At 43.1% G+C, this 144179-nt stretch overlaps 2 protein-coding genes across 10 annotated transcripts in view; both read right to left on the bottom strand.

Moving 5' to 3' along the window:
* Nucleotides 1-21072: 21072 nt before the first annotated feature.
* NFKBIZ (NFKB inhibitor zeta) lies at nucleotides 21073-94549 on the bottom strand. 3 transcript variants are annotated; one of them, XM_061628150.1, is made up of 12 exons: nucleotides 94528-94549; nucleotides 31668-31807; nucleotides 29649-29685; nucleotides 29435-29538; nucleotides 28510-29279; nucleotides 28049-28154; nucleotides 27621-27767; nucleotides 26973-27036; nucleotides 26484-26653; nucleotides 24904-25014; nucleotides 24602-24769; nucleotides 21073-23384 (listed from the first exon to the last, which is right to left on the bottom strand). In XM_061628150.1, the coding sequence occupies exons 2-12, from the start codon at nucleotides 31794-31796 to the stop codon at nucleotides 23331-23333; spliced, it is 1860 nt and encodes a 619-aa protein (XP_061484134.1). In that variant the 5' UTR covers nucleotides 31797-31807; nucleotides 94528-94549; the 3' UTR covers nucleotides 21073-23330. The 3 variants fall into 3 exon arrangements, with proteins under 3 accessions (XP_061484134.1, XP_061484133.1, XP_061484132.1); XM_061628149.1 differs by lacking the exon at nucleotides 94528-94549 and adding an exon at nucleotides 86361-86640; XM_061628148.1 differs by lacking the exon at nucleotides 94528-94549 and adding an exon at nucleotides 35265-35934.
* Nucleotides 94550-133672: 39123 nt separating this feature from the next.
* Nucleotides 133673-144179, bottom strand: part of NXPE3 (neurexophilin and PC-esterase domain family member 3) — a 16981-nt gene continuing 6474 nt past the window's right edge. For 6 of the 7 annotated variants that reach the window (XM_061628155.1, XM_061628151.1, XM_061628157.1 and 3 more), the window contains 4 exons: nucleotides 138983-139734; nucleotides 137990-138063; nucleotides 136036-136242; nucleotides 133673-134370 (listed from right to left, as the gene is read on the bottom strand). In XM_061628155.1, the coding sequence (XP_061484139.1) occupies nucleotides 133769-134370; nucleotides 136036-136242; nucleotides 137990-138063; nucleotides 138983-139734 (1635 nt within the window). In that variant the 3' untranslated portion in view covers nucleotides 133673-133768. The remainder of the gene's footprint in view (nucleotides 134371-136035; nucleotides 136243-137989; nucleotides 138064-138982; nucleotides 139735-144179) is intronic. The other variant, XM_061628158.1, reaches the window with a different exon arrangement.

Raw genomic sequence — 144179 nt, forward strand, 5'->3', positions numbered from 1 at the left:
CCATTTAATAAACCACTTGGCCAGCCAAGTCTTAATTTATGTCTTAATTTCCTGTGCAAAAGCAATTCTGACACCATAATGTTACACTGAATTGGATCTACTGGAGAGAAGGGGGAGCTGAGTTTCCCCTCTTTTCCCCTCTGTGTTCCTTCTTGCATTTCCCAAGTACAGTTCTTGAGCTCCGACATTTATTCTTGGATATTTTTGCTTTGTCTGCTTCTGGAATGTGTAGTTACTGGGGGGGGAGGGGTTTCTGATGATCAAAAATTGTCAGGAGAGCCACCCATACTTCCCTTTAGGATGTATGCCATATGTAGGAGCTGGCTAAGCATACATTTGCTTATTTCCTTATTGCAATTGTACAGATGAGGCTTCAAGACAATAACACTGCAACCCTATACAAGCCTACTGACAAATAGATTTCAATGAGACTTATAATCAGGAGTGTGCATATAGGATTTCAGCCTAAAGAAGATAAAAAATGGAGCTCAAAACTTTTGCTGGTGAAATCCACATTGGAAAAAATATGATTGACCTGAGACTTCAGACAGAAAACAAGGCTATTTCCACATTTTGGGCAGCAGAGATTGATACTGCAGCTAGGTCATGAAAAGAGGCCAACATACAGATATTTGGATCAGTAAAACAACCACCACCAGGCTTTCTGAATGTAATGCTTGCCCATAGAATAGAATCATAGAATCATAGAGTTGGAAGGGGCCTTGTAGGCCATCGAGTCCAACCCCCTGCTCACAGCAGGAAATCCACAGCTAGAGCATCTCCCGCAGATAGCTGTCCAGCCTCTGCTTGAAGACATCCAGCGAAGGGGATCCCACCACCTCCCTAAGCAGTCGGTTCCATTGCCGAACTGCCCTTACTTTCAAGAAGTTCCTTCTAATATCCAATCTGAATCTACACTCCTGCAACTTAAAACCATTAGACCTAGTCCTACCCTCTGGGGCAGCAGTGAACAAATCTGACCCTCCTCTATGTGACAGCCCTTCAGGTACTTAAAGAGTGCAATCATGTCACCCCTCAGCCTTCTCTTCACCAGACTGAACATGCCAAGTTCCTTCAACCTTTCCTCATAAGACTTGTTCTCCATACCAGCTATCATCCTCGTCGCCCTCTTCTGAACCCGCTCTAACTTGTCTATGTCTTTCTTAAAATGAGGCGCCCAGAACTGAATGCAGTATTCCAGATGAGGCCTGACTAATGCAGAATATAGTGGGACTATTACTTCCCTCGACCTGGAAACTATAGCTCTGTTTATGCAGCCCAAAACCGCGTTTGCCTTTTTTGCCGCAGCATCACTGCCGGGTCATGTTCAACTTGCGATCCACTACAATTCCAATGTCCTTCTCACACGCACTACTGCTAAGCCGGGTATTTCCCATCCTGTACCCGTGCATTTTGTTTTTGTGGCCTAAATGCAGAATCCTGCATTTGTCTTCATTGAATGTCATTTTATTAATTTCAGCCCAATTTTCTAGTCTATCCAGGTCCCTTTGGATTTTATTCCTGTTTTCCATTGTGTTAGCTATCCCTCCCAGTTTCGTATCATCCGCAAACTTCATAAGGCTTCCCTCCACCCCATCATCTAAGTCATTGATAAAAATGTTGAAGAGTATCGGCCCCAGGACAGAACCCTGTGGCACTCCACTCGAGACCTCCTTCCAGTCAGAAGCAGAGCCAAAATGTCATAGAATCATAGAGTTGGAGTCCAACCCCCTGCTCAATGCAGGAATCCAACTTAAAGCATACCTAACAGATGAGTCCAGATGCTTCTTGAATGCCTCCAGTGTTGGAGAACCCACTACCTCCCTAGGTAATTGGTTCCATGGTTCTACCACTCTAACAGTTAGGAAGTTTTTGAAATCTGGGTTCCAGTAACTTTATCCTTCCCTTAACCTAGATGCACATAGATCACTATTAGAAAGCAACTGCAAGAAAATGCTTTTTGGTGGTGGTGGTGGTAGTGAGTTATTTAAATGCCCTTCTAGAATTGTACATTTATAGACTGTAAATCTCAACTCAGACACACATGGACATGGACTGCCTTCAAGTCAATCCCAACTTATGGCGACACTATGAATAGGGTTTTCATGGTAAGCAGTATTCAGAGAGGGTTTACCATTGCCTTTCTCTGAGGCTGAGAGGCAGTGACTGGCTCAAGGTCACCCAGTCAGCTTCATGGCTGTGTGGGGATTCAAACCCTGGTCTTCCAGATCATAGTCCAGCACCTTAACCACTACACCACACTGGCTCCAACTCAGACAAGAGCTTCCATACTTAAGGATTTCTATTTGACATAGTAATGTCATTTATGATCAAGCAGATTGTAATGCGCCACCATGAAAATAATGTTCTAGTATGCTCCCATTATAGACCAAAAAGTCTCAGGCCTCTGATCAACAACTAGGGGGTTGCTTTGATTGGTGGGATGGCCATCAATTCCCCATGCGGCTTGCCAGTCAGTCTAGCCACTGGTCCCCCATTGCATCCACACTATGTGAAATGGCTGGGGAAAGAGGAGAAAGCAGGTGAGCAAAAGAAGCTCAAATACTCCTTTGATTCCCCTGTTAAACCATTTCCAACTGAAGTAGACAGAAGCTTAGTTGTCACTAACGTGCCTGTATCTAGGATGTATGATTTGCACAACTGAACTGAATGAATATATACTCATACACAAATAAAATATATGCATGGAGATAACTGTCAGGAAGAAGGCTAGGATACAATCCACATCCCTGGTATCTAATTTTCAGTCTAACGTGGGAGAGAGACAATGTGAACAAGGCCAAAGATGGAGGGGCTGCTGAGGAAAGGAATTCTCTGCCTCACATATGATGACACATAGTACTTCATGCAGCTGAACCAGTTCAGTAGGTACATGGGAATCAGTTTGAAAGTACTCCTCCCACATGCCTTCAAGCATGTCAAAAGTTTCCTGCACTTTTAAAATACATGACACATGCCCCTCTGTCTCTCCCCAAGAAACCCAAGGCGGAGAGTGGGTTGACATCTCACAGAAACACTCTGGGTTGTAATCAACAAAGTCAGCCTGTTACTGCAAGGACTTCCATGTGCACAACAGAACTTACTTTCCTTCCTTCTCCTCTTCCTGTGAGTCCCCCAACCAAATCTGCTGTGGAGGTTTGGGGGAACCCCCAGAACAGATTTGGGGATACGCAGAGGGAGGAGGTGGGAAAGTTCTGTTGCTCAAATGGAAGTCCTTGCACTAATACGACAACTTTGTTGGATACAAGCCTGTTTTCTGCCTGCTGCCATTTGGGCTTATTTATTGTTCAATTTTAACCTTGTTTTTATTTATACCTGTTTTCACCCCCTTTGCAGACTTTTCTTTGCATTTTAAACGTAGCCATTCTCCAAAATTTGCACTTCTCCGAATTTTGTAATGCAGTTCTGTAGCCAAGTAATGTGTAGGAAAATGCATATACTGGGGTAAAATGTGCATAGAAATGCATATTGCCCTATGAAGAGAGACAAAGAACTGGGCATGTTTAGCCTGGAGAAGAAAAGACTGAGAGGAGATATGATAGCACTCTTCAAGTACTTAAAGGGCTGTCACCCAGAGGAGGGCCAGGATCTCTTCTCAATCATCCCAGAGTGCAGGACATGGAATAATGGGCTCAAGTTACAGGAAGCCAGATTTCGGCTAAACAGCAGGAAAAACTTCCTAACTGTTAGAGTGGTACGACAATGGAACCAATCACCTAGGGACACTGGAGGCATTTGAGAGGCAGCTGGATAACCACCTGTCAGACATGCTTTAATTTGGATTTCTGCACTGAGCAGGAGGTTGGACTCAATGGCCTTATAGGCCCCTTCCAACTCTACTATTCTATGATTCTATATTCTGTATATTGTAAAAATACACAAACATCCAGTATATTAGGGGAAATTGCTTCACCACAATGTATATGAGGCAAAAATGCATGCAAAAAATGTGTATATTTGCCCTCAAATGCTGACAAATTTTCATGAGGACATTCCTTTTTTTAAAAAAAATGCAAACTGATATGAACATGTGGAGAACTGAACTTAAGAGTGGAAAAATGAGAAACAGAAAAACCAGAATTGTCAGACTGTCAGGCATAGTCTACAAGTAGGGAATCATGGACTCATATCCATTTTAGCGAGTCCGGAATTCAACAAGCTGCCCTGCCCTTGAGTGCATCACTATCTTTCATCTTCAGTTCTCTCTATATAAAATGAGAACATTAAAGACAAACCTCTCTGAGATGTTGTGAGCATAAATGAGATAAGAAGGGCAACACAGTTTGGGTACTAAAATGGTTGCTTAAATCATTTGTAATCATCCTCTCACATGAGGGCAAGCCAAGATATGGGGATATGCCCAGTGTACCTTGGAGGGGAAAACAAGTTGAGCCTCGCTGCAGAAAACATTTGGTAATCACATTGCTTTCCACATGGCACTGCTGGCACAGCAAGCTCCCCCCAAAACACTATCCCAGGGCTGTGGAGAAACAGATTGAAAGCAAAGAGATGCTTCCCTCCACTCCTCCCATGCCACAGCCCTTTCCTCCTCGCACGCACAACATGCCAAGGCAGAGACAGGCACTGGGCTGGATCCAAGCTCAAACCCTACATAGTTCACCCATCTCCTGTGTTCTCTGGCCAGCACTCCACCTTAGTGACTAATCATGGCAGTCTCTGCTGCTTCCCAATCTGTTCTCTTTCACCTTCACATGTTATACAAGAGTGATTCATAGGCGTCTTGGCATACATGAAGAGTCTTTGGTTTTTGATACCAACAGGCTGCCAAATGGAAGACAATATCAAAATATACTAGACATTCAATGCATATTAAGCAACCCTGGGGGGCACAAATTGCTATAGGGCATTGTTGAATAAGGACTCTCTGTGTACACACCATACATTTAAAGTAGATCCCTCCCCCAAGAAGCCTGGGAACTATAGTTTACTCCAACAGAGCTAGAATTCCCAGCACCCTTAGCAATCTACAGTTCCCACAGAAGCAGCTTGCTGGGGGGTGGGGTATAACTGCTATGCTAGCTTTCCGGCAGGTGAGTCACTGTTGTTTACCAGGAGGGAGGGAAGAGGCAGCAGGGAGTTCAGCAAATGCAAATACACCAGCAACAGCAACAGATTTGTTCTGCCAGTGCATTTGCACTATGCTAACCTCCCTGTTACCTTTCCTCTCTCCTTTCCAGTAATCAACAGCGACCTACCTGCTGGGAAGCTAGAATAATGGCTCTACCTCACCCCGCAACCCACTTCTGAGTTTCCAGGAGTCTTTGGAGGGAAAATGTATGGTGTGTATCACCAGCCTCATTTCATTCATTAAAGGGCTAATGGGGACAATTGGTTTTGTAGAGGGTTTTAGAGTATTCAAGGCACTGCCTATGATACATTATCTTGGCAAAAACCCTAAAAAAAAAAACCCTAAAAACTAAAATAAAATCAGTATTAGTCTCCTCATATTGCTGCTGGGGACTAAGGCACACAAGTTATCCCTTCCAAAATTTAATTCTGGAAGAACACAAAAAGCTCTAGGCAATGAAAATGTGTTTACTCGCACAGTAATCCTACCAGAGTTCTGATCGTTGCCTGGCCTTGAGGAAACATCTTAAGTGGAAACAGTTTTGTTCATAGTCAGCCTTTGAGCTCTTAGCCAAAGATTATGTCAATTAAGCATCAGATTATCTGTTTTAAAAACTGAAATGAGGCCACCACACACCCAAAACAGATTGTCTGATGTTTGTCATCCAGGATAACATTCGTAGCTGTTATCTACTCCTGCAAATAAATATATTTCCACAGTGATGTCAGATGTGGTCCGTTTTCTTTCGCTCATTTAAAGATGTACTACTACAAGGGTAATTTTTACAAAAGGTAATTTTTAAAACCTCTACTGAATAAATCAGTGATAACCTGAGTGCTATTACTGTATCATGCATTACCTGGCATGTATTACTGAGACCTGGTTGTCGGAATCCGGTGGGGTTAACCTAACCGGTCTCTGTCCACCAGGTTTCTCTGTGCAACAGCAAGCTAGACCCGGGGGTCGGGGAGGGGGAGTTGCAGTGGTTTATCGGGACTCTATTCCCTTGACCAGATGTCCTCTCCCGCAAACTGAGGGGTTTGAATGCCTCCATCTAACGCTTGGTGGGCAAAATAAGATAGCGATACTATTGGTATACTGCTCGCCCCGTTATCTAACATCCTCTCTACCTGGGTTCTCCAAGTTGATCTCTGAGTTGATGCTGGAGTCCCCCAGGCTATTAGTTCTGGGCGATTTCAACATCCACGCTGAGTCCTCACCATCTGGAGTGGCCCAGGATTTTATGGTGGCTATGACAACCATGGGGTTGTCCCAATTAATTTCGGACCCCACACATGTTGCAGGCCATACCCTTGATCTTGTCTTTTACGCGGGATTAGATGAGAATGATCCGGGAGTAGAAAGGCTCTCAATAGTCCCTCTATCATGGACAGATCATTCTTTGATTAAATTTAGATTATCCACAATTTGTAACCTTCGTGAGTCGAAGAAATCTACTAAAATGATCCGCCCTAAGAGACTATTGGATCCTGTTGGTTTCCTCTCAGCTCTCGGAGAATTCCCTATCTCTCGAATAAGTGACTGCAGAAGCCCTGGTCGAGTTATGGAACGATGAGATGACTAGGGCAATAGACTCAATTGCCCCTGAATGCCCCCTTAGACGTGTTCGGGTTAGATCAGCCCCATGGTTCTCCAGTGAACTGTTGTCTATGAAACGCACACGCAGAGGTTTAGAGTGTCGTTGGTGGAAATCGCGGAGTCTATCTGATAGACTCTGTGTTAAGGAATTTTCTAGGATCTACATGGCATCTAGGCATGCTGCACAAAGAACTTTTTTCTCAGCTTCTATTTCTTCAGCTGACAACCAACCAGCGGAATTGTACCGGGTGGTTAAAAGTCTTCTTAATCTTGACCATCATGAACCCGCCACTGACCATTCAGATGATCGTTGTCAACAATTTGCCTTGCACTTTGAAAACAAAGTCGTCCAGATCCGCTCAGATTTAGATACCAATACTAATGCAGTTTCTGGGGAAGTACCTTTGGCCTCTGTTAGTTCCATTAAACTGGATTCTTTTCAGCTTGTTCATACCGAGGATATAATTAATGTCCTTAGGGAGATGAAACCTACCACCTGCCCGCTTGACCCTTGTCCCTCTTGGATTATAAAGCAGGCCAGAGAGGGATTGGCTAATTGGGCCTGGAGGATAGTCAATGCCTCGCTTCAACAAGGCTACCTCTCTGGTTCTTTAACAGAGGCTATTGTAAGACCATTGTTAAAAAACCCTCCTTAGACCCTCTTTGCTTAGAAAATTTTCGCCCAGTCTCCAACCTTCCATTTCTAAGTAAAGTTATCGAGCGAGTAGTTGTGACTCAACTTCAGTGTTTTCTTGAAGAAACGGATTATTATGATCCATTCCAGTCTGGTTTCAGACCTGGCCATGGGACTGAGACGGCTTTGGTTGCCTTAGTTGATTACCTCTGCAGGGAATTAGACAGGGGGAGTGCGTCCCTGTTGGTTCTCCTCGATCTCTCAGCGGCCTTTGACACTATTGATCATGATATCCTTGTAGATCGCCTCTCTGGGATGGGACTACAAGGTACTGCTTTGCAGTGGCTTCGTTCCTTCCTGGAGGGTAGAACACAGAAGGTTCAACTCGGGGACTTCTACTCGAATCCCTGGCCCCTAACATGCGGGGTTCCTCAGGGCTCAGTGTTGTCTCCAATGTTATTTAACATTTATATGAAGCCGCTGGGTGAGGTCATCCGGAGGTTTGGAGTGCGTTACCACCAATATGCAGATGACACCCAACTTTACTTCTCCTTCCCTCCAGATGCTAAGGAAGCCATCCGGCCTCTGAACCAGTGCCTGATCTCAGTGATGGACTGGATGAATATGAACAAGCTGAAATTAAATCCGGATAAAACAGAGGTGCTCCTCGTTAGCCGTAAGATTGACCTAGAAATAGGGAATTTACCTATGTTGAATGGGGTTGCACTCCCCCTGAAGACTCAGGTTCGCAGTTTGGGAGTACTCTTGGATTCAGCTTTAAGCCTGGATGCCCAGGTTTCGGCGGTCTCCAGGAGTGTTTTTGCCCAGTTAAGACTGGTTCGCCAACTGCGCCCGTTTCTGGAAACATCTGATCTAACGAAGGTAACACACGCCTTAGTTACTTCCCGACTGGACTATTGCAATGCGCTTTATGTAGGGCTGCCGTTGAAGACAGCCCGGAAGCTTAAACTAGTTCAGAGAGCGGCAGCCAGAATGCTAACAGGAGCTGGCTTATGGGCCCATACAACTCTACTTCTGCAACAATTGCATTGGCTGCTGATCCGCTTCCGGGCTCAATTCAAGGTACTGGTCCTAACCTTTAAAGCTCTGCATGGCCTGGGCCCTGGTTATCTATCTGATTGCATGTCCTCTTATGAACCTGCTCGGCCTTTGAGGTCTTCTACTGACCCCCGCCCTGTGATTCCATCAACATCTCAAGTTCATCTAATGGGGACCAGAAATAGGGCCTTTTCTGTTGTTGCCCCGATCTCTGGAACTCTTTGCCAGTGGAGGTGCGGTTGTCCACTTCCCTTGGCATATTTCGTCGCCAGGTCAAAACATTTCTATTTTGCCAAGCGTTCAATTAATTAATATATAGGATGCCTCATAATTTTACCATGTTGATTATATGTATTTTAATATTTTAATATAGTTATTATTTTGCCAATTTTATTTTTTATTTTTTATAATTGTTCTTTGTACGCCGCTCTGAGTTCTCTGAAAATAGAGCGGGTTATAAATGTTTTAAATAAATAAAATAATAAATAAATCATCTTGCCAAACAAAGATTTGCAAACGGTCTTCAGACAAGGCCTTAAAGAGATTTTAAAAGTCAATAGGCTTAGATGATCATTATGCCAAGGGAAAACAAATTATATATGTAAGGGTGTAATCCATGCCAAGTCTCTTGATTTTGTCAACTTCAATCACAGGACTTTGGGAGAAAGGAGGGCCACTACTGGCTGTCTTAACCCTTGTCCATCCTGGTTAATCAAATTTGCCAGAGTGGGAGTGGCTAGCTGGTTGGCATATTTAATTAATACTCCCTAAAGGAAGGTTGAATGCCAACATAGCTGAAGGAGGCTGTGATAAAGTCTTTTGTAAAAGAAGCCTTTGTTAGACCCTGTGGACTTTAACAACTTTCACCCAGTCTCTAATCTTGCCTTTTTGGGCAAAGTGATTGAAAAGGTAGTGTCTGTTCAGCTCCAGGTTTTCCTGGGTGAATCAGATTATCTAGACCCTTTCCAAACAGGCTTCAGGCCTGGTCATGGGACAGTGATTACCTTGGCCGTCCTTCTTGGTGGCCTACACCGGGCATCAGACAGGGGGAGTGCATCCCCATTGGTGCTGCTGGACCTCTTGGCAGATTTCAATACCATTGACCATGGTATCCTTCTGGGCTGTCTAGCTGGGGTGGGATTGGGAGGCACCATTTTGTGGTGGCTCTGGTCCTACCTGGCAGACAGGTCCCGGGAACAGTGCTAGGAGACCCATGCAGTGGTGGCTGCTCAGGCAAAGAGGGAGGGTGGAGGGGAGGAAAAGGGTCTGGCCCCTGGCCTGACAGCATTTCTCCTGTTGTAACTGGAGCTAAGGGGGTAGAGCTCTCACTGTCCCTTGTAAACCTTCTGCTTCAGCACCCCCCTGTTGCAAGCCACTAGGCCCCTCCACAGGGTCCCATTCTATTTCTTCCTCCTCCTGACCACTCCAGGAATGCTGCCCGGGCTCATGACAGAAAGAGATCTTGGTGGAGCAATGCACCTTCAGTGGGTGAAATGTCTGTGAAAGGTTCTCCCTATACTATATCATAGCTCCTTGAAAATCTCCAGTTTAGTATTCATATGCTAACTAAGTGGTGGGATATATTTGTGTGTAGACTCACTCCAAACTATCAGGTTCAAATTTACTCCCAGGACAGATGGGACAAAAAATGGCTAAGGATTGAATTTGCATCAGCTTTTACAAATTAACAATCAATGCTATTTCTTTCATTTTATTCATTTCATTTTATTCTGAAGAATCTAGTACAGTTTGTATATTTAAACCATGTAAGGATGTCTCCAAATCATTTAGTGTGAGGGATTCAAGCTCACACTGGAAAGTTTAGGTTTGTGCAGTCAAAATGGATTAACGTACTCCATCGACCTAGCACAAAAAGTCCACTATAAAAAAGAAAGTTTTTGCAGTTAGAAAAGTGATGGGAAACTGAAAAATGTGAAATGAATGAATGATTAATGGGAACATAGGAAGCTGCCTTATACTGAGTTAGACCATTGGTCTATCTAGATCAATATTGTCTGCACTGACTGGCAGTGGCTCTCCAGGGATTAAGAGAGGAGACATTCCCAGCCCTACCTGGAGATGCCAGGGACTAAACCTGGGCCACATGCAAGGTGGATGGTGTATCACTGAGCTATGGCTCTTCCATATAAACATCCTACAAAAGAGGTTGAATGCTCATTGTCGTATAACCTCCCCACAGACAAATCAGAATAAATGTTCAAAGACTGGATATAATCTCACCTCTGTGCAAGTTTTATTCAAGCAAATCAAGATGAATGCTCAGTAAACAGGTCATCTGAGCTTGTAAATTAATTGAGTGCATTTAAGTTTTGCCTTATAGGTACCACTGGAGCAATAGCGTCAGCAGGTCTTTGTTCCTCTTGCTCTTTGATTGAGTTAAGCAATCACTTTGATCATAGCTCATGCCCATATTCTTCAATTAATGCTGCAATCCTTAACATACTTGCTTATTGGAAAGTTAAGTCCCACTGAAATTACTGGAAATTCAATGGGGTTTCAGAGTAAGTATATTCAGGATAAGACTGTAATGCTGTTAGAGATTTGTCGAGCATGATAGACCCTCTCTGCAAAAATTTGGGGAAAACTGATTTTAAGTCTCTTCCAGCAATGCTACTCTCTGATGGAATAGATAACGAATAACCATGAGAGCATATCATAGTAATAACTATACCAACTGAGGAATTAATAAAATCTAAAGAGGAGAGTGGGAGAAGAAATTATGTGGAGTGGCAAGCACCAGAAAAACTGCCAGTTAATTAAAGAGCTGTAAGAAGTTGTAATTAAGGATGACAAGAAGGGGAGAGGTAATTTGCAGGTGGTAAGGAAGGCAGTAAGCAGCAAAGAGCCTAGGGGGCCTGTAAATGAAATATGGTATCAACAAGCACATTTAATCAACCAAAACAGATGTCATCAATTTGACAACATGATCCTAGATTCTTATTATACCTGCATCCTTAGTAATGTGTATTAATTATTTGCCTCTGATGCTTTAGATATAGGAATTTATTTCCCATTAGATAACCACAATTAAAGTAATCTTACTTAATAAATAAATATTCCTTTAACTCTTAGCTTTACTAAATAAATTGGTTCTCACAAATTAAAAAAAGTTCAAAGTAGGGTGATATCCAAGTAATATTTTTTTTACTTCTCAGTCCGTTCCCATAAATCTCCCTCTGGAGCCAACCAAGCACATGTTCAAGCTTATAATCAGGCCAACCACAAGGCAGTAGGGTTGCCAGGTTCATTGCCTGAGACTGATCCTGTATCTTTAGGAGAAGAGAGTCAGCCAAGTGCAGGTGTTCTTGCAACTCTGTGATGGGAAAAACCACAAGGTGGAATTCTTCCTTCTCCCTGCACAACTTTTAAAGATACAGAAGACCTCTTGGTTGCCAGGCCCGGCCTCCAAGAGGTCTGCTGTATCTTTAAAAGCTGTGCAGGGGGAAGGGAGAATTCCACCTTGTGGTTTTTCCCATTACAGTGTTGCAAGAACACCTGCACTTGGCTGACTTTCTCTTCTCCTAAAGATACAGGATCAGTCTCAGGCCATGAACCTGGCAACCCTACATGGCAGTGGAGGCAGCAAAGAAATCCTACATTGCATCCTCGAGGAACCGCCCAGCTGAGTTGCTCCATGCGGTCCAGAGGTTAGTCACTCCTGACCGGGGGGGGGTGGACCTTTGGAGCACACAATGTCTACCTGTAACCAGCTGGCTAAACAGTTTGAGGATAAAGTCTCTTGGCTCTTAGTGATTTAGACACTGCGACTGTGGCAGTTCCAGCTGAGGTGTCCAATCCAATTGTGGGATCAATTCCAGTTAATGAAGCTTGATGATGTGGACAGGATGCTTGCAGTGACACATCCAACCACCTGCTCATTAAATTCTTGTCCATCCTGGCTTATTAAAGCTAGCCAGAGTGGGGTGACAAAATGGGTCACAGCAGTGGGAAACGCCTCTTTGTGTGATGGTGTGTCGCCTGCTGCCCTTAAAGAGGCAGTGGTACATCCACTTCTTTAAAAGCTCACTTTGGACCCAATGGACACCTTTCTTGGCAAAGGTGATGGTGGTTGTAGATCAACTGCAGGTATTCTTGGGTGACACTGATTATCTAGATCCATTACAATCTGGATTCCGACCTGGTTTTGGGACAGAATCAGCCTTGGTCACCCTGATAGTTGACCTGTATTGTGAGAGAGACAGGGGGAGTGCAATCCTGTTACTTCTGCTCGATCTCTCAGAGGCATTTGATACCATTGACCTTGGTATCCTCCTGGACTGACTCAGTGGGATGGGTATCGGAGGCACCATATTACAGTGTTTCCACTCTTACCTTCAGGGCCTTGTCCAGAGAATAGCACTCTGGATGAGTGTTCCTCAGCCCCCTGGCACTTGCGCTATGGAGTTCCATAGCACACTCCCCAGTGCTATATATAATCTATATGAAGCTGTTGGGAGCGACCATTAGGAGTTTTGGAGCAAGGTGTCATCAGTATGCTGATGACACTCAGCTTGTCCTGGCCAAGGCCGTTGGAATAAGTCTCATCCTCTCCGGTGTATTTTTCTCCAATGTGTTTAATGAGAGACTTCAGTTGAGAATGCTTCATGGATCAGTTTACAGGTTACCCAAGATTCTGCATGTCTACACAGCATAATTATTGTGCATAATTACTACTGAAAGCTAAGACATTGTCACAGCAGTTAGACACATGCCTTTACAACCCTTAAGTAGGTTCAGGCAGGCTCTTTCTACTTGTCTGAGGAAGGTTTCATAGAATGGGAATACATGCATACACGAGCGCTCCTCTGAGGTGGAAAAGTGGGGGCCAGCTGAGCCTGCTGGCACAGTTGCCTACCCGTCTAGGACGATGGGGGCAGTGGCACTTCATTGAGATCTTCCTCCTCTAGAGGAGGTGTATGCGGCAGCAGCAACATGGGAGGAGAAGAGGGGTTGGAGGGGAGGAGAAAGGACAGGCTCCTGATGAGCCCGCATTCCTTCTGTTGTAACTGGAGGTAAGGGGAGGAGCTGTCGCTGTCGAAAGTACTGAACCCTACTGTCTTAGCACTTCCTGGTTGCAACCAACTAGGACCCTCTCGCAGGTTCCATTCTGTGTCTTTGTCAGCTTCTTCTTCATCACTCCAGGACTGCTCCACAGGGCTCATGACACAGCTCTATTTCTCCACAGCATCTGGATCAGGAGAGGCTCTGTCTGAATGCTGTGGCAGATAATTAACTGTGCTTGAATCCTAGGAAGACGGAGACTGTTTAGGTGGGTGGTTCCCATGTCCGGGAGAAAGGCACATTACCTGTCCTGGATGGGGTTGCTCTCCCTCTGAAGGAACAGGACCATAGCTTAGGGGTTCTCCTTGATTCGTCTTTGTCACTAGAGGCTCCAGTATCCTCTGTGGCTAGGAGTGCCTTTTACCAGCCCTGTCTGGTTCAACAGCTGCCATTCCTGGACAGTCCACAGCACTCTCCCCACTTGTGAGTTCCAGCAACTAATATTCAGAAGCATACTGTCTCTGACAGTGAATGTAGAACATAGCAATTGTGGCTAGCTACCTCTTCACAGTTCAATTATGCACACTTGCCTACTCAAAAGTAAGCCCCAATGAATTCAATGGGACTTACTCCCAGGTAAGTATGTACAGGATTAAGTTACCTATGGAACAGTTATACTATTGACAAAAAAAATTACAAAGGCAACAAGTGAAATACTAAAATTTGCATTTTTCTCTGATGATATGGGCTGCCATATTGATCAAAATGTGTTTTAGTTTAAAGGGATGGGGCCAAGAGGGAGAGTGTAGTTTGAGGAGGAAAGGGCGAGGCCAAGTACTCCACTGATAGCCTGTGCCCCAGGGCCCCAGAAACCTGGAGCTGGCCCTGCTGGGAACCAACTGTTTAAACTGATATAATAGTGCTTTAAATGTATAATGCAGATGGGCCCTAGACCACACTCACACCACATCCCTTATTCCCCTCACAGGGCTACAATTCCCAGAGTTCCTTGGGAAGAGGGATTGATTGTTAATCCATTCTGTGAGGGGAATAGGGGTCTCCTAACAACTCCGAGTCCCCTTAACAAAGTTCCCAGGATTCACTGGGGAAAACCATGACTGTTTAAAGTGGTATAATAGCACTTTAAATGTACAGTGCAGATGGAGCTCTAGACCAGTCTTTCCCAACCAGTGTGCCTCCAGATGCTGTTGGACCACAACTCCCATCAGCCTCAGCTAGCATTGCCAATGGTCAGAAAGATGGGAGTTGTAGTCCAACAACATATGGAGGCACACTGGTTGGGAAAGGCTGCTCTAGACACTAACTTCAGGACTGATTAGCTTCAGCAAGGTTGCTACATTGTTTTCCTTCAGATGTCCTGAAACTCATGATTTGGGAAGGTAAAAAGCATGTCATTTTATTATTTATTTCATTTCTTACTCACCGTTCACCATGAGGGTGGGTGAGAAATCAAATAAATAACAAGATCAAGTACAGCTTTTTCTTTATGGGATAAACAACACAATCCTATGTGTGTCTATTCAGAAGTAAGTCTCATGGAACTGACTCCCAAGTGAGTATACAATAAGGATTGCAGTCAAAATTACCTTCATTCCAAGTACCTTTTGGTTAACTGGGACATAGATCAGAACTGGAATAAGTCTACAGAAATAAAGATTAAAGGGAGACAAGATAAGAGTGTCAATATTTAAACAGTGCCTTTAAAGAAGATGAATACATATTGTGCTTTGTTGCCACAAAGAATAAGGCAAGAGGTTTTGTGACAGGAAAGTAGATTTGTGGTAGACATTAGGGAAACTTTTTAATCCTAAGGGCAGTTGGACAATGGAATAAATAGCATGAGGACATTGTGGGATCTTCTTCATGGGAAGGTTTCCGGAAAAGTCAGCTGGATATACATTCTTGGCTTGATGCAATAAATCTATTTTTAAGGCAAGGGACTGGATCTGATAGTACATAAGATGACTTCCAGTGTATGAGAATAACGTTTCATGGTCAGGGTGGCCCTGATTGGTAGTTAGGTGCCTCTGAGGTGGAAGATGAACTGAAGGTTCTCCAGTATGGGGTAAAAGAAATATTTATATTGGTCCGGTACACAGGTGCAAAACACTTGTTCCGTTGTCAGTTAAATGGGGCCCCAAAACTGGCACAGTTTCAAATGTTTATTTACAGACTCTGGTGGTTTCCCCTTTTATTGTAAAAGTGAGATTCCCTTATTGAAAGGGAAGACACAGACATTCCCCCACCACTACCTTTTTTTTTTTAGTATGTCAGCAATACTGAAATAATCACTTTGCTGCATTTTTTATGGACGTCAAAAATGGCATTTTCGGAAGTGCACCACTGAATGGTTACAGTACATGTGGCTGGGTGTTTGTGGATCTCCTGATGGTGGAGCCAAAGGAGAGCCACAATGTATATTGGCATAGAACATGGTTATGCAGCCTTGCTCAGCATGAGGGCTTCATTCCTTTGTGAGAAAACTACTGGATTTGCATGCCAGTGGTAGGTGGGTGCCAGAGAAAGAAGTGGGCAGAGCAATGGATGTGACTCTTACCTTTGCACGCAGGTTATATTCCAACCAGAAGGATCTCACCAGATAGGGTGGAGCTGCTATGCTAGCTTCCCAGCCGGTGGGTTACTGTTGCTTGTCCAGAAGGGGAGAGGCAAAATGCTAGGGAGGTCAGTGTGGTACAAATGCACTGGCATGATTTGATCATGGATGAGGGTGTTGATTTGGTGTGCATTACCGAGACCTGGGTGGGTGGGCTGTGAGGAGTTGATCTGACCAAGTTTGCCCACCTGGATACTCGGTGCAGCATCAGCACAGGCTGCAGAGATGGGGGGGGAGTTGCTGTGGTTTACAGAATTTCCATCTCTGTCACCAGGAAACCACTCTGTCTTGGAGCTAGCTGTGAGGGCCTGCACTTGGTGTTGGGCCAAGGAGACAGGAAACTAGGGTTGCTGCTGGTGTACTGTCTACCCTGCTGCCCAGCAGCTTCTCTGACCAGGCTGGCAGAGGCCATCTCAGCTGTGATGCTGGAGGAGCACAGAACAATAGTCCTAGGTGATTTCAATGTCCATGCTGAGGACCAGGACTAGTGTTACAGTTCGGGACTTCATGGCCTCCATGATGACCGTGGGGCTATCTCAAGTTGTCACCAGCCCGATACATAGGGCAAGGCACACCCTCAACTTGGTTTTTGCTCCAGATGGAGGAAGGGATGGTCTGGAGACTGGGGGAGGGTGTCACCTTATTGTCATGGTCAGACCACATCCTGGTGATGTTTAGATTTACCGCTCCAATCCTCCCCTGCAGGGGTGGTGAACAGATTAAGTTGGTCTGTCTCTGGAGACTAATGGATTCCTGAATGCCCTGGGGGAGTTCCCAGTAGATAAAGCAGGTGACCCTGTTGAAGCCCTCCTTGTCATGCTGTGGAACAATGAGGTGCACCAGGCTCTTAACATGGTTGCTCCTGAGTGCCCTCTCCAGCATTGTGGAGCCTGGTTTGCACCAGTGAACTAACAGCCTGGATGATGGCTGGAGAGCAAGTGTTGAAAGACGTGCTGTGAGGCTGATTGGGCATGAGTAAAACATCATAACTGAACCTACTGTGTGGCAGTGAGGACAGCAAAGAAGGCCCACTTCTCTGCCGCTATTACATCCTCAAGTAGCCATCCTATGGAGCTTTTCTGTATTGTCAGGGGTCTGTTGACATCAACTCCAGGAAATGGAGTTTTAGACCCTTCGGAGGGCCACTGTGAATTGTTTGCAAGGCACTTGCCTCCATAGCAATCTTGATGCCTCATCCAGATCTACTGTAGTCCTCAGTGAGGTGTCCGGTGCAACGTCTGCTGCAACTTCTTGGGATCAGTTTCAGTTGATGCAGCCTGATGATATGGACAAGGTGCTTGTGGTGATGTGGCCAGTAACATGTCCTCTCGACCCTTGCCCTTCTTGCCTTATTAAAGTTTCTAAGGGGGTTGGATCCAGAGTGTGGTCAATGCATCGTTGCAGTAGAGAGTGGTTCCAGCTGTGCTGAAAGAGGCAGTGATCTGACTGCACCTGAAAAAGTCCACCCTGGACCCATTGCTTTGTGACAACTACCGCCCTGTTGCAAATACCCCCTTTGCAGATACCATCTTTTCAGGAGGTCCATTCTGCACAACATAGGAAGTGGACCTTTAGTGTAGTGGCACCAACCTTTGGAATTCCCTCCCCTTAAATATTAGAAGTGTGCAATCTCTGATATCTTTTTGGCGCCTACCAAAGACCTTCCTTCTTCAACAAGCCTTTTAAATAGAGACCTTATTCCAGTCTGCATCTGTGTTGGAATTGCTTTTTAAGATGTTTTTAAAGCTCTTTTAAAAATGTTTTTAAAGATGTTTTGTTTTAAGATGGTTTTAAAGATATTTTAAATATTGTTTTTATGATGTTTTAGAGTGTTTTTATTGCTTTTGTTTGCCACCCTGGGCTCTTACTGGGAGCAAGGGTGGGATATAAATCTAATAAATAAATAATGAGTGTCAGATTGGCTCTGATTCCAGCCACAGAAAAATCACAGGGTTCTATACCTGCACTTAATCTCCATTCAGGCAAGGGAGATGCACTATCACGGTTTAAGAACACTTAAGGAGGGCTGAAGCAGGGCTGGTGAGAGGTGTGACCAGGGGGAGTAGGAGCATAGCCTAGGACAGGGCTAGGGAATCTTTGGCCCTACAGATATTGCTGGACTCCAATTCCTATCAGTCCCAGTCAACATGGCCAAGGATCAGGGATGACGGGAGCTGTAGTCCAGCATTATCTGGAGGGCCAAAGGTTCCCCTGCCCTGGCCTAGAGAGAGTTCTGAGGGCTAGATAAAGAGACCAGGCCCAGAAAGTGATGGGCACGGATCTCCCCACATCAGAAATGAAGATCAGTTAATTAAACATTGGGTGGTATTCAACTAATGTTTTGTGCTAGCGATATAGTTAGCACTAGCACAACACGGTTCCCCCCTCCCTCCCATGCCTGCCCTATGCCATCCCGAAATCTGCTCTGGAGAGTTGGGGAAAACCCCAGAACAGATTTAGGGGGCATGTAGGAGGAGAGGGGGGATGGTTCCATCATGCAAGCAGACATCCTTGTGCTGATGAAACAATTGCCTTAATGCTATGTTGAATACAACCCATTCTGTTGTGGTAGAAAGTGGTTGTATAAACAAAGCCTTCCCTTCTTCCACAAAATAACCTACATTTATCATGTTAATTTAGTGTGGCCAGAAATACTGGGCATATCCATGCAATCTATGCAAGGTTTTGAATGGCATTTTTTAGAACTATACATTTTAAGGGCTTCACCTTTGCAGTAAGGATGTTACCTTTTGAGATTATGCATAATCAGACTCATTAGTTGGCTTTTTCCCTAATTTATGTTGGCTTCTATTCCTGCAGGCCTTTGAAGGAGCCATTTTATATATATAAACAAAAAAGCTTAGAACTTATTTTTTTAATGCTGAGTTAGGGTAAACAGATAACAAACATCTAGAAGTTTGTTGACAACCTTTTTGTATTCTATCTCATACAGTGTTCGCCATACATGGAGGCCTTTTTACACATGTATATGTTGGACCAAGATGGAGGTGTAAAAATTGGAGGAAGAAATATCAATAATTTAAGATATGCAGGCAATACCATACTACTAGTGGTCTACTTAGTTTGACACTGGCCACTTCAGTGTCCGCATGACCACCATGTTGCAGCAGGCTGTGGATATTGCGCATTCGAAATGGATACTTCTAAAAGGGCCTTCCACTTTTGGGGGTTCTTGAGAGAGTTTCTTTCTCTTTTCTCTTGCAAGTCATGATCCAGATAAAAATGTTGTTGTTACGGAAAGTGGTTGTATAAACAAAGCCTCCCCTTCTTCCACAAAATAACCTACATTTATCATGTATAAATGATTTATCATGTTTAATGAGTCTGATTATGCATAATCTCCAAAGGTAACATCCTTACTGCAAAGGTGAAACCCTTAAAATGTATAGTTCTAAAAAATGCCATTCAAAACCTTGCATAGATTGCATGGATATGCTCAGTATTTCTGGCCACACTAAATTAACATCACCCTCTTCCATGTGAAGTTTCAGAATGCTACATAGTTGTTACATCAGGACAGAAGTAATCATAATCATTCACTTGAGATGGTTGTGTTGATTTGATCAAGTATCCCATATTAATAATCTCTGTAACAATACTGGTAATCTCCAAGATGTGTAGCAGCCACAGCTATTTCCACAGGATGCTGCAAAACTGGACAAATACAGGGAACTTCCCAGGAAATGCATAGGGCCAACACTGTTTAGGAGGAAAGGTCCAGTATAGAATGGTGCATTCCAACTACCCTTGGATGGTTGATACATTAAATAATCTGTTTGGAATCTGCCGCAAGAGTCCATGGAGAATCAGCAGTTACAGTCTTCAAAGAATCAACCTTACATTCACTGCTAACGAGGAAGAAATTTGACACAGTTGTTTCTGTGACCTCCTTTTTATTTGCATTAGCTTTGTTTGGCATATGAGAAACTCTGAAACATTTTAACATTGCAATTTTTGCAACACTGACTTTTAGGGAGGGGGGACAGAACACCTGCACATTGATTCCAAGCCCTTTCATTTACGGGTCTGAAGAGGCATGGGTACGAGGTTTTCCTCATCTTTTATCGTACTTGCAGCAGAATGGTGGTAACGCAAATGCACTTGTTTGCCTGTTTGGAAATTGTATTACTGGACCACAATCGGGATAGTCAGTTTTGACAGCACACCGTCCAATATGGTAACAAGGAAAGGTGGCGCAAGAGGTAGTTTGCTCAACCAGAAACCATCAAAATCCTTTGCGTATAGAACCTTTTCAGCATTCCTATCTAGTTGCCTATAGGCTACTTACTAAGGGAAAAGTGCAGGGGCATATCCTATGTTTGCTTAAATTTTCAATTGCCAATAATACAAGAAGTTTAATATGTTTTTTAATAATGTTTTTAACCCTTTTTTAAGGTTGTTTTTTTAAAATGTTTTTAATGCTGTTTTGTTTTAATGTATTTTAAGATCTGTTTTTATGATGTTTTAAAGTGTTTTAGCGCTTTGTTTGCAGCCCTGGGCTCCTGCTGGGAGGAAGGGCGGGATATAAATTAAATAAATAAATAAGAAATAAGAAATGTGGACATAGTTCTCAATATTGTGTATATGCTGTGATTTAAAAGTCAAAATTCCACACTAAGGTAATCACAAATTCTGAGCAAAGAGAAAGGAAATTTATATGATTAAGATAAATTAGTCAAATTGAACTTCTAAGATTTTGCTAACCATTGGCCACATATTTTCAAGATACATCCTCAAAGACTATAAATTTGGATTTGAAAAGGTAAAAAAGAGGGGGAAAAGAAACTCTCAGGATGCTGTTCTATACCAGTCCCCAAATCCTATGCTTATCTGGCATGATTACAGAAGTGCTTGTTATCACTTGGAGTATGAAAAGTTTTCTGTTCAACATTGTATCAAAAAGACCAGCATCTTGGACTTGAATCCTCAAGAAGGATCAGATATCAGCAGAACCGTCACAGACAGAAAAATGGTCAAATCATTAGACATCAGTTACTGATTAAACAACTTTATTCCAAACTTGTATCTGATATTGTAAGAATAAGCACTACTTTGGAGGTACAATTTCTCCAATTATTTGTCTACAAGACATACTTGGCCAAACAATATGATCAGATTAACTATGGAAAAGATATACAGTGCAAGAGGGTCAGTCAGGAAACAGTAAATGTAGACTTAAAAACACGCTGTATAATTTTGAAAGCAAAATAACTACATAAATGTCTTTAATGTATTTTATTTACATTATCTGAAGTACAAATTTTAAAAACTGGTAAAAATAATAATTACTATCATTCTTAAAACATTAACACTTGACTGCCTACTATACCTATAAGGTAAAATAATATAATAGAATCAAATTTTTGCAAAGCCCTGAGATGTACTTTTCCCTATTTTTAACAGTCATCAGCCATATGCCTCTGGGAAGCTCATAAGCAGGACATGAAGGCAATAACCCTCCCTTCTCTCTCTCCAGACAACGGGCATTCAAAGGCATACTGCCTCTGAAGATGGAGTTCCACACAGTCAGAGATGGGAAACCTGTGACCCTCCAGATGATATTGGATTACACATGCCATCCTCCCTGAACATTAGCCATTCTGGCTGCAGAAGACTATGGGAGTTGTAGTCCAACATTTGGAGGGCCACAGGCTCCCCATCCCTAAATTCTTCTATCAAGGCTAACAGCCATCACCACATATTGTGGCAGTGATTTTCATACACTTATTGTGCTATATAAAGATGTACTTTCTTTTGTCTGTCCTGAATCTACTCCCAATCAATTTCAGTGGGTGATCCCAAATTCTTCTGTTCTGGGAAAAAGAAAATTTTCCCCATCCCCCACTATACATAATTGTATAAATATGTTATGAACCTCCTAGTTATCCTTTTTCCAAGCTAAAAAGTTCTAAATGCTTTACCCTTTCCACATTGGAAATATGGTCAAACATGAACATACAGTTTCCAGCAACCAGTACTGTACATAATATTCCACATGTAGACACAATGTGTAATTGTGTAAAGGCATTATGATAATGGCCATATTCTTTTCAACCATTTTTGTAATAGTCCTTAAAATTTGTCTTTCACCACTGTAGCAAATGGAGTTGACATTTCTATTGAGTTACCCATCACAACACCAAGACTTCTTCCCTGTTTTCTCTGAGGTCAGCCTGTTTAGATCCCATCTGGATGTAAAACTGGATTTATTTTATTTTATTTTAACCCAAGCGTGGATCACTTTACAATTACACTGAATCTCAACAGTCATTTTGTAGCCCATTCACCCAATCTGGATAAGTCCTTTGAGGCTTTTTATTCAGTATGGGTTTTCACTATCCCTACTAGTTTGGTGTCATTTGCAAACTCAGCTACTAGTACACTCAAAAACATGTTTAACCTCTTATCTTAAATACACAGATGAAGGAACAACTTTAACCCGTTTTTAAAGCTTTTTACTAAACTGGGAACTTAAACATATGAAGGGAGACCATTAATACAGGTAGACAGTCTACCTACTGGTGTAAACATCCAAAGTTATTCCAATTAAATGAAGACAGAATAACAGAATTAAACACGTCCAAAATGTTTTTTTAGCTTTCATTAACTGTTACTGTGACTGATGACAACTGGAGATGATAAATGTACCCTTCCTAAACTAATTTGCAAGGTGTGCCACCCAAGTATCAGCCCCTTCAACATAAACATACTCATAAAAGTCAGTAAATGCTTACAAAAACTTAACTGAATTCTACATAGAATTCTCACATTTAAAAGATTAAAAATGGCTAAGTCCTGTATGAAACATCAACAAATAATTACAATTCAAAGATTATGAAATATCCAATACATAGTACTACATAAAACACAAGCAAAAACAGCTATGATATGTTTACTAGTAAAATGTTATGTTACTATTCTTTAGAAGCTTATGTTTCATATCATAAACAACAGCTCTAGAGTGTTTACGTTTCTTTTTAAAAGGTAGCAATTATTCTTGCCTGACATTTGTTATGCTACTGTTGTAAGTCAGTTAAATGGAGCAGTTCTGACTGATCCAGAATACCTGGGTATGAAACATTCCCATCTGTTCAGAAGAATTGTCATTAACCCACTATATAATAGTGAACAAAATATTCTTGTTTCATAGAAACAACTAACATTTGCCTCCACTGGACAAATGGTCTATTTACAGTTACATCGGGGCTGCCTAACTGACAGCGAGTGTAGGTCATTGGTACTCATGGAGCTTAATAGACTGATGATCTCTGCTGAATCGTTTTTCCTTTCAAGACCCGTCTTATCTGAAGAACAAAAGAGATGCAACAAGGGATCAATGTTTACCAATTCTGACATTATGAAATTACACTACAATGCTAAATACATCTAAGACCTAAATCCCACTAAACTCAGTGGGACTTACTTCCAAGTAAACATGCTTAGGACCAGGTAGACAGTTATACATCAACTGAAGTTAACAAAGCTATTTATTAGGCTACTTTCTAGATAAATTCTAATAGTATAAAAGCCATGGAGGATTTAGGCTGCAATCCAAAACATGTCTACTCAGATGTAAGCTCCACTAGGTTCAATTGGACTTACTCCCAGATAAGTGTGTACTGGATTACAGCCTTAATCACCACAGTGGTACAATCAATCAAGTCAACAGACCTACATTAGCTTAACTGTTTTCTGAAGTCATTAAGTAGTTCCTGAGAAACATACAGGGCATCAGACTAACTCATCAAAATGATTTTTCAGGTAAATAAGCAACACAGGCTTAAAAGACTGATATTTACATCAATTACTGTAAGTATCCATGAGCATAAAGATGATGACAAACAACTGCATTCTTATTTTTAATTGCTCAACATCTAGATTATTGCAGTCTGCTAAAATTATCCATTCTCTGTAACTTCAAAGAAAAATGTGCACTATCAAAAGCTGCATACAAGTCATTTAAGGGAAATAATCAACAGGACTCAGTGATTAGAAAGGACTACACATTACACACTCAAACCAATAGTGTCTTTATAAGGAAGGCATGAAATTACCACCTAGGGATAAAGGAGAAATTCAGTTCAATTTGGATTTTAATGCGAACCTACCTAATTAGCACTTTCTGAAACAACATACAGAGTGAAGTACAACTGTGCTTTGAAATTCATACTTCTTCAAATTTTGTGATGCAGTTCTTCGAATAAATAACGTGTACAGAAATGTGTATATTAGGGAAAATGTGTATGTTGGAGAAAGTGTGCATAAAATACATACATTAGTGAAAATAAAATACAAAAATACAATAAAATATGGAATGTTGTGTATATTAGCAGAAATTTGCACTAAAATGCTGGCAAGTTTTCATGAGGACTTCCTTTAAAAAAATCCAAAACTTATGCAGAAATGTGGAGAACTGAACGTAAGATAGGAAAAATGAGAAACCATAACTGACCGATCTGTCCGTCTCTATTACCACCCACTGCATTTCAAAACAAGACCTCAAACTTGTTACATTTCTTACCTCAACTCCTACAGGGCCATCAGGTACGAGGTGAACTGGCTGCTCATTTTCCAAGTTCCTGGCACTTGGATCAGCTCCTTTTCTCATCAACAAGCGAACTGCATCCAGCTGACTCATCCGATGCTGCAAACTGGCAGCTACATGGAGTGCTGTATTGCCATTATAAGCCTGGTTGTGGTATGAAAGAAACACCATTAATTTCAAAAAACAGAAGGCAGGGTGATTTGTTCCTTTCAAGTAGGTGCACACTGTACTAGGCATAGTGTTTTATGCTAGTATCTATTGGCTCAACATTCACATACCTTGGCATTGATAAAAGAAAGGCAAGTAGGTAGCTCCAAAAACAAACGAAGGAGTTCCACATTTGCTTCTTCTGCTGCTAAGTGAAGGGCAGAACGGCCACTTTTACGATCCTGTTGGGAGATGGGGAACCCAGTTACAGTTAGTTTTGCACACCAAACCTTTAACAGCTGCACAATGCAAGAAAATACATAACATCAGTCACATTACATGAAAACATAAAATGTTCTACATAATTTATTTTATTTGTCCTGGCAAACCTGCAAAAGTAGCCACTATTATTTCCATTTTACAGACAGAAGATGAAATGAGAGACAGCAACTTCCAGGGCTACCTAATAATTCAAGGCTGAGGTGGGATGTAAAATTTTGAACTTATCTCCTGTTGTCTATGTCCAACAGTAGTATCTATTCGAACACAATGGCTCTATAATTAAAACAAAGGGAATTCAAGCTTTGATTCCCAAGAAAATCTAACTTTCAATCTACTGCTGGATTTATTAATGTTTGCACAATCCAGCAAGACACCCATGACTAAATCCCAATGAAATAAATGAGACAGACCAATCCAAGCATGTTTACTCCAAAGTAAGCTCCACTGATTTCAATGTAGCTTGCTTCCAAATATACTTAAAATTGAAGCCTCAATTCAACTTTAATTCCATTGAATTTAATGAGATGTAGAGCCCAATCCAATACATATCTCTGCATAAGCCAGTCTCACTAAGTTCAGTGGGACCTACTCAAAGCTAAAAGGGCACAGAATTGTAGCCTTAGTTGTAACTAGCATCTGCTAGATTGGGCCCATCAAACATGCTGAAATTGAAAAAGGTCATAACAGAAAAAAATTATATAGCATATAGGGGGAGCTGGCTAAGGCTGCTGGGAGTTTTAGTCCAAAACATCTGGAGGCTGGGGAAAGCTGTCTTAAGCTGATGCAAATCAGTTTGCTCAATGCTGCAATATCGATGTGCCAACAATTGTTGGCCCAAGACTGAGTTGGAAAAAGTGCATGCTGAAGATTCAGAGATCATGGAAAACCTGTGGTTGCTCAATATAATTACTCTAAATTATGCATATTGTATTAAGTGAGGTTGTCCTAACATACAAAAATATTACTGCTGCCTTAAAGGCCAATCCAAATCAGCATTAGCAGAAAATCAAAAGAATGAGAAATTGTATGTACTGAGTATTTAAGCAAATATAAGCCTTTTCTGCAGGTCAAACACACTTCACTTAGTTTGAATGAAGAAAGTCAACTTTTCTAGTACATACCTCTATATGTAAAGATCTCTTGATCACCTACATACCCAGGAATCATTAAAACATGCAAAGTGGTAAAACAGATCAACTCTGCAAACAGGTACACTGGAACTTAGAGCGCACCTGTCTCTGTCGAGTGTGCTACCACTTCACATGTTGTTTTCCCCCAGGTCTACAGATGTGCAAGCAATTCACAGATCTGCAAATAGTTGCTGAACTGTTAAATCTGAACTGAAACAAAAAGCTGCTAAAAAGTAGTATGTAAATAAACTCACAGACACAAATCTGAGCTTGTTTCATTATTTTCTTCCATTACTTACTCTGGCTTCAACAGAGGCCCCCATTTGGATTAGAAACTTGATTGTGTCTGCCAACCTCTTGCCTTTCAATCTTAATTCCTGGACCTCAGGAGTATGGGGTGACTGTTGGCTCTCTATGTCATGTACCACAGCATTATGGGCCACTACTGCACAGTGCATTGCTGTCAAACCTTAAAATGAAACACACCAGTGAGCACATTTTTAACAACTGTTTTGACTGTCTTCTCCAATGACTGACTCAGAAACATTAGACATCCCGATACTAACATCCAAGTGTGAAGAATTTAGAAGTAGTTCTGATAATCTTGCCCTGCTTCAAATGTTGCTTTGCATTTTTCTATTTCAAAGTGGATGTCATTAATAATACAGTATTTCTGCTAAATGTCATACCAAAAGCAAGAGCCTAAGACCAGCAACAACAAATTCTGAATGCTTTTACTATGCTTTTTGCCTAATCTAACACAGAATAAAGGACTACTAGCAGCTCACCATCATAATTTGTTGCCTCCAGGTCTACATATTGATTGCTTACAATGACTCCTTTCTGGATTGCCTGTAGAAATGAAATTAGAGCATAATGAATATCATCCAACTTTACACAGTGTTAAATGAAACCCCCATATATTTTTTAGAATATACCCAGATTATTCACTCAATAAAGCTATTTCTTTGTTTAAATCATAGCAGCACCAAGTCTTTTTTTAGTGATCCATAGAAACAGTTTCTTCATTAAACTGCTCTAATGCTCTTATTTACTCAATTTCCTTACTTTTTGGTGTGGGTAGAACCACGTTAAAGGATCTACACAGCACTATCATGACACAATCAATTGTGTGGGAAAAGCTACCTTTCAGTATTTAGGGGCGGATAGGATGGGGAAACAAATTAACTGTCCTGTGTTATCACACAAGTGGGGGAGTGTCATGTGCTAAAGAACTTCTAGCTCCTGAACAATCGTTTACAAGGCCATTACAGCATTATTATTAGTACAGTCCCAAGTATTGTAGATAATCTGAAAGAAAGGCATATTTTGGAGCTTTACTGTAAAAAAAAAATCAGTCTTGGCATATACTACTACATGCTATGTGTCAGGAGAAAGGAAACACAAAGGTAGAAAAATTAGCTCAGTACACTCACCTGAAGGACTTGTGCATGCCCTTTTTCAGCACATACGTGCAATGGCGTTCTACCCCAACAATCTGTAGTATTCACTTGTGCCCCAAGGCTAACCAGGTCCTGCACAATAAGATGCTGATTTGCAGCAACAGCCACCTGCAGTGCACTCTGTAATAATTAAAAACAGATGTATTGTTCATCGAAATCTTACCAGGAAATAGCAGTAAAAAGCCACCCAACTATAGTAAAGTATTTCCAATAAAGTACAGCCATTTCAGACCGCATCTCTTTATGGTTCCAGGTTAACCTATGCACTTCTGTTATATATTAGCCTGCATGTTAACCTCTGAAGTTAATATTAACAGGCATTCCAGGACGCTTTGCGTAAGTCTTGGAAATATGCAACATTGAAGGGCATACACAGGAGCTTGTTATGCTGAGAGCATCACCTGGCCATTGTGTTCTTTAATATCCAGCATGTGCAGGGCTGCCATCTTTCTTGCTAACACATAAGAAACTGCCCGTCGTCCCTGGGCAACTGCAATGTGGAGAAACCTGTGGGAAATAAATACTGTTTATGTTTCTTTTTTACTATTTAAAATGTAAATACATTTTAGACACTATGAAAATCCCTCCCCTCAAAACCATCCCAACCCCAAAACATTCTATGGAACTTGCAGATTGCAAGGACTATAGTATGTCATTATATTGTCCAATGCACTCTTCCATTTAATCACATTTAGATGTGGAGTCATAGAAGTCTGCATAACATATACATTTAATGCACTACGTGTTCTTCATTCAATAGAATGCATGTTCTCAAGATTCATACAATAATAATGAGAAAGGAATTTTATTTCTGATACATCATCTCCATTTTAGTACCAGTAAACATGAGGATAATACTCACGTGTCACCATCAGAGTCTTTGGCAAGAATTTGATCTTGAGAGATGTTAGTCAGTTTGTTTTCTTCCTGTTCTACTTGCCACTGGAAGAATGATTTGCCCAGCTGTGCTGTGTTCCTGGCAATACTCTGATGTTGCACATGCATATTTGAAGTAGCCAACGGCAAGCCATGCTCTTCAACACTACTGCAGATATTATTGGGTAGCTGACTGAAATTCTGAGAGTGGCTACTGACATCAGTTTGCTGACGACCACCAGGCAGTGGTTGAGGGAGGGGCGCAGAGACATTGTCTGGCCCTTCTGAATCACTTAAGAGAGAAGCAAAGCTTTGAGGAGGGCAGTACTGCAGTTCTTGGCTTTCAAAAACATGTTGATAATCAGAGGACTGGCTGCTGGTAGAGTGTGGCTGGTATTCCAGAAGTGAATTCTGACTGTAATGCTGTGACAAGTCCTGCGCTTCTGTGGGAGAAAATGGATAGTTCTGGGGTAGATCCAGCATTTGTGAAGGGCTGCCTGTTTGAAATGCTTGGTACTTTTGAGGAGGTGAAAAAGCCTGTGCTCCGGCAATCTCCTGGTATTGTTCCTCTGGAGAGTTAGGATTTGCCATGGTGTGAAGCCAGCTAACTTGCACTGTGTTCAAAGAAACTGGACTTGATTCGTTCTTAATATTGATAATGTTCTGCAGCATATCACAACTACTGTCTTGTTTGGGCTCATTCATATGAGCATCCTCCATGTTGTTATCCACTGATGTTGGTGTCTGTGGAGGTGTCTGTAAAACAGAACGTGCACATTGTGAATGATCATGTCCTGTCCCAAAAGGCAGGCAGAAAATGCATACAATGTGAACAATGACTATAAAAGCAGAATAAATGTGCTGTAAAACCTGTAACTAATAATGGAGCTGACAGGTATTAAAATACTTACCAGGAGGTGAGGTTGGAAAGGAGCTGTTCTTTTATAACAGGATCCATCAGAAAGAGTGTCATGAGCTTTTCTTTTTCGACCATTAGTTAGTATGTTCTTCAATTCTATTGAAACAAAGGAAAAAATGCTAAATTTCCCTTGCACTATGCTTTTCAAATATGCTGTCCTAAATACTAACATACAGTACTTAAAGGAAATATATACATTACTGTACCTGTGTATGGATCATAATTCAGTAATCCTCCTTGTGTCTGGTTTTAAAAAAAGAAAAGAAATTATTTATAATATAGCGAAAGCATTCTCTCCATGTCTTAAGGCAGCTCTAAGGACAGAGGAACCACTGTAAACTTTTCTAATGCCACATTAAGCATTAGGTTTTAAAACTGCTTAAAAATGTATAGAAAAGTTAGTTTACTCTATACACTTTTAGGAACTTTTCTAGAGAAACCCATCCATTTCAGGCTGCAATCCTTTATACACTTATCTGGGAGGAAGCCCCACTGAACGCAACAGACTTTACTTCTGCGTACACATGCTTAGGACTGCACTGTCAACTCCATTATTAGTTATAGCTTCTACAACACATTTATTCTGTTTCCTCCAAACAAAACCAAGCAAACTTTCTTGGAATTTCAATCTGCTGTGTTTTCTACTACCCTACTATAGTAAAGAATATTTTCAGCAAAACAGAGCTCCATAAAGTGTGGCAGAATAATAGCTTTTACAGTTGATCTTCGAAGCATTTCACAATGTTACCCACAAGTGCAAAGAGGAGTTGAATGAAAAAATTACATAATTGTATGTAATTTCTGAAAATGTTTTTATGCACACTAAATCTGATTCTTACTCTTCCTTTTTTTTAAGGCATTGCCTCAGTGCACTACTCAGTAATATCACAACAGAGTTTGCATTTTCAGATTCTGAAATGAAAGTCCAGCACTAAGTTAATGAGGGATAAATATTTCCAGATGAATTGTCTTTTTCTCTTTACGTATTGGTCATGCATTTACTTACTTGCAAGGAAGTTAGAGGAATTTATAAATATGTTTGTACAACCTGTTAAGCCTAAAACCTGCAGTACCTACAGATACATGCTTAAGTTGGTACACAGAATTGCTGTGACAGAAGTGCACCCCAAACAATGAAATTGATATATTGTTACAGGTAGATGTGTCTGGACAAAAAATTTAGGAAAAACACTCGCTAATTTCTCTAGAGCTCTATTTATATACTACTTAATTGTAATAAAACCTCAAAACAGTTTACCAAAAAAAGCCCATTACAATTATCAATAAAAGACACTTAAAAACAGGTATTTAAAAACATTCAAAAACTAGTTAAGATCAACAATATGCTAAAAACAGACATGCAACTTCTACATGTCTCAGCAGACTTGCCTAAACAAAAATGTTTTGAAGCAGGCACTGGGAAGAGTACAGATAAGGAACCTGCCTGATGTCAATAGGCAGGTAGTTCCAAAGTGTAGGTGCTGCCACAGTAGTGAATTCATTGTTCAAATGCTGGTCCTTATGTAGCCAAAACAGCACAAATCATGCACAAGAGGGAGGTAGCATACTTGAGTAAACCTCAAAAGTTTTCAGAAAGAGAGAAAGAAAGGGATTTAAGCCCAAGGAGGACTGTGTGTCCTCCATAGCCACCAAATGCTGAGTGTGTTGTGGGCAGATTGGAAAATGAAGGAGAGGGGGGAACAGGCTAGAGTAGTCTGTAAAAGTGAATGGCTGGCTGGTTCCCTTAACAGGAGCATTCCATGCTGCAACATTTTGTTGAAGGTCCCTCTTGTTCTAGCATATACGAAAACTGCAGAATCATTGCTCTTCACTTTGTAAACAAAACACAGAATGGCTGATTACAAATGTAAGAATTGTCTTTTTTGATCAAACTAAAGGTCTGCCTAGTAGAACCAACACGACTAGACACCTGAAGACCATAATAGTGTTATGCCTGCCTCCAGCATCTGATAACTAGAGATATATTTCATCAAATTATGAAAATTCCATGTTTATTGCAGTTGATATTCACTGAGAAATCTAGACTCTAAGTTCTTTTTGTCAAAGGCGTACAAACTAATTGTGATTACCTCATCTCACAGTAATGAATTCCATATGTTAATTATATGCATTGTATAAAGTTGTACATTATTGGAATTTTAAAAGAAGATTCTTAATAAAACTTTTAAAAAAAAGATGTTGGGAGGAAAAAGAATAACCCGCACCTTTAATTCATCTGTACCGTGATCTGAGGACATCTGTTTGCTGTTTCTGAGGTGCAACAACAGTTCTTTCACAGAGTTTTTCACACGAACACCTTGAAAAGGTCCTCTTTGTTGCTTTCCTCCCCCCATATGTTGCTCAACTGTTGAGACACAAACAAAATAAAAGCACTGACACAAACAATTAAACAGAAGATTAAGTTTTTTAAGAAAAAAAGAGAATTTGTATGTAATTATTTTAGCCAAGAAACATAGCTAATCATAGCTAATTGCTGATAGTTACACAAAACCTTACAAAAAAGTAGAAAAGATATTTGTCAACTTTCCTGTCACAAACACACAGACACCTTCATCCACTTCTCTCTCCATGCAATGTGTGAGGAAAGAGGGGACTCTAGTCCCCTATAAAAGATATGTTAGCATTAACATGATTTCACGTGAATGGATTTTCAGAATTACTTGCTCCTGTCACCTCCATAATGAAACTGCTTCTCCAAGAAAATGTTCTAGCAAAAAAATGAACTGCAAATATTACATTCGTTCTCTTATGTCATCTCTTTAAACACGATCTGTTTTGAAGGTTAAAAAGCAGAAGTGAAAAGAGGACATAACTCCAAGAGAGAAGTTGTGACTTCATTTCAAAAAGTACAAACCCCTCATATTTTATATATAGAGGTTTTGCAGTTCACATTATATTTACATCATTTTAAATGGCAATTACCATAGAACTGAAATTTCAAAAAAATCAATTTATGGAGAAATGATTTTCATTTCACATGTTTCAATGCAATCCTGGAAAGTATGCCTAGTTAAAGCAATCAACTGTCTTGAATTAAATTGTCTTGAAAGATACAATTTGTAGAATTTGTAAAAGTCCTCCAGAGGAAATGTAGGCAAGTGATCAAAACAAAAAACAAACTTCAATTAATAAAGTATCTCGATAAATATTTTATAGAAAATATAGGTGAAATCAAAAATAAAGAACACTTTTCTTGTAGTAAAAAGATCACTTGACCAGAAAAGTAAAATTAACACACTTTTTTAATATTATGAACATACCCCTCGGATATCACCATGCTACCTTTAATACAATTCCTGACTGGAAACAAATTATGACCATACTGGAGATAACAAAATCCCTTCTTTCTTCAAATCCAAACAATATTCTGGCTAGAGAGAACATTTGTGAAATCAGCTTCAACACTGAGCAATGTAGAAACTGGTATTATTCTACATGGTCCAAAGCAACCATGAACATTAGAAAGACAACTGACACTTCTCAATTGTGTACAATTGCAACGAAGGAATAAGGAACACCAAAAAAATCTCAACTATGGGAACCACTATTTGGATATTTTAGTTCACAAATAGAAAACAGAAAATTGTTTAAATAAATTGTGGTGCTCACCCTATTTATATTTGGTATAGCCAGCTTTAGTCATGTTCACACTACATGACAGGATGTACAAAACAGTTAAAGTGAAATGTTTCTACAGAGTGACTTGTATTAGCAAACTGATGCAAAACTTTCAATTTTCATGAAGTGATATAAAAGTCACTTAAAAGACTAAATATTGTTCATTGCGTAAAAAGGTGCCAAATTAATCTATTTTATTTTCCAATTATACTGGGGAGTAGAAACTGTGCTACTCTATTTTATTTTCCAAATGCATTATCTACCTGAAATTTGTAATTGGTCTTTGCATATTAATTTGCAAATCACACTAATGTGCATATCACATTATTTGCTTTCTCCCTCAGTAATATAAAATTAAATATTAAACACTACTGAGATTTCAATAATCATTTACAGAAGATTCGAACTCACTGCAAAAGGCAGATAAGCTGTCCCCGAACTCCCTTACGCTTACTTTAATTGGCACTGCGGTGGTATTCTGCTCATATGCTAATTCTAGCAAATGCCTGAAGACATTTGATACCTGAAAGTGCTGGTGAGTTCCAAATTAACTGATTTGAGATGCCATCACTTCCATTTTTCAGTTTCCTCATAAAATGAGACTAACTGCTGGCACTTCAGCAGCCACCAGTGTTACACACTTGGGGAAGGAGAAAGGGGGTGCTTCCAGAGGGCAACTTTTCCAATGGGGTCATTCAGATATTACAGATGGGTCGTTGGCAATAGACTTTAACTTATTGGATTTTCCACAGAAAATGAGCTTTAAATCTGGATCAAACTGGGGGGGGGGGGATACAGGCTGCCATTTTAATGGTAATGACATCATGTGTCATTAGCATTACTTGCATACATGAAAAGAAGTGATCTCACAATAAACACCTGTCTGGTGGCACCAAAAGCAACTTCCACAATATTCATGAAACCCTTTCATGATAGTTCAGCACTGGGGGCTGTGCAGGTGAAAACTGTCTTGCAACCTGAGGTGGGCAACTCAAGGTGACTTTGGACATGTGCTCACTTCACTAAAAGTACAGACCTTCTCACCATGCAGCCAAGTACAGATTCAAAGCATTTCTTGGCTAGACTGACTTACAGTGATGGTCCCTTCCCACATTATGAAATAGCAGTTTCCTGTCATGTTTGGGTACACTGAAATACATGTGTGTGAACATCCATATGGCAGTTTGTACACAGGCTTCACACATTTTCAGGCAGAGAAGTGGTTTGTGTGCAAAACATCATGCAAAATGTTCCCCTTGCTTGCTTCATGCCAATGAGAAGCAGCCACACACTGATGCAGTGAGTGGAAATATGCGCTTTGAGATGGTGCAGTTGCACATGCTGCAGGCAGCAACATACAAACAAGAAACTGTGCACTTTGGCAATATTAATTAGCACCTATCCAAAGCAATCCTTTCAAGCAATGTTGAGAGGAATGGCAGACAAGGGCACTCAGAGAACTCCCTTTAGGTGCCATTTATTGTGGAATCTGTATTCCTAGTGCATATACAATTTTTTCCATGAAACCACAGGTCACTGACATCAAAATCTATACTATTCTGTTTTTTCGTTGGAACAATTTGACTTGTTTGTATATCTGTATCTATTGTTGCAACCCACTCTGGGACCTGATGGTGAAGAGCAGGTAAGAAGTCAAATAAACAAATAAAATGTCAGCCAGTACTCCTCCCCCCATTTAATCCGGATTTACCCTTTCTCATGAAAAATCGGTTAAGTTTTTTTTTTAAAAAAAAACTATTGTCAGCAATCCATTTGCACTATCTGAAGGAAGTCCCGCCCGGAAACATCCTCTGTCGTTTTCCAGTAATAATACCCTCTCCCCCGCATTCTCTCTTTTCTTGGAACCCATCCAGGCTACCAAGCTACCGCGGGGCGACAGCTGTCTCGCACAGCCAAGAGTAGCGGCCTGGTTCTCTGCATCGCCTTGCCAAGTCGTAAGCAAGACTTTATATACCAACACAACACACTTTGGCTGGTCTATGACCGAAATAAATTCATTCATTCATTCAACACAACACACAGCCGTAAAAAGAAGGGGCAAAATATAAGACAGGATGGTCCGCAGGCGCCACCGCACTGTAGAGTGCCAGTGAGATCCCTCCGTCCAAGGTTTGCTTTGGGGCTGCACCGAATTGGCCGCGCAAGTTATTAATTCTGTATACCTTCCCCGACTGGGGGGGCGCCGCTCCGGGAATACCGCCTCTTGCTGAAGCCGTCGCCGCCGCTGTTACTACTGCCCGAGAGCTCTGAGTCGGATCCCGGGGATCCCGGAGCGGAGGGAGTGGGCGAACAGCTCCCCTCGCTGGAGTGGGGAGACGCTCCGTAAAAAAAGGCCAAGTTAAAGGGGCTGTTCATGGAACCGCAGTCGCCGCCGTCCAGCAGCGCGTCCCGGCTGCTGTCCACAATCATGGTTGGTGTCTCGCAGAGGCCGCGGGGAGGAGGAGGAGGGAGGAGGAGGAAGCGGCGGCGCGAAAGAGGCGGCTGTGGTGGGCAGAGGGGAGCAATGAGCCGACCTGAGCCAAACGAGCCCCTTTCGGCTCAGCCGGTACACTCACAGAACAGACAGGGCTGAGGAGGCGGAGGCGGCCGCAACAGCTCTTATAGAGGCTCCACGCCCTGGCAACGAAGGGAAGGAAGGAGGCAGGGGAGGGCTTTGGCCGCCAGCAGGACGAGAAAGGCGGGGTGGGGCGCGGCTGCGTCTCGAAGCGGCAGTTCCAGTAAATGGGTCGCTCGGTTTATGTCAACAACCCTCTCGGCTCTCTCGTGACTCGCCGCCTGACTGCTTGACAGGAGCGCTGGGCTAATGAGGCGCCCCAAGTAGCCACCCCAGCCGTGGCGTGCGCAGGCGACTGCTATTTTGGCGGCGAGGATCCGCAATTTAGTTGGCGCTCGAAGGGAGCCGACCCGCCGATTCGTGTGTGTTGTCGCCCACGTGCCCTGCTGAGGAAATGCACTACGGTGCATATTTAGCAGCTAGGGTTGTCTCTTCAGGTGTGCCCTGGTGAGCGTGTATGTGACCAAGGGGCTAGGCTGCAGCAGCTCTGCCCTCTGAGGAAAGGTTACAACGTTTGGGGCTTTTTACCTTAGGGAAAAAAAGGCGAGTAAGGGCTGTGATAGAGGTGTATATAATCATGCATGGTGTGGAGAAAGTGGCTGCTCTTCTCGCCATCACAATACTAGAACTTGGAGTCATCCTATGAAGCTGAATGGTGGATGATTAAGGAAAAAAACAAAAGCTCATAGCACATAGCCAGACCATGAAATTTGCTCCCACAAGATGTGGAGATGGCCACCAACTTGGATGGCTTTAACAGGGGATTAGGCGTCGCAAAAACACTGATGGGGTCTGAGCTGGTAGTGACTGGTTCATAGAAGGCAGGGCTCCTTCCACGTCTGCAATTCCTCCCTGCATTTATTGCTATTAATAAAGCAGCTATTTTAACCCAAGTGAGCCCATTCAGATCGTGAGACTCCACTACAGCTCTCTCAACCCTAGCATAGCTTGGTTGTCTGCAGCAGCGTCACTAGCAGGAGTGCGGGGGGGGGTGCGGACCTCCGGCGCGCGCCCTCCCAGGGGCATGGACGAGGTGGCTGGGCCTGCGTGTGTGCACGCGCGCACACTCGAGGCCAGCCAGCCACCCCCGTTCATGCCCCTGGGAGGGCGCGCGCCGGAGGGGCACCCAGCCGGAGAAGACCTAGGAACGCCGGCGCGCCTCCCTCGCACAGCTGACGCTGCTCCCGATCTCGCCTGCCTGCCTCCGAGGAGGGCGCAGCCTTGCCGGGCAACGGCGGGGGGCGGGGCGGCTCTGGGTATCACCCCCCTCAGGGTATCACCCGGGTGCGGTCCGCACCCCGGTTGTGACGCCCCTGGTTGTCTGTTATGCCCCTGCCATCTGGAAAGGAGGATTTTGCCACACAACAGGCAGAGGGGTGATAAAAATCCAATTTATTATGGCCCAACTAAGCCAGCTTTCCCCAACCTGGTGCCCTCCAGATGTTGTTGAACTAAAGCTCCCATCAGTACCAGCCTACAAGGCCAGTGGTCATAGGTGATGGGAGTTGTAGTTCAGCACCAGGTCCCTCATCCCTGACCTAGCATAATTAAAAGGATAGCCTTTTAGTTTGCACCTTTAGTTAAGGTAAGTAACAAAAAAGGCTCTACCATTATAAGCCTCAAAATTCTATACCTATAAAAATGACACGTTGATGTAATAACTTGAAACTTGGTATAAATGATCTAATTGATGAGGACTATGTGCCAAACTTCAAGACTGCTCTAATAGAAATTGCCACAGGTATAGCAAATTAAAAAGTGATGAAAATTGATACATTAACTTTTACTTCCAATTTTACATAGGCATGTCATATTTCTGATTTCATAAACACTACTGGTGTACTTTATTCAAGTGTTTTGAGGAAGGCACACTTTCATTGGTTTAAAAGTTTCAAAGGTTATTAAGATTTCCCTGCCTCATTAAAGCCAATGGTAGCAACTAAATTTATTTATCTTACAAATTAAAATAAAACTGCATACATTCAATTTAAATTGTAAAGCAAAAATTTTGCCATGGAGTGTCTGGAACCATCAAAAAATCCTTAAAATTGTCCCCAGAAATGTGCTACATTGCCTTACGAAGTATCTGAACCTTACTCTATTGTTAGAGGAATCCTTCTGTGCATTGACCCATGCCTCTTCGTTTTAATCTATAGCTGGCAGATGGGTTGAACACTGGGAAGAGTTCCTCTTCTAGCACAGTTCATCATCGTCATACTGGCTCACCACAGTTTTTTTAAAAGCATTTTTATTATTTTCCATTACGACAACAGTAAACTAACAACTTTAAGAAATATCGGAATACTGGTATTTTTGCCACATTACCCAATTTCCTGTTTGAGTTTACATTTCTGTTACAAGACATTAAGCATTAATGAATCTGCAGACACATGTCTCTCCGTGACATCCCATGCACCAAAGATGGGATTGATGCCGGGGTACTTTTCCCAATATATACATTATGGGAAGCATCCAAGGATCTAACACTTGTTCACTTTAGAGTCCTCTGCTAACTCTGTGGTCTTGCATAAGCTTTTCATGTGTCACAGGGTTCTTTGGAGAGACTTTGGCAGGATTGGGAGAGTGAAGAGTGGGGTACAGATGTTGTGGAGGGGGCTCAGGAAAACATGAGATAAATATTTCCAGAAACCTCTAGCAGCTCAATGTCTAGTGAGTTAATTGATGACAGTAATCCCCCTTTGTAACAGAGAGAAAGGAATCCCCACTGGCACCAAGCCCAGACTTAGCTATTGAACAGATAAACCCTAAAAAACAGCCTGGACACTTCCAGAGAGAGCATATTGAAAGTAGTATATCAGAGTCAGAAATAACAGCATCTCCAAGGTCACATTAGAATAAAGAAAAAGAGGCTTCAGCTAAAGGAAGTAGTGTCTCACCCCAGAAGGAACCCCTGCCTTGCCACAAAGGCTAGAAAATGCTAGTTAGCCAGTGCAAGTAATGTGCCCGCCCCCTCACTTTTATAAGGAGTGTCGGGGCAGAATCCTTGTTGCAACAACTCTGCTATTGCTGCCATGCCTAGTTCTGTATCCTGATTCATGCACAGAATATCTGATGCTGTATTCATGTACTGACTTCTAGAATAAAGTTTTTGCAAAACCCAGTCCTTAAGTCTTGAGTCTGCTTCTCTGGTTGGAAGCCAGAACATCATGTAAAGCAAGCTACCAGACCACAGTAATCCAACCCTTTACCAAAAAGTTTGCTGGCTTCCAGTGACACACTGCTCTGCCCAAGCAGCAAGCAGCATAAACAATCAGATCTTTATCCACTTGTTGCCCTTTTGTGTTTCTAAAAACAGTAATAGAGCCAGTGTCAGATCCAGAACAACCGTTTGCCCAGTTACCTGGGAAGTGAAGGTAAACATTGCAATCTGGAATCTGTGAGCACAGAGGTTTTTGGTGGCACTACAGTAAGACTGGATGATATGAGAGTTATTCTGGATTTGAAAGTGCAACATAGAGGTGTTTTCAAAGAAGTGACTGTGCTTTTTGCATTTAGATGTGCTAAAGGAAAGGGCTATAATTCAGCTGTGTAATGCTGCTGGGTAGCTCCAGGATGCCATCCCTTAACTTTTTTTAAGCCATCCCCTCCCAGGTCCCTCTATCTCCAGCACTACAGCCAATCAGCATAAATCCCCTTTCATGATTATTGGGTCCCACTCCCTTGTGGGAGGAGAGAGTCATGGGGAGACTGAGGCAAGGACAACAACAGTGCGTGTGAGAGATAAGTTTACAGAGAGGAGAGGAGGAGATAGCCAGGCTCAGATATTTCCTTTCTTTAATTCTTTAGGCAGAGGTTCATGTCCATGCCTCCTTTACCTCTCAGGCTTATTTTTAAAAAAGACTGTGCTGGGGCTAGCTGGAGGGGGGGGGATATTGCTGCAAGCTCAGGTTGCCAACCAGCCAGCATCAAGCACCTCCTTAAAAGATTTTGGGAGACTGGGGGTTGTTTTTATATTTTAAAAAAGTTGCTGAGGGAAGGATGGAGCAATGGGAGGCACAATCCAGTGGTAAATTTTCTGCAAAGAATACTGGATCAGGCATTGGTAGCATTTCACTTGTGTAGCAGGCATTATACAGCATCCTGAGTATTCAGATGTGGGTATAGAGCAGGACACAGACTGCAGTTTTCAGCATACTTACTTGAAATAAAAACATAAGAGGTCTGCTGAATCAGGCTGCCACATGGCTATCTAGCCTAGGATCGAGCAGTGGCTTCAGACTGACAGTGGTCAGGAAGCACACAAGCAAAATCTGTAGGTGATAAACTTTCTCCATTATTTATCTCTCCACCTGGTGTTCAGCAGGGCTGTGGAGTTGGTATGTCAAATCTTCGACTCCGACTGACTCCTCTATTTTTCTACTCCGACTCCTTCATAAATGGCAACTGTATATTAATTTTTCTACTGTCTGACTCCGACTCTGACTCCTTCATAAATGGCAAATGTATATTAATGTATTAATATTAATAAATTAATATTATTATTAAAATATTAATTTTATTTTGAAGTCGCAGTCAGTACATTTCTTCTGACTCCAACTCCACCCAAAATTGCTTCCAACTCCACACGACTCCGACTCCACAGCCCTGGTGTTCAGAGGTATGATACTTCTGGACATGGAAGTTACAAAGCAAATAGTTGTTGACTGGATACACTGATCCTCCATGAATTTGTCTAATCCTTTTATAAAAGCAGTGAATTCCATAATTTAATTATGCATTCCAAGTACATCACTTAGTCCTGAACATCCCTGCATCTGCTTAAAAGTACAAAGGCACTTTACAAAGAAAATAAATATTGTCCCATTCTTGAATATACATATATGGAATTCCAGGATTTGTTTAAAAAACCAGTGTACAAAATATACTAATTATTGAATGTCAATGTCTGGGACTAATTATTCAGCAAAGCTGTCAAAAGCAATAGTCTGTTCGCTTTGTCTTGTAAACATACCCCAAGGCAGATGTATTTAACCAGGGAAAGGCTGAGGGAAAACAATAATAGGGCTGCCTTGTGAGATGGTGTGACATGATTCATGAAAGGACCCTACACTTTTAAATTTGCCACTACACTGGTGCCTACACTATTCTTTCAAAATTTCTTCAGAAAATCTACACAAGCCAAAAATTCTCTTACATGTGCATTCCTCTGTCACAGGCTCATCCAACTGAGAAGTGATTTTAAGGGAATGAAGAGTGTACACACAAGATGGTCCCTTCTTCTCCAGGACAGCACAAGGTGATCACCTAATTAACATATTCTACATCCAAAAAGATTCATAGGGTTGCCACGAGTCTTAATCGACTTGAAGGCATATAACAACAACAGTCACATGTAATAACTCTCTGAAATTTACAACTGTTCATGTGGACAGAAAAGCTGTTCTCAGGTGTCAATGAAGCCTAAACAGTTTCAGGGGAAGAGAGCACCTTGAACACCTCATTCCTTCTCACAGTTATCTACTGTAATACTAAGCAGTATGGACATGTTGAGCAGAATTACTGAATAAGTAGTACTCACAAATGCCGTTGAAATGTTACAAACAAAGACTAGAATGTTGCAGAAGCAGTCTCTTCCACCCTAAACATCCCTAACTTAAACCCGCCAATATGCTCAATATTTATAATAATAATAATAATTTTAATTTATAAGTCGCCTATCTGGCCAATGGCCACTCTAGGCAACGTACAACTTAATTAAAATACATCATAATAAATACAGTACAACAATAAAAAAAAGTAAAACAGTGACAGTTCAGAGTAGCAGGCAATTAGTCAAAAAGATTAACCCTCCCCAGAAGTCCCGAAGGCCTGTCTGAAAAGCCAGGTCTTCAAGGCCTGGCGGAATACATTCAGGGAAGGGGCATGCCAAAGATCATACGGGAGGGAGTTCCAGAGAGTGGGGGCCGCCACTGAGAAGGCCCTCTCTCTAGTCCCTACCAGCCTAGCTGTTTTAGTTGGTGGGACTGAGAGAAGGCCCTGTGTTCAAATGTATTGTGCCAAAACTTCTGTTGGTTACTTTTTTTATTCTTCATAGCCAAAGTTCCTGCTACCTGACAGCCTTCTATAGGGGAGAAAAGAATCCAAAGCTCTCAGCCATTTGGCATCCTCTTATTGCATATGTATTGTCCCTAAAAACTAAGAGATCATCACCACTCATTAGCATATGCATTTATATTTCGAATGTCATTAATATCGGGAAAGCATGAAGGCTTTCCTTCCCTGTCCCTGTAATAGAGAAAACTCTGAATAAAAAAGAGGAAGATCAGTAAAAATTACTGCTCACATAGCTTACTACATAACATAGATTGTTGTTTTTCTGTTTTCTTTGTATTATTCCCATGAGACTGTAAACTCAAAACACTAATTTTTTTAAAAAAATTGAAAGTCATTTTCAAGTGTGAGTCAATAGTCATGCTCTAAAAGTTTTAATCTGCATCATGATTTGTCAGCTAATTGCATGACTTCTGGAGCTTTGAAACTTATAGCACTAAGCAAAGCTCCCACCCCGATAACTTACACTACAGTAATTTTGTTTTGTTATATCTATATCCCATGGAACTTTTTCAAGTTCTAAAATAACTTTTATTTTAAGGAAACACTACAGGTGTCCCATGTTGACAAATAACACCAGCATAATTTAATAGTACTGGCGATTTTGGTCATGCAAACACATAGGGCCAAGCCTCGAGCCTCGGCATGGGGCACTAATTGTGGGATGGAGCATGCCCCAGACAGCAACGGGGAGAAGTTAGTATCCTCCTATCCATGCCCAGCTCTTGCAAGATCACCCACAATCCTGGGCAGTCTCGCAAGAGCAACCAGGGGGCAGAGCCAGGCCTGGGCCTTTAAAGGCCGTCTGCCGAGAGCCAGCCTCTTTCTTCATGCAGCAGCGGGTCGGGAAGCATAGCTCCCCTCCCTTGTGGCAGACATTGCATTGGGCAAGATCAATCATAAAGGGGACTCCCATAAGGTGTCCAGTGGGGTACACAATGGCCACACCCCTAGCTCAGGAGGGGCATCGCCTCGTCCAGCTGACAACCCCACTTGTTAGTCAGTGGGATCACAGGTGCCTTGGGTTCACTTGGGTCTAAAGAGGGCAAACTCCCAAGGGTAGTTCCCAACTGCTTGTTGAGCTGACTCAGCATTCCTGCAGCAAGGGCTGCCGGAATGAAGTGGATCCTGGCCCTACTGCCATGCCAACCCCACTTTGCTTGCTCTACTCAATAAAATTGTGGCCCTACTTCACCCAAAAACCTGTGTCTGGCTGTGTTATTCCCATTGCTAAAGGGGGCGCAACATGCTCCTACCACACAATCCAGCCAAAAGGAAGCATTTTAACTTCACTGATTTCCAAGGGAGCGTGTATTAGTGTTTAGAAACAGAATCACATCAAAGGAAATGCATATTAAAACAATGGGAGGATAGAGATCCTCTCCCAATACTAAAGCGCATAGCTGTGGATGCAAGCCAGTGACCCCACTAGTATTATAATTCCTGTCTTATGCTCTTGTTCATGTATACAACTACCAGTTGTTTTGATATTTTAATCTGGTAACTAATAAATCTTGAGAATGCATGAGCCAATTTTTTCTTCAGTTTAATGATAAGAAACTAGGTTGTTTTTCTCCCTCCTTGGACAAAACTTTACTGCTGCCCTGGGCTCCTGCTGGAAGGGCGGGATATAAATCAAATAATAAATAAATAAATAAAACCCTTTTCCTCATCAACAGTTGGGTTTTGTTGTCATTACCAAAGTTTTCAAATGATTGTTGATTTTTTTTCTTTTTTAAACCAGGTTCTTAACATGATATGAGGTGTGTGGGAGGGACTATAAGACTAGGCAATTCAGAGTAGGTGACTCAATTTTAGACTGAAAAGTGGAGGCATATCCCCAAGTAATTTGCAGAAATAATGGCCACAGAGTACTTCATTAGATCTCCATTCAGGTTCTGTTACCAGAAAACAGTTACCATCTAAATTAAAAAAAAACAACTCTGGGATTTTTTTCTGGTTTTCCCTAAATGCCACACAACTAGGACCAAATTAGCTGACCTAATTTTTGGAGTTTTAGATCCTGATTTGATTTCACTGTAGTTGTCACATTAAAAATGCATTTATGTAGTGTGTGTTTAATTACTAAAATTCCCATTTGGATATAACTCAGACTGGGATTTTGCTGCTTGGTGTGCTTTTTCCACCCCTATGTAACTTGTAGTTATGCCTGCTGAGTCATGCAGAGGAATGATTAGGCGCATAAACTGGAAGTTCCCAGTTTAAATCTCAGCATGTACTCATTCACTGGTATTTAGCCAAGGTTCAGATTCTCTAGGTCAACACTTCATTCTTCCATCTCCATCTGTAGTATGGGTTAATGATCCTGGTCACTATAGCAAGGTTATTACAAGAAATACTCAGATAATGTATATGAAACGCTTAGAACATCTAGAAAAAGTGCTATAAATATTGAACAGTGTTAACTAAAGGACCTGCATAGGATCCCTGCAGTTATCTGAACAGTATTGCATGAGTTCATTATGAGGTGAAGGTCTCTTTGGCCAGAGCTTTTATTATTATTATTATTATTATTATTAAAACCCTCTTCAGGCATTCAGATAGCATGTTATCATGTGAGGGGGGCTACAGGTATGGGCACACTAGTGTCACCATTCCAGTGACTTTCATATCTGATTTTAGAACCCTGGCATGGTTCTAAAATGTGCACTTCACTAGTTTGCCCTATATGAATTGGATGGCTAGAATGGCGATGAAGGGGACAAAGCACAATCATACCCCCCTCATCCCTGAAAGCATTATTGGAATGCCTAAAGAAAGCTCTGGTTAAAATTGGTCCATCTCTGAATGCTGCTTTGCCAAATCAAATTAAAACCACACATTGAACTAAAGTGGTGCTGTGGTGTTGATACAGTAGGAGGGAGAACTGTTGGGTTCACATCTCAGTTCAGCAATGAAGTTCCAAGATGACATGGGTCAGTCCCTTTCTGTCAACCCAACCTACCTAATAGGATTGTTGTGAGGACAAAAGGCAAGAAGTTTATGTCACAATAAACTTCTTGAAGAACAAAAACAGATATCAATAAACATAACTCCATGGAGATATTAGCATGCTTCACTAGATATTTTGTAGTTGTCAAAAGACATACAACAGCCACTAAATAGGCCTTTATTATGTTAAAAGGCCTATTTTAACTTAAAAAGTAAAACTATGACCAACTCAGACCTAGCAAACAAAGGTTGTCATCAGGGCTGTGGAGTCGGAGTTGGGAACAATTTTGGGTGGAGTCAGAGTCAGTAGAAATTTTCCGACTCTGATTCCGACTCCTTCATAAATGGCAAATGTATATTAACTAGAAATAACAAATTTACTGGTTAATATACATTTCCTAGTTAATATACATTTGCCATTTATGAAGGAGTCGGACAATAGAAAAATAGAGGAGTCGGAGTCAAAGGTCTGGCGCACCAACTCCACAGCTCTGGTTGTCATCAAGTGTGCATCTGGGTCCTATGGAAATGTAGCAGCTACACTGTCCATACCATTAATGTAATCCATTATCACAAATAGAGAGAGTGCTGTAGCGTTCATGTCCTATTTTTGGGCTTCCCATTAGCATCTGGTTGGCCACTGTGAAAACAGGATGCTGGAGTAGATGGGCATTTGGTCTGATCCAGCAAAGCTCTCCTTAATGGCAGAACTCACTTTGGGTTGTATCCAATGATGGCTTTGCACAAGCAGAAAGTATTTATGCTTGCTCAAGGTGGAACATCCCTGTTTCACCAATCCCACCCCCTGCTGCAGCCCTATGCACAATATTCCCATACTGTTCTGGGGTGTCTCCCAGCCATCTGGGGGCTGCAGTGGGTGGGAGGGAATCAATGAAATCAAGGTGCCCAGCCTTGCACAAGCAGATATACCTTTCATTAGCACAAATCCATCACTGAATACAAGCAGATATCAGCAAAAACTAGCTGCACAGAAAAAGTGAAACTCAAAATCGCTACAGCTATGCCTGCCAAGTTCACTATAATACTTGTTTTCATTTCTTATATTACAAAATAACTTACAGAAGTGCTTAAAAAACTTTTCGTTCATCAACATTTTACAGATTTTATAAGGATAGGAGAAATTGAGTGAACATTCTTACCAGAGGAGAATAACTAATGCAACAAAGAAGCAAAGATGACAGTTGTTTGTGGAAATCATTAATATTAATCAAGGCCATAACTCATCAAGCCATTTTCCTACAAGTTTGTCTCACTGAAACGGATGCTGGATGAGGCCAATGGCCCATCTGGTCCAGCATCTTTTTCTCACAGTGGCCAACCAGATGCCTGTAGGAAGCCTACAAGCAGGACCCGAGTGCAACAGCACTTTCCCGTTCTGTGGTTACCGGTAACTGGTATTCGGAAGCATCCAGCCTCCAACAGTGGAGGTAGAACATAGCCATCATGTTTAGTAGCCGCTTGTTTAGTAGCAGGGAGACCAAAATGCTTATTTACAAAGCCATTGTACTACCGACCTTACTGTACGCCTGTGAAACATGAACCATCTATAAACGCCACTCCCAACTTCTTGAAAGATTCCACCAACGCTGCCTCCAGAAAATTCTGCAAATTACTTGGGAAGATAGGCGGACTAATGCTAGCATATTGGAAGAAGCAAAGACCACCAGCGTTGAAACAATGATCCTCCAACATCAACTTTGCTGGACTGGCCATGTTGTTCAAATGCCTGATCACCATCTTCCAAAGCAGCTACTCTACTCCCAACTTAAGGATGGAAAGTGGAATATCGGTGGACAGCAAAAGAGGTTTAAAGATGTTCTTAAAAATAACCTAAAAAAATATAACATGAGCATCAAGAACTGGGAAGTCTTGGCCCATGAGCATCCCAAATGGAGGTCAGCTATTATCAAAGGTGCTATGGACTTTGAAGAAGCACGAATACAGAGTGAAAGGGACAAACGAGCTAAGCGGAAGGCACGTCAAACAAATCTTCATCGCAACCGTCTTCCATCTGGGAACCTATGTCCTCACTGTGGGAGGCTGTGTGGATCTAGGAGTGGCCTCCACAGTCACTTACAGACTCACTGTTAAAGACTTTATTTTGGAAGACAATCTTACTCAATCACAAGTGATCACCATTGGAATCTTGGATAGCCATATCCTTCATGAATTTGTCTAAACCTTGATAAAGCCTTCAAAGTTGGAAGCCATCACTGCTTCTTGGGGAGTTTAACTATGTGCTGTGTGAAGAAGTCCTGAATATTATTATTACTACTACTACTACTACTACTACATTTGTACTACTACTACTACTACTACTACTACAACATTTGTATACCGCCCCATAGCTGAAAATCTCTGGGCGGTTTACAACAATTAAAAACATTAAAAACAAATATACAAATTTAAAAATACTTTAAAAAAACAATTTAAAAACACATGCTAAAACGCCTGGGAGAAGAGGAAAGTCTTGACCTGGCGCCGAAAAGATAACAGTGTTGGTGCCAAGTGCACCTCCTCAAAGAGATCATTCCATAATTTGGGGGCCACCACTGAGAAAGCCCTCTCCCTTGTTGCCATCCTCCGATCTTCCCTCGGAGTAGGCACCCGGAGGAGAGCCTTGGATGTTGAGCATAGTGTACGGGTGGGTTCGTGTCGGGAGAGGTGTTCCATCAGGTACTGTGGTCACAAGCCGTGTAAGGCTTTATAGGTTAAAAGCAGCACTTTGAATCGGAAACATAGAGGCAGCCACTGCAAGCGGGCCAGAATCGGTTTAATATGTTCGAACCGTCTGGTCCCTGTTACCATTCTGGCCACTGCATTTTGCACAAGCTGCAGTTTCCAAACCATCTTCAAAGGCAGCCCCACGTAGAGTGCATTGCAGTAATCTAATTTGGAGGTTACCAGAGCATGGACAACGGAAGCCAGGTGATTCCTGTCCAGATGGGGGCATAGCTGGGGCACCAACCAAAGTTGGTAGAAGGCACTCCGTGCCACGGAGGCTACCTGAGCCTCAAGTGACAGAGATGGTTCTAGGAGAACCCCTAAGCTACAAACCTGCTCCTTCAGGGGGAGTGCAACCCCATCCAGGACAGGTTGAACATCCACCATCCGGTCAGAAGAACCACCCACATACAGCATCTCAGTCTTGTCTGGATTGAGCCTCAGTTTATTAGCCCTCATCCAGTCCATTGTCGCAGCCAGACACTGATTCAGCACATTGACAGCCTCACCCGATGAAGATGAAAAGGAGAAATAGAGCTGTGTGTCATCAGCATACTGATGGCAGTGCACTCTAAAGCTCCCGGTGACCGCACCCAATGGTTTCATGTAGATGTTCAACATCATGGGGGACAGAACTGACTCCTGTGGAACCCCATACTGGAGAGTCCAGGGTGCCGAGCAATGCTACCCAAGCACCACCTTCTGGAGTTGACCTGCCAAGTAGGAGCGGAACCACTGTCATCATCATCATCATCATCATCATCATAAATTTGTGTGTCGCCTATCTGGCAGATAGCCACTCTAGGCAACGTACATTAAAATGGGATAAAATACAATAGTATCAAATGCAGTCACATTAATCTCAATAAATAAAATACTGGACAGTCATCAGTACATTTATAAAAACATTTACATATACAGCATATAATAGATGACAAAATCATGGAGATTAACCCATCCCAAAGATCTCAAAGGCCTGTTGAAATAGCCACGTCTTCAGGGCCTTGCGGAATACATCCAGGGAAGGGGCATGTCGGAGATCAAATGGGAGGGAGTTCCAGAGAGTGGGGGCCACCACAGAAAAAGCCCTCTCCCTAGTACCCACCAACCTAGCTGTTTTGGTTGGTGGGATTGAGAGAAGGCCTTGCGTGGCTGATCTGGTCGGGCGGCATAATTGGTGGCGGTGGAGGCGCTCTTTCAGGTAAACTGGGCCGAAACCGAACAGAGTACCTCCCACTCTTAACTCAGACAGTTGTCCCAGAAGGATACCATGGTCGATGGTATTGAAAGCCACTGAGAGATCAAAGAGAATCCACAGAGTCATACTTCCCGTCTCTCTCCCGACAGAGGTCATCATACAAGGGCGACCAAGGTTGTTTCCGTGCCAAAACCAGGCCTGAAACTCGACTGAAATGGATCCAGATACTTGGTCTCATATAAAATTCAGCTTTGTTGATTGTCCCCGAGTATTATGAGAGAGGGAGAAAACCTTTTCTCTATTCACTTTCTCCATACCATGCATAATTTTATACACTTCTATCATGTCCCCTCTGACTTGCCTTTTCTTTGAGCTAAAAAGACCCAAATGCTGCAATCTTTCCTTTGAAATGCAAATACCAATCCTGAAGAAGTTATTTTTCTTGAGACTCTGGAAGAGAGACGATAGTTGCACTTCCTTGCCCGAACTCCAACATTATGACGTTTACTCAGGCTGTTATTCATGTGACTGACGAACAAAATATATATATGTTAACTTCATTCAGGTGACTAACATCATGTCTACATTTTCCTTAAAAGTAGTTGCATAGGATTGCAGCCTTAGTAGCAAAGAGGCACAGCGGTAGGATAAAAGTCAACTTTATTCAGTCTGATCCTTTGAACAACATGTACTGTACTGCCTCTCCTCAATGCAGATTGCAATGAGCTAACAGAATATGAGCTAAATAAATTAACTGATAAGACTTTTTTATTGGCACCATACAGGAAGCGGGTCACAAGAACATTTGCAAAGTAGATATTTTATAATTAGTAAACATTGCATTATCTACATAAATATTTGCTGTACCAAAGCAATTGCCACTGATGTTGATTCCTCCCTCCCTCCACCTCAGGATAGCAGGAATAAAGCAACGTTTTAGAAGTCCAGCTTAATTTACACAAAAGCAGCTGTTACACCCTTATCACTGGCAAATGGTATCAGTACCAAATCATAATAAAAGTGACATTGTTGTTGTTGTTGTTATTTTTCTTATACTCTGTCCTTCTGTCATGAGAGTCCAGGGCAATGAACATTAAAAATGCACAATTACAAAACTGAAACCACAGCATAAAATACCATATATGATACAACATAAGAGTCAGATTAAGTTACACATATGTTGCCACTCTCTTCATGATCCAAAGGCCTACTGGAACAAATAGCTCTTAAGGTGTCACCTGTATGAAAATACTATGGGAGAACACTTCCCTGATCTCAATAAGAAGAGATTTCCACAGCCAGGTTACCACCACTGAGAGGAACTTACTTCGCCTTCTCGAACACATTCACCGGGAGCACTACTAGCTGGGGTTTCCCTGCCGATCTTAAAACCCAGGTTGGTTGATACTGGGGAAGGCACTCCTTCAAGTCATTGGGTCCTAAGCCATTTGAGGCTTTGTACATGAGTACCAACACCTTGACTTGGCCTGGAAGCTCAGTGGCAGCCAGTGCTGTGCTTTCAGGGTTGGTGTTATGTATTCCCATTTAGCTGATCAAAATAACAATTGAGCAGCAGCATGCTGCACCAGCTTCAGCTTCTGGACAGTCTTCAAGGAAAGTCCCATGCAGCGTGGACTGCAACAGTCCATTTAGGAAGTTATTAGACTACTGTAGCCAGGTTATCCCAGTCCAAGACTAGCCTTCACAGGTGAACCAACAGGAACTGGGCATAGGCCCTCCTTGCCACTGAGGCTACATGATCCTCCAGTGACAGTTTGAAATCTAGGAGTATTCCTAGACTATGAGCTGTACTGTAATGAAAAGTGCTAACCTGTTCTTAACAGGTCATCTATCTAATTCTCCGACCTAGAGACTGACTACCCACAAAGCCTCTGTCTTACTAAGATTCAGCTTCAGTTTTCTGGTCTTCATCCTGCCCATCACTGCCTCCAGACAGCAGTCCAGCACTTGCATAGCTTCTCCTGAATCAGATGGTATGGAGCAATTGCGTTAGGTTTCATCTGCATACTGGTGACACTACATTCCATATCTCTGTATGACCTCCCAGTGGTTTCATTATATAGCCACGAGAGTGGCTGTATACTATAGCCAGTAGGGATTTTTCGCGTTCTACCATGTTAAATGAAAATACCCCCATACACACTTTCTGGTGCTTTGTATAGTCCCAATTCAAAACAAAAACTTACAAGTCTTATACTGTTGGATTCAGAATCGCTTGCTCTACAACTCTGAAGGTTTTCTTGGTGATACACACACACACACCCCAATGGAGAATTCACAGGTTAAAGTGAAAAACAGGAGAGAGGAAAACAAGAAGCCGTTTGGACTTTTTTCTTGAGAAGTTCTCATAAACTGTTGTCATTCCTTAAAACTCAGAGATGACTGTAAGGTATCTCTAATCAAATCCCTGAGCTTGCCCAAAACACAGAGCTTCATCTTCAGTAGGTTTCAAGTAAAAAAATGGCATGGTTTGTTTTTAATTAATAGATAAAAAAATGCATTACTGTGGGTGATAACATCACGCAGGCACAGTAGAAACCAGGAGTTCTTTCGTTTCATTCCCCCTCCCCCCACCCCTTCCAGTTACTTGGAGGAAGCAGGGGAAGTCTTCTGCTCCTGTGATTGGTGGGGGCAACAGACATGTGACTCACACTGGTCTTCTGCTTAGCGTTGCTCTTCACTCGTGCTCTGTGTGAGGAAGCACGAGGGAGGAAATGGAGAGCCAGACCGTCAGGAGAGAGAGAGAGAGAGAGAGAGAGAAATGGACGGTGGCGGGAGAAAGCCAGAGGGCAAGGATGACGGAGAAGGCAGGAACAGAATGGAAGAGAGTGACAGTGATGTGTGTTCCCACCCCGCTGTCTCCCGCAGCCTACTCTTTCCGCTGGCTCAGTTGCCCTGCCACCTCCTACCCTCTATCCTTAAATGGGTTTATAAATGACAAAAGCTCAAATACTATTTGTTTGCAGTGTGTGTGGCTGTGTGACCTGTGCTCATAACATTGTTGTAGTTATTTTGAGATTGTATGAGACTCTTTGTTTGTAACACTTTAATTCTGAATTTAGCTCTTGGTTCTTAAATCTCTCTCTCTCTCTCTCTCTCTCTCCCTCCCTCCCTCCCCCCCCCACACACTGTAATATAGCCTTCCTTTGCAACACTGCTGTTGTCTGCTACGATTTAATTTTAATCAGTATTTTCCATACTGTGGATAATGTGACTCTTTTCAGGTTTAAGAATCTCAGAACACACAGTTGCTTCTTAAGTATATAATCTGTCACAGTGAGCCCTATGACTGGCATTCAGAGATTAAAGGAGAAGAGGTAGTAACTGCTGATACTTTGCAAAGTAATATAGATTGCAAGATGCACAATGTTTAAAGAAAGGGTCTCAAGCATATTTCTTTGTGTATCCCCTTGTAGAGCATAGGAAACATAGGAAGCTGCTTTATACCAAGTCGGACCATTGGTCCATCTAGCTCAGTACTGACTGGCAAGGTTTCAGATAAGGATCTCTCCCAGCCCTAATTGGAGATGCTGGGTATTGAATGTGGGGACTTTTGCATGCAAAGCATGTTCTCTGCCACTAAGCCATGACCCTCTTGTAAAAGTAAAGGCATTCTTGATGGTAATATAACATTTAAAATACACTGCTGAACTATTGCTGTTACTGCTGGTGCTAACTTGCACAGGATCCCATCTCTTACCTCCCGGATTAAAAAGCAGGGGAATTCACTAATAGGCAAAAAACCTTGCGGTTTAAGAATGTACCTATAGCCCACAGCTATTTCTATCGAACTTTTAAAAGCAGGGAAATTGGGCAGCTACAGTGAATGCACCAGGGGAGCAGAAGACCTGATCTCCTCCTTTCTGAGATATTGTACTGCCTACAAATTGGTCAAAATGCAAACACCATTTGGGTCTAGCTGCCCAATTCCCTGCTTTTTAAAGTTTGATACAAATAGCTGTGGGCTATAGGTACATTCTTTAACGGCAAGGTTTTTTGCCTGTTAGTGAATATAGATATTATACAGCAGGGGAAACAAGAAACAACCTTACAGAACTGCCATGGGGCTGAGCAGAAATCCCCTGCTTCTCTCTGGTAACAGCCTTGCAAGAAGTGGAACTATTGCAGTACAGTGCCTCCTATTCCCAACAGAGAGATTAAAGGAGAGTCAGTAGGGTAGCACTTTCTTTGGTCACATCCACCACACCATACATTTAAAGCACTCTTATGCCACTTTAGTAGCCGTAGCTTCCCCCAAAGAATAAATTTCCACCATCCTTAACAAACTACAGTTCCCAGGATTCTCCACAACTATTAAAGTGGTATAAGAGTGACGGAAATGTATGGTACGGATATGACTTTCATTTCTCTCCCAAACCAATGAGGATTATTCTCTTTCAAGGAATTAGTGCCCAGTGGATAATTGAGATTGCCTGTCTTAATTCCCCAAACTGTCAGCACCCTTTTTGTACCTTAAAACCTTAAACTTTTGTTGTGTCACAAGGTTTCTTGGGCTTGAGCAACAAAGCAATATGCCACAATAAAGCTGTTAGTCTTTAAGGTGCCACAAGATGCCTTCTTGTTTTTTTGTTTTGTTTGGTTTTTTTTTTTTTGCTGTAACTAACACTGTTACCTGCGGAAATATGAAGATATAAATGGTAACTTGTTTTCTGTATGCCTTGGTTTTACAAAGCACCATAAATACAACTAAAATTATGTAGGTGGCTCGAAAATCATAGTAAAGCTAAAGAAGAACAACAAAGCAATCATAATGCCAAAATACAATTTAAATAACATCCCAGAAGAATATAAGGATCAAATAAGGAACAGGTTTGAGGCTTTAAACTTAGTTGACAGAGAACCAAAAGAACTATGGAGTGAAGTCAAAGACATTATCAGGGAAGAATGCAAAAAGACAATAGCTGTAGTTAAAAAGAAAGACCTCAATAGATCACTGAATCATAGAATAGTAGAGTTGGAAGGGACCTATAAGGCCATCACATCCAACCCCCTGCTCAATGTAGGAATCCAAATCAAAGCATTCCCGACAGATGGCTGTCCAGATGCCTCTTGAATGCCTCCAGTGTCAGAGAGCCCACTACCTCTCTAGGAATTGGTTCCATTGTTGTATGGCTCTAACACTTACGAAGTTTTTCCTGATCTCCAGTCGAAATCTGGCTTCCTGCAACTTGAGCCCATTATTCCGTGTCCTGCACGGGACGATCAAGAAGAGATCCCAGCCCTCCTCTATGTGACAACCTTTCATGTACTTGAAAAGTGCTATCACATCTTCCCTCAGTCTTCTCTTTTTCAGGCTAAACATACCCAGTTCTTTCAGTCTCTCCTCATAGGGCTTTGTTTCCAGTCCCCCGATCATCTTTGTTGACCTCCTCTGAACTTGTTCCAGTTTGTCTGCATCCTTCTTGAAGTGCGGAGACCAGGACTGGTTGCACGTGATTTGGAAACTATACTTCTGTTAATGCAGCCTAATATAGCATTTGCCTTTTTTGCAGCCACATCACACTGTTGGCTCATATTCAGCTTGTGATCAACGACAATTCCAAGATCCTTGGCTCACATGTCGTATTGCTGAGCCAAGTAACATGCTAGGTAAGGGGAACCTGTCCCAGACAAGTAGTGTCTGTGACCCGTTCCGGTTCTCCTCACATCCCCAGGACTGCTGGTTGTCCTATCAGTCAGCCTTCGGATCTCCATATGCTGTTTTTAAACGCCAGGTCGGTACAGCATAAGATCTCCCTTGTTCAAGATTTAATTGTGGAGGAGGCAGCTGACCTGGCGTGCATAACCGAGACCTGGGTGGGTGATATGGGAGGAGTTGCTCTTACCCAGCTTTGCCCACCTGGGTATATGGTTCAGCATCATGGTAGAGCCGAAGGTCGGGGAGGCGGGGTTGCCGTGGTCTATAGGAGTTCTTTCTCACTCACCGAGCACCCTGTACAGGTGACGACTGGTTTGGAGTGTCTCCACCTTGTGCTGGGCCAGAGAGACAGGCTGGGAATTTTGTTGGTGTACCGCCCGCCCTGCTGCTCAACAAATTCCCTGAGCTGACAGAAGTAGTCTCGGAGGTATTGTTGCAGTCCCCTAGACTGTTGGTACTGGGGGACTTCAACGTCCATGCCAAGACTGCTTTATCTGGGGCGGCTCAGGACTTTATGGCGTCCATGACAACCATGGGGCTGTCTCAGTTTGTTACTGGCCCAACGCATGTGTCGGGACATACCCTTGATTTGATCTTCGCCACTGGACAGGGAGATGGTGATCTGGAGGTTGGGGTTTTTTCATCTACCCCATTGTCATGGACAGATCACCGCTTGCTGAGGTTTAGGCTTACGGTGACCCTTTCCCTCTGCAAGGGTGGGGGACCTATTAAATTGGTCCGCCCTCTGAGATTAATGGATCCTGAGGGTTTCCAAAAGGCTCTGGGGGATTTTCCGACTGAGAAGACTGGCACTGCTGTTGAAGCCCTGGTTGAACTGTGGAATACGGAGATGACCCGGGCGGTTGACACGATCGCTCCCATGCGCCCCCTCCTATGTAGAGCTCATACAGCTCCATGGTATACCTCGGAGAGCGATGAAGCAAGAGAGGAGGAGGCTTGAGTGCAGATGGAGACGAACTCCTGACGAATGCAATTATGCTTTGGTAAGTGCCTGCTCTAAGCGATATATAGCAGCAGTGAAGGCAGCAAAAAAGAGATATTTTGCTGTCAGTATTAAGGCATCACTCTCCCGCCCAGCGGAGCTTTTTAAAACTGTATGAGGGCTTTTACATCTTGGCCCTCGGGATACTATAGATTCATCTGTAGCCCGCTGTGAAGAGTTCGCTGGACACTTCCAAGATAAGATCGCTTGCATTTGTCGGAACTTAGACTCCAATATTATAGCAGTTGGATTCAATGAAGCACCCAGATCATGGTCTTGTCCTCATTTATTGAATGAGTTTCAGTTGGTGCAGCTTGAGGATGTTGACAAGATCCTTGGACTGGTGTGGGCGACCACGTCTGTGCTGGATCCTTGCCCCTCTTGGCTGGTGAAAGCTGGCAGGACCGGAACCGCCGGCTGGGCCAAGGAGGTAATTAATGCCTCTTTGCGAGAGGGAGTGGTCCCTGACTGCCTAAAAGCGGCGGTAGTGAGACCGCTCCTGAAGAAACCCTCCTTGGACCCAGATAACTTGAACAACTATAGACCTGTGGCGAATGTTCCGTTCCTGGGCAAGGTTCTGGAACGGGTGGTGGCCGGCCAGCTCCAGGGGCTCTTGGATGACACTGATTATCTCGACCCGTTTCAATCCGGTTTTAGGCCTGGGTTTGGTACCGAAACAGCCTTGATCACCCTGTATGATGACCTTTGTAGGGAGAGGGACAGGGGGAGTGTGACCCTGTTGATTCTCCTTGATCTCTCAGCTGCTTTTGATACCATCAACCATGGTATCCTTCTGGGAAGGCTCACGGAGTTGGGAGTTGGGGGTAATGCTTGGCACTGGCTCCGCTCCTACTTGGTGGGTCGTCAACAGAAGATAGTGCTTGGGGAACACTGCTTGACACCCTGGACTCTCCATTGTGGAGTCCCACAGGGATCGGTACTGTCCCCCATGCTTTTTAACACCTATATGAAGCCGCTGGGTGCAGTCATCAGGAGTTTTGGAGTGTGTTGTCACCAGTACGCTGATGACACACAACTTTATTTCTCCTTTTCATCTTCCTCGGGTGAGGCTGTTAACGTACTAAACCATTGCCTGGCCGCGATAATGGATTGGATGGGAGCTAACAGACTGAAGCTTAATCCAGACAAGACCGAGACGATGTTAGTGAGTGCCTTCTCTGCCCAGATGGTGGATGTTCACCCTGTTCTGGATGGGGTTACACTCCCCTTGAAAGAACAGGTTCGTAGCTTGGGAGTTCTTTTCGACCCTTCCCTGTCTCTTGAGGCTCAGGTAGCCTCAGTGGCACGGAATGCTTTCTACCATCTTCGATTGGTAGCCCAGCTACGTCCCTATCTGGACAGTGATGACCTCGCCTCAGTCGTTCATGCTCTGGTAACTTCTAGATTGGACTACTGCAATGCGCTCTATGTTGGGCTGCCCTTGAAGACAGTTCAGAAACTACAGTTAGTCCAGAATGCAGCGGCCAGATTGCTGACACGGACCAGAAGGTTCGCTCATATAACACCTGTTCTGGCCCGTCTGCACTGGCTTCCTATTTGTTTCCGGGCTAAATTCAAAGTGCTGGTTTTGACCTATAAAGCCTTACACAGCATGGGACCGCAATAACTGGTGGAGCGCCTCTCCCAATATGAACCTACCCGTACACTGCGCTCAACATCTAAGGCCCTCCTCCGAGTACCATCCCATCGAGAAGCTCGGAGGGTGGTGACTAGAAATAGGGCCTTTTCGGTTGTGGCCCCCGAATTGTGGAATAGTCTCCCCGATGAGGTGCGCCTGGCGCCGACGCTGCTATCTTTTCGGCGCCAGGTGAAAACCTTTTTATATTCCCAGGCATTTTAATGTGTACTATTAATATTTATTGATGTATTTTGCTGCTGTTTCGATTTTTGTTTACGTCTGTTTGGTTTGATTCCATTGTATTATTGTATTTATATATTTTCTGATTGTTTTATTCTTATGTACACCGCCCAGAGAGCCCTTGGACTTAGGGCGGTATATAAATTAAATTAAATTAAAAAATAAATAAATAAAGTATCCCTCATCTTATAACTGTGCATTTGGTTTCTTTTTCCTAAGTGTAGAACTTTGCATTTATCCCTGTTGAATGTCATTCTGTTGTTTTCAGCCCAATGCTCCAGCCTATCAAGGTCCCTTTGAATTTTGTTTCTGTCTTCCACGGTTTTAGCTATGCCCCTCAATTTTGTATCATCTGCAAATTTGATAAGCATGCTCTGTACCTCCTCATCCAAGTCGTTAATAAAAATGTTGAAGAGCACTGGGCCACGATTGAGCCCTGTGGTACCCCACTTGTTACTTCTGCCCAGTTTGAGAAGGAACCATTGATAAGCACTCTTTGAGTACGATTCTGGGGCCAACTGTGGATCCACCTGACAGTTGTTCCATCCAGCCCACATTCATCTAGCTTGCTAATCAGAATATCATGGGGCACTTTGTCAAAAGCTTTGCTGAAATCAAGATATATTATGTCCACAGCATTCCCACAGTCTACAAGGGAGGTTACCCGATCAAAAAATGAGATAAGATTAGTTTGGCAGGATTTGTTCTTCATAAATTCATGTTGGCTCCTAGTAATCACTGCATTGCTTTCAAGGTGCTTACAGATTGACTGCTTTATAATCTGCTCCAGAGTTTTTCCAGGGATTGATATTAGGCTGACTGGTCTGTAGTTCTCCGGTTCCTCCTTCTTGCCCTTTTTGAAGATAAGGACAACATTAGCTCTCCTCCAGTCATCTGGCACTTCACTGGTCCTCCATGATTTCGCAAAGATAATAGACAGCAGTTCTGAGAGTTCTTCAGCCAGTTCCTTCAATACTCTAGGATGCAGTTTATCGGGCCCTGCCAATTTGAACTCGTTCAAAGTGATTAGGTATTCCTTGACCATTTGTCTATCAATCTCAAGCTCCTATCCTGCCGCTTCTACTTCATGTTTCCCGGAAGGGTCATAGACCTTTTTTGGGAGAAGACTGAGCCAAAGTAGGAATTGAGCACTTCTGCATTTTCTTTGTCATCTGTTATCATTTTGCCATCCTCATTGAGTTGCTGTGCCACCGCAGTAGAGCGCCCGGCGGCGGTGAGAGAGCCGCGGGAGAACGGCGGCGAGAGAACTCCGTGTGGGAGCAACTCCGCGGTGGTGAGAGCGCTACAGAGGAGCCCCTGGTGGTGGTGAGAGCGCCGCGGGGGGGAACGCCCGACGCCAAGAGTGGCTGCGAGGAAACATCATGAAAGAATGACTCCGCGGCGGTGAGAGCGCTGCCGAGGAGCGCCCGACGCCGAGTGTGGCCGAGAGAGAGCATTGTGAAGGAGCGCCTGGCGGCGGTGAGAGTGCCGCGGGACGGGAGTGCCTGACAACGAGAGTGGTGGCAGTGAGAGAGTGGCGGCGAGAGAGCATTGTGAGGGAGTGACTTGGTAGTGGGGAAAGCACCGCAGAAGAGCGTCCGGCGGCGGTGAAAGAGCCACGGGAGCGCGGCGGCGGCGGCGAGAGAGCTCCTGTAGGAGCAACTCCGCGGCGGTGAGAGCGCTATGGAGGAGCCCCTGGTGGCGGTGAGAGCGCTACGGAGGAGCCCCTGGTGGCGGTGAGAGCGCTACGGAGGAGCCCCTGGTGGCAGTGAGAGTGCTACGGAGGAGCCCCTGGTGGCGGTGAGAGTGCTACGGAGGAGCCCCTGGTGGCGGTGAGAGTGGGAGTCGTGTTCCATCTTCGGCATCTTCGGCCTCTGGCGCCGCGGCCTCGAGTCGTTTCTGGAGTCGCCGCTGCTTTCCGGGCCCATTTACCGCCTTTGGGCTCTTGTTGTGACAGCTACCACTATTGTTGTTCGTCAACTGTTTTATTGTTATTGTCTGGTTGTATGAGTGTTTTGTATGAGTGTGGGTGTGATTGTGTATAGATTATGAATTCTGTTGTTTATTTTATTTTTATTTTTATTATGTGCCTGGGCGAGAGGATAGGGTGCGGGGAGGGAGGACCAGAGGGGCCCCCTATTAGCGTAGTGACGGGTAATGGGAGGTATGGCATTGTGAGGAGGACATGCCAGTTGAGGGGAACTCGGCCCAGACAATTGGTGGCTGTACCGTGTTCCGGTCCTCCCCACATCCACAGGATTGCTGGTAGTTCTGTCAGCCAACTCTCGGATCTCCAGTTGCTGCTTCTTCAATGCCAGATCGGTAAATAATGAAACCTCCCTCATCCATGATTTAATTGTGGATGAGGTGGCCGATCTGGCGTTTATTACTGAAACCTGGGTGAGTGATTTGGGAGGCATTAATCTCTCCCAACTATGCCCACCTGGGTATTCGGTTCAGCATCTGGGTAGATCCGAGGGTCGGGGAGGGGGAATCGCTGTGGTCTATAGAAGTTTAATCCCTCTTGCTAGGCACCCTATCCAGGTGGCTAATGGTCTGGAGTGCCTTTACATTACGCTGGGTCAACGAGACAGACTGGGAATACTGTTGTTGTACCGTCCACCCTGCTGCTCAACAGCTTCCCTAACTGAGCTGACGGAGGTGGTCGCGGGCTTGGTGTTGCGATCCCCCAAACTTCTGGTATTGGGGGATCTCAACATTCATGCCAAGACCGCCTTGTCCAGAGCGGCTCAGAACTTCATGGCCTCCATGACAACCATGGGGCTGTCTCAATTTGTTACTGGCCCTACGCATGTTTCGGGGCACACGCTAGACTTGATTTTTGCCACTGGATTTGGGGATGGTGATCTGGGAGTGAGGGATTTTACATCTGTTCCTTTGTCATGGTCAGATCACCGCCTACTGAGGTTTAGACTCACAATGTTTTCTTCCCTCTGCAAGGGTGGAGGACCAATTAAGATGGTCCGTCCCCGGAGACTAATGAATCCTGAGGGTTTTCAGAAGGCTCTGGGGAGTTTTCCGGCTGATAAAACTGACGCTCCTGTCGAAACCCTGGTCAATCTGTGGAATACAGAAATGACCCGGGCAGCTGACATGATCGCCCCAATGTGCCCTCTCCCTTGCAGAGCTCAACGGGCTCCATGGTTTACCCCGGAGCTAAGAGTGATGAAGCAAGAAAGGAGGCAGCTTGAGTGCAAATGGAGACGAACTCCCGACGGCTGTAACCTTGAACTTGTGAAGATCTCCTCCAAGCTCTATGTGAAGGCGGTGAAGGCAGCAAAAAAGCAGTATTTTGCTGCCTCCATTCAGTCATCTTCCAACCGCCCAGCGGAGCTTTATAAAGTTGTTCGGGGACTTTTACATTCTGGTCCTCAGAACGCAGTAATATCATCAACAGCTCGCTGTAATGAGTTTGCGAGATACTTCCAAGATAAGATCATCAACATCCGCCGGGACCTTGACTTCAATATTGTAGCAGTTGATCCTAATGAGGTGTCCAGAGCACAGTCCTGTCCTGTTTTATTGGATGAGTTTCATTTGGTACAGCTCGAGGATGTGGACAAGGTGCTTGGACAGGTGCGGGCGACCACGTCTGCTCTGGATCCTTGCCCCTCGTGGCTAATAAAAGCTAGCAGGAATGGAACAGCCGGATGGGCCAAGGAGGTGATCAATGCCTCTTTACGAGAGGGAGTGGTGCCACTCTGTCTGAAACAGGCAGTGGTGAAACCACTCCTAAAAAAACCCTCCTTGGACCCTGAAAACCTAGACAACTATAGACCGGTAGCAAATGTTCCATTCCTGGGCAAGGTTTTAGAGCGCGTGGTCGCTCGCCAGCTCCAGGCTCTCCTGGATGAAACTGATTATCTGGATCCATTTCAATCGGGCTTTCGGCCGGGGTTTGGTACAGAAACAGCCTTGGTCGCCCTGTATGATGACCTATGTCGGGAGAAAGACAGAGGGAGTGTAACTCTGTTGGTTCTCCTGGACCTCTCAGCGGCTTTTGATACCATCGACCATGGTATCCTTCTGGGGCGACTTGCAGATTTAGGAGTTGGAGGCACTGCTTGGCAGTGGCTGTGCTCCTACCTCGAGAATCGTCTCCAGAAGTTGGTGCTTGGGGAGCATTACTCGAATCCCTGGGTACTCCAATATGGGGTCCCACAGGGTTCGGTTCTGTCCCCCATGCTTTTCAATATCTATATGAAGCTGCTGGGTGAGGTCATAAGGAGATTTGGAGTGCGTTTCCAGCAATATGCTGATGATACGCAGCTCTACTTCTCCTTTTCATCTTCTTCAGGTGAGGCTGTTGATGTACTAAACCACTGCCTGGCCACGATAATGGACTGGATGAGAGCTAATAAACTGAGACTCAATCCTGACAAGACTGAGATGCTGTTGGTGGGGGAGCTCTCTGCCCAGATGGTTGATGTCCGACCTGCCCTAGATGGGGTTACACTCCCCCTAAAGGAGCAGGTCCGTAGTTTGGGGGTCTTATTAGATCCGCTCCTGTCACTGGAGGCTCAGGTAGCCTCGGTGGCACGGAATGTGTTCTACCAGCTTCGGCTGGTAGCCCAACTACGACCCTATCTGGACAGGGAGAACCTTGCCACAGTTATCCATGCTCTGGTAACCTCTAGATTGGACTACTGTAATGCACTCTACGTAGGGTTACCTCTGAAGACGGTTCGGAAACTTCAGCTAGTGCAGAATGCTGCGGCCAGAGTTCTTACCGGGACTAAAAAATACGATCATATAACTCCTGTCCTGGCCCAGCTGCACTGGCTACCAATATGTTTCCGGGCCAGATTCAAAGTGTTGGTTCTTACCTATAAAGCCCTTAACGGCATTGGACCACAATACCTGGTGGAACGCCTCTCCCGCTATGTACCAGCCCGTTCACTGCGCCTGACGTCGAAGGCCCTTCTCCAGGTTCCAACGCATATGGAGGCCCGGAGAGTAATAACTAGAGCTAGGGCCTTCTCGGTGGTGGCCCCCGAGTTATGGAACGCCCTCCCTGACGAGATATGCCTGGCGCCTTCCTTGTCATCTTTTCGGCGCCAGGTAAAGACCTACCTCTTTGCCCAGGCATTTTAAAATTTTAAATTTTAAACTTTATTTTAATTTGTTTTTGTCTCATCTTGTTTATATCTTTTTATATTGTATTGTTTTATGTTTATTTGTGTTTTAACCTGTTTTTATCTTTTGTACACCGCCCTGAGAGCTTGTTGCTATAGGGCAGTTTAAAAATGTAATAAAATAAAATAAATAAATAAATAAATAAATAAAATTTCTTTTCTCTGTCTTTTACTATGGACATACTTGAAGAAAGCTTTTTTGTTGCTTTTAACATCCCTCACTAGCCTCAGCTCATTCTCAGCTTTAGCCTTCCCGACACCATCCCGGCAATTCTATGATACCTGCCTGTACTCTTCCTTTGTGGCCTGACCTTCTTTCCACTTCCTGTAGGTGTCCTTTTTTGTTTTCAGGTCATTTCTAAGCTTTTTGTGAAGCCACATTGGCTTCTTCTGCTGTTTCCCCCCTTTTGTCCTTGTTGGAATTGCTTGCCATTGCGGTTTTAGAATTTCCTTTTTTAGAAACTCCCACCCATCTTGGACTCCTTTTCTCATTAGAGTCGCTTGCCATGGAACTGTATTCACAATTGTTCTGAGTCTATTAAAATCAGCTTTCCTGAAGTCCAGGGTGCGCGTATGGCTACTCTTAGCTTTTGCTTCTGTTAAAATCAAGAATTCAAGTATGGTATGATCACTTTCCCCCAGAGTTCCTGTAACTGCCACTTCATCCACCAAATCATCTCTCTTGGTTAGAATCAAGTCCAGGATAGCTGATCCTCTGGTTGCTTCCTCCACTTTCTGTAGGAGAAAATTATCTCCAACACAAGTCAGAAATTTCTTGGACAAGCCGTGTTTGGCAGAATTTGTCTCCCAACAGATATCGGGATAACTGAAATCCCACATTACTACTACATCATGCCTCCTCGAAAAATTGGCAATTTGCTTTTCAAAAGTTACATTCTCGTCTTCTCCTTGATTGGGTGGTCGGTAGTAGACTCCAAGCACCACATTCCTTTTATTACTTGCCCCATTAATTTTAAACCAGATACTCTCGGTGGAGCTACCAAGCTCATCTTCCTGTATTTCTGTGCAGGGATATATATATTTAACATATAGCATGACTCCACCTCCCTTTTTATTCCTTCTGTTCTTTTTGAACAAGTTATATCCTTCAATTGCTGTATTCCAGTCATGGGAGTCATCTCACCAAGTTTCAGTTATACCTATCAAGTCATAATTGCCCTCCTGTATTAAGAGTTCAAGTTCATCCTGCTTGTTTCCCATGTTTTGTGCATTAGTATACAGACATCGAAGACCATGTGATTTATGGCTTGGCTTCCTTACTACATTTTTCTGAGGACTGTTACTGGGCCCTATTAGAGCCGATCTCTCTGTTCCCGTTACTGTGCACAAGCCTTCATCAGTCGTTACCACCAAGTTTACGTCTCCCTCCCCCTTAGGATTCAGTTTAAAGCCCTCTTGAATATCAGAGCTTGGAAAAGTTACTTTTCTGAACTACAACTCCCAACAGCCCCAGCCAGCATGGCCAATGGACTGGGCTGATGGGAGTTGTAGTTCAAAAAAGTAACTTTTCCAAGCTCTGCTCCTGATGAAATTCTCCATGCTGTGGCCAAACACATTATTCCCAGTCCTTGTGACTTGTGAAAAAACTCTTAAAATGGTTCAAGAGAGAAGGAAAGCAAAAGCAAAAGGAGATAGAAACACAGTCAGAACCCTAAATGCAACAATACAGCGACTAGTACGTAGGGACAAAGAGAACTATTACAATAGTTATTGTATAGAAATAGAAGAGGACAACAAAAAGGGAAGAACAAGTGCCCTATTCCAAAAGATTAGAGAAATTAAAGGGACGTTTAAACCATGAGTAGGGATGTTGAATAATCAACAGGGAAGCAAACTGACTGACTGAGATTAAATAAAAGGAAGATGGAAGCAATACACTGAAAAACTCTATAAAAGACATTCCAGGATGACAGATTCATTCATGGAGGAGCCATATGATGAAGAACCAGAAATTTTAGAATGTGAGGTGAATGCTGCTCTTAAAATACTTGGAAGTAACAAATCACCAGGAACAGATGGCATACCAATAGAATTGCTACAAGCTACTGAGACTGAATCATTCCAAATTTTGACAAAAAGTTGTCAACAAATATGGAAAACTAAAAAATGGCCCACAGACTGGAAGCGCTCAATATACATCCCAATTCCAAAGAAAAGGGGATCCCACAGAATGCAGTAATTATCAAACTATTGCTTTAATATCCTATGCAAGTAAAGTAATGCTCAAGATTCTGCAACAAAGGCTGTTACCATATATGGAGCGAGAAGTGCCAGATGTTCAAGCTGGATTTAGAAAGGGAAGAGGTACCAGAGATCATATTGCAAACATATGTTGGATAATGGAACAGACCAAGGAATTTCAGAAGGAAAGCACCCTGTGCTTTATAGATTACAGCAAAGCCTTTGACTAGATCATGAAAAACTATGGAATGCTTTAAAAGAAATAGGGGTGCCACAGCATCTGATTGTCCTGATGCGCAACCTATATTCTGGACAAGAGGCTACTGTAAGGACAGAATATGAAGAAACCAATTGGTTCCCCATGGGAAAGGGTGTGAGACAGGGGTGTATTTTATCATCCTATTTGTTTAATATATATGCAGAACATATATGGAAAGCAGGATTGGACCAAGTTGAAGGAGGTCATTAACCAAAATGGAGATAATAGTAAGAAGGCTAGGACTGGCGAGGGCAGCTATGAGAGAACTAGAAAAGGTCCTCAAATGCAAAGATGTATCACTGAACACTAAAGTCAGGACCATTCAGACCATGGTATTCCTGATCTCTATGTATGGATGTGAAAGTTGGACAGCGAAAAAAGAGGATAAAAGAAAAAACAACATTTGAAATATGGTGTTGGAGGAGAGCTTTGTGAATACCATGGACTGCGAAAAAGAGAAATAATTTAGTGTTAGAACAAATTAAATCAGAACTATCACTAGAAGCTAAAATGATGAAACTGAAGTTATCAAACTTTGGACACATAATAAGAAGACATGATTGTCTAAAAAAGACCATAATGGTGGGAAAAACAGAAGGGAGTAGAAAAAGAGGAAGGCCAAACAAGAGATGGATTGATTCCATAAAGGAAACCACAGACCTGAACTTACAAGATCTGAACAGGGTGGTTTATAACAGATGCTATTGGAGGTTGCTGATTCATAGGGTCGCCATAAGTCGTAATTGACTTGAAGGCATATTACAACCACAAATGTAGGTGGCATTTCTAGTTTAACAATGATTTTCCGGGGAAGAGCATAGGAACAGTTGCAGGCACAAGCTCCTAGCTAGACCCTACTGTAGGAACCAATCAGAGATAAACCCCTAGGCCAAATCCATTCTTCTGATAATAATTGAAGAAAAGTACCACATCAACTTTTAAAATAAATTCCAATCCAGCTTGAGGGAAGCCACCAATTAGCCCAGCAAGCCATATAATACATGTGTATGCCCATGTCTGCCTCAAATCACCTGTATAGACAGTCAAAACACTCCAAATAGATTCATACCAGCAACAGATTTCTTGGAAGGAGAAAATTGGCAGAATCATATCAATAGCTGATAAGCAACTAATCCAGACTCATGTGATTCCTAGCATGTTCAGGAAGAAAATGGAGAGGCTTTGAGGGTATTTGATATGTAACTTGTCCCTAAAGTAGTCCTCCATACCTGAGGATTAGAAAGTGACCAATGTAGCTCTAATTTTTAAAAAGAGGACCCAGGAAATTATACACACTCAACTTGAATGATTTTACAATGTGTTAAGACATTAATAGAGGATAAAACTGCCAATAGCTGCTTGCCATGATGGCTGTGAACTACTACCAGTATGTGAGGCAGTATGCCTTAGAATCCCAGTTGATAGGAAGCACAAGAGGGAAGAGTGCTGTTATGCTCATGTCCTGCTTGTGCACTTCCAGTAGCCATCTGGTTGGCCACTATAAGAACAGAATGGGGTACTAAATGGGCCTCTGGCCTGATCCAGCAGGGCTCTTCTTATGTTCTTAAACCTTATTGTGCCATCATAAAGCTGGCTGCGATTTTGCACAAGAGTCACAGGCGACTTGGTGATTGTGAAGGGACTGTCTGGGTATGGAAACATTGCTTCATTTGAACTGTGACTTGGCCCTGGAGCTTTTCCACCTTCAGTGCTGCAAGATGCAAAGTAGTACCAAATGAGAAGGCCTATGGGCGAGGACACAGTGGATTTCCCTCACCATTTAGTAGCCACAGAGAGCCTCTACATGTCTAGACATCACTTCGAGTCCTAGCATCTACCCTGCATGGAAAAAGACACCTCTGGTGCATAAAGAGACTGTTCAATATGGGGAAATAATAGGGTTGCCGGATCAGAAGCATCCCAAACCCTGAGATTTCAGTGGCGGGCCTGAGTCATGTCATGTGGTGGGACCTAGTGATGTTACATGGGTGGGCCGCAGTGATGTCATTAAGCATGATACATTCAGCATCAACCACAGTTGCTTGGAGCATACAATTGAAACAAAAACATTTCTCTGATTGGAAATTAAGATAGAAATCTTAGCTAAAAGATGGAGCCTGGGTAGGGAACATTGAATCTAGCCTACTTGCTTCTGGAAAGAAAAGTTTAAGTTACGGTTACCATATTACAGTCCCACAAATCCGGGCATGCTAATTTGCATATTATTCAAATTATTTGCTAATTATGCAAATTAAGCATATTAATAGTTGCATTATCCAGTTGGTAATTACTAGGTACAAAAACAAAACAACAAAACTGAAGGAATATGTGAGAAATCTTTTTTTAATGTACATTTTCAGCCTCAAATGCCTAGGCTCTAGTTTCCAACACTATGGAATATTTATTTATGTATTAAGAAGATTTATATCCTGCCCTTCCACTGTTAAAAACAGAGCTCAGGGCAGATTACAAATGTAATAAAAACAATAAAAGAGCGAGCCGGCAGGCTATGCAGTGGCTGCAGTAGCAGCCACGGCCCAGACAGAATACTGGGAGATAGGCCAGGTGGGCCTCGGAGCAGGCGAGGTAGGTCATGGATGCAGGCCAGCCGGCTTGATGACCTGCAAGGGGGAAGGGGGGAATCTTCAAAAATCCATGAGGGGGAATGGTGCAACTTTCAGCGACCTGCAGAGGGGAGAAGAGGAGAAGCTTCGGGGGACAGGGTTGGTATTCAAAGCTCGCAGGGGCAGAGACCCTAGTATTAAAAAATGCCATAAGCCTCCAGTAATCTCCTGCCAAAGAAAACTAAACCTGGATGAGTGCTGAACCTCTGAAATCTCTCATTGCTCAAAGAGGGCAAGCATAACAATATGTACCAAGAACACTATGGGTCTTGCTTCTGAGCAAGAGATTTAGGATTGTACTGGCAGGAAAAGTGTCACTTGATCAATTTCTTAGTCAGGTGTGAGAATCCTTTGGCCCTCCAGATAGCAGCATCTACTACAACTACAACTTCCATCAGCCCCAACAAACATGGCAAATGGCTAGGGATGTTAGAAGATGCAGTTCAGCAACATCTGGCGGGCCAAAGGTTTCCCAGACCTGTTCTAAGGGATCAATGTGTAAGGCTGCTGTTAAAAGCACGGGGGGGGGGGGAGGAGAGAAGCAACCCTATGTGTGGTTTGGTGCAGACAGGAATAGGTTCACCAAATTTGACCCAGTTGAAAAAACGTGCATCTATCCACATTGGTTTTCAAACTTTATTTTTTTCACAAAACACTTTTCACATGAACTTGTTTTCATGGAACCCCTTCATACCGCAAAGAATTCTAGGTCATGCTGTAGATCTGGTCTAGGTCTAAGTGAGCAGGATGGTCCACCAGTAGAATACTAGCAAGCTTCTGTTGGACCATGTAGTGCCGGTTCCTTTTTGCTTTTTTTATTTTTTTTGCTTTCTGAAAAATTGGACCCCAAGGTCATCAATGGCAGCTTGTGAGGTTATCATGGGAGTTAAGCCCATATTTTCAGTTCTGCATGGATGGAATCTTAAACTTATTTTTACTGTAGGAATATTGTGTGTGTGGATTCTTTAGAGAAAAATGGAGAGGCTTGCCATTTTTTTATTTTGCCATATTAGTGGTTGATTAGTCCTGTAAACAAATTAACTACAATTAAATATGATGAATTTTCCAAAGCTCTCCCTCTTTGAACTGGGGGTGTGCACCCTAAAGTAAGGTTTGGGCAATCACAAATCATACACCCTCAGGGAGACAGCCACTTTTACAAGCACTAGGACAGGCAGGACATATTACATCAAACAGAACATCACCTGCAGGTCCTGCAATATAGTTTACATCATCGAGTGCAAAAGACCAGGATGTCATATCCAATACGTAGGAAAGACCACAACTGACCTACGCACGTGCTTCAGGAACCACAAGTCGGCAATCTTGACAAAAAAAGTGGAGCAACCAGTTGCAAAGCATTTTAACATCAAGGGTCACAGCCTGTTGGACTTTTCCATTACAGCAATAGAGATGCCAGCAGATCCAGCAGCACTGACTAAAAGGGAGAACTTTTGGATTTACTCTCTGGACACATTGGCACCACATGGCCTGAACCTGGAGGACGGTACCACCACTACTTAGCTTCTGCAAATGAAGCCCCTCTGAGCATTCCATCCTCAAAGCTCTATAACTGCCACCTTGGTAACAGCATTTGCATGTAAGCAGCTGATGAAGGCGGAAGCTGAAACTTTTGTTAATACAATAAAAACCTCTGTTTTGTTAATCACAATTACTTTTTTATATATATATATCACAATTACGTTCATATATATATATATATATATATATATATATATATATATACACACAGAGAGAGAGAGAGAGAGATGCACGGTTAGGGAAGTGATGCAATCAGTGAGGCCAGAAGGAAATGAAATACAGTAAAGTATAGACAGTTTTAACAGTTAAGCTGTTTGAAATAGTTGAATTGATAACACTCATACATCCTGACATTAATAAGCCAATTAATGCATGTGGTGTGATAAAAAAAATGCATTGTGCCATATGTTAATATTCACTAATAGCCTCAAATCCTTGCGGTTTAAAAACGTACTTAAAGCCAACAGATATTTCTGACAAACTTTAACAAGCAGAGAAATTGGGCAGCTATAGTGAATGCACCAAGCAGCAGAAGACCTGACCTCCTCTCTGAGATATTGCACTGCCCTACACATTTGTCAAAATGCAAACACCATTTGGGTTGGTCTTTCACAGTCCAATCCACTTCCTGTGTAGCTTGGAAGAATTTGGTAACATGCCTCTAAGCTGTTGGAATGTATGAGGTTCAACTCCAGCTTGGTGGGTTGAGGCTGCATGGGGTTAATAAGGGTAGCTAGAGAGCTAGATCTCTTGCTGGTTGAGGCTATACCTATCCCTTTGATCCTGCCGTCTCTTCCCTTCCTGCTAGACTGATAAGCAACGGGATGTTTGATCCCAATTCCTTCCCGCCTTCTCAGTGTTCTCTTTCTCTCAAGAAGGGAGCAGACATCTTCTCTTTGTCTCTCCTCTCAACCAGGATGAGGGCGAGTACTGGGACCAGTGCTCCTTGCTCCAGCATAGCCAGTTAGCTAGATATAGAACTCTTTCCTATAAGAACATAAGAAGAGCCTGCTGGATCAGGCCAGTGGCCCATCTAGTCCAGCATCCTGTTCTCACAGTGGCCAACCAGGTGCCTGGGGGAAGCCCGCAAGCAGGACCTGAGTGCAAGAACACTCTCCCCTCCTGAGGCTTCCGGCAACTGGTTTTCAGAAGCATGCTGCCTCTGACTAGGGTGGCACAGCACAGCCATCACGGCTAGTAGCCATTGATAGCCCTGTCCTCCATGAACTTGTCTAATCTTCTTTTAAAGCCATCCAAGCTGGTGGCCATTACCGCATCTTGTGGGAGCAAATTCCATAGTTTAACTATGCGCTGAGTAAAGAAGTACTTCCTTTTGTCTGTCCTGAATCTTCCAACATTCAGCTTCTTTGAATGTCCACGAGTTCTAGTATTATGAGAGAGGGAGAAGAACTTTTCTCTATCCACTTTCTCAATGCCATGCATAATCTTATACACTTCTATCATGTCTCCTCTGACCCGCCTTTTCTCTAAACTAAAAAGACCCAAATGCTGCAACCTTTCCTCGTAAGGGAGTCATTCCATCCCCTTGATCATTCTGGTTGCCCTCTCCTGAACCTTTTCCAACTCTACAATATCCTTTTTGAGATGAGGCGACCAGAACTGTACACAGTATTCCAAATGCGGCCGCACCATAGATTTATACAACGGCATTATGATATCGGCTGTTTTATTTTCAATACCTTTCCTAATTATCGCTAGCATGGAATTTGCCTTTTTCACAGCTGCCGCACACTGGGTCGACATTTTCATCGTGCTGTCCACTACAACCCCGAGGTCTCTCTCCTGGTCGGTCACCGCCAGTTCAGACCCCATGAGCGTATATGTCAAGCATGTACTTCCAGAATAAAGTAGCTGTTTCTTATTTTAAAGCTTAAAGTCTCTGTCTGATTAATTTGCAGGGAAGGTAGAATCTTAGCAAAGATTCAAACACACACACACTAAGCTCCTCAATACTCTCCGTTTCGCAGCGCTACGCAACTCTGCTACGCATCTCAATAGAGAAATTCCAACATAAGCAACACCTGCAATCAGCCCAAATAACAGAAACAAGACATGTGCTGATCTTGTTTTAGCAGGAAGGAAGCAACAATGTTAAAACAGTTGATATAGTTCAGATAGTCACTTTAAATATGTTTGATTTACTTTGCAATTTTAGTGAAGTTTCCTATAGTAAATCATTCTCTTTTGCTTCTGTTTCTGTGAATAGGTGAAGTAGAGCAACACTGCAAAATTTACACTAAAAAAACTTGAAAAATAATTGTGGGGAAAATGGTACTGACTATTCTGCAGAATAGTCTCCAGTGGACATGAAGAGTGTCTCAGTCTGCACAAGATGAAACAGTGGGAGGTGAAATATACTCTGAAAAATTTCTAGGTGTGCTCTATGTTTTTAATTGACCATGCCCACCTTTCCTTAAGTGAAGTGGTTTAAGCATAGCAGGCTGAAAACATGCATCTTCGGCAGACCAGGTTTGTTTTTTTCAAAAGCTAGATTCATTGCTTAAGTAACAACATATTGTAATCAGTCTGATTTTACATCAAATTGCAGTTTCAGATTCAACCAATAGAAAAATAGAAATAGAACATAACCTCTAGTTTCAGGGCTGGCTCCAAAGGGTGGCAAGGTGGGGCCCTGACCAAGGGCCCCTGGGGCTACAGGGCCCCCTTGCCACACTTCAAGGTTTCCCTAAGGGGCTGAAGCCTCTGCTGTCATCTTGGCTCATGGCAGGGATGCACACAGGTAGCACATATCATGCCATCAGCCAAGATGGCAGCAGAGACTTCAGCCCCTTAGGGAAACTTGGTCACCCTCTTGGTTAAGGGCAGCACTGCGGGTGCAACCGCACAACAGCCGAGAAAGGTAAGTTGAAGCAAGGGCATGGCAGGAGTTACAAAGCTCTTGCCATGCAATCCGTGGCAGCTGTCCTGTTGCAAATCATGAAAGGGGAGCACCGGGGCACCAGGGCAGGCTTATGCCCAATGACCCCGGCATGTCTGGGGCCAGCCCTGTCTAGTTTGACACACAAAAGGCTGTCTTCACCATCATATGACAGTGACCAATACAAAGGCTTTGAAATTAATAAAAAATCAATTTGACACAGACTTCTAAGATGAATGAGAGAAATATAATTTTCTAGGTTATCTGCAGAAACAGCAGTAACACAGGAAAGAAGCAAAGTAAGAAGAGCACCAACAAACATACAATAATGTAATTCTCCATCTTTGGAGATAGCAGATGTTGCCACCACTCAAATATGCTTTGAGACAAATGTTACCAAATTCTTCAAAGCTACACACTGTGAAAGACCAACCCAAATTGTGTTTATTTTTACAAATTTGCTATAAGTATGTTCTTAAACTGCAAAGGGTTTTTTTTGCCTATAAGTTAATTTCTCTGCTTTTTAATCCAGGAGGTAAGAAATGGGATTCTGCGCAAGTTTGCTGAGAATGGATTGATCATTTGCATGCTTATTTAGTTCAATGGGATTTACACCCCTGCAATCATGCTTAGGATAGGTAAAACTGATTTGGGGGGATGGGGAGGAGAGGAGGAAGCATGGGGGAGGGGAGGAGAAGGAAGGACAGAGGGGAGGAGGGGGATGGGAGCATGTGGGAGGGGGAGGAGGGCAAGTTTGATCATTTGCATACTTATTGAGTTCAGTGGGATTTACTCCCCTGCAATCATGCTTTGAAGAGGTGAAACTGACCATGAGGGAGGAGGAGAAGGAGGGAAGGCTGGAGTGGACAGGGGAGGAGGAGGAAGGAAGAGGGGAGGGGAGATACAAGGGAGAAGGAAGGGAGGGGCAGGAGAGGGGGAGGGGAAAGGTAGGTCTGATCATTTGTATGCTTATTGAGTTCAATGGTATGTATTCCTGTGCAATCATGCTTAGGATAGGTAAAACTGACCATGAAGGAGTAGGAGGGGGAGGGAAAGGAGAGGAAGGAGAAAGGAGGGGAAGGTGATGGGGAGGGAAGGGCTAAGGAAGGGAGAGGGAAGGGGCAAAAGGGAGGGATAGGAGGGAGGAGGAGAAGGAAAAAGCAGGTTTGATCATTTGCATGCTTTTTGAGTTCAATAGGATTTACTCCTGTACAATCATGCTTAGGATAGGTGAAACTGACCTGAGGGAGGGGCAGGGAAGGGAGAGGAGAGGGAAGAAGGTGAGAAGGAGAGGGAGGGTAGGGGAAGAGAGGAGGGAGAGGGGATGAGATTGGATAGGCAGGCACTGGGCAGAGGGAAAGCCTCTTTCCTTTCCAAATGGAAAACCTCTTTCCTTTCCAAATGGAGAACATTGTAAACTGTATCATTGTTTTTCAGGGTTTCACTCTCATGGCTGTATATTTCGCTCGGATCATGACTGCTAAAACTTGGAGAAGCACAAAAGCTCCAACAAGTGACTGTTGACTGAGGAAGGCCTGAGACATTATGGTATTCAGTAAAGTTATCTGTTAAAATTATCAGAGGGAAGAATAGACTGGATACCATTTATTTTGTACTGTAATCACAAGAATACTAACAAAATTGTTACTATGGATACATTAATTGTGAAATGACCTGTCTTGGTATTATGATTAGAATAAAGCAAAACAAGAAAATTGCAACAACAACAAAAACCATTGTGCCAATATGGTCCACAAGTCATAGCTCTGAAGCTCAGTTTCGCATTGCAGTCTCTCTTTGAAGTTCCTTTGTTCCAGTATAGTCACCTTAAAGTCACTTACAGAGCTCCCTGTTAGGCTGAAATGTTTCCCTACTGATTTATCAGTATTGCCAAGTCTGATGTAAGATTTATGTCCATTTATTCTGTTGCTTAAAGATTGGCCTGCTTGTTCTATATACAATGCAAAAGGGCATCGTTAGCAGACGATGGCATATATCACATTGGAAGATGAGCAAGTAAATTTGAGCAGTTCCATCAGTACTTCAATAATTTTCATTCTTCCATCAATCTGAGCCTAGATGAGTCTACACAAAAGGTTCACTTTCTAGACACTACTGATCAGCAGGCAGCACCATTTTATATAGGAAACTCACTTATCACTACAAATACCTACATGCTTCCACAGAGAACACACCACAAAATCCATTGTTTGCAGCCAAGTCCTATGACACAACTGCTACTGTTCAGATTTGGACAGAGACTCACAGCTAAGAAAAAAAGTCAGGCATTCTTCAGACTACAATATCCACCCAATGAAGTGCAGGGAAAAAACAAATCAACAAGGCCAGATTGGTACCCAGGAATAATCTACTACAGGACAGATTTATAAAAGAAAAATGACAGACCATCACTTGTCACTTATACCAAGGGGTGTAATGGTCCTGGGTCTTAGATCCCTTTATTTTTGGGGATCAGGGTCTCAGCAGGGTCCTTGCAGGGTCCCTGTGTCTCCAGCATCCTGTGAGCCAATCAGCATGAAGGGAAGTATGTTGGTAACTGGGAAGGGTATGCTATCATGCTTCCTGGTCCTATCCTGCTGATTGGAGCCAATCAGAGTGAAAGGAGGTGTCAGCCACTGAGAAGACTCTTCTCAGTAGCTAACAAACTCATCTTTCATGCTGATTGGCTCTTAGGGACATCTGCTGTTGTGGAAGAAGTTGCACATGGGAAGAACTAAAGAGGGTGGATATGAGCTTTTTGAGTTCAATAGGATTTACTCCTGTACAATCATGCTTAGGATAGGTGAAACTGAGCTGGGGGAGGGGCATGGCTGTGAGGGGATGTGATGTGACTATCATGAAGGGACCCTGCACTTCTGAATTTGTCACTACACTACTGCTTACACCTCTCAGTTAATGCTACTTGGACATATCTTCAGTGATCTACAGTCCCTCTCACAGGCCCTGGGTGGCAGGTCTGTATACGCTTATATGCTTACACATAATCCCACACCCCTCCGACCTAAAACATCTGCTAAGCAGCCAGAACAGGCCACTTAAAAGCAATACAAACCAGGCACCAGAACCTGTGGCAGACCAACTCTGTCCCCATGTTTATTCTGGCAGCACTGTTGAAAAAATGAAATGGACTGCCATCAAGTCATTACAGGGCCTAATATCATCCACAACATCAGGGGTACATATACCCGCAACCAATGTAATAGACTGTAGTCCACAAAAGCTTATGCCACACTACATTAGTCTTCTTGGTGCCACAAGACTATTTCTTTTTGTTAATAAAATGCACATAATGTAGAATTTATGATGTATTAAATTATTGTATATATGCCCAGAAAATTTTTATTTTTTGATACTACAACCTTACTTACAGTTGAAGAAATTAACATAATTTCACAGTTAAAAAGACAGTTTTCCATGACAGCATTGATATTTCCCTAAGTAACACTGACTAGATCTTTGTTTCTTTGTTTGTTTTGGAGATCAGGAACTATTTTTGTCAATTACAGCATTTTGATGCAAACATTACACCATCATAGCAGAACGGCTTCTGTATTTCATCTTTATATAGCTTTGTATGGAACGTCATACTGCATTTCCATTACAATTTTAAAATCTGGAGCAAACGCCACTTGACTTCCCTCAATGTATATAAGGTTTTGCATTCACAGCAATCCTATCTAATTTTTTTAAAGTTTATTGTTCACATTATACAGGCTTTTTGAAATGTTCCAACAGGGCATTTCCAGCGAAGTTTACACACCAGTGTTTCAGGATGTAATAATTATTTTTGTATGAAATTTCACACCAATGAGAGCATTAGTTGCACAGAAATTTACCAAACCCCCCAATTATCTGAATAAACACAAATTTCTCCCTTCCCTTATGTCTTTCCTGCCAAAAACAATTCGCTGTTCCTTGTGCCCCAGGAGTCCAACATACTAAATTTAGCTAAAATCTCTTAACTCATTCTTGAGCTGTCATGGCCACACCACACACATTTTAAAAAAAATCTATAAAAAATACAAAGCTGATATATCCCCTTTATAACAATCTGCCATTCAACAAGAAACCAATAGTTTATTTTTATCATTTCATGTACATAAAATTACACAACAGCCTAATATGCATAAAATGGCATGTTCACTAGAAGCAAAAAATGACAGAAAATGGCCTTGATTTATAGTGTCTTGGCATGATAGAGCAGAGTATATAAACATGCTATGGCAAATACCAGCTCTCCTCATAATCCATGTCAGGTTTTCCTTTGTTTTACTCTATACACAATACACTGTAACATAATTACCCACTGCTCATTTATCTCCTGCAACTAAGTGAAATCCTGCATTTACATTTGATGATAAAGTGCAGGAGTCCTCTCTGTTGAAAAAAAATACACTCGTACCTTCCATTACTCTCCTAATGCACAACTATCCACTCAGGAAAAAAATACATTTCTCTAAATATACTATGTAATTCAGTGGTAACATATATGCCTCTGCAGAGCATTGAAGTTTAAACTACTGGGTTTCAAACTATGTTCCAGGGAGGCTAATCAGAAGTTGTTCAATGATGAGGTCAACAGTGGAAGACAAGGTTCTCTGAAAAACATTCATGCCCTTGAATTGCCAGGCCATCTGAAGCTCAGACCCTGAAACTCAGGGAACAGGTCTAGTGCACTGTACCACCTCATTCTGCTTAAGTGCAAAAGCTGTCTGTAGCCCTGTAGAGCTGGTTTTTAAGTTTTTGCAAGTTTACTACCACCAAAACATCCCATCCCATCCATAGATAGGGTCAGCCCTAGATTAAATTATAACCTAGGTAGAAAATACCTTTAGTGCACCCTTTTGAATACCTTTTTAATGCATTTGAGCCTGTTTCACAACTCTGACACATCATTTGTATGTATAGTTTCTCCTAATATATAAGAAAACAAATCTGCAAGCAAGGTTCTGATTACACATCACTCAAACACACCATTTTTGAATGGGCATTGATGTACATTTTCCCATGGATTTAAACAACAAAAAATGTTAATGAAATAACTGTCAGGCAGAAGTGTGTTGTCAGCTTCACATGTGAGATGATTAACTGTTTCTATTGTTGTTTCAACTGTTAAGTGGGTACCCATGACAGGCACCCCATTTGCTCAGCACCCCTGACAAATACCTGGGTTGCCTGTCCCTAAGTTGAAACTAGTGGCTTTAAAACTTTATTTCAGTTTGGAACTGATCCTGTCCATAGATTATATGCTTGATATCAGGCCCACCCCCACATATCACATCACAACCTAGGCCATAACTCTGCTATAATCAAAAGGCAGGACATAACCTACATACAGAATAGATAGCTCAATTGTCAACCATGCAGACATGGCTCATACAACCAAACAAAATTTAAAAACACATAGGCTCAAATAAACACCCATCTTTTTCTGGCTTGTTCTGGTCATATCAACACTGTAAATTTAAGGCACATTTAAAACACATGGCTCACCCCCCAATCCTGGGAGTTTGTGAAGGGTGTTGGGAATTGTAGTTCTGTAAGGGGTAAACTACAGCTCCCAGGATTCTTTGGGGGAAAGCTATGTGGTTTAAATCAGTGATTCCCAAACTTCTTTTCCCATGAATAATGCTGAGGGTCTTGGCAGACGATTTAACGATTTTTCTGCCTGTTGTAACAATTGTAATGTGCTGTGAACATAAGAACATAAGAAGAGCCTGCTGGATCAGGCCAGTGGCCCATCTAGTCCAGCATCCTGTTCTCACAGTGGCCAACCAGGTGCCTGGGGGAAGCCCGCAAGCAGGACCCGAGTGCAAGAACACTCTCCCCTCCTGAGGCTTCCGGCAACTGGTTTTCAGAAGCATGCTGCCTCTGACTAGGGTGGCACAGCACAGCCATCACGGCTAGTAGCCATTGATAGCCCTGTCCTCCATGAATTTGTCTAATCTTCTTTTAAAGCCGTCCAAGCTGGTGGCCATTACTGCATCTTGTGGGAGCAAATTCCATAGTTTAACTATGCGCTGAGTAAAGAAGTACTTCCTTTTGTCTGTCCTGAATCTTCCAACATTCAGCTTCTTTGAATGTCCATGAGTTCTAGTATTATGAGAGAGGGAGAAGAACTTTTCTCTATCCACTTTCTCAATGCCATGCATAATCTTATACACTTCTATCATGTCTCCTCTGACCCGCCTTTTCTCTAAACTAAAAAGACCCAAATGCTGCAACCTTTCCTCGTAAGGGAGTCGCTCCATCCCCTTGATCATTCTGGTTGCCCTCATCTGAACCTTTTCCAACTCTATAATATCCTTTTTGAGATGAGGCGACCAGAACTGTACACAGTATTCCAAAGGCGGACGCACCATAGATTTATACAACAGCATTATGATATCGGCTGTTTTATTTTCAATACCTTTCCTAATTATCGCTAGCATGGAATTTGCCTTTTTCACAGCTGCCGCACACTGGGTCGACATTTTCATCGTGCTGTCCACTACAACCCCGAGGTCTCTCTCCTGGTCGGTCACTGCCAGTTCAGACCCCATGAGCGTATATGTGAAATTAAGATTTTTTGCTCCAATATGCATAATTTTACACTTGTTTATATTGAATTGCATTTGCCATATTTCCGACCATTCACTCAGTTTGGAGAGATCTTTTTGGAGCTCTTCACAATCCCTTTTTGTTTTAACAACCCTGAACAATTTAGTGTCGTCAGCAAACTTGGCCACTTCACTGCTCACTCCTAATTCTAGGTCATTAATGAACAAGTTGAAAAGTACAGGTCCCAATACCGATCCTTGAGGGACTCCACTTTCTACAGCCCTCCATTGGGAGAACTGTCCATTTATTCCTACTCTCTGCTTTCTGCTTCTTAACCAATTCCTTATCCACAAGAGGACCTCTCCTCTTATTCCATGACTGCTAAGCTTCCTCAGAAGTCTTTGGTGAGGTACCTTGTCAAACGCTTTTTGAAAGTCTAAGTACACTATGTCCACTGGATCACCTCTATCTATATGCTTGTTGACACTCTCAAAGAATTCTAATAGGTTACTGAGACAGGACTTTCCCTTGCAGAAGCCATGCTGGCTCTGCTTCAGCAAGGCTTGTTCTTCTATGTGCTGAGTTAATCTAGCTTTAATAATACTTTCCACCAGTTTTCCAGGGACAGAAGTTAAGCTAACTGGCCTGTAATTTCCGGGATCCCCTCTGGATCCCTTTTTGAATATTGGCATTACATTTGCCACTTTCCAGTCCTCAGGCACGGAGGAGGACCCGAGGGACAAGTTACATATTTTAGTTAGCAGATCAGCAATTTCACATTTGAGTTCTTTGAGAGCTCTCGGGTGGATGCCATCCGGGCCTGGTGATTTGTCAGTTTTTATATTGTCCATTAAGCCTAGAACTTCCTCTCTCGTTATCACTATTTGTCTCAGTTCCTCAGAATCCCTTCCTGCAAATGTTAGTTCAGGTTCAGGGATCTGCCCTATATCTTCCACTGTGAAGACAGATGCAAAGAATTCATTTAGCTTCTCTGCAATCTCCTTATCGTTCTTTAGTACACCTTTGACTCCCTTATCATCCAAGGGTCCAATCGCCTCCCTAGATGGTCTCCTGCTTTGAATGTATTTATAGAATTTTTTGTTGTTGGTTTTTATGTTCTTAGCAATGTGCTCCTCAAATTCTTTTTTAGCATCCCTTATTGTCTTCTTGCATTTCTTTTGCCAGAGTTTGTGTTCTTTTTTATTTTCTTCATTCGGACAAGACTTCCATTTTCTGAAGGAAGACTTTTTGCCTCTAAGAGCTTCCTTGACTTTGCTCGTTAACCATGCTGGCATCTTCTTGGCCCTGGCGGTACCTTTTCTGATCTGCGGTATGCACTCCAGTTGAGCTTCTAATATAGTGTTTTTAAACAACTTCCAAGCATTTTCGAGTGATGTGACCCTCTGGACTTTGTTTTTCAGCTTTCTTTTTACCAATCCCCTCATTTTTGTGAAGTTTCCTCTTTTGAAGTCAAATGTGACCGTGTTGGATTTTCTTGGCAATTGGCCAGTTACATGTATGTTTAATTTAATAGCACTGTGGTCACTGCTCCCAATCGGTTCAACAACACTTACATCCCGCACCAGGTCCCGATCCCCACTGAGGATTAAGTCCAGGGTTGCCGTCGCTCTGGTTGGTTCCATGACCAACTGGTCTAGGGAATAGTCATTTAGAATATCTAGAAATTTTGCTTCTTTGTCATGACTGGAACACATATGCGGCCAGTCTATGTCTGGGTAGTTGAAGTCACCCATTACTACCACATTTCCTAGTTTGGATGCTTCCTCAATTTCATATCTCATCTCAAGGTCTCCCTGAGCATTTTGATCAGGGGGACGATAGATCGTTCCCAGTATTAAGTCCCTCCTGGGGCATGGTATCACCACCCACAACGATTCTGTGGAGGAGTCTGCCTCTTTTGAGGTTTCGAGCTTGCTGGATTCAATGCCTTCTTTCACGTATAGAGCGACTCCGCCACCAATACGTCCTTCCCTGTCCTTCCAATATAGTTTATATCCAGGGATAACCGTATCCCACTGGTTTTCTCCATTCCACCAGGTCACCGTTATGCTCACTATATCAATGCTCTCCTCTAAGACCAAGCACTCCAGTTCTCCCATCTTGGTTCGGAGGCTCCTAGCATTAGCGTACAGGCACTTGTAAGCAGTGTCTCTCTTCAAGTGTCTTTGGCACTTGTGGTTTGGCCTGTGGTAATTTTGCTCTTCTGAATTTATATCCTGTGCCCCTGCTCTCACAATGCCTACTTCTAGGCCTACCCCTTTTAAAATTTCATCATTTCTTTGGTTTTTATCCCAGGGGGGAGGTTTATTCCGAACTGGACCTTCCTCAGCTCCTGTCGGGTTTCCCCCCTCAGTCAGTTTAAAAGCTGCTCTGCTATCTTTTTAATTTTAAGTGCCAGCAGTCTGGTTCCATTCTGGTTCAAGTGGAGCCCGTCCCTTTTGTACAGGCCCGGCTTGTCCCAAAATGTTCCCCAGTGCCTAACAAATCTAAACCCTTCCACCCGACACCATCGTCTCATCCACGCATTGAGACTGCAAACCTGGGCCTGTCTGGCTGGTCCTGCGCGTGGAACCGGTAGCATTTCAGAGAAAGCCACCTTGGAGCTCCTGGTTTTCAGCATCCTACCTAGCAACCTAAATTTTGCTTCCAGGACCTCATGGCTGCATTTCCCCTTGTCATTGGTGCCAATGTGCACCACGACCACTGACTCCTCCCCAGCACTGTCCACCAAACTATCTAAATGACAGGCGATATCCGCAACCTTCGCACCAGGCAGGCAAAACACCTTGCGGTCTACACGCCCATCACACACCCCACTGTCTATGTTCCTAATGATCGAATCACCCACTACAAGGATCCCTCCACCCCCTGGAGATATATCCTCGGCACGAGAGGATAGCTGCTCATCCCCCAAGGAATGGGTCCCTTCTAAGGGATCGTTTCCCTCTTCCTCAGCTGGATGCTCTCCTTCCCTGAGACCATCGTTCTCCATGATAGCAGAAGAGCTATCATCCTTGGAGTGGGACACAGCTATAACGTCCCTGAAGGCCTCCTCCACACACCTCTCTGCCTCTCTCAGCTTTTCCAGGTCTGCCACCTTGGCCTCAAGGAAATGAAGTTGTTCCCGGAGAGCCAGGAGCTCATTGCACCGAGAGCACACCCACGACTGCTGTCCAACAGGCAGATAGTCGTACATGCTGCAGGCTGTGCAAAACACTGGAAAGCCCCCACACGCCTGCTGGCTTCTTACCTGCATAGTTTTGTTTGAGGTTTATTACGTCAATAGGTTGGAGACTGTGGTTTAGTTGAGGTCAGGGAACAGAAGGGCAGAGTGGGGGGCCCTGGCCTCCTCGCCCTGCTGCCAAACTCGCTCTGCTGCTTAACTTGCCTTGATGCTTTGTCAGCTGGGGCTCCCTCTAGCTCGTGGAGCAGGCTCCCTCGCTAGGTGCTCTGACTTTATATGTGTGGCTGGTTCCTCCCAGCTACTGCTGCCAGCCAATGATGTGTTACTTGAGGCTGATGGCTCAACTATCAGCTGGGGCTTAACTCTTTAGTATTCTCTCAGGCTTCCTTCCTTTGAAGGCAGGAAGGCAGGCTTCCTTCCTGAGCGAGGGGCGGGGCTGTTTAAGCTTTTGGCTGCTTTTAATCTCAGCAAGGGGCTGCGACTTCCAGGCAAGTCTTTTGTGTTTGTTGTTTTCCCACCTAGAACAGCCTGACCTTTCTTTAACCTAGGGAAACAGAGCTTGTGGTTGTGTTTCAGGAAGGCTGAAGCTGCCCTTTTTAGCAAGGGCTGAGCTGACTCTCTCCCTGTATGTATCGGTGGAGTTTCCTTTTTCCCCTTCTCTCCGACTGGAATTTAGCCTTGTTTACAGTGTCCCCTGAAGCTTTCCTGCTAGGGTGGTGTTGAACATTAGCTTTCTATAGGCTTCCTTCTCCTAGGATCTGTCTCCTAAGATATAGGTTCTTTCAGGATTTGGCTCCTAGCTCAGGGTGACCTTAGGCTGCCCTTATTGCTTATTGCTCTGAGCTGTTTTAATTCAATTAAATAATGGAATAAATGGGAACTACTTACCCTCTTTTCGCTCTGCTGCTTAACTCGCCTTGACGCTTCGTCAGCTGGGGCTCCCTCGAGCTCATGGAGCAGGCTCCCTCGCTAGGTGCTCTGACTTTATATGTGCTAGGTACTGTATGATTTTTAATTGCATTTTGTTGCTTCTTTTACTTCTTGTATATTGCATTTTATCATATTGCAATTTGAATTCCACAGAAGCAATTTGAATTCCATAAAAGAAGGAATAAAATGCAATGAAAATCAATATGAATATTTAATGTAGACGTGCCACAGCCATCTGAATGAAGCTCGTGGACCACTTGAAGTCCACAGACCACAACTTGCAAACCTCTGCATTAAACATATAGTGCTGGCATGATATGCAACCAACATGGTATAATGGTTAGAATGCTGGACCTGGGAGACAGGGTCAAATCCCCAATCAGCAGTGAAGCCTGCTGGGTGACCTTATGCCAGTCACCTTCTCTTAGCCTAACCTATCTCACAGAGTTGTTGTGAGAATAAAATGGGAAAGGGGTGAACCATATAAGCCAACTTGAGCTCCTTGGAGGAAACATGGGATATAAATGTCATCAATACATAAATAAAACCACATATAACATGCACATATATCCCCTCTCTCTTCCCCCACCGAGAGGAAAACAACACAAGAACACCATTGTCTCATGCTCAGCTTCTAAGATACCCAGGGACATGTAGCTTTATTTTATTTATTTATATATTTATTGCATCTATATCCCATCTTTCCTCGAGGGAGCTGAAGGCTGCAGACAAACATGGTTCTCCCTCTCCCAATTTTATCCTCACAACAACCCTGTGAGGTAGATTTGGCTGAGAAACAGTGACTAACTGGCCACTTTTGCTAACAAAGCATTGTCTAGCTAGTGACAAATAATTTGTCCCAGTTCAAAAACCTAGTATAAGACAAAGAAAATGTGTATGAAATAAAACCTGCATATTATACTGCACTTCTTCAGTACTGATTATCAGATCTATCTTTATGAGCCAAAGAAGTTTGAGGAACATAAAAACTAATTAGAAATTCATTTCTTGAAACTGAATTCTTAGCATCAACCAGCAAAAAACAATCTAGGCAGCAATCCTATATACATTTACCTGGGAGTAAGTCCCATTGAACTTAGCTGGGCTTACTTCTAAGTAGACATTTACACAGGGGTGTAGTCATCCAGGGTCTCGGGGGTCTTAGACCCTTTATTTTTGGGGGAGCAGGGTCCCAGCAGGGTTCCTATGTCTCTAGCATTCTGTGAGCCAATCAGCATGAAAAGTGAGTGTGTTAGCCACTGAGAAGAGTCTTCTAACATACTTCCTTGTCCTTCCCTGCTGATTGGAGCCAGAGTGAAAAGAGATTACTCTTCTCAGTAGCTAACACTCTTTTCTTTCACATTTATTGGCTCCTAGGGATGTCTGTTGTTGTGGGAGAAGACATTAACAAGGATCTTATTCTCAACCCACAGCACAAAAATAAAAAATGGGGAGGAGGCATGGCTGTGACTAACATGAAGGGACCACTTCTGAATTTGCCACTACACTACTGCATGTACAGGGTTGCATTGTTAGACTCTGATCCTAGATAAACTTACACTGTAAATCTGTGAATACCCACTTCACATTTTAGGGTCAGAAGAATTAAATTAATCTTAAGAGGAAATACAGCATGTAATTTCTGCTAAAGTAAAATAAATCTGATAATGAAATCAGCTAAACAGTGACTTTAAAGCTGTGTTCAAACATTTAAGAATTCCTTTGTTTAAGGCAGCACTGGCCAAAATAGTAATACAAAAGCCCATAAACAGTTAACGATTTTCATCTGGAGTAATGAAAGTTAAGCACAAAGTAGTTGCCTAAACTGGAAAATGTTAACATCTGTTATTTTTTCTCAAAATTTCTTCGTAGGGTGAACAGTTGTTGGGTTGGTAAAACTATTCTCCCAGTTCCAGTGCATCTCTGCCTCTCTCTTCTGAAAAGGAGGGGGGCACATGAGGCTAGTCAAACCCACATATTTTTACTGTAAAATCTGGTGAGAGCTGCTTGAGTGCTTTTTTTTAAAAAAAAAAATCAGCTTCAAAGGGATTTCTCAATTGATCAGCAGATGAACCCATTCCCCCTCCAGGTATGGCTAATGGAAACGCTTCGCTATAGGTGACTAGTGTGTTTACAGCCTGAGACCCAGAAGGAAAGAAGGATTGCTTCCCTAACCTCCAGCATCCCAAGGAAGGCTCAGAGGAGCCTAGCAATGGAAATGGGCTCCCACCCAGCGCCCACTAACTGTACCTGCACAAGCTATGAGCCTGAGCCTATGTAGCAAATAGCTGGCTAGACTTTTCCCCCAACATGACTATTCATAGGTGCTAACTGAGTTATGGCGTGACAGTCTTTGCCAACATGATGCCCTCTAGATGTTCTGAACAACAGCTGGCAGGGCTGATGACAGTTGTAGTGCAGAACATCTGGAGAGCACCAGGTTAATGGAGCCTGGTGTGGGAGGGCCCAGCAGCACAGTTCCTGGAATTCTCTGGATTAGAGGTCTCACGGCAATAATCAAGTTCATACAGAAAGTGTCTTCTGAACCCTTATGAACCACTGCAGATTAGCTTGTAAACTACTCTGTGGAGGTTTGTATTATTGTCAACATAGTCTGGCAATGGTCACTGTAGTTATTACATACATTTAAGCTTTAACATAATTATCACTGTCTACGTGGGGAAAACGGCAGGGAGAGGCAGCATGCTTCTGAAAACCAGTTGCCGGAAGCCTCAGGAGGGGAGAGTGTTCTTGCACTCGGGTCCTGCTTGCGGGCTTCCCCCAGGCACCTGGTTGGCCACTGTGAGAACAGGATGCTGGACTAGATGGGCCACTGGCCTGATCCAGCAGGCTCTTCTTATGTTCTTAGGAAGGCCAAACAAGAGATGGATTGATTCCATAAAGGAAGCCACAGACCTGAACTTACAAGATCTGAGCTGGGTGGTTCATGACAGATGCTTTGGAGGTCGCTGATTCATAGGGTTGCCATAAGTCTTAATTGACTTGAAGGCACATAACAACAAATATTTGTTACATTTCATTTCCTTCTGGCCTCACTGCTTACTATATCGCACACTGCCAACTTACACGTCCTGTATCTGATCTGAAGTGAACTCTAGTTCTTAAAAGCTTGTGCCATAATAAATTTGTTAGTCTTAAAAGTCATCACCACAAGACTCATTGGTTTTTCTCTAAACCAGAAAGAGTTGCTTTTCCCCATTACCTCTTCATCATTTTCCATTACAACTTACATAGCAACCCCAGTCCAGATCCATTTAATTGCACTAGAGTTCCTGTCAGTTCAATAAGGCTTGTCAGTAAATGACTAACTTGCCTAATTATTTTTACTGGGAATTAAACACAACCAATTTTACTTGAATCTGAGCCAGCATATGCACATATGCAGCCAATCGCATGTATTTGATCTCAACACTGCCTTAAAAGTTGGTTCTCAATAACCAGATAGGCAACAACCCTTTTTTCTTTCATATATCTCAGCTCAGATTTCCCACACACAAATAAATGAAGAATTAGAACACAAAATAATTTCCAATGCTAAAACTAACTTTGTTACTGTATGTTTTGACAGAATTGCTGCATTAACAACAGAAAATCAGCTGGTGAAAAACTTCATGCCAGGAAAGGACAGAATTGACTTTCTGTCTATCATGCACCTATAAGCCCCCCCTCCCCCTCCAAATAGCACCCATCGTTTTAAAATGATGGTTTGTGTTTGAAAAATACACCCAGCAACTGTTATAGTATTTTTTAAAGGATGATAAAGGGGGGAAATATACCTTCATGGTCTCAGGAGTGAAGCTAGGTTTGAGGAAATGAGCCAGATAGTTTTCCCGACTGGTTAATGGGTCCTCAGCAGCTATGTGCTCCGCATATATGACAAAGCACAACTTTCCCTCTGAGGTTTAAAATTATATAAGCAGAAGCCGTGGGAAATCTTTCCCACTCCACTTTGACAGCCACACACTGCCTTGCTAGCCAAAAGCGAGAGTTTCAAATACAAGCTCTACGTCTTCAGCGGTTTTCTTTCTTTTCTTTTCCCTTCTTTTCGTACTATTATTATTATTGCAGTGATTCAGAGCTGGGTTGTCTTTTTGGTTTCGCAATGATTAAAAGGGGGAGGGGTGAAAGGGGAATGTCGTGACATGTGAGAGGAAGCTGAGGTGGAGAGACAAGAGTTGCAACTTGGACTTTTTCGGCATTGAGGAAATTCCCGTGCTGGGCGAGCTTGTCACTGGGACGTTCCCCACCCCATCGAGTTGCTGGAAAACCCGGACTGGTTTCCTGATTTAAGGAGAGGACTTTGAGCTCCCTAATCCAGGCTTCAGTAGTAGTTTATTCTTACTGAGACACATCTCACTAGCTAGGAGGAATTAAACGAGATCTGTACCAAGGATTTTTTTTTTCTTTATGAAAACTGAAGTCCTTTCACTTTCCATTTTGGGTGGAATCGCTTTGTGGGGAGTAACTTTTCTAGACAAGCCTGTGAGCAGGATCCACTGAGTCTTCTTCAGGGAGTCAGCTCTAGGAAGGTTTGGTTGATGCAAACTCTCTCTGCTCCATCCAGGTTTGTCAGAATTCTAGCTCACAAAAGTGCAAATAGGCTAGTTACCATTACAACAGCGACAAAATGGGGAGGAGGGCCTTTGGAAGTTCACACACTAAGAACATACTTCCAGAGCGAGGAGAGATATTATGTAAATATTCTATTTGATTTCTGGAAGTAAAATAAAGAAACTTCATCCTTGGGAGTGACAAGGCCTGGCTTAAAATAAAGCTATGATAATTTTCTCCACAGCAGTTGCAGAGTACATAGCCAGTTCCATGAAGCATGGCCAAGTATTGCAATGGAGTCCCTTCCGGCAATACTGTATACGGCCCTCTCTCATTCATACCTTTGCACTGCTGGGAGTTTTACTTGTCACGTGTATACAATTCAGTGCTATGCCCAACTGGGCTTCTGATTAAGTATTCCCATTCGCCTTTAAGGATTTATGACACTGGAAAGCGTTGTACAAAAGCTGGCAGAGACCCAGCCAAGATGAGGGCAGGGGGCTGAGGATGTGACAGGAAGAATGGTATCAGCACCTTGAAGGTTTGGGTGGGAAATGCCAGTGTACTACCAAGCTGCCTCCACTGCAAGATGAGGGACATGAGTGGATTGGCCCAGTTCTTGTACAGCAAGACCCAGGCCCAGTCCTGCTCCTGCATTGACTGATAGAGGTGACGGTCATCCCCAACTTTGACACTGCACCAAGGATGACCTGGGGGGCAGTGCTCACTCACTAGCTGCAACTGGAGAGTGAAATGCGGGCAATCATAAAGACATGCACGTCACCAGTGTCAGATAAACAGCACAAGAAACGCAAGCCCTTTCTTAAATGTTCAGATTTTACAGGCATCTGCATGGCTTAGGGGGATCTGACTCATTTTAAGTTGGTGGGTATCAGAAATTCATCTCAAACTTAATTCTCTACATTCCAGAGCAGTTACCAAGGTGGATGATTTGCCCCAGGGAGGCCCAAGCTGCGTACATTTCCACCACCAGTACCATACCGCTGAAAGATACACAAATATTCAGGAGCATAGAATTTGGGCCAGTGGTATCCACACCATAAATTTAAATCACTTCCAAAGCACATTTAAAGCCATGGCATCTGCCAAAGAATCCTGGGAACTATGGTTTCCCCCTTAACAAAGCTACAACTTCCCAGCACCTTTAAAAAAACAATTCCCATGATTCTTTGGGGAAACCATGTGCTTCAAATGTATGGTAAGTATTCTAGAGAGTTGGGGAAATAAATAAACCCCTTTATTTATTTAAAATATTGATGTTTTACCTTGTCTGCACCCATCATTTCAACATGGGTTTAAGTGGTAGTAAGAGATGGAAAAAGACTGGCATATCAGACTCCTTAAACCAAGCACATGTCAGTGACAGAAATCTTCAATCAATTTACACTGAAGCAGTCCTGCTGGAGTCAAAGCACGAAGATTTTCAACAACGTGGTTTTAAAAGCATACTGAATAAAATACCCATGGCAACCAGAACTATATGAGAATGTGCACATGCACAATCGCATGCATGTCATGGACTTACCATACCAACTTGAGAAAGCAGAGATGGAATTTTAAAGCTCACTAGCATCCACACAGCCTTGTGCACATCTTCTGAGCCTGCTTTTGCAGAATGCCAACATCAGCTGCCAGAGGCATGCATTCATTGTAGAGCCTCTTCCCTGGGACTTCCCTCCGCCTCCTGCCTCCATACCGCCTACACCAGATACTGTGGGCAAGAAGCAAACGTGTGTGCACCTCTGCCCTCTCCTGTCTGAGTAAGCGGAAAGATGCTCACAATTGCTGCTACCTCTTCTCAAAGATGATAATTTTGGAATTTTCCCTGAAGTCAGGAAGTACTGAGTGGGTGAAGCCTTCCTGTTCTCTCAAGAGATGTTATATGATTATATAATCAGATTGCCTTGATGCAGAACATGATTGATTGGCCTTAATTCCTTTAAGCTACTTGTTCCGAGCAACAGAAACATTTCATTATTTGCAGCCCGATCCTAATGCAGTGTTAGGTGTGTCTGAAAAATGAAAAAAATGGAAATGGACTGCCTTCAAGTCGATTCCGACTTATGGCAACCCTATGAAGAGGGTTTTCATGGTAAGCAGTATTTAGAGGGGGTTTACCATTGCCTTCCTCTGAGGCTGAGAGCCAGTGACTGGCCCAAGGTCACCCAGTGAGCTTCATGGCTGTGTAGGGATTTGAACCCTGGTCTCCCAGGTTGTAGTCCAACGCCTTAACCACTACACTACACTGGTGTGTCTAAGTGCATTGAAATCAATGGGTTTAGGGATGCCTTGCTCGACATAGGATTAAAATGTTCAGTACTGGGAGTGCGGAGATTTGAGCCACAATCCTGTGCATGTTATTTTGGGAGTAAGCTCCAAATCAGTGGGATGTATTTCAAAGGAAATATGCATAGGATCAGACTACAAGTACTCTGCCCAGAATGTAGAACCTCCCAAGCAAGAATCCAAGTACATTACATGTGTTACAGGAAGATTCTGATGTGTACATTTGTGCCAAGCTATCTAAAAATGACAACCCATTGAGTATGGATCAGTACAGTGACTAGAAGAATATGTTTCTGGCCTGCAAATCTAAATCTGCCCTGTTGGGCAATTCCAAACTAGTAAGGGCTCTTCCAGATTACTTATTTATTGAGCATTCATCCCAATTTGCTTGCACAAAACTTGCAGGACAGATTGTATCCGGTCTTTATTGAGCTGAGCATTCATTAGGATTTGTTTTTAGAGAGGTTATACGACAATGAGCATTCATTCTGCATTCATCCTGATTAGCTTGTGGGGTGCTTATATGTCTTCTCATTAATCATTCATTCATTCATTCCACACTTTTGAATGCATTTCTGGGCACTTTCCAAACCATAAAAAGTTCATTACAAAAAAATTGCACTGTGACAATAGAACACTTTAATCCACGTAACTGTGCAAACCTACATTTCCTGGTTTGCTCTTGAGTCCCTCCTGCAAAAAACCAACAGTCTGGAGGAGCCCTACATTTCCAAACCTATCAAAATAGTCATTTTATTGTATGCATTTGCCCTGGCATATCTAAATGCGCCAAAGGTTAACACACACATTCATTTCACTTTTAAATATGTTGAGAACCTTGGCTATCACTTGACATCTATCATCTCAGCATTTTGTTGACATAGAATTTCAAAGATGAACACAGGAAAGTTGTTTTCTCTTTGGGTAAAGATATACTTACTATTCTGCCAGTTCCAGCGCATCTCCACCTCTCTTATGTGAAAACGGGGCACAAGATGTTAGCCTTTGCCTCCTCCAATCATGTTAAGGTGAGTTCACACATTCATTTTAAAAGATAAACATGGGGAAGGTGAAAGTTTGGTTTATTATCCCCCAGTTTGGTTTTCTATACTATGTGGATGAGGAACCAGTGGTCCATCCACCAGATGTTGCTGGACTCATCAGCCCTAGCTAGTATGGCCAGTGGTCAGGACAAGGATCAAGAGGCACAGGTTCCCCACTCCTACCTAATACTGCAATCCAGTACATGTCTACTCAGAAGTAAGCACCACTGGATTCAGTGGGCTTTACTCCCAATTAACGGTGTTTTGGATTGCAGCCTTACTATGTATTTGTTTGTGGTGGAGAAACAATGGTCCACAATGTCGAATGATATAGCCCTTGCCGCAGCAGTCTGGTTGTAGTTTAGCCTTGGTATTCTCAATTGCATGGTATACGTTGGCCCCTTATATTCTGTACAGCTAAAATGTTAGGAAAAAGACATAGTTCAGTGGTTGAGCACATGTTTTATATGCAGAAGGTCCCAGGTTCAGTCCCTGCATCTCTAGTTCAAAGTACTTGGGTAGCTGTTTCAAAACTACTTGCACTTCTTTCACCATTCTAACACCAAGAGAAACATAATGAAAATAGCACAAGACTTTGTGTGTAGAAAATGCCAGCCAGGAAAAAATGAAAATGGGAAAAGGAAGGCTAGTGGCAAATGTCTCCAGCTAAAGCTGATCCAGGCAGAAAGAAAGGGCATGCAAAAGACAAAGATGATTCACGCTGATGAAGAAAGTTAAAACAGAGATGGATGGGAATGAATGAGTGGGCGAGAGGGAGGTGTTCTGCCTCGTTAAGACATGCAAAACATTCTCCTTGGCATGACTACTTTCAGCCAATTTAAATTGGCCTTTTAGACAGTCTAATCCTAAATATATCTACTCAGAAGTAAGCCCAATTGAGTTCAATATGACTTACTCTGAAGCAAGGGTGCCTCCAGACTATCAACATTTTGTGGGAATGATTCAATCATATTCCAGAACTTTAGAGTCCTATTCCAGACTGCTTTTTTATTGTGGGTGAATGCAGTAACATTAATAGTGCACTTGAAGAGGACTTATACTAGACTGTCCACACATCATCTTACTTTATCAGTTCTGCTAAGCTTCTCCAATTCACCCACATTATTGCAGACCCACATTAACTCTATCCGTTCTATAGTCCATGTTCCCATCACCCCCAATTCCTCCCTTTTTTCCAAGCACAAATAAGTTGTGCTATGCCACCATACTTACATTTTTGAAATGAATGCTGATGAATGTTAAAGAGGAAAGCACAAAAGCAGGACTACAGCTGAACATCAAGTAGTGACAACAGAAGATTTATGTAACTTTAAAGTTGACAATGAGGACATTGAACTTGTCAAGGATTATCAATACCTCGGCACAGTCATTAACCAAAATGGAGACAACAGTCAAGAAATCAGAAGAAGGGTAGGACTGGGGAGGGCATCTATGAGAGAACTAGAAAAGGTCCTCAGATGCAAAGATGTATCACTGAACACTAAAGTCAGGATCATTCAGACCATGGTATTCACGATATCTATGTATGAATGTGAAAGTTGGACAGTGAAAAAAGTGGATAAGAGAAAAATCAACTCATTTTAACTGTGGTGTTGGAGGAGAGCTTTGCACATACCATGGACTGTGAAAAAGACAAATAATTGGGTGTCAAAACAAATTAAACCAGAACTGTCACTAGAAGCTAAAATGATGAAACTGATGTTATCATACTTTGGACACATCATGAGAAGACATGATTCATTAGAAAAGACAATAATGGTGGGAAAAACAGAAGGAAGTAGAAAAAGAGGAAGACCAAACAAGAGATGGATTGATTCCATAAAGGAAGCCACAGACCTGAACTTACAAGATCTGAACAGGGTGGTTTATAACAGATGCTATTGGAGGTTGCTGATTCATAGGGTCGCCATAAATCGTCATTGACTTGAAGGCACATAACAACGTTTTGGCTGCGATTGCTGTGCCAAACCATACTCATTTCCACACACAAACAAAACAAAACAGGAATACCAGTATCATCAACAGGACATATGTGGGAGTGACCATGTCACAAAAAACTGGAACAAAAAAAGGAATATGTCCATCCCAAATCTTGTATGGGCACAAATAGTATTGGATGTGGAAGCACATATAAGCGTCCTGGTACGATGAAAAGCACAAATAATCATGAATGGACAAGAAAAATGACGTCAGGAAGAGCCTTAGGGTTCCACATTTAAAGTGGATTTAAGTGCTCTGTCGCCCTAGTGCAACAAATCCACTTTTTAAAAAAGAGCTTTTTGTTGTTTAGAAAGTGACAGGACATTCTAAAGTGTGGGATGAACTGATGATGATGATGATTTAGACTTGTTAGTAACTTCTTACCCAAAAGTCTCAAAGCAACTTACAACACAAGCAACTCTAATAGGAAGATGTGTAAACATCCTACAAGCAAATCAGGATGAATGCAGGATGAATGCTTATTGTCATATTGCCACCTCTGCAAATAAATCTCAACAAATGCTAAAAAAAAAGATGGGATATAATTTAATCTCTCTGTAAGCTTTGTGCAAGCAAATCAAGAGGAACTTGCTCTATAAATAGATTGTCTAGAGGAGCCCTATGTGTTAATATAAGGCCATGATTTTGAATCCACTATAACATTCTAATAGAGGCCAGATAGCAGCTCCACACTAATGAAATAACTCAAATAAGCAATAAAACTGCTTTCACACCTCTCTCTCTCTCTCTCTCTCTCTCTGTGTGTGTGTGTGTGTGTGTGTGTGTGTGTGTGACTGGAGGAGTCTTGGAAGGGGGCTGTTGCTGCTGGTATAAAAATGGGTGTATTCATGTCAAAAGCTCAAGTAGAAAACAGAAGAAAAGAGACAGTTTGATCTGTGCTGATAACATTGCTAGAATTATTATGAGGTATGAATATAACCACAACAAATGCTGCAAGAATATACTGCTTGCTTTTAAATAATTTAATCTTGAATGTATCCAAGCACAGGCATGGGAACATTAGCATCGGTTGCTCTAAATCTTAAATCTCTTTTGAGCCTTAACCTCCACCTCACTCCTGGTCTTGCACTGAGTGTAGTTTTACCAGCCTAAGAAGGCCTACAGTAACATAACTGGTTTATGACTCATGAAACTTATGATGCAAGAAAGTTTTTCTCCCTCTCTCATAATACTAGAACTTGAGGCCACCCAAAGAAGCTGAATGTTGGAAGAAGAAAGAACTCCTTCATACAGCACATAGTTCAACTATGGAATTTGCACCCACAAGTGGTAGTGATGACCACCTGCTTGGATGGTATTAAAAGAGGATTAGACAAATTCATGGAGAGGAAGGCTATCAATAAATACTTGCCACAATGGCTATGTTCTACCTCCATTGTCAAAGGTAGTACTGGGAATCACAGGTGGGGAGAATGCTACTGTGCTCAGGTTTCATGTGCGGACTTCCCATGAGCATCTGACTGGCTACTGTGAGAACAGGATGCTGGACTAGATGGGCCTTTAGTCCAATACATCTGTTAATACTCTGCCTGTCAGTCATCTTATTACTTGCATGTAGCCCCTGTTTTATTTTTGGGCCCTTCACCCCATATGTAAAAAAGGACACAGAATTGCAAATGATACAGTATATGCAAATTTTATGTAAATGTGTCCTTTCTTGTGTGGGGGTGGAGGGTCCAATCCACACACAGTGGGCACTGAAAATCCTGTTGGCACCCTTGACAGGAAAGAGTTAAGATCTCTCTCTCTCTCTCTCTCTCTCTCTCTCTCTCTCTCTCCAAGTTTCAGCTTCAGTAGCTTCATTTTGTAAAAAAGAAATTGTCTGCAAAAATATTCAGAGCTATATGTAATGGGTTAGATCCAGAGCATCTGTCTCTTTACTCAAAAGTAAGCCCTAATGTAAGTTCAATGCTTGCAGGCAAGTGTGCATATGACTGCAGCATAAGGTAGTTGAACATAAATCCCATTGATATGAATGCGAAAAGTTAGTTCCCAAACCTTAGGGTAGAGACACACTTACAGTTGTGCTGGCTTCAGTGAGTCTCTTGCTTTGGTTTCTGAAGTCGGAGACACACTGCGCTACCCAAACCCTGCCCCTTTTTAATCCAGAACCTGAGGAAATGCAGCTCCAGTGTCTTTCTCCATGAAATCAGCTTCACACAGAAAACAAAACTGGTTGGTAGATCAACTCGTTGCCACTCCATGCTGTGTCCAGTGAAAACACTTTGCTGTAGGTTGGGCAGAGACAGTGATTGGCCCATCACTTTGCTTTGGGTGGTCCTAAAAGGTATGAGATCAGCAGCAGCAGGGAAGGGAGATGTGTTCAGCCATGGGCAAACACATTTTACATTTGTTTTAAACCAAAGCCAGAGAAAACAGTCTGGCTGCTTCTGAAGTAACCAGTGTGTCTCCAGTCTTAGTCTAGACTCAGCCTGGTCCAGGGAAGGGGTCTCAAAATATCCTAGCACTGCAGTTCCCAAACTGTGGTCTATGGACCCCCAGTGGTCCATGAACGTCATTCATATAGTCTGTGACATGTTCACATTAAATATTCATATTGATTTTTAATTATTTTATGGCTTCTTTTATTTCTTATACTGTATTTTATTGTATTAGTTTGAATTTTATGGAATGCAAATTGTAATATAACAAAATACAGTATAAGAAATAAAAGAAGCAATACAAAATATAATTAAAAACCATGCAGCATCTAGCCCAGCACATTACAATTACCGGGACAGTCAGAAGAATCATTAAGTAATTACTTAGTGATCCACGAAGACCCTGAGCAGTTTTCAAGTGGTCCATGGAGAAAAATGTTTGGGTACAACTGTTCTAGAGTGGTAGCAGCAGTTTGCTGCAGCAGAAAACAACAAAGGGTCTTGAAGCTCCTTAAATACTAGCAAATGTATTACGGAATAAACTTTTGTGGACTAAAGTTCATTTCATCAAACACATGCAGTGTTATCCTCTATTGACCAGTATATATACCTTTCATATGTAGCTGCAAATGTGAAGACTGGCAAGGGTGTAAATTTGAAGGACTGTATGCTTCAACCCTTGGGCATTTCCTTTCATCACCAAACCATTATTGGGTGGCTGTTAAACCAATATAGGTTTTAAAGGAGAGAGAGAGAGAGAGAGAGCATCAAGAAATCAAGATTGCCATACCGTACCATCTAGTGGCTAATGTAGGATACTGCAAGTAATCACCCATGTTGTAGGGACTAATCAGAGCTTGGAAAAGTTACTTTTTTGAACTACAACTCCCATCAGCCCCAGCCAGCATGGCCACTGGATTGGGCTGATGGGAGTTGTAGTTCAAAAAAGTAACTTTTCCAAGCTCTAATTTCCTGAATGTTTTCCTGTCACTTCCTTTCATTATATTTTTCATTCATGTTTTTTGTCTTTTGCACTGTCTTAGAGCACATTAAATTATGTCTCAGGCTGCATGCAGGTATAGGAGGTGTCCTGCAGATGTCATCGTCACCACAAGCTGGGTAGAAGACAACCATGAGCATCATATTTTGTGTTAGGGAATGGAGAAAAGCAGTAAGGCAAAAGCAAAACAAAATGTGATAGTGAATTTCAGGGTAACAACCACTTGAATAAATGTGATTGTTCAAGTGATTGTGTATCCACTGGATCAGATTAGAACATTCAAGAATATTTAGAGCCAAACTCTTGGTTACAAAATGGAAGGGGAATGATCTGATTGCTATGCTCTGTGTGATGTTTTAATCACACATATTACCTCTGTTACTGGAATCACTTTCAGCAACTGACCAAACTTTCAAAATAAGTTAATTGCTAGTGATATTCTGGATCCTGGTAATCAATGAACAGATGATGTTTACAACAAGGCTACCGGCAGCATTGTAGATTTATGATATGGTAAATCTGAACAGGTAATAATATTGCAGGTAATTACTTGATATCCACATTGCACCTGGATCTTAAATTATCCCTGAGGCAATATTGACACACTGCCGTTTTCCAACTAGTATTTCCATTTTGGCATCAGACCTTGTACATGAAATCTCCACATAAGGAATAAAATTGCTCCTTCCAACTTTTTAACTCTTCCCTTCCAACCATAATTTCTGTTTGTTTGGGCTGGTTTGATTTTCTGTTATTTTATTAATATTATTTTACATCTGAGTTGTTCTTATACTCCATTTCCACATTGCTAATATCTACTCCAATTCAAAATAGTATTATGAGTTTGGACATCTTGATTACTGTGACTAGTGAGTGGGCAAGAATTCAAGCTGTGTTCAAGAATATTACATTTCCTTAAGAGCCTACAATTTCTACTCAAACTTCTGAAATGAGGTGGCCAGATGGAAAACAGGATGCAGCTTAGGGTTGTCAGGTCAGAAGCATCCCAAACTCTGAGATTTCAGGGGCAGGCTCTTGTGATGTCATAGGGGTGGGCCATCATGATGTCATAGGGATGGGCCATTGTGATGTCATTAAGCATGATACATAAAGCATCAACCACAGCTGCCTGGGGCATACCACTCAAACAAAAAAATTCTCTGATTGGAAATTAAGAAATCTTAGCTAAATGAGGGTGTTTCCAAGTCCAGCTGAAATGACAGGATCATTCCTTCTCATCTGCTTAGAGATGGGTAGAGAACATTTAATCAAGCCTAGTTGTCTCTGGCAAGAAAGGTTTGAATACCCTCAGGCCAGGCCACTCACCAGAAGGCCATTGTAGGAATAAAGCCTAGCATTTTGGAGATGTAAGATGGGATCACTCAGGACAAAAGATGGATGCCCCTGAAGGATGCAATTCTAAACAAACTTACTAAGGGACTAACCCCATAAAACTCAACAGGACTTACTTCTGAGTAGATGTTGTTGGATTGTGCTGTTGGTAAGGCTTGATTAGGGATCTTCTGCAATGATTTCCATATCAAAGCAGGGTTGGCAACCCCCTGGCTAGAATGCCCTGCCTGCCTTTCAACATGGCTGCTCCAAACGTCTTTACAGACTTGACCTTTCACTGCAGAGAGAGTTTTGAGAAATGAGTAAGAGTTAAGAAGATTCTCTACTCTTTCCTGCCTGTTCTTCGGGCTGCTATAAACTCACTTTGACAGCCAACCCAATTCCAGTGAGTAATAACTGACAGAGAGAAAACACACATGGTTTGGTCTACATTAACAAGCAGTAGATTGGGAACAACAGCAATTGAAGCCACACTTTCCAGTATGTGAATTCTCTTTTACTACTATTGGCCAAGAAACAAACCATCAAGCAAATAACAAGGTACATCATCAGTGGGTTCAAGGGGGTTGAGCTGACCACATGGAATCACTGTTGTTGCTCCTATTGATGTAAAGGAATAAGGTCAGAGGTAAATAAAATGCAATAGAAAAAGAAAAAGAAAAGACAGTGATGATTTCCTAAATGCAATACCATACCAACCACACCAAGATTCCCTGACCCTAGAGCTGCAGTTAGTGCAGAATGCTGTGGCACCATTGCTGACATGAGTGAACACTATAAGCAGATAATACCTCTGCTCTGAAATCTGCACTGGTTGCTGATTTGCTACCAGGCCAATGTCAAAGGGTGCTCTCCATGTTACAGGTTACATATAGTACTTGTTCTGCTGTTGTGAGAATTCCATCCTTAAGCGTGGCAGTACCTATGCTTTGGAACTCCCTGTCTGTTTACATTAGGCAGGTGCTTCATTGTATTCATTTTGGCACCTGCTGAAAACATTTTTCTTTAGGCAATCCTACCCAGGCATGTAGAAGCTATTACGTTTATCTGTTTTTTACCCATTGTTGGTTTTATTATTTTGAATGTTTTTAAATACCAGTCTTTAACTGTTTTTGCCAATAATTTTATTTTTGAAGGCATATATCAATAACAATAAACTGCTTTGAGGTTTTTTTACAATAAAGCTATATATAAATGTTGTAAATAAAACACATATATAGGTTTCTGAGCCACTGTGGCCCTTGGGTCTCTTTCCTCTTTTAGACACAAAGGAATCTGCATTAAACTGAGTCAGGCCATTCAATACCATCTAGCTCAGTACTGATGACATGGACTAGCATTGGCTCTCCAGGATTCCAGGCAATGGTCTCTTCCAGAGATTGAATTTTCAACCTTTGCATGCAAAGCCCTATGTGCCCTACCACTGAGCTACAGCCATGTTTAAAAAGTATCTTCTAAAACTGTTCTTTCCAATTCACGAATGAATGCACAGCATACTAGGGCAAATCCACACCATGCATTTAAAGCACATTCAACATATATTTGAAGCACATGAATCCCACTGTGATGTCCTTATATGTTAAAACCTGTAAATATGGTAAGTGCAGGTTTATTAAGGGATATATGGTAAGTGAATTGAATGAGAGGGGGAGAGCATGGGTTGGAAGGCTGGAGAATGCTGGATGATGATTGGCTGAGTGTTTGAATGGCTGAAGGTATAAATGGGAGGATGACAGTTGAGAGGGGGTCGGTTGGTGAGAGCTGTTGGAGAGTCGTTAGTGGAGAGTTATTTGGATGGGTTGGTTGGCAGAGTTCTGAGGGAGGGTTGGATTATATTTGGCTGATACTTAGACAGTATATTCACTAATATGCAAAAAAACCTTGTGGTTTAAGAATGTACCTATAGCCCACAGATATTTCTACCAAACTTTAAAAAGCAGGGAAATTGGGCAGCTATAGTGAATGCACCAGGGAGCCGGAGACCTGAACTCCTCTCTGAGATATTGTACTGCCCTACAAAGTTGTCAAAATGCAAATACCATTTGGGTTGGTCTTTCACAGTCCAATCCACTTGCTGTGTATCTTGGAAGAATTTGGTAACATGTGCCTCTGAGCATATGGTGAGTGGTGGCAACACCTGTAATCAGCCCAAATAATAGAAAGAAGATATGTCCTGTGCTGATCTTGTTTTAGCCGGGAGGAAGCAACATTATTAAGACAGTTGATATAGTTGAGATGGTCACTTGAAATATGTCTGATTTACTCCAAAGAGCTGTGAGGGGGACTTCGGGTAAATTGCCATGTGGGAGCGCAGGGTCTGCAAATCTCAAATCTTTCTGCGGATCCGATGTAGTTTATTGCGGGCCCTTAGGAATTTGACTGCTGGAGTTTGATTTTTGATTCTGCAGAGAGGTAAAACCAGGCAGCCCTCTGCCCCTTTTACCCGGTTCCTTTGAAGTCATGGTACTCACCAGGAAGGGATTGCTCCTGGCTCTGGGGAGGCTGCCTGGGATCACCAAACTAAAATTACCAAGTTCTTTTTACCTACTGAGGGAGACACGATCCTCGAATCAAGAGAGGTGTCGAAAATCTCATCATCTCCTCCACTCGTTAACTTGGACTGGTCCTTGGACCTCAAATATAATCTTGTCAACTTGAAGGAGGTACCCGCTGTAATGGACTTAGCCGCGGAATTGGCAGCGGCTGGTCCCCTTGCCTCATTGCCACCTGGAAGTGAGGCCAATTTAAAGGACCGTCCATGCAGGCGATCCATAGACCTCCCCAGTCTGTAGTGGATTCCGGCAGTCATCTATGGACCCCCCCCCGACTCCCCGCCAGGGCCTCCAAATTTCAAACCACCCATTGAAGGATGGTTTCTTACGATACTGGAGGACCTCAACCACGTTAAATCATTCCTTTCCGAATGTAATAGTCTCCTAACCACTCTGGTGGAATATTTCCGAAAGCTCCCCGGAGATGTGACTGCCAACAACAGCCCTTGCACGGTGGATACCCAAGTTAAGTTCCAACCACCTCCCAGAGCATCGCCTGCTCATATTCCACCTAGTCATTCTCCAACCAACAAGAAAGTGCGTGGCCGGTGGGGAAGCATCCCCAAGAAAAGTAAAAATGTTAAAAACTCCAAACCCCCTCGCTATAAGAAGATGAGGTATAACCGCCTTTTCCAACTTTTGGATTGACCACAGACGAGGGGCCCAGCATTAAAATCCAGCAGGGGAGCTAAGCACAAGGAATCTGATGGTGCTCCTGTGCCACCCTGCTTACACACACGTATCTCCCCTCTACTGTCTTCCCAATCGCATTCAGTACAAGACCTGCCCCGAGACCTGATGATGCAAATCTTGTGCGCTGCACCTCCTTATATGAAGCAACCCTTGCAGGACCATATCACCACCGCCCACTGGAATCTGGTTTTGAACTGGTGCAAATTGGTACTGATGAATTACCCTAAACCTGTACGATTTGTGCCGCAACACAAGCATAAACTCCACCTGTTAGACATTGTGGAGTCTGATCTTCTGAGCCAGATATGCGCAGCTGACATCGTTAGCATCAACTACTTGTTCCATAACTATAGGAATGCGAGGGCGGTGGTCACTTTTAGGGATTGGAGCCTTGCATGCAGGGTGTATACTTGCAAGGAACATTTTATAGCGAATGGGATTACTGTTCATAGACTTTTTGAGAACAAAAGAACATAAGAAGAGCCTGCTGGATCAGGCCAGTGGCCCATCTAGTCCAGCATCCTGTTCTCACAGTGGCCAACCAGGTGCCTGGGGGAAGCCCGCAAGCAGGACCTGAATGCAAGAACACTCTCCCCTCCTGAGGCTTCCGGCAACTGGTTTTCAGAAGCATGCTGCCTCTGACTAGGGTGGCACAACACAGCCATCATGGCTAGTAGCCATTGATAGCCCTGTCCTCCATGAATATATCCAATCTTCTTTTAAAGCCATCCAAGCTGGTGGCCATTACTGCATCTTGTGGGAGCAAATTCCATAGTTTAACTATGCGCTAAGTAAAGAAGTACTTCCTTTTGTCTGTCCTGAATCTTCCAACATTCAGCTTCTTTGAATGTCCACGAGTTCTAGTATTATGAGAGAGGGAGAAGAACTTTTCTCTATCCACTTTCTCAATGCCATGCATAATTTTATACACTTCTATCATGTCTCCTCTGACCCGCCTTTTCTCTAAACTAAAAAGCCCCAAATGCTGCAACCTTTCCTCGTAAGGGAGTCGCTCCATCCCCTTGATCATTCTGGTTGCCCTCTTCTGAACCTTTTCCAACTCTATAATATCCTTTTTGAGATGAGGCGACCAGAACTGTACACAGTATTCCAAAGGCGGACGCACCATAGATTTATACAACGGCATTATGATATCGGCTGTTTTATTTTCAATGCCTTTCCTAATTATCCCTAGCGTGGAATTTGCCTTTTTCACAGCTGCCGCACACTGGGTCGACATTTTCATCGTGCTGTCCACTACAACCCCGAGATCTCTCTCCTGGTCGGTCACGCCAGTTCAGACCCCATGAGCGTATATGTGAAATTCAGGTTTTTTGCTCCAATATGCATAATTTTACACTTGTTTATATTGAATTGCATTTGCCATATTTCCGCCCATTGTCTCAGTTTGGAGAGGTCTTTTTGGAGCTCTTTGCAATCCCTTTTTGTTTAACAACCCTGAAGAATTTAGTGTCGTCAGCAAACTTGGCCACTTCACTGCTCACTCCTAATTCTAGGTCATTAATGAACAAGTTGAAAAGTACAGGTCCCAATACTGATCCTTGAGGGACTCCGCTTTCTACAGCCCTCCATTGGGAGAGCTGTCCATTTATTCCTACTCTCTGCTTTCTGCTTCTTAACCAATTCCTTAACCACAAGAGGACCTCTCCTCTTATTCCATGACTGCTAAGCTTCCTCAGAAGTCTTTGGTGAGGTACCTTGTCAAACGCTTTTTGAAAGTCTAAGTACACTATGTCCACTGGATCACCTCTATCTCAGAGCTTGGAAAAGTTACTTTTTTGAACTACAACTCCCATCAGCCCAATCCAGTGGCCATGCTGGCTGGGACTGATGGGAGTTGTAGTTCAAAAAAGTAACTTTTCCAAGCTCTGCCTATCTATATGCTTGTTGACACTCTCAAAGAATTCTAATAGGTTAATGAGACAGGACTTTCCCTTGCAGAAGCCATGCTGGCTCTGCTTCAGCAAGGCTTGTTCTTCTATGTGCTTAGTTAATCTAGCTTTAATCATACTTTCTACCAGTTTTCCAGGGACAGAAGTTAAGCTAACTGGCCTGTAATTTCCGGGATCCCCTCTGGATCCCTTTTTAAAGATTGGCGTTACATTTGCCACTTTCCAGTCCTCAGGCACGGAGGAGGACCTGAGGGACAAGTTACATATTTTAGTTAGCAGATCAGCAATTTCACATTTGAGTTCTTTGAGAACTCTTGGGTGGATGCCATCCGGGCCTGGTGATTTGTCAGTTTTTATATTGTCCATTAAGCCTAGAACTTTCTCTCTCGTTACCACTATTTGTCTCAGTTCCTCAGAATCCCTTCCTGCAAATGTTAGTTCAGGTTCAGGGATCTGCCCTATATCTTCCACTGTGAAGACAGATGCAAAGAATTCATTTAGCTTCTCTGCAATCTCCTTATCGTTCTTTAGTACACCTTTGACTCCCTTATCATCCAAGGGTCCAATCGCCTCCCTAGATGGTCTCCTGCTTTGAATGTATTTATAGAATTTTTTGTTGTTGGTTTTTATGTTCTTAGCAATGTGCTCCTCAAATTCTTTTTTAGCATCCCTTATTGTCTTCTTGCATTTCTTTTGCCAGAGTTTGTGTTCTTTTTTATTTTCTTCATTTGGACAAGACTTCCATTTTCTGAAGGAACACTTTTTGCCTCTAAGAGCTTCCTTGACTTTGCTCGTTAACCATGCTGGCATCTTCTTGGCCCTGGCGGTACCTTTTCTGATCTGCAGTATGCACTCCAGTTGAGCTGCTAATATAGTGTTTTTAAACAACTTCCAAGCATTTTCGAGTGATGTGACCCTCTGGACTTTGTTTTTCAGCTTTCTTTTTACCAATCCCCTCATTTTTGTGACGTTTCCTCTTTTGAAGTCAAATGTGACCATGTTGGATTTTCTTGGCAATTGGCCATTTACATGTATATTTAATTTAATAGCACTGTGGTCACTGCTCCCAATCTGTTCAACAACACTTACATCTCGCACCAGGTCCCGGTCCCCACTGAGGATTAAGTCCAGGGTTGCCATCCCTCTGGTCGGTTCCATGACCAACTGGTCTAGGGAATAGTCATTTAGAATATCTAGAAATTTTGCTTCTTTGTCATGACTGGAACACATATGCAGCCAGTCTATGTCTGGGTAGTTGAAGTCACCCATTACTACCACATTTCCTAGTTTGGATGCTTCCTCAATTTCATATCTCATCTCAAGGTCTCCCTGAGCATTTTGATCAGGGGGACGATAGATTGTTCCCAGTATTAAATCCCTCCTGGGGCATGGTATCACTACCCACAACGATTCTGTGGAGGAGTCCGCCTCTTTTGGGGTTTCAAGCTTGCTGGATTCAATGCCTTCTTTCACATATAGAGCAACTGCGCCACCAATACGTCCTTCCCTGTCCTTCCAATATAGTTTATATCCAGGGATAACCGTATCCCACTGGTTTTCTCCATTCCACCAGGTCTCCGTTATGCTCACTATATCAATGCTCTTCTCTAAGACCAAGCACTCCAGTTCTCCCATCTTGGTTCGCAGGCTCCTAGCATTAGCGTACAGGCACTTGTAAGCAGTGTCTCTCTTCAAGTGTCTTTGGCACTTGTGGTTTGGCCTGTGGTAATTTTGCTCTTCTGAATTTATATCCTGTGCCCCTGCTCTCACAATGCCTACTTCTAGGCCTACCCCTTTTAAAATTTCATCATTTCTTTGGTCTTTATCCCAGGGGGGAGGTTTATTCCGAACTGGACCTTCCTCAGCTCCTGTCGGGTTTCCCCCCTCAGTCAGTTTAAAAGCTGCTCTGCCACCTTTTTAATTTTAAGTGCCAGCAGTCTGGTTCCATTCTGGTTCAAGTGGAGCCCGTCCCTTTTGAACAGGCCCGGCTTGTCCCAAAATGTTCCCCAGTGCCTAACAAATCCAAACCCTTCCACCTGACACCATCGTCTCATCCACACATTGAGACTGCAAAGCTGGGCCTGTCTGGCTGGTCCTGCGCATGGAACCAGTAGCATTTCAGAGAAAGCCACCTTGGAGGTCCTGGTTTTCAGCATCCTACCTAGCAACCTAAATTTTGCTTCCAAGACCTCACGGCTGCATTTCCCCATGTCATTGGTGCCAACGTGCACCATGACCACTGACTCCTCCCCAGCACTGTCCACCAAACTATCTAAACAACGGGTGATATCCGCAACCTTCGCACCAGGCAGGCAAAGCACCTTGCGGTCTGCACGCCCATCACACACCCCACTGTCTATGTTCCTAATGATCGAATCACCCACTACAAGGATCCCTCCACCCCCTGGCACGAGAGGATAGCTGCTCATCCCCCAAGGAATGGGTCCCTTCTAAGGGATCATTTCCCTCTTCCTCAGCTGGATGCTCTCCTTCCCCGAGACCATCGTTCTCCATGATAGCAGAAGAGCTATCATCCTTGGAGTGGGACACAGCTATAACGTCCCTGAAGGCCTCCTCCACACACCTCTCTGCCTCTCTCAGCTTTTCCAGTTCAGCCACCTTGGCCTCAAGGAAATGAAGTCGTTCCCGGAGAGCCAGGAGCTCATTGCACCGAGAGCACACCCACGACTTCTGTCCAACAGGCAGATAGTCGTACATGCTGCAGGCAGTGCAAAACACTGGAAAGCCCCCACACCCCTGCTGGCTTCTTACCTGCATAGTTTTGTTTAAGGTTTATTACGTCAATGGGTTGGAAACTGCGGTTTAGTTGAGGTCAGGGAACAGATGGGCAGAGGGGGGAGGCCCTGGCCTCCTCGCCCTGCTGCCGAACTTGCTCTGCTGCTTAACTCACCTTGACGCTTTGTCAGCTGGAGCTCCCTCTAGCTCGTGGTGCCCCCTCAAATTTTGAGGCTCCCACACCCTCGGGAAGCTGATCAGGACTCAAAGTTTCCTGCTCTTATCCATGTAACTGATGGCAATATCCCCTCTGCACCGGGGCCTCCTCTTCATCTTGGGGATCGCTCTCCAGCACCCTCCAAGTCAATGTGTTTAATGTCTGAGGTGACTGTCCCCTTGGATACCGAACAACAGCAGCTGGTGGAATCTTTCCAAGCCTTACCCGCTAAAGACCAAACAGAAATTATAAGGAAGTTGGATATATTAAAAACGTATTTGGAGAATTTGCAGGCTGAACAACTCAGCCTCATCCCTGCAAGAACATCCCCCGAGACCCAGATGGTAATGGCACCTGTTCCCTGGCCCCTTGAGAGGAGCCTACAATGTAAGGAAGTTTATTCACCTACCCATCAATCCAACACAGGAATCAACCCAGATGGTCACTGCAGTGCCTCAAAAGGTGGCAGAATCCTTTTGGCCTCCTCTAAAGTTATCGAGGAACCCAGATTACCCGCTTGCCCTCGTGGACTGACATGCGATTTCTGGAGAATGGTGAATTAGGCTCCCCGGAGAAAGAAGTGGGCCCTTCGGGTCCACCTCATATATATGCAGGGACTATCATCTCTAATGTCAGCAGATGCAGTCTATCCCTGGAGACAATTACCCCATTAGAAGGTGCCCTGAAGTGACCAGGAAATCATCCCCTCCTCTTGGCAAGATCCAAGTTCTACCGACGGGATCAGTGCGTCAACATGTTCCTTGGGTCGGATCCATGGCAGTGTCAAGAGAACGCTTTCTTTTCCCCTGGAATTATTCATCCCTGCTTGTTTAACCCAGCGAGCTTCGACACGGGGCATCCACGGCAGCCAATTTCTCCCAACTCCCTCATTCCTTTAAGACTGCCGCCCATCGAACTATCCACGGAAATATCCCGTGAAACGACCCCAGCCTTGCTCTGGGCTCCCCAGAGGCGGGGTTCCTCAGCTGTCAGACCCAATTCGATAAACCCTATACACCTTGTATCTTGGAACATCGCAGGATGGTTTAACAAGTTGGCTGACCAGGATTTTATTTTATATCTACAGTCTTTTGATATTATATGTCTCCAGGAGACCTGGCTCCTGGAACAATTCCCTTCTGTTGCAGGGTTTTAGGGTTTGGGAGCACCCTGCTGTGAAAGTTTCACACCGAGGCCACGGTAAGGGAGGTCTAGCTATCTTGATCTCCACTACCCTGGATGTGCAGATTACTGAGGTTTGCAGTCCTCCGCCAAGTACTTGCCAAGCACTGATAGTCTATGGCCTTACGGTGCTTCCCATGATCTGTGTTAATGTTTATCTACCTCCTTATTCCTCCAGAACCAATTTAGGGCTCTGGGTTGAGTTAGAGGATTCTGTGGAAAATCTCCAAGCCAAGTACCCTTCCCACTTGCTTCTCATCTGTGGAGACCTAAATGCCAGAATGGGAATTAATTTCCCTCTGGGGAAAGACCTTTGGCTAGACCCCAATGATTTCATTAGTCAAATCAAATCAAATCACTTTATTTGCTTTTAGCCATAGGCCATTGCACAGTGTAAAACAAACAATTAAAACCATACAGCTTAAAACAACTTCAAACACACACTCATGTCAAATTTATGCTCGCTGGGCTTGTACGTGGTTTGCTCTTAGCTTTTTTGTGGCTAGAGCAAAGTTTGCCTCTGCCATAGTGACCTGTATATGGTTGTCAGCCAGGAGCTCGGCCACCAGGTCGCCAGGTGTCCTTACTCTGGGGCTAATCAGAGGCGCTAGGAATTTGTGTCTGGGGTTTGAATATAAGGGACAGGTAAACATATAATGCACTAAGTCTTCCGGCACATTACAACCAAAGACGCAGTACCGCTCCTCGATCGGGGTCCCCAGATACCTGCCTTCCAAATAGGCCGTGGGCATTGTTTGGAATCTGAGTTCCGTGAATGCTCTTCGTAGAGAGGGGTATGTCAGGGTATCGAAGTACCGTGATTTGGCATGGTTGGGTTTAAAGCGAGGGAACCAGGATGAGAAACGGGCCACAGCTATCGTTGCCCTATCTTGGTTCGCATCATAATCAAACACCCAGTTACGGAGCTCAGATGAGTTTCTTTTGGGGAGGTCATAGGTTTCCAGTATTACCTGACCCCCTTGAGCCCAGCCCCCAATCTGAAGTTGCTCTTGCCAGCAGAGCTTTGTGAGGGAGGTGTCCTCCATGATAGAGATGTTCCTCCAATACCTTAAATGGGCCAGATCGATTTTGGCTGACAATGAGGGGAGGCCTAGTTCGGCTCTTAAGTGGGCAGCAGGTGTACCTCGAGGGAGCCCCAAAATCTGTTTCATGAATACATTTTGTAGTGACTCAAGCCTGGATTTAAGTGAACTACCCCAAAGCTCTGACCCATACAGGATTTTAGGTAGGACTTTGGCCCTATAGATTTTCAGCATCCAGTCAATCAGCTGGCCCCCATGGGTATAAAAAAACCTTCTTATTTGGCCAGTCACTCTGGTGCCCAATACTTTGGTAGCCTCCAGCTGTGGTCTCCATGAGAGTTGGTCACTGAAATTTATACCTAAATATTTAAAGGTGTGGACCTGGTCTAGTGGTTGCCCATTTAGGATCCAGGTTGATTTTGCTTTCTTATACTTCCCGCAAATCATTATTTTAGTTTTGGAATGATTGACTCGCAACCGGTGGGCTTTGCAATATTCCTCTAGGCGGGCTAGCATTCTTTTTAAACTAATTTTATTTAAGGAAAGCAAGGCCAGGTCGTCCTCATATAGTAAAGACAATATTTTCCTGGACCCTACCGCTGGAGGGAAAAAAGACGGAGAAGCCAGTGCTGTAATAATATCATTTATGAAAAAATTGAAAAGGAAAGGGGCCAGTATGCACCCTTGTTTGACTCCTCTCTCAACTGGAATTGGTCGCGAAAGAGTTCCATTCGTCCCCAGTCGGACCCGTACAAGATTTGCCTGGTGGAGAGACCGTATAAGCCATAATAATCTTTTATCGATATTTGATTGGCTTAATTTGTGCCATAGCAGGTCTCTATCAATTGAGTCAAAAGCGGAGGCAAAATCCACAAATGCCACGTATAGAGCTGGGCCCAGATATGGACTTTTTTATTAAATGAGGGAGAACAAAGGCCTGGTCTATTGTGCTCCTGTCTTTCCTGAAACCAGCCTGTACTAGTTCCCCTCTATTCAGCACTGGTTAGGCCTCATCTTGAACACTGCATCCAGTTCTGGTCTCCGCACTTCAAGTAGGATGCAGACAAACTGAAACAAGTTCAGAGGAGGGCAACAAAGATGATCAGGGGACTGGAAACAAAGCCCTATGAGGAGAGACTGAAAGAACTGGGCATGTTTAGCCTGAAAAAAAGAAGACTGAGGGGAGATATGATAGCACTCTTCAAGTACATGAAAGGTTGTCACATAGAGGAGGGCCTGGATCTACAGAATAATGGGCTCAAGTTGCAGGAAGCCAGATTTTGACTGGACATCAGGAAAAACTTCCTAACAACAATGGAATCAATTACCTAGAGAGGTAGTGGGCTCTCTGACACTGGAGGTATTCAAGAGGCAGCTGGACAGCCATCTGTCGGGAATGCTTTGATTGGGATTCCTGCGTTGAGCAGGGGGTTGGACTCCATGGCCTTATAGGCCCCTTCCAACTCTACTATTCTATGATTCTATGACTTGTTTTTTATATGTATAATATGCATACTTGTGTATATAATTAGTAGGGCTTTTTTTAAAAAATGATGATGCACAAGTGGTTTGGACATAAATGGATGCTCAATGCACAAGGTGCTCGGGGGAGGGAGGAAGCTTAATCAGGTTGGAACTGCCAAATTCCATGTATAAATCAATTTAAAATGGATTCTTTCTCCATTCCTAGTTATTACCACGTGGAGCAAGCTCATTAAAGTTAAATTTTAACAACCTATTTTCAGCATGGAGTTTCTTAATGCTATAAGTAGGCAAGAAACAAAATTGGCATTTCAGTCCTGAATATGCCAGCCACCTAGCAATTTCTTGCAGCCAAAAACTTTCTAGGGCATCAAAGTAACCCGCTGATTATGTCCCAGGATTCGTAGATGCCTGGCTGTATAGCAGCATTTTACTTGCAGAAGCAAAGTCTCGGCCCAAACTCTAGCCTCAAAACCTATGTGGGTGCTTGAAATTGTGAGTCATAATATGAAGATAAAATGTTGGAAAATATATGCCAGTTGTAAACATTAAAAGTGTAGATAGGACTTAGAACATATAGCAGAAACACCAATAGTGACAAGCCCAATATAGTCAAGTTCTTCCCTCCTCTATAGTCACAAATACTGCTATCTTTTAAGTATAAGCTGACCTTTAAAAGAAAGGTAGTGGTGGATTTTTTAAAAGTTGTCACAGTAACACCACCATACATACACATGAGAACAGATTGTGATTTCACATATAGTTTAATCATAGGTGTTGCTGTAGACTTATTTAAAATCAATAGAATCAAATTCAGAGTAAACAAAAAATAAAATTCAGTTTATGTTTCAGCAACAAGATGTTCTGGGTGAACTTTATACACAACAAGTTTTTAAAGTACAGGATGGGTGGGAATCCATTCTGGACATTCACAGTGGGCGTTTAGATGCCGACTGTGATAGCTACACATTTTTTTTCCTACCATGTCTTTTAGTCTCTTCCCAAACTATTATGCCTGATGCAGTCCCGTCTCCCACTCAGCCCATTTTTCTCACCTGCAAGACACATTTCTTTTGCAGATTTTCCTAAACCATCCAACCCTTACTCGAGTCTGCTTTACTTCCTGCCCTCCATCTCTTCCCAGGCTTATTGCCAATACCTCTATACTGGCTTCATCCAAATCCATGTTTTGTTCATCTGTTGCAGGCTACAAGTCCTCAGCCTAGACAAGGACCATGTCAAGTCTCCATTCTGCACTAGTGCAAGGCACATTATTGATGTGAACCAAGTTGTTCTGCAAGTTAAAAGCAGCAGTTTCGTCATTGTTTAATGTAGTATCATCTTCTAGGATTTTTTTAAAAACAAGATGTGCTGCAGTAGTTTAGTGGCAAATTCAGAAGTGCAGGGTCCCTTCACGATAGTTACATCCGCCGCCACCCTTTTTTGCTGCTGGAATGAGAATGAGATCCTTGTCAATGCCTTCTCTCACAACACCAGACGTCCCTATGACCCAATCAGCATGAAAGGGGAGTATGTTAGCTACTGAAAAGAGTCTTCTCAGTGGCTAACCCATCTCCTTTCACTGATTGCCTCCAATCAGCAGGAAAGATCAAGGGTGCATGTTAGAAGACACTTTTCAGTGACTAATACACTCCCTTTTCATGCTGATTAGCTTGTAGGATGCTGGGATTCATTGGGAGCCTGCTCCCAAAAAAGGAGCAAGTATAAGCACACACACTCGACCCTGGATGACTACACCCCTGAGTAGGTTTCCTGCCTGCAGTGCTCGATACCAAAACAGGGCTGGAGAATTGCATTACTATTTAATTTGGAATTAGTTCAATTTATTTTGGGAAGAGGGAAGATGGCGTCTGTGACGCTCCTTCCCTGGCTCTCCCTGTCAGGTTCCTACCTGCTCGTGGTTACTGCCTGTCTCTAGGCACCACCAGGGACTCCACCAGTCCGGACCGCTCTCTCTTATGGTTTCTCTCCCCGCTCTAGCACAGATCTCAACAGATCCCCCTGCTAGGCAACCACCAGTAACGTCCCAATACTAGTATTCCTAGAGACTCTGAATACTGGTATTGTTATTCTCTTCACCGCTGCCACCATTTGTTACAGTTCCCCTTCAGCCTTAGTCATTACCTTACCCTCCCTTCTGGTCTGTGAAACCCCAGCCAAGGATCAGGCCTTTGGTAAACCAAATTAAGTATTTATTACAGATAACAAAGCTAACAAGATTAACAAGATTTCTTCTTAAGGCACATAAGCATATGGTTTTACTCAATACTAATCCGAACTCCACCTCCCTCCTTCTTCACTCTCTCCTGACAAACAACTCTCTCAAACCCCACCAAGCAATCCACTCTTTCTCTTCTTCCCCCCGATTCCACTCTCACTCGTCCTTTTATACATTCAGCCATTTTAAACACTCAGCCAATCATCTAGCATTCTACTGCCCATTCACTCCCCCTCCTCTTTCACTCCACTTACCATGTATCTTCTAAAACAGCAACACCTACCATATATACATTAATATAGGAACATCACATTCCCCCCCCCTTAAACAACAGCAGAGTATTATTCCTGTTCCAGGATTTATACGTCGCATTAACAAATAAAAGTCTCTATGGGGAAAATGTCTTTCTTTGTTCCTCTGTCTGGTCACGTCACTGCAGTCCCAGCCACTTGCCTGGAAAGTCCATCGGCCAGTACATTGTCCTTGCCTTTTATGAACTGGAAGTCCACTTGATAGTCCTGTAGGGCCCAGGACCACCTCTGCAGCATAGTGTTATGGTTTTTCATAGTCTGCAACCATAACAAGGCCCGATGATCCGTAGTCACTGTGAATCTTCGTCCCCACACGTATGGGCGCAACTTGTTCAGTCCCCACACGACCACTAGGCACTCCTTCTGGACCGACGAATAGTTTTTCTCCCTCGGCGTCAGCTTGCGACTCAGGTACGCCACTGGATGTCTGGTGCCTTCTCTCTCCTGTAGCAAGACGACTCCCAGCGCCAGGTCCGACGCATCTGTAGCCACGACGAATGGTTTCTCATAGTCTGGTGCTATTAATATGGGTCCTTGGCACAAGGCTTGCTTCAGTAGATCAAAAGCCTTCTGACATTCATCCGTCCATACCACACGCTCAGAACACTTCTTCTTTGTTAATTCATGCAACGGGGTTGCTATTTCCCCAAAATTTCTCACAAACTTCCTATAAAATCCAGCCACACCCAGAAATGCCCTTACTTGTTTTTTGGTTAAGGGGATTGGCCACACTTGTATTGCCTCCACCTTGCTCCATAAGGGGGTGATTTTCCCACTCCCCACCTTATGTCCTAAATAGATTACTTCCTTTAGTCCAAACTGGCATATCTTAGCTTTTATTGTGAGGCCTGCTTTTCTTAAGGCCTCCAATACTGTTGTCAGGTGTTGGACATGCTCAGGCACCGACTTGCTAAAAATGGCCACGTCATCGATATAGGCCACTGCAAAATCTGACATGCCTCGCAACCCAGTATTGATTAGCCTCTGAAATGAACTTGGTGAGTTCCTTAGTCCCATGGGTAAGGTCACAAACTCATATAACCCATCTGGTGTACTGAAGGCAGTTTTGGCTCTGGAGTGCTCGTCTAGTTCCATTTGCCAAAATCCTTTACAGAGATCTAGTGTAGAGATAATGGTTGCTGCCCCCAATAACTCTAACATTGCGTCTACTCTAGGCATAGGATACGCATCTGGGACCGTGATTTTATTGATTAGCCAATAATCAATGCAAAACCTTGTCGTTCCATCTTTTTTTGGAACCAGGACAATACTTGAGGCCCAGGGACTGATGGATTCCCTGATCACTCCTAATTCCAGCATCTCTTCCACCTCCTTTTTGATCTCATTCAAAACTTTCCCATTCACACGGTACGGAACAGATCTGATTGGGGCATGATCTCCAGTATCAATGGAATGTATAACTATACTGGTTCGGCCAGGTTTGTTGCTAAAGAGATTCCTATAGGTTTTCAAAACTCTCTGAATCTCCTCTTTTACTTCCTTCTTCACCTCCTCTGACCATTCCACTTGATCTACCCCTCCTTTGTCTTTGCTTTCCTGTACCAAATCTGGAAGTTCAGGCCCACTTCCCTCAGGGAATAAGGTAACTTGCAACACCTGTACATCCCTGGTATGGTAAGGCTTCAACATATTTACATGAACCACTTTGCTTTTGTTTAATTGGTCTGTGGTGATTACATACGTCACTGTGTCAAGCCTTTCTCTGATGGTATATGGTCCTTCCCAGTTAGCCTGTAATTTGTCATGTTTCCTGGGTATGAACACCATAACCATATCTCCCACATTATACACACGTTCCCTGGCTGTTCTGTCATACCAATAACTTTGCTTCTCCTGTGCATGACTCAAATTCTCTTTCACTACTTCCATCATTGATGTTAATTTATTGCAGAATTCCAATACAAAATCTACTACAGATGTTTTGTACTCTCCCAGAGTTCCTTCCCATGAAATTTTTAGCAGTTCCAAAGGTCCCCTCACTTTCTAGTAAACATTAGTTCAAAGGGTGAGAAGCCTGTTGACTCCTGAGGGACTTCTCTGTATGCAAATAAGAAGCATCCCAAACGTTCATCCCAGTCTTGTGGGTGATCTTGAACACAGCTTCTGATCATGCCCTTCAAAACTCCATTGAATCTCTCAGTTAGCCCATTAGTGGCGGGATGGTAAGTAGTGGTCTTTAGATGTTTTAGACCACAACATTTCCACATACATTGCATCACTTCTCCCATGAATACACTGCCTTGATCTGTCAGCACTTCATGAGGGAAACCCAGCCTCATAAAGATTTTTAATAAAGCCTCTGCCACTACAGGGGCTTCTACAGATCTCAGTGCTTCTGCGTCTGGGTACCTGGTGGCAAAATCCACCACCACCACTAGATATTTCTTGCCATGCCTTGTGGGTTTGGAAAAAGGGCCCACCAAATCTATTCCCACTCTATAAAAGGGTTGTCCAATTATAGGAAGGGGCTTTAAGGGTGCCTTGGTCTTTACTCCACTCTTTCCCACCTTTTGGCATATTCCACAAGATAGACAATGTTGTTTTACATCCTTGGAGATATTTGGCCAATAATAATGTGCAGCCAATCTTCTCTTGGTCTTTTTTATTCCCAGATGTCCTGCACATGGGACATCGTGGGCTACCTCTAGCAATCTGGTTCTGTATTTGCTAGGTACTATCAATTGCTTCACTGGTTCACATTCATCCTTTCTCTCAGCAGGCATCCACAGTCTATATAAAATCCCATTCTCACACACAACTTGATTCCTCAGTTTGTCAGTGAAAGGAATCTGTTGGGTCAGGGCTTGTTCTTTTATCTGCTTCAAACTTATATCTTTATGCAGCTCTTCCCTGAATTGATCTGCTTCTTCCCCAGAGACCACTTGATACAGTTTGTCTTCTTCAGCAGGCCTGCTAGTGGTTGCTATGGTGACCTGAGGCTGGTTAACAGATTCCACCCTGTTTGTTTCAGCCCCCCTTAATATGGCTTCTTTTTCTCTGCCAATTTGCTGTCTGGTCACTACATAGATCTTTCCTTGGGCACCCATTACATCCCTTCCCAGTATTACTGGTTCTTGTTGCTGGGCATTAATGCCTACTTTATATCGGCCCTCTCGGCCTCTCCAAGTCATATCCACCAGGGCCACAGGCAAACTTTCTGGTTGACCTCTCACTCCTTGGATAGTCACAGTTTCCTGAGGTAATATTACCTCAGATTTTATTAAATCTGGCCTCAGTAATGTCTGAGCGGCACCAGTGTCAAGCAATGCCCAATAATTTGCCCCTTGTACACTCACTTCCTCTCTCAGACTTGAATCAAGGTCTGTTACTTCTGTCCAATTTATCTGGCAAAACTGAACCTTTTTTGCTGTTTCTAAAGCCTTGGGCTCTGTTTTCACTGCCCTTGTCTGAGCAGGATTACTACTGGGGTTGGCAACTCACATTGAAAACGTAGGTGCCCCGGTCTACCACATTTGTAGCATAATTTCTCCTCACTTTTAGGGTACACAGATCCACTCTGGGGTGTCCTGTGCCCTTCAGATTTTACTGGAGGACTCACTTGCTGTGGTACCACATCCCTTCTGCCAGCACTATATGGTCTGGGTTTAAACTCTCTTGATGTTTTCCCCACCCAGCCAGTTCTATTGGAGGCGAAGTGATCCGCCATCTCTGTGGCCTCCTGCACAGATGTAGGGGAACGGTCTTTGACCAGGAGCCTTATTTCTGGTGGTAACTGATGGTATAATTGATCCAATATCATGAGGTTTTTCACCTCCTCCACAGACTGAGCTTTTGCACTTGTCAGCCATTTCCCAAATATGTCCATCAGTTTTGCCCCCAGCTCCACAAAAGACCTCCCTATCTGTATCTGGCAGTTTCTGAAAAGCTTTCTAAAATAATCAGGCCCCAGTCTGAATCTTTTAAACACTGCTTCTTTGAATTCAGCATAGGTGACGGGCCTGTCTGAGGGGAAATATTGGTATACCTCAGCCAATTCCCCTTTAATCAGGTTTGATAAATACTGCATGTATTTATCTTCAGGTAGCCCCCACAACTGAGCTGCTTTTTCAAAGGTGCTGAGGTAAATTTGAGGATCTTGACCAGGCTCATAGACAGCAAAGTCCTTTGGAGTAATTTTTATTTTTGCTCCATCTCTGTCTTTCCTTGTCTCATCAGAATGGAACTTCTCTCTTTCAAATTTTAACTTTTCTGCCTGTAATTCCGCATCCACTCTCATTCTCTCAAATTCCAACTCCCTCTGTTTTTCCTTCTCTGCACCTTCCATCCTCAATCTCTCAGCTTCCAACTCTCGCTGTTTATCTTTTTCCTCAGCCTCAAAGACCCGCTGCTTATCTTTCTCATCAGCCTCCCTCCTCAACTTCTCTCTCAGGTACTCTATATAAGCGGGATTGTTTAAGTATCTTTCTGGGGTCTCTTCTCTGACAGGTTGTTTTTGCTGGGCAGTAGCAAATCCTATAAGTGCTACCCTCAATTCATCTACCCCTTTACCCTCATGAGGTAAATTGAATGTTATGCACTTCTCCACCAGCTCCTCTCTTTTCATTTTTATGTATTCAGCCATGGTGTTTGAGTTCACTCACTCTTAGCCACACACTCTTTGCCAGTCACTCTCACAAGTAATCTTGTTTTGTTATTTCTGTTTGCCACACAACTATTAGGGATTGTCTAGTATTCATATCTCACTGCTACAGCCAACACCTGTGACGTAGTCTCCTTTGTCACCACGTGTCTTTGGGACTCTCTTTGGTTCGTATCTGGATTCTCTGTTGTTCGTATCCCACCGCTACTGCCACCACATGTGATGCTCCTTCCCTGGCTCTCCCTGTCAGGTTCCTACCTGCTTGTGGTTACTGCCTGTCTCTAGGCACCACCAGGGACTCCACCAGTCTGGACCGCTCTCTCTTATGGTTTCTCTCCCCACTCTAGCACAGATCTCAACAGATCCTCCTGCTAGGCAACCACCAGTAACGTCCTAATACTAGTATTCCTAGAGACTCTGAATACTGGTATTGTTATTCTCTTCACCGCTGCCACCATTTGTTACAGTTCCCCTTCAGCCTTGGTCATTACCTTACCCTCCCTTCTGGTCTGTGAAACCCCAGCCAAGGATCAGGCCTTTGGTAAACCAAATTAAGTATTTATTACAGATAACAAAGCTAACAAGATTAACAAGATTTCTTCTTAAGGCACATAAGCATATGGTTTTACTCAATACTAATCCGAACTCCACCTTCCTCCTTCTTCACTCTCTCCTGACAAACAACTCTCTCAAACCCCACCAAGCAATCCACTCTTTCTCTTCTCCCCCCCGATTCCACTCTCACTCGTCCTTTTATACATTCAGCCATTTTAAACACTCAGCCAATCATCTCGCATTCTACTGCCCATTCACTCCCCCTCCTCTTTCACTCCACTTACCATGTATCTTCTAAAACAACAACACTTACCATATATACATTAATATAGGAACATCACAGCGTCCGCAGCAGTAACAGCTCTTTTTAGAGCTCCGGGAAGGTTTTAACTCTAATTGTTTTTAATTCCATTTACTCTCGTATCTTGCCCTTGACGTGTGGAGCTTTGATATAGCTGGAGCTTGGGAGTTTGTTTTGGGGTTTCATAGATTTGCTGCTATATTTATATATATATATATTTATATATTTTTAACCGCAAGCTGCCATCACTTTGTTACGCTGTAAGCTAACACTAACACTGGCTGTTGAAACTCTGGAAGCTCAGCGTTCCATTCTTCCCTCGATGGTTTGGAGGGGTGAGAGGCTCTTCAAACTTGAAGTTTTACTGGAGAATATCAGAACTCTGGAGAATTGGAAAGGCTGCTATCAGCGGCGTCACTAGCTGGAGTGCGGGGGAGTGCGGACCTCTGGCGCGCGCGCTCCCAGGGCATGGATGGGGATGGCTGGTCTTGCGCGTGCGTGTGCATGTACACACTCACCACTCGCTCCAGGCTGGTGGTGGAAGGCTCATCCTGGCTTCACCGCCAGCGAGCGGGCTCCTGCTGTCGGTCTCGCCTGCCCGCCTCCGAGGAGGAGTTGGCTGTGCCGACCCAGAGCGCTTCTCGGCTCTTTTGCCAGCCAACGGCATGGGGCGGGGTGGCTCTGGGTGTCACCCCCTTCAGGGTGTCACCCGGGTGCGGTCCGCACCCTCCGCACCCCGGTTCTGACGCCCCTGGTTGCTATTTCTATTTAGCAGCTGTTTGGTATATTCATTCTCTCCCTGGTTTGAGGACTTGGACTGCAAGCTACCTTGGTTAAACAGAGTGAGATTACCAAAGTTCGAAGGAGGAAGAAAAGACTGGTGAGCTTTTGCTGTGTAGGTCCTCCATCGAAATAAACAACTCTACCGAAGCAAACAAAAATCCCAATGAAAGGAACTGTCAGAGCTTGGAAGATTACTTTTAAAAAGTAATAAATTACAGTTACAATTACTTGGCCAAAAAAGTAGTAATTACCGTCACAATTACAATTGCTCTGAAAGTAACTGTTTACTTTGATTTTTCTCAAAAGTAATCACTACAATTACATTTCAGTTACTTTAAAAAAAAAATGCCTACAAGGTGCTGGCCTTGGCTGCTTCACATCTAAGTAGCCTAAAACAATGTTAAAACTAAACACACACACACAGGGGGTAGTAGAAGGGTTCGAATCCCCACATAGCCATGAAGCTCACTGGGTGACCTTGGGCCAGTCACTGCCTCTCATGAAAACCCTATTCATAGGGTCACCATAAGTCGGAATCAACTTGAAGGCAGTACATTTTTTTTTTATTTTGAAGAAGATGATTATGATAATGCAGCATTTCAAATTAATTCTGTATGACAAGCATTCCATTCCAAGCTTGGAAAACCAAGGAGGAGGTATAAAATGTAGGCAAAAATACTTTTGACAAAATGCCATTTATCCTTTATATCTATATCTATAATTAACAATACAGCTGAATGATGTATGTAAAGTATTTTTTCTCTTTCCCTTTTTTATTAGTATTTTAGTACTACTGCTAAAGTTCTGATGAAAGAATAAAGCATCCATTAGCCACATTCAAATGGTTAGAATACATCATATAAATTCCACTGAAGTTGGAGTTTTTGCCATAGAAAAGGCAAAAAATACATACCCTATGATAGCCCAATAGACAATCAGAACTAATATAAAACCCTATTGCTTCTCATTTGCAAATGTTGCAAGATCTAAGGTAACTCTAGATCATGTGAGTTCAGGTGATGCATGTTATGTAAATTTGTATAGATATTAGCAGAGATTGTCAACAGTCTGAGATGTGTGTGTGCCAATGTGTGCGTTTACCTAAGTGGCAGGCTTTTACCCTGCACTGAGATCACTGAGACTTAAGACTTAGTAAAATAAGAAAAGCTATTTTATTTATAGAAATACATAGTAGATAGGAAAGGCATACCTAGTTCTAACTAACTTGGAGGCGCAACACTCAGGTCTGAGAGTTGCCCTCCTGGCTCAGGAGGGAGAGAGCCGAGACAAAGGTGTCTCCTCTCTGTTGGATTACTTTATTGCTTAACTGCCTTCTCTGTTTGCCTCTGTAATTCTCACTTTTTTTTACCCACTGTTTGAATGTCTTTTGGGAATGCCTACTGATTATTTGTTATCATTTTGGGCTGATTACCTTCAGCTATTATCTCACCAAAGTTGCATACACATGACAGATTTAAAGCACATTTCCACCACCCCAAAAAAAAAGAATCCTGGGAACTGTAGTTTGTTACGGGTGCTGGGAATTGTAGCTCTGTGAGGAGTAAACTACAGTCCCCAAGATTCTTGGGGAAAAGCCATGTGCTTACATGTATGGTGTCTACTGGGAGACTCTTACGGATTGATTCTATACTCCCAGAAGTAAATCCTATTTACTACTATGGGAATTACTTCCAAGTAAGTATGCTTGGAATTGCAGCTTTTAGGTCATGCTTAATAGCCACCTTGTATCAAACTGAACAGTTTCCAATCAGATTTAAATACTAACCACTTAAACTGGTCAGAGTGTCATTCCCTCTATTTCTGAAGCTCAGGCTGGAAGTGTTGTTGCTTACGTAGCCATGGTATCACCATCCATACTACACATAATAAGTATTAGTGGGCAAAAGGGAACCCCAAGTGTTGCAGAGTACAAAAAAGTGAGAGAGAAAACAGAAAGGGGATGACTTCCAAAACAGCCCAGATGAGTACTGAGCATGCTCTGTTATGAAATGCTCAGTGGCTGTGTGAGTGAGTGAGTGAGTGAGAGAGTGAGAGTGAGTGAGTGAGTGAGAGAGAGAGAGAGAGAGAGAGAGATGTCTCAGCTAACAGAAAATTATAGAATAGTAGAGTTGGAAGGAACCTTTAAGGTCATCGAGTCCACACCCCTGCTCAATGCAGGAATCCAAGTTAAAGCACACCTGACAGGCCAATTCCCCCCACAGAACTCCAGTCACAGAATTGTCTGAGAAGAGGGGCTGACCACTCTGGACATTGGAGCTCTGTCAGGAGAATAGGAGTCTCCTAATAACACTCAGCACCCGTCACAAACTACACTTGCCAGGATTCTTTGGGGGAAGTCATGACTGTTTAAAGTGGCATAAATGTCTGGCGTGGGTGTGGCCAGAAGGTCATCCAGCGAGTTTATGGCTGTGGTAAGATATGAACTCAGAACGTCCCAGCTGCACCCAGCATGGAACTACACTTTCAGCAGCAAATACCAGAAAACCAACTAAATGTGTGCTGTCAATGTGCAAAGCATTTGCTGGGGTGCATTTGGGTAGCTGAAGAAGGAGATAGATGGAAGGGGCTGTTTTCCATGCTTGCCACTTTACCAGTGCAATGCCCCATGTTTTTCCTTATTGACCTCCATCAGCTAGGGAAAAGTGGCCAGGGAAGGGGTTGCAGATAAAAAGTTTCAGCAGCAAATTACCCCCTCTCATCACTTCTCCCTAACAAAATGCCCCCCACATCAGTAGCAGACACCAGCAGGGAAGTTCTTTTTTGAGTTGTAATTCAGCTCTCATTCTGTTAATTCCCAAACTACACCAGTTGTCATTTTGACCTGCATGCATAGGGAGAAAGACAGTGTAAAGGGTGTGCACAAGGGGGAGGGGATGACAAAGGATTTAGGACTTAAAGATTTAATATTCCATGAGCAGAAAAAAATACCCTATGCAAATGTCTATATTATTGCAGAAAAGTTCAGTTCTACATATGTTTGCCATCTTTTCCTCAAGCACAACTGTTTTTGAGATAACAGTCTTATTCTCTCTTGCCCTTCACCAAAAAGCCATGTTAGTTGTCCAGTATGTGAAATGACTGCAAGCAGGTGCAGCCCAAGACATTTTGCTACTTGAAGCAGAAGAGCAAATGGTGCCCTGCCCCCAAGTCAAGGTCATAGTACCATAGCTTGAAAAGTTATGTTGGCATTTGAGGCAGAAAATCTCACAAGTACCTCTTCCTGACAGTAAATATACAACAACCAAAAATTAAAATAGCTAGTAATTTGTCGCATGGTGCCCCAAATTAGTTGCTTGGGGTAGTCATCTCTTGCTGCCTAGTGAAAGTCGCTCTATGAGAGGCACATAACTGAAGCAAAACACACAAACAGAAGTATGAGACTGCACCTACCTCCTAGTCTCTTGCCAGTTCCCAATTTTCACCCTCTCTGGAGGGGTGCAAGGACAAGCGGAGGGGATGCAAAGAGTGTGCAAGGACAAGCGGAGGGGATGCAAAGAGGGTGCAAGGACAAGCGGAGGGGATGCAAAGAGGGTGCAAGGACAAGCGGAGGGGATGCAAAGAGGGTGCAAGGACAAGCGGAGGGGATGCAAAGAGGGTGCAAGGACAAGCGGAGGGGATGCAAAGAGGGTGCAAGGACAAGCGGAGGGGATGCAAAGAGGGTGCAAGGACAAGCGGAGGGGATGCAAAGAGGGTGCAAGGACAAGCGGAGGGGATGCAAAGAGGGTGCAAGGACAAGCGGAGGGGATGCAAAGAGGGTGCAAGGACAAGCGGAGGGGATGCAAAGAGGGTGCAAGGACAAATGGAGGGGATGCAAAGAGGGTGCAAGGATAAGCGGAGGGGATGCAAAGAGGGTGCAAGGACAAGCGGAGGGGATGCAAAGAGGGTGCAAGGACAAGCGGAGAGGATGCATAGAGGTTGCAAGGATAAGTGGAGGGGATGCAAAGAGGGTGCAAGGACAAGCAGAGGGGATGCAAAGAGGGTGCAAGGACAAGCGGAGGTGATGCAGAGAAGGTGCAAGGACAAGCGGAGGAGATGCAAAGAGGGTGCAAGGACAAGCGGAGGGGATGCAAAGAGGGTGCAAGGACAAGCGGAGGGGATGCAAAGAGGGTGCAAGGACAAGCGGAGGGGATGCAAGGACAAGCGGAGGGGATGCAAGGACAAGCGGAGAGGATGCAAGGACAAGCAGGGTGTGCCAGGAAGAGCAGAGGGGGCGGGCGAGCAGGCTGAGAGAGGCAGGACGAGCGGGGGGGCAGGGAGAGTAGGCTGGAAAGGGTAACACATACACTCACCTCCACAGCTCTTCACTTCCATTCTGCTGCTTCTGCCTTCTACACCTCCTTGCCCTCCAGCTCTGTCTGACTCTCCACTTCCTCCCTTGTGCCTCCATAGAGCACGAGGGAAGAGCTAAACAGCGCAGAAGCCCAGTTTGAGGCACATATATTTCCTCCACCATTCCACCAATCACAGCAGCAGATGATTTCCCCTGCTTTCCCCCCCAGTAACGTCCAAATGTAACGCAAAAATGTTACATTTGCAGCTCAAAAGTAATGGAATTACCAGTCGTTCTGTTACATACAAAATGTAACGAAGTTACCCACTCGTTATGCAAAATTGTAACAAATTACAAGTAACTCGTTATTTCTAACGAGTTACTTCCAAGCTCTGGGAATTGTACCCTGATAATCACTAACAGCTACAAATAAAACTGAATATCTCGGTGGGAAGACTAGGACGACCATTTCTAATTTCTAATCTCTAACAGTGGGGCTGTCAAACCTGTCCTCTAACGAGAAACAAGTGGGGGATATAGATACTGCTGTAATAGCAGAGTCCAAGGTCATCAACACAAGTAAGGAGAAAAGAAGAGTGACGACTCTGCAAGTGTGGAGGAGGGGAACCCCCTGGAACGCTGAGACCGATAATGCAAGGCAGGCTGAGGACGCTGAGCTCTGAGTATATGGAACAGTAAATGGGTTGTCTGCAAAATCTTTTAGCTATTAACTGAGAGATGTGCTTGGGATTAGCTCACAAAGCGGAGATTTAAACAGACATTTTAAATATGAAATGAAGTGCTATTTTAATTGCTTTCCCTCCCATATTGAGTAGCACAGTGTTACTTAGAGGAAACAGGACAATCATAGGTCTCTTAGTCTTCTAGTTTGCTGCAACAATTTACAAAAGGATTCAGGGTTCTATTTTAAATTTACTTAATTTTATTCTGTATTCTTAGTTCTTTGTTTTATCGTTTTATTTATTAATTTTTTTGGAGTTTTGTTTTTTGTTGTTTTTGTTTTTTAGTTTGCTTGCTTGCCACTCTTCTGTTTTTAATTAGTTTACCTGGTTTTAATGTATGGTTGCTTCAAGGTACTCCTTGAGTTTTTCGATCTGTATGGTTTCCCTGGATTCTGCAAATACTGAGACAGAGCTAGCAGAGCTATAGGCCTATTAGACTCCTTTCGGGTTACTTAAATATTTACACACCCAAATATTATTACCCCTTTCCTATTAATTTATCTTACTGGGGCTCGATGGTCCTTACCAGAGGAGGGTACAAACAACTGGTCCTGGTCCCTGTGATGGATGATGTTGTGTCCTTTGTCAAAGCCCATAATCAGTTTAAAATTACAGATTTCTTTTGTTCTAATTCAGAGGAATGTGCTCACAGCAGGAAATCCACAGCTAGAGCATCTCCCGCAGATAGCTGTCCAGCCTCTGCTTGAAGACATCCAGCGAAGGGGATCCCACCACCTCCCTAGGCAGTCGGTTCCATTGCCGAACCGCCCTTACTGTCAAGAAGTTCCTTTTAATGTCCAATCTGAATCTACGCTCCTGCAACTTAAAACCATTAGACCTAGTCCTACCCTCTGGGGCAGCAGAGAACAAATCTGTACCCTCCTCTATGTGACAGCCCTTCAGGTACTTAAAGAGTGCAATCATGTCACCCCTCAGCCTTCTCTTCACCAGACTGAACATGCCAAGTTCCTTCAACCTTTCCTCATAAGACTTGTTCTCCATACCGGCTATCATCCTCGTCGCCCTCTTCTGAACCCGCTCTAACTTGTCTATATCTTTCTTAAAATGAGGTGCCCAGAACTGAACGCAGTATTCCAGATGAGGCCTGACTAATGCAGAATATAGTGGGACTATTACTTCCCTCGACCTGGAAACTATAGCTCTGTTTATGCAGCCCAAAACCGCGTTTGCCTTTTTTGCCGCAGCATCACGCTGCTGGGTCATGTTCAACTTGCGATCCACTAGAGTTCCAAGGTCCTTCTCACATGCACTACTGCTAAGCCGGGTATTTCCCATCCTGTACCCGTGCATTTTGTTTTTGTGGCCTAAACGCAGAATCCTGCATTTGTCTTTATTGAATGTCATTTTATTAATTTCAGCCCAATTTTCTAGTCTATCCAGGTCCCTTTGGATTTTATTCCTGTCTTCCATTGTGTTAGCTATCCCTCCCAGTTTCGTATCATCCGCAAACTTCATAAGGCTTCCCTCCACCCCATCATCTAAGTCATTGATAAAAATGTTGAAGAGTATCGGCCCCAGGACAGAACCCTGTGGCACTCCACTCAAGACCTCCTTCCAGTCTGAAGCAGAGCCACCACCGACCACTCTTTGAGTACGGTTTTCCAACCAGTTGTGAATCCACCTGACAGTATTTCCATGTAGTCTGCATTTGACTAGTTTGCTAATCAAAAGGTCGTGGGGGACTTTGTCAAACACCTTGCTGAAATCTAGATAGATGACATCTACAGCATTTCCACCATCTACTAGGCTAGTGACCAGATCAAAAAAAGAGATGAGATTAGTTTGACAGGATTTTTTCTTGACAAACCCATGCTGGCTCCTTCTAATCACAGCATTGTCATCTAGATAGTTGCCAATGGACTCTTTTATTATCCGTTCTAATATCTTTCCCGGTATTGAAGTCAGACTGATCGGCCTGTAATTCCCCGGATCTTCTTTTTTACCCTTTTTAAAGAGTGGGATGACGTTTGCCCGTCTCCAATCCTCCGGCACCTCTCCCGTTCTCCATGATTTCTCAAAGATGATGGCAAGAGGTTCCGAGAGTACATCCGCAAATTCCTTCAATACTCTGGGATGCAGTTCATCAGGCCCTGGAGATTTGAACTCATTTAGGTTAACTAGGTATTTCCTGACTATCTCCTTATCAATCTCGAAATGCAATCCCGACCCCTTACTGAGATTGCTACTGATGCAAGGTTGCACACTGTTCCCTTTTTGGGAGAAAACAGAGGCAAAATAGGTGTTGAGCAGTTCTGCTTTTTCCTCGTTATCTGTCAACATTTTGCCATCCTCATTGAGCAGCAGTCCCACCGTTTGCTTGGTCTTTCTCTTGCTTCGAACATATCTGAAAAACCCCTTTTTGTTGTTCCTCGCTTCCCTCGCCAGCCTCAGCTCATTCTGGGTTTTAGCTTTCCTTACGCTATTCCTGCAAGCCCGAGCTGCTCGTCGGTACTCTTCCTTGGTGATGCGTCCTTCCTTCCATTCTTTATACATGCTCTTTTTTACTTTTACCTCCTCCACCAGTCTTCTGTGTAGCCACATTGGCTTTTTCTGATGTCTTCCATTTTTCTTCCTCTTTGGAATTGTTTGCGATTGTGCTTTTTGTAATACGTTCTTCATGAACTCCCACGCTTCTTGGGCTCCTTTTTTCTTTAGTCTATCTAGCCATGGGATCATACCCATCATTTCCCTGAGCTTGCTAATATCGGCTTTCCTGAAATCCAAGGTCCATGTTTGACTATATTCTTCTTTGGCTTTCCCCAGAATCCCGAATTCCAGCATTACGTGGTCACTTTCCCCCAAGGTACCGACCGCTTTAATTCCCGTGACCAATTCGTTTAATAGACATTAAACAGAAGCAGGGTCAGCTGAGCGGTCCTCATCTCCAGGATCAATGCCAACGAAACAGAGTCACAGTTAGGAAACTCTGTTATCTTAGCGTGGATAGAGGAGGAAACCAAGAGGCTCAATCCCTGACTGGCCCTTCCCTTACCCTTAGTAGGGAGTGCTGGCAGACAGAAAGTCACAATTCCATTAACATATAGGTGGTCGCAACACCAAGTCTCTTGGAACAGGATTATATCACATCTGTTCAAATGAGTCCCTGCATTGAGTTTTCAATCCAGCAATGTTCCAGGAGAGAAGTTTTAGAGGGGTGGTACCACTCCCCTGTCTTAGTCAATGTAGCTCTACAATTATATCCAGGCCGCCCCCAAAATTCCCCAGAATGCAGCAGTTGGATGATAGTACACAGGGGCTAGGTGTTGCTGGAGTGGGCCTGTGTGTATTGTTTTTGGAGTTTTGTGAGCCAATCTCATGTGGTTCCAGGTATTGCAAGGCTATCCAGTCAATGCTTTTAGAGTTTGGGTTTTTATAGTCTGCAGATACAGATTTGCTTTGTTCGCTGTCACATTTAGTAAGTCCAGGTGATTTGGGAGTAATCCCCAATTCGCCAGACTTTGAAAAAATACTATATTAAGACGGTGTAGGTGGTTGTAATACCATAATTTCGGGGCTTAAGGCCAGCTGTCCCTTCGTATTGAGATGTTGTGATTTATATGTTGCAGGCGTTCCCTCGGGAATGTTACAATCTATTGTCTGATTGGGGGCCTTTAGGGAACTCACAGGGAACTGTACAGATCTTTTCCGGTCTGAGATGTTTTTTTCTCCATTTTTGATGTTAAAGGCAAGCGGGCAGGTATCAGTCACTTTGGACCTGGTGCACCGATTGCACATATTCAATAGTAATTCCTTTCAGGAGGAGAGTCACTGCAAGATCTCCGGCTATTCCTGCGCTGGTAGGGCACTAAAGCTTTTAATTCGTAGTTGTTCTTCCAGTGTGCAGTTTCCAGGAGCAACACTATCATTGCTTTCTGGAACCTTCTCAGCACTATTTGTGCACCTAATACTTCCAAAGACTGGAGTAACTTTGCAAAGCTGTTGAGACAAAATGGGGGTAATATCATTGGTCTCACTTAGCTCAATTAGCTTCCCAGTCGATGGCTCCTTACACACAGGAATAAGGGGCCATCTCTTCTCCTCCCTTAGGATTCCCAGGGATATAGTGGGGGAGACATCCTTAAAATGTCCCATAACTTCCATACCCTTTCTTTTAAACCCCTCCTTGGCAGAATATATTTTAGCAGCAGTATTGGCTGATGTAAAGGTTGCAATTACTCACGCTGACTTATAATTGTAGAAACGATATTCTACCTTCCAGATAGATTCTGGGTCTATGGGCATCGCAATTGAGGCAGCTATAAGCTGTGCCAGATGTACTTTGCGATCCTGTTGTGTGAGCCAGCCATTTGGTTTTGGGTAATTAATAAAAACCAAATTCTGTTTCATTAGCTGTAAATGCCATTGTTTATTTGCCAAGCTGGTTTTTTGCAAATGTTCTTGCTCCATGTGTTCTAAGAAGAATGTTGTTGTCTTGTTTGGGAGCTGGGAGATTGACCACGGGTCCTGCATTTCACCTGGTTCATCGTGCTGGAGGGGCATTTTTGGCTTCTGGGTTAAACATGACCTTTCATGGGTGTCCTGACTCACTGTGCTATCTTGCCTCTTGGGATCAAAGACCTTCTGCCTCTTGTCCTCTGCTTCTAAAAGCTTAAAAAGTTTATTAAAGTTCATTTTAGAATGACTTTTAGTACTGGCTGTGGTTTTTATATTTTTGGTTTTCTTTTTAAGACCAATAGGCGCCTTAGTGTTTTTACACATGGTTTTTCTACTGGCCACACCTGTAGTATTTTTATTTCTCTTCCTACTACTGAGGTTATTGCTATTCCTTCCATTTTGATTTACTTGGGAGGAAGTCTCACTTGCTGTTCCACTGCAGAGGTCTGTCGTGGGCTTTTGCATCGGGTCTATGACTTCTAATGAGGTTGAAGTTGACTTACCTCTCACTCTTAAATTAAATAGTACTAGGTCTGTTAAAGTGGTCAGTAAATCCTTACACTCTGACAGGAATTTCTTTATCAGAGATATGTCCTCTGTCCATCCCATAAACAGATACCTAATCAGCTCAAGTTGGTTGTTGAGCAGATTTGTTACCGTGTAAGAGTCAGAATTCTTATCTCCAAGGGGAAGTGAAGAAGCACTTGGATGTGGGGGAGGAGAGTCACAGTCTTCCCCCCAGAACCTCTTAGGGAATTTAACATTTCAGGGCTCTTGTGGCTTCCTTGTGAAGGTTCGTGCCTACTATCCTGCTGTCTGGATATTGTAGGGACATCCTCGGCAGAGGCTAATTCTGCGGCTAAGCTGCACCTACCTTCCTCTTGGATTTCCTGGTCCATAGTTTTCATTAAACAATGGGGGCCCAAGGACCAATCTAAAATCTCTTCATCAGATACCACATTCTTAGTAACTGCCTGAGCACATTCCTCTGAATTAGAACAAAAGAAATCTATAATTTTAAACTGATTATGGGCTTTGACAAAGGACACAACATCATCCATCACAGGGACCAGGACCAGTTGTTTGTACCCTCCTCTGGTAAGGACCATCGAGCCCCAGTAAGATAAATTAATAGGAAAGGGGTAATAATATTTGGGTGTGTAAATATTTAAGTAACCCATGTTTGACTATATTCTTCTTTGGCTTTCCCCAGAATGATCCAGCATTACATAGTCACTTTCCCCCAAGGTACCGACTGCTTTAATTCCCATGACCAATTCGTCTGTGTTAGTTAAGATCAGGTCCAGGATTGCCGATCCCCTTGTTCCTCCTTCTACTTTTTGAAAGAGGAAATTATCAGCAAGGCCCATCAGGAATTTGTTAGAGGCTTTGTGCTTCGCAGAGTTTGTCTCCCAGCAGGTATCTGGGTAGTTGAAGTCCCCCATCATTACTACCTCTTGCCTCCTTGAGATTTCAGAGATTTGTTTGAGAAAGGCCTCGTCTACCACCTCTTCTTGGCCAGGGGGTCTGTAGTAGACACCTACTACCATGTCGGTTTTATTTGTTTCTCCATTTATTTTTACCCAAATGGTCTCTATCGGACCACTTTGTTCACTCTGTTGGATTTCCATAGAGCTGTATTTGTCTTTGATGTATAACGCTACTTCCCCTCCTTTTCTATTGCTTCTATTCTTTCTGTAGAGTTTATATCCTTGAATGGCTATATTCCAATCATGGGAGTCATCCCACCAAGTTTCTGTTATCCCTATGAAGTCATATTTGCCTTGATGCACTAAGACTTCAAGCTCCCCTTGCTTGTTTCCCAAGCTCTGCGCGTTGGTATATAGACACCAGAAGTCTCTTTTGTCCCGATTGGATTCCTCCATTAATATACCGTGAGCTTTGCCGTGCATCCCTTTCTCCCTCCCAGTGTCTGCTGTACCCTTCAAATGGTTGCGTTTACAACCCGCTGTCTTTGGATCGGTATTTAAGCTATCATCTCCATCCCCCAGAGGCTTTAGTTTAAAGCCCTCTTGATGAGTTTTGCCATACTTCTGCCAAAGAGATTCTTCCCAGTCCTCGTGAGGTGCAGCCCATCTCCTGCCAACAGTCCCCCCTCCAAGAAGCTTAGACCATGGTCCCAGAATCCAAACCTTTCCCGTCGACACCATCTGCGTAACCAGTCGTTGACCTGCAGTATCTTCCTTTCCCTTTGTAGTCCTCTATCCTTCACAGGAACAATTGACGAGAAGACCACCTGTGCCCCAAAATCCTTGACCTTCCTACCCAGAGCCTCATAGTCCAAGGTGATCTGTTCCAAGGTGTTTCTGGCCGTGTCATTTGTGCCCACATGGATGAGGAGAAAGGGGTACCTATCTTGTTTCCCAGTGAGCCTCGGCAGGTTGTCAGAGACATCCCAGATGCGCGCCCCAGGGAGACAACAGACTTCCCAATTCACTTTGTCCGGCTGGCATACCGGTGCCTCTATCCCCCTGAGCAACGAGTCTCCAACCACCAGCACCCTCCTCTTTTTGCTGCAAGCAGTGGTTGCATCAGCTTCCTTCTTCTGGGGTGTGGAGTCTTCCTTTACAGTCAGTGTCTCTTGATGCAGGTGAGTTCGTTGAGGCTCTTCAGGGGTGCTGTCTGCCGAGAGATGCTGAAAGCGATTTGTTAGATGCAGCAGTTCTGAATCCCTTCTGTTTTTCCTTGCCCTTACAGTGACAGTCCTCCGTGGGGATTTGTTGCTGTTGCAGTCCTGTTCTTCCTTGTTACTTTCTTCTTGTACTTTGTGTCGCTCCCTTAATTCCTCTTGTGTTCTATCAAGGAAGTCCTCATCTTCTCTGATAAGTCGCAGAGTGTCTATGCGTTGCTGCAGCCCCCTAACCTTTTCTTCTAGGAGCGCCACCAATCTGCACTTGCTGCAAGTGTAATCGTGTCTGGTTTCCGTTAAGAAGATGAACATAGCGCACACGTTGCAGGTGACAGTAGGCCTCTCTCCTTCTGATCTGCTGTCTATGGATTTTGCAAGCGCCAAAAGGATTGTCAAACAGAGGCTAGTGGATATCAATAATCAAGAGCTCTCTGCAGCCGCACAGGGTCCTTGTTCTCTCCAGTCACTGGATCTATCAGATTTCCTTCAAAAAAATGGGATGCCCTACCTAAGCTGGTTATTTATTCCCAAGTATAGGAGGGTATTCTCTTTGGCTCGATTCAATGTTCTACCCTCTAAACTTTTGGAGGACAGATATAAAAAAACTCCAAGAAACAACAGGTGTGGCCCTTGTAATAATGACGAAGTAGAGTCTATTTCACATGTCCTGTTTAATTGTAGCTATTACAAAGGGGCCAGAAAAGACCTAATATACCCTATTATGCAGTCTTTTCCAGGCTGTTCTTTTGATCGTTTTACTTGAGGGTTCAGATAAGGCAATTACCAAGCAAGTGGCAAAATTCCTGAACTGGCCATCTGGATTAGACCCTGTATGATTGTCAATGGTAATTAAATAATTTGAGTTGTTTATATAACCCAGCTTGTTGCTCGTTGTACTCTGTGTTAATATGTAGTCTTATTTTATAACTCCTAGTATTATGTTTTATATTTGTAGTCAGTTGACTGTAAATATTGTTGTTGTAATTTCTTTATTTTGTTTTTTCAAAATCATGAGAGAGTATCTAGCCAAACAGTTCTGCAAAAGCAAGTAGTTTTAGCTGCACCATAGAATCGCCCTCTCTAAATAAACCCTGTAAAGAATGTTGGGGAAAACCCCAAAAGTTTTAGGGAGCACACAGGGAGCAGGGAAGTTCCCTTGCACAGCTAAAACTCCTTGTGCTAGCTGATACTGCCTGTTATTTTCAATAGGAGACCCATCCCAGCTCCTGCTGTCTGTTAACGTTTACTTTTTAGTTTTGAATGGCATGAAATTTGCAACTATAGTTTAATCTTTCAGGACATTATGCCTGCCACATTTTAGGGTAAAGGATCCCCACTTGAGAGGCAATTAAGAAAAAAGGGTAAAATCCAATGAATTCAAATTACTTTTAGTGACAGACTAAGTCGATTTTTGCCACCTCTAACTCTGGAGTTCTTCACCCAAATGCCAAGAAATTTCCAGGCTCAAGTTACAAAAAGTTCAAAGGTTATCCATGTTGGAGAGCAGGAAATTTGCCCCCATTTGAAATCCTGGGACAATAAATCAAAGGAGTAATTAATCTGCATATCATCTTTTGAAATGTTATGTGAAGTGAGATGAATAACTTTGGAGTTCTATATTCAATTGGCACAAACATTTTCAGAGATTCTAGTGGTCCTCCTAGGTCAGCAATTCCTAACGTGGGCAGTAGCATCCCCTTGGGGGGCGTTACAGCCTTTCAGGGGGGCATTGGTGTGACTACAAACTTTAGGTGGGTGTTTGGCTTCATTAGGGGGTGTTGACATTTGGCGGTCTGATGTGACAGTTGAAGCATTTAGGTTTAATTTTATTTAATACACAAATCATTAATTTTTAAACTGTTCTGTCCCCAGTTAAAATGTATTTAATAGTTTCAATTCATGGCAATAACACTATAAATAGTGTGTGCTCTTTAGTAAAGAAATTCTGAATAGCAGCCAGTATCATATCAAGGAATGGGGATATTATCCACGTCCCGGCACTAGGTAATGTTCCCATGCTGTCTTGAGGGATGTTGGAACCAATCATGAGAGTGTTTGATAAGCTGGGTGTATTGGTTGTTGGAATGTATGAGATTCAACTCCAACTTGTGGGTTGAGGCTGCATGGGGTTAAAAAGGGTAGCTAGAGAGACCTCTTGGTTGCTAGGCTATACCTATCCCTTTGATCTCCTGCTGTCTCTCCCTTCCTGCTAGACTGATATGCAAAGGATGTTGATCCCAGTTCCTTCTTTCCTTCCCAGTCTTCTTCTTTCTCTTGAGAGGGGAGCAGACATATTCCTTTGTCTCTCCCTCTCCTCCAGCATGAGGGTGAGTACTGGGTTCAGTGCTTGCTGCTCCAACTTAGTTAGCTAGATATAGGACTCTTTCCTATCAAACATGTACTTCCAGAATAAAGTAGTTATTTCTTATTTTAAAGCTTAAAGTCTCTGTGTGACTAATTTGCAGGGAAGGTAGAATCTTAGCAAAGATTCAAACACACACACATAAGCTCGCTCAATACCCTCTGTTCTGCAACACAACTCTGCAGGGTCCTACAGGTCATTGGGCCCAGCCTCCTATATTGATGAAGGACGCATTCTTTCAACGAATGAGTGCCGTGTGCAAACGGGTGACACAGTCAGTTATTACTGGTTTTCTTCAGGAATGGGACACACTCGCTACCTGCTGTTTCTGTGATGTTTAAATGAACTTGTTTAATGAAACAATGCCGGTAAACTGAATGAGTTTGTTGTTAAGCAACACAGTGTATTCTATTGGTTCATACTGTATGGACTTAGTTTTTGCTTATGTTTTTAGGATTTCTGAAATAAGAAACTCCTGTATCTGCAATTTGTTTCTTGCGTGTAACTATGTATGTTCATTAATAAATCATACTAAGAATTCAATGTGTAATCTAAGTGCAATAAAAAGGCATGATAAAAACGATCAGTAATAATAATTGAAAATACCTTTTATGCATTACTCATATTTTAAGGGAAGAATAGGGGGGCATTGGGCACAAGAAGATTTTGCAAAGGGGCATTGGGTCAAAAAAGGTTGGGTAACGCTGTTCTAGGTAAAGGTTTCCAAAACCTCTGAGTTCATAGGCTCCTTAATAAGCTTATAAAGTTGTCATCAATGGAAATGGACTGCCTTCAAGTCGATCCTGACTTATGCCAACCCTATGAATAAGGAATTCATGGTAAGCAGTATCCAGAGGGGTTTTTCCATTGCCTCCCTCTGAGGCTAGTCCTGCTCAGCTTGCCACAGCTGCAGAGGCCAGCCCCTTTCTTGTCCGCAACTGCCAGCTGGGGGGCAACTGGGACTATGCAGCTTGCCACGGCTGCACAGGTGGCAGGGCACATAACCCGAGCCACTCACTGCAGGGGTGATCTTTAGCTGGCCCTTGACACCCAGGAGACACAAGCGGGGATCTGAACTCACAGACTCTGGACTCCCAGCCAGGTTCTCCTCCCCCTTGAGCTATACCAGCTGCAAAGTTGTCATCTGCAATTTGTATTTTGTATTCTGGATGTTGTCTGGTTCTTTTGTTTGTTGTTTTGTTTCTTGATTCATTGTATTTATTGTATTCATATATTGTGCTTGTTTTTATCTTTCTGTACACCGCCCAGAGAGCCTTCGGGCTTAGGGCGGTATATAAATAAAATAAAATAAATAAATAAATAAATCAACCTCAACCCGAATTCATAGCAATGTAAATGAAATACCAGTATATAATAAACATTAACAAACCAATCAATCACAATAAGCAACTAGTACAGAATGTGTTTGAAAATGAACTACAGAAACAGAGACCACATTTGATCATGGATTCCTTTCAAAAGGCTGTTGTGTGTTTCCAATGGACACACATAAGACAAGAAAGCATCTATCTGATTTTTGACAATGACATCTTCAGGATGTAATTTGTGTGGCAAATGATGTGCCAGTGACATCTCCCAAGCATCCACGAAGTTCACCCCAATTCCTGAGAACATCTTCCTCATGATTGTGTCAAGCTGATAGGAATACCAGTCGCTGTTGAAAAGGCTAACCTCCGGCCCAAGCTCCTGAACATTGGCGGTTTTGATGATGATCTGAGTTTTGGGGTTCCGATCCAGAAGCCGAACAACTGACCTGCGAATGTTCCTCAGTCTCCTGATATACACTTCTACAGGAAAAGTGCTGAAGTGAGACCAGATAGTTATGGCTATCACAGTGTTCCTTCCACCTACAATGCGATTCAGTTCATTGGCAATGTAGTGCAGCTCACTGCTAAACACAGTGGAAAAGCGAATTGGGGGCCCATGACAGCGGAATTTTAGTAGGATGTTATGTGTTGGGTCCACAGCCATGAAAGGTCCAACATTTTTAGGACTACCAAGGTTTAATTCCACAAGACCTGAAACACAAAAGAATTACTGGTCATTCCCTGCATTCTTGCATCGCCCATAACTGTTAGTAAAGAAAAACAAGGGCATCAACCATGGTTTTCAACCATTTCTAAACACTGGAATACTGGCCCAGTTTGGAGGATCATTATGAGCGTTAGCCCTTGCCCTTCCCATTGCGTTTTGGCATGAAGATCCCAGGTTGTATTAAGTCAAAATTCCCCGTTATGTTTGAACAGGGGAACATTAGTTTAATTTCAGTTAATAAAGCCAGTAAAAATAACCAAGGTGTGAGGAAGGAGAGAAGGGTCAAGTGAAGGAGTACTCATCTGACTTGTTACTGGCTTCATGAAGCCTGAAGTAATCATTCAAACCAGGCCACAGTCTCAAAACAGTGTTTGAGACTACTAGAACTAGAAAAGCGTTATTTGCAGAGGCGAAAACCTGTCACGTTAACTGAACCATCTGAACCATTACTCCTCATTAAAGTTGTCCATCTTGGTGAACTGGTACTAAGCCCTTGGCTTTACCTACAATTGCTGCCTCTCTATTGTTCCCCATATTTAATCTGTCACCAGATTACATTTTTCTTGCTATGCACTATGTTTTTGCGAGTCCACCCATTCCTTTCACTAGAAGGCATAATCATATACTGATCATCTCCTACCTTCATTACTACAACTCCTTTCTCCCCAACACATCCAAGCTCTCTAACATGTATCCACAACTCTGCAAGAAAATAAATGTACTTTTCTTGTCATTCTGACTCAAGGCTGACCCATAACATTTTGCTGCCTGAATCAAAAGAAAAGATGGCACCTCCCCTTTCCATGTACAAAGGCCAACTGGACTGGCAGGTGATCTTACATCAAAACTGGTGACAGGATAGTATCCTCCACCATATCTGAGGCAGCAGGTTAGTTTAGTGGGTCCAAGATAGGGCACACAGTACACTCAACTCTGTCCTCAGAGGGAAACAGCTGGGAGGAGGAAATCAGAGGGCTGCTGTTGCTGCCCCAACGGTTGCTGCCTGAGGCAGTTGCCTCACTCTGCCTAATGGTAGGCTTGTCTCCACATCCTTGCAACACCTCTGGACTTCTCCTCTGCTACCTCTTTACGTTAGGAATACCTCTTCACATTTAGGATTCCCTATTAGATCATCAGGTTAAGGTTACGCTCTATTCTTTCAAATCCCGCCTCAAAAACCCAGTCCTTCCATCCTTTGGTTCAATCCTGGATTCCTCACCTTCAACTGAAGCCCAAAGGTGTGTTTGCATGTAATCATCTCGTTATCATTGCTTCTCCCATTTTTTCCCTTTCTTCAGCAATTTATCCCCCATTACTATTACTATGTTTAGCAGGAAAGATAAGGGCAATTTATTTCCTGGGAACAACAATTGTTGTGGGGAAGGAGGGATTCTAGAAAGAGTAATCCTGAGGGACTTGAAAAGGCGCTTCTTAAGCAAACCTTAGGTAAAACAGAGTTGGAGAGAGTTATTGAAAATAAATGTCAAATCTGTCCAATCCCTCTAGCTCTTCCAAATTCCAGAAACATGTCAGCTGAATTAACAATAGTTACAAAATGACAAACATCCCACAATCTCTACATCAGAGTACCAGCATTAACATTTTCTTATTTATTTATTTAACAGCAAAGACAAAACAAAAATAGTAACCTGGAACAAATGTGGTCAAATATTCAAACCACTGCCTGATTGTAGAGTCTCCAAACAAGTGGATAAGTTTCCCTTGTAAACATTCAGTAATATCCGATGACTCGTTAAAATGCCGAATCCACTGTGTTCTTGCTCGCCATTCATCTTGATAATAGTAACCAGAAGGAAATACATTAGGGCTTTGAGATCTTTCCAGATTGTCCATCTCTGAAAAAGAATATTGAAATGAAAAGCCATGTGTTACAATTATAGAAGTAAACCAAGTAAGAGCATATTAACATCAACCCTCCTAAAACACAGCTGTTATCAGGGCCAGGGCCAGCCTGCCCCAGCCCCCCTGCTCCCAGCCTCCCCCTACAGACCGTGCAGGACTGCTCCACCTACTTCTTCTCTCTTTCTGTTAATGCCCTGTGCACTGGCACACAGTCGCTGCCATCAACCAAGATGGCAGTGGAGGCTTCTCTTAAGGGCTGATATCCCCCATCTTAGCTGATGGCAAGCAGGTGTGCGCTACGCTACATACACGCACATGCCTGCCATCAATCAAGGTGGTGGGAGGGGCATTAGCCTCTTAGAGAAGCCTCTGCTGCCATCTTGGTTGATGGCAGCTGCATGCACAGTGCATTCACAGAAAGGGAGGAGACAGAGGTGGAGTGAGTGGGCGCCGTGGGCCCAGACGGTCGGGGGGGGGGGCTGGGAGCTTTGTCTCTACGATCTGCGGCAGGGTCATGAGTCGACCCTGCCAATAATCATGGAAGGGAAGCAGTGCCCCCACAACCTAAGGAGGGACCCTTTAGGGGCCCCTCAGCCAGGGCCGACCTGGCCATCCCTTGGCACCGGCCTTGGCTGTTATAGGTATAGGTATAGAAGTTTGAAAACATTTATAAACTGAAATGGAATGAGCACCCTGTATGTAGTACGTTTCCATATTTTGTAAAGAAATTAATGAAATTCACTTTAGATACAGTACTTGCCTACCACAGGTGAATCCAACAATATTTTAGAGCCCAAAGGATTTTCCAGACACATACTTGTATGTGTGCATGAGACAGAGAATGTGTGTGTGTGTGTGAGAGAGAGAGAGTATGTAAGTATTACTCAGCTGTCGTAAAGACTAGACATCTTTCTTCCAGGAAGCACATTTGTTGGGGGGGTTAATCACATTTTCCCAACAATCAAAATACAGTGGCCACAATCTAATGGAAATGTAAGCATACTCACTTTTCTGTTGGAAGTGTGGTCAATACTTAGTTACTAGGATAATCCAATATCCCTTTCCCCCTGCATGCCTATTGCAAATCATGGTTATGGGGAGTGTCAAGGCAGCTCTTGGCTAGTATCTGTGGAGATCTCTGGTGATGAGCTACAAAAAATTTCCTCATGAACATTTGTTCCAGGTGCAAATTAGTTAGCTTCTTAAATCTGGAAGCTAATCTTCCAAATCAAGAGATACAATGTACCCTTGTACAACATAGAAGCCACAGAACAGACTTAACGTGATCTTTGAACCAATACAGGCGAGGCTGAGTTAGTATTTATCTAAATTAATAATCTTAATTTGATCACTTGATTTTTGACAGGCACTGAGTGCTCTGTGTTTTGCTGCAAATGTATGCTTGGCAGTCCTTGATTCAAATCTTACTTCAACCATAAAGTCCCTGTTCTCAGCCTCCTCATCTGAAGTATAAGGGTAACAATACTGACCTACAATATAGAACTGTTGTAAGAATTACTGGGGTAATGTACATGAAGCACTTTTCACTCTAAAGTACTATGAAACTGCCAATAATGAAAACTCTCCGACAGCTGTCAATCAGCAATGTGTCACTACATTAAATCAAATTATCACTTGATCAAATCAGTCATGTGAATTTGCTGTTTTCACTGATTAAATGTAACATATGAAAAAGGTCTTCATGGTCTGAAACAAAGTCTTTCAAATGTTTAACTTTACCTGCATGCCTTAACGGCCTTACGATCACAGTATCGGGGCCACTGGAGGATACTGGCACTTTGATATTGACATCACTAAATTTAAAAAACAAAACATTCAGTGATAAAAAGATACATTTTTCTAAGGACAAATACCCAATACTATACTACTGGTACCTCACACATAGTTAACTCCTCTTGGTTTTAGCTATGCATCTCAACATGGATCTGGGTAGGTAGATCCCCTGATTAGTGCAGACATGGTATCCCCAGTTTTCCCAAGGCAGAATGCAGCTATGCCCCCTCCTTTCCAGTCCCTCTCACCCCCTCCCAAATCAGCTCATGAAGTTTTGCGTAATACTGGTGGCCAATGACAGGTTTGTGAAAAGTGTTAATAAACTGAAAATAGCAAAAATTGATGGGACAATCAGGACCAGGGCCATGGTAGGCTGGGAGGGACAGTGTAACCCTTTCCAACCCCACCATGGTCCTGTCAAATAGCCCCTCCCCCTGAAAAAAAGAGCTGCCATTTGCATTTGGAGGGAACCTCCAACTGGTATTAATGGGATCTTCCATCCTGATGCAAAAGGAAGGACTGCAGCAGGAGGGCAAAAGAGTTAATATTCCTCTCCTCGTCTGCTGTGGTCCTGATCTCAACTGGGTTTTGCAAAAAAGCCACATTAAATACCTGCAGTAATCATAGTTAGGGAATCCCCAGAATTATGTTGAAGATGCATGCCCGCAGTCAAAAAAGGATATACCAATGGCATAAACTCTTCTTTGCTAAATGTATATATTACTAGTGGTATGCTACATCTAACAATTCTGACCACAATACATACACATAACATTAGCAATAACAAGCCCCAAGGTAAGGGGTCACTGAAAATCATGGACCTGCCACCAAAAATACAAGTAAATTAAAAGGAAATGCAAACATTAAAGAGAACCAACATAAAACTAAACTATCCCAAATAGAACAAACAATAAATATATGTAATAAGAGAGTATGTACCTTTGGAAAAGGCGACTCTCTTCCGAGTTCAGTAGACCCTTTTGATATCCCCCTTTGTAATGGCTGATCCTGGTGGCACAAGAAAGTTTTCTTGGCTTGTAGCAAAACCATGGCTCACCTGTGTAAAGATCTGTGAAATTACACACTGGCATATCTCCTGGCAAACACACATTGCACACAGTGGTTTCTGAAATTCTCCCTGATTTGAATAGGCTTTTAAAATATACCCTGTCTGGTCTTTCTTCTTGTAAACGTTGAAGAACTTGGATCCCTTCACTAGAATGGACCAAGGCCACAGATACTGTAACCTCCCCTGGCCAGAGTAAAGTGAAAAAAACTCTGTAAAATCCGTTCTGGTAATCTACAACTCTTCCTGTGGCTCCAGCTTTCAGATGAGCAGAGTGGATTCTTGTCTGAAGGTAGTCTCCACCATATTGCTTTGGTTTGCCTTCGTAATCTTTCATGTGGACCCGCACCTCCAGCTGATCACCAACCTTGAAATGTGTATGGGTATTCAGTATCACAAAGGTGCTACGGGATGGGTCAGTGCTCCTCACAAATGGGATTTTGTCCTGTGGAGGTCTGGGCCACTGTATAGCAGCAAATAAGGAATCTTCTTCCCCTTGTTCCCTCTTGGACAAGATTTGGTGCTCATAGCCACAATACAGCTTTCTGGGTAGTTTGGTCATCTGTGATAAAGGCTGCTGATCATCATCTTCTACTAACCACTTTAGACCTGCATCATTCAGATTCTACAAAAGAAGGAAGCTATTTGAAGCAGGCCTGTTAACAGTAGAGCTAAATATATTTGCAGCGTTGTGTCTGACAGCGTTTATTTACTACTTTTTGGTTACACTAGAAGCTCCCAAAGTGGTTTATAACCAACAAAAGTATTACAATTAAGAGCCTCAAAACAGAGCATTGGAAGGTGCCTTACACAGAGTCACACCCTTGGTCCTTCTAGCTCAGCACTTAGACTAGAGGCTTTGAACAGACAACCCATATTTGTCCATATATAACATTTTCTTTCAAATTATTGTTCTGTACTTTTCCCAAAAACTCTATAGAACTTTAACCAATCAAGAAAAGGTTTGGGACTAACTGGGTCTTAGAACAAATTAAACCATAACTATCACTAGAATACAGCAAAGGTTTTGACTGTGTAGATCATGAAAAACTATGGAATGCTTTAAAAGAAATGGGGGTGCCACAGCTTCTGATTGTCCCGATGTGCAACCTATACTGTGCACAAGAGGCTGCTGTAAGGACAGAATATGGAGAAACCAATTGGTTCCCAATCAGAAAGAGTGTGAGACAGGGGTGCATTTTATTGCCCTATTTGTTTATTCTACACGCAGAACATATCATATGGAAAGCGGTATTGGACCAAGATGAAGGAGGTGTGAAAATTGGGAGGGAGAAATATCAATGACTTAAGATATGCAGACGATACCATACTACTAGCAGAAGCCAGTAATAATTTGAAACGAATGCTGATGAAAGTTAAAGAGGAAAGCACAAAAGCAGGACTACAGCTGAACGTCAAGAAGACTAAGGTAATGACAACAGAAGATTATGTAACTTTAAAGTTGACAGCCAGAACACTGAATTTGTCATTGAACCCCTAGATCAGCCCTTCCCAACCAGTGTGCCTCCTGATGTTGCTGGACCACAATTCCCATCTTTCCTGACCATTGGCAATGCTGGCTGAGGCTGATGGGAGTTGTGATCCAACAACATCTGGAGGCACACTGGTTGGGAAAGGCTGCCCTAGATTATCAACACCTCGGCACAATCATTAACCAAAATGGAGACAATAGTCAAGAAATCAGAAGAAGGCTAGGACTGCATGAGTTCATCTATGAGAACTAGAAAAGGTCCTCAAATGCAAAGATGTATCACTGAACGCTAAAGTCAGGATCATTCAGGCCATGGTATTCCCGATCTCTATGTGTGGATGTGAAAGTTGGACAGTGAAAAAAGAAGATAAGAGAAAAATCAACTGATTTGAAATGTGGTGTTGGAGGAGAGCTTTCTGCATACCATGGACTGTGAAAAAGACAAATAATTGGGTGTTACAACAAATTAAACCAGACCTGTCACTAGAAGCTAAGACAGCCTTTCCCAACCGGTGTGCCTCCAGATGTTGTTGGACCACAACTCCCATCAGCCTCAGCCATTGGCAATGCTGGCTGAGGCTGATGGGAGTTGTGGTCCAACAATGGAGGCACACTGATTGGGAAAGGCTGAGCTAAAATGATGAAACTGATGTTATCATACTTTGGACACAAAATGAGAAGACATGATTCACTAGAAAAGACAATAATGCTAGGAAAGACAGAAGGGAGTAAAAAAGCTGGGGGGGAAAGGGAGTAGAAAAAGAAGAAGACCAAACAAGAGATGGACTGATTCCATAAAGGAAGCTACAGACCTGAATTTACAAGATCTGAACAGGGGGTTCATGACAGATGCTATTAGAGGTCTCCGATTCATAGGGTTGCCAAAAGTCGTAATCGACTTGAAGGCACATAACAACAATCCTCACAGAAAATGTTTCTATACTTTGTGATGTATTTAGTTACATACATGATCATACACATCATTATATCAAAATATAATTATCCTTCAAGCTCATAGGATCTTTAGTGGACATTGCAAATCCATAATTTGCCCCCTATATGGTCCTGTAAGCAAGTCAAATGTTCTCTATGTGGGACTTTCCTTGAAAACAACACAGAAGCTGCAGCTGTTACAGAATGCAACCACAAGATGCAACCACAAGATTCAGAGTATCATATAGGACCATATAACAGTGATGCTTAAACCTGCACTGGCTTCGTTAATATCTTTCTAGACCACTTCCAAGATGTTTGTTATGATGTTTAGAGCTCTGAAGAGCTCTGGACGTGAGAGAGTACTTCTCTCCATATATTCCTGCCCAAGATGTTCTGAGGAACTCTATCCCACTTTCCACCACCTGTGCATTATGTAGACATGTGAGAAAGCCTTTCCCACTGCGAATGCCCTGGAATGTCCTCCCCTCAGAGGCCTGGCTGGCAATAAAGTTGGCTATGTTTTTGTGCTAATTTAAACATTGCTTTTTACTCAGGCATTTGAGCCATGTTCACAATTTAACTTGCTTGTGGTGTATGTTAGCACTGAGTATTTATGATTTTATGCTGAATACGACTAGTATGGATTATGTTTTATGAGTGTAAGTGGTCAAGAATTGTTTTATTGTTATATCCTACTCTGACATCAACTGATATAGGGCAGTTCAGAAATATTTTAATAAATAAAAAAATAGGAGAGAAGACTCTATTCAAGATGAGGCTCCAAGACAATAGAATTTTCAGATGGAAGCAACAGTAGGAGTTGACAGTTGAATGGGTTTTTTTAAATGAGATTCAAACTGCTCATGAGAGGTTTGTTTTTATTTTAAAAATCTTTCTCAAAATACCATCTTATTATGACTAAACTAATGTTTAAAGGGAAAGAATTCCAAAGTGTCCGTGCCACAACAGTAAAGGTCTGCTTCCTATGTTATGTGGAATGGACCTCCAGATAAGATGGTATCTGCAAAAGGCCCTCACCTGCAGAGCACAGTGATCGACTAGGTATATATAAGGGGTAAGACGATATTTCAGGTATCCTGGTCCCAAGAGGCATAGCATTTTGTACCCCAAAACGAGAACCTTGAATTTGGCCCGGTAGCTAATGGGCAGCCAGTGCAATTATTTCAACAGTGGGGTGACATGTTGGCAATACCCTGCCCAGTGAATAGTTTCGCTGCTGCATTTTGCTCCAACTGCAGCTTCTGGACCAATCTCAAGGACAGCCCCACATAGAGTGCATTAAAATAATCCAGCTTGGAGGCTACCAGTGTATGGATAACAGTAGTCAGGCTATCCCGGTCCAGAAATGGCCAAAGCTAATAAAAAGCCCTCCTAGCCACGGAGGCCACCTGGGCCTCTAGCAACAAAGATGGATCCAGGAACACCCCTAGACTACGAACCTGCTCTTTAAGAGGGAGTGCGACCCCATCCAAAGCATGGTAAGCATTTACTTAGTCTCTTACTATATCACCCTTGGGTTGTGTATCCAGTGCCAGTTCTAGTCAGAATAGATCCACTGGAACTAATGAGGCCTATTAACTCTAGTGGGTCTATTCTCAGTTGGCTACAGCCCAATTTATTTATTTGTTCAACTTATATTCCTGCTTTCATCAATTCTATTGATCCCAGAGTCAGTTACATCCAATACTTTATAAAACAGCTTTAAATCATTTAAATAATTATTCTTTTAAATAAATAATAAAACAATGTTTTAAATAAATTTAAAAACATCAACTGAAATATAGCATAAAACAATATAAGATGACACAGCAGCAGACCATCATAAAGAACCCATGGAATATTTGCTCAAATACCACCAAATGTCTGGGAGAAGAAATGCAATTTTTAGAGGGTGTTAAAAAAAAAGTAACATCAGCACCTGCCTTTATCTTAAGGGAGAGGAAATTCCATAACTGAAGTTTTGTCATAGAAAAGACCCTGTCTGGTGTCATCACAGTGCAGACCTCCCCTGACAGCAGAAGCACAAGAAGGGTCTCTCCTGTAGTTCATAATGCACAGACAGACTGATAAACAGGAGAAGACACTGCTTCAAAAGTCATTTAGAACTTTATAAGTTAAAGGCAAGACCTTGAATTTGCTCAGTAGCATATAGATAGCCAGCTCAAACTTTCAAAAATCAGCACAACAGAATCTCACCCGGCTGAACTGGTTACGATACTAGTAGCCACATTTTGCACTAGTTGCAGGTTCTGAACCATCTTCAAGAGACTCGCCATGGCAGGTTACCAGAGCATGGATGACTGTGGCTAGAGTGGCTATCGTTGTCTAGGAATGGCTATTGCTGGTGAACCAACCAGAGTTGGAAATAGGCACTCCAAACTGCTGAGCCTCTAGTGACAATTAAAGATGTGAAGGCCCAGAAAAAAACAGGAAAAATTCAGCAGGAAAAACTGATTTTGCTTATCACTAGTGATAATGCTGGATCAAGGAGGACCACCAAGCTACATACCTGTTCCTTTCAAGAAAAGTGCAGCTCTGTCTCCAGCAGGCCATTACTGGACAGGTGAATCCCAAACCCAACAGCGCCTCAGTCCTTAATTGAGAAGGGGCGCTATGTTTCT

This window comes from Rhineura floridana, chromosome 5 (genome assembly GCF_030035675.1).
Source record: "Rhineura floridana isolate rRhiFlo1 chromosome 5, rRhiFlo1.hap2, whole genome shotgun sequence".
Taxonomy (NCBI): Eukaryota; Metazoa; Chordata; class Lepidosauria; order Squamata; family Rhineuridae; genus Rhineura; species Rhineura floridana.

Excerpts from the sequence above, each read along its gene's own strand:
- NFKBIZ (XM_061628148.1), bottom strand. The coding sequence starts at position 35,511 with ATGATTGTGGACAGCAGCCGGGACGCGCTGCTGGACGGCGGCGACTGC. Across the intron at positions 28,155-28,509 it reads AAAGACTCTGATGGTGACAC|GTTTCTCCACATTGCAGTTG; the intron begins GTGAGTATTATC and ends TATTTCCCACAG. Across the intron at positions 25,015-26,483 it reads GGGCCTCTGTTGAAGCCAGA|GATCGTAAAAGTGGCCGTTC; the intron begins GTAAGTAATGGA and ends ATCTCCCAACAG.